Consider the following 137,390-nt stretch of genomic DNA (forward strand, 5'->3'; position numbering starts at 1 on the left):
CTCGTCATAAATGCCTAAACAACCTTGACTCCTTTTGCTATATTTGTGGTAGTTTCATCATTCCAAGTCAGAGGAAAGCAAACATCAGTGCATTTGTCAAACAAGCATATTTTGCATATTTTAAAGTAAAACTCTGTGATCAAGACAACAAACCATAGGCCCCTCACAAAGTGTGCAAGCAGTGTGTGGAGATGTGGACCAAAGGAACACGTGAAAAGTTTGGCATCCCCATGGTTTGGCGAGAGCAAAAAGATCATTGCACAGACTGTTACTTTTGTTTAGTGAGAACAAGCACAAGTGCAGTATTTTTCATATTTTTTAAGAAAACAGGGATCCTATAGTTCAAAAATTTGACGTGATAGAGAAAAACTGAGATCAGTTTTGGATTCCGCATCCAAAAATCTGTTAAAAACAGCTGTCAGACCAAACTAGACATAAATTGTGTTCCCCAGTGTTATTGGTGCTCAATCCATCTTGTTTCCAGCTGCTGTTCTGATTTTATTCCACTAGATGGCAATGTGCACCTACCAAAACACTCCACGGCGATTCACTGGTTTCTGCTATGTGTGGGTCCAGACCTGCTTTCACCAAATCAGCCATAACGTCACCACCAACTGCCACTGGCATGGACTCCGGTAGACATCTGAAGGTGTGTTGTGGTATCTGGCACCAAGACGTCAACAGCAGATCCTTTAAGTCCTGGAAGTTTCGAGGTGTGGCCTCCATGGATCAGACTTGACTTGTCGAGCGCATCCCAAAGGTGCTTGGTTGGATTGAGATCTGGACACTTTGGAGGCCAAGTCAACACCTTGAACTTGACGTTGTGTTCCTCAAACCATTCCAGGGGATACTGTTGTTCCGTGAAAAGGTGTGAATGGTTTGCAACAATGCTTAGCTAAGTGTCCAAGTGACCCAAGGTTTCCCAAAGCATCACACTGCCTCCATTGGGTTGCTTTCTTCCCCTAAGTGACAAATCTTTTTGTCAAAGTCGCTCAAATCCTGAAATCAAATCCTTTTTTCCTGCTTCTAATGTCAACTTGGACACCTCGGATCTCCCCAACCTCTCCCAAACGTCTTCACGGATCGACAACCAAGCCCAGTTGCCCCAGATCCAACCTTCTTGAAGAAAGATGATATGGATGACGGAGAACCTTCACAGAACTTTGAGGACAAAGTGTTCACTTGCTGCCTGATAAACTCCACCCACTGACAGGTGCCATGTGAACGAGATAATCAGTGTTATCCGCGTCACCTGTCAGCGGTCGGTCATAAGGTTATGGCTGATATATTCAGTGAATAAACGCCAACAGCTTTGTCTGATCACAAACACATGACCTCCTCTGGCAGCGTTGTGACAGGAACAGTTGGTGCATGACTGTGACATTGTGTTGTGTTCATTATTTGTCAAGTTTAACATATAAGAAATCTCTATTATCCCCACTAGAGACCTCGTTATAGACCCCACACACACAAACCTTTACAAAATGTGGATAATCTCACATCTATATGAGGTTCAAATGTCTTTTTTTTAAAAGACTGCAGGTTTCCAAACATACCCTAAAACTTGTAATCCAACTTCTTTAAAAACCTCAGATGGCTGCTGCAAGGTGGGAGGAATATTCATGGTTCTCAAGAAGATAACAGAAGAGGAGAGAATGACTGAGAGAGCCAGGCCTCTCTCTCTCTGTGTGTGGGAGGGGAAGGGGGCTCTTGGAGAGAGGAAAATCAAAACCCACCCGAAGCTCTTCATACGTCACTGTTCGCATCACAGATGTTCCCACAGACACTCAGTGTGGGTTGTGGGCCGAGGCGTGTGGAGAGCCAGTATGGCTTCAATTGGCTTGTTTTTTTGGACTGCGCATTATAATATGTAGGCCTGCTGCTGCTGCTGCTGCTGCTGCGTGCGTAAACGGAGAGTCGAACACTGCAGTGGTATTTAAAAGTGTTTCTTTGAGTAGGAGATTCAAATAGCTTCACTGTACTGAGAGAGTTTTGATGGAAAATGAAACACTTTGCTCTTCAGTTCGGATTCTGTTATTGATTCTTATCGTCGAATTTTGAAACTGTCAAATGGGGTTAAAAACAGGCACTGAAACAAATGTACATCCCCTGAAAATACAGGTTTCTTGATAAATAAAAAAAGGTAACAGGAAAGGAGAAGTCGTGTGGGCGTGTCTTGTTTCCACGACTATTGGCAGAAAAAGAGAATAAGGGGAGTTGTTATTGATGGAAATTAGACTATTTAAATACGTCTCACATGAAAAGTGGGTAAAACCTTCCTCTCCAAAACAAGCTTGTGGTGAGAGTGCGCTCAGGAAACCACAGCCTTCGCTCCCAGGCTCGTTTGAAGTGGTTTTTGTAAGCACCGAGAGAAAGAAGCGTCTTTTTTTTTGTTTCAGTCCAGACTGTCGGCTGTCTTGTTTACGTGTACGTCACAGGGCTGCTTTTAACAGGACAGAAATCCCCCTTCAGTCTTCCTGAGACTAACTTCTCTCTTGGCGAAGGGTCACAAAAAGTCTCTTTTTAAAATAAAGGTTACAGTTTTGGACCTGAAGCGGTTCTTCACGCCGATGCCACAGAGGAACCAGAGGAACCTTTTTCAGCTCTGCAAGGAACATTTGACCCATTGATTGGTTGGTTGCAGCAAAAGGTCAACTTCAAGAACCTGTAATCAGCATTTCAGAGAACATTTAAAAGAGAAAATAAGACCAAAAATGTTGCAGTTGTGATTTAAAGAACTTTTTTTTGGCCTTCAGCTCTCCAAAGAAGTTTCAGGATCATCGGTGGACCTGAGGCGTGAACCAGGGCGTTTCTACAAACGAAACACTGACTCTAGACCGGGCCTTTCGCTTTTTCATGGCCTTCTTCAGGCTAGGAAGCACAGAGTGAGGCGAAGGGGTCACAATGCAGTAACTTACACCCATAGATGCCACTAAATCTTACGCACTGGTCCTTTAAAGTAGTTTCGCCAATGTTGCATTTCAAATGCAGTTTTTGTAACCACTTATCCTCATCAGGGTCGTTGGGGGTGGCGCCAATCCAAGCTGGCATCAGGCGAGAGGTGGGGTACGCCACGGATGAGCCATCTGTTCTTCACAGAGCTAAAATTAAAGATTTTAGTCCAATAAACTCTGGGATAATTCTGTTTAGACTAAACTCTGGGGTGAACTTGAATGTTAGTCATCTTAGTGAGTATTTAGTCTGCTCTCCATCAGCTCCCCCACTCTCATATTGTCATTGTAATCACTGTTTTGTGCATCTGGGCCTCATAAAACGTTCACTGACCTGTGGCTAACGGCCTAATGACTCACTCACGACTACTTAACGCGGGACTTTCCCCCGTTTTCCCTCCTCTACATCCACATCCACACCTCTTTGAGCCCCTCGGTGCCGCACATATTTGCCCTCTGATGTGTCCCGGCAGAATGTTGTCCTTGGCATGCGCATAGCTCCATCTCATCCACACACACACACACACACACACACACACACACACACACACAGATGCTCCTGCGCGCTCCTCCGGGACGCCCACGCTCACCCACCACGCTCTGCCAAAGCGGCGTGGCATCTTCTGAAGACGCCCCCGACATTCCTGACGCCACTGTCACTTCCCCTCTCTCCGCGCGTGTGTTTGCCAAACCTTCAGTTGCACTGACACCTCAAATATGCGTTTTACGCGTGAGTGGCACCGACACGTTGGTTGCTCCGGATCGGATGTGGAGTCTTTCTGTAATAATAACTCTTTAAATGTGGATCTACTTCCTTGTTTGCAAACTCTGTTTGTTTGACTGCTTCGTCTGAAAAGTTGCACAATAACAAAAGGAAATTCCGCCACCCTCATCAAACCTCGCAGGTTTTCATCGATATAATAGAAGGGAGGGATTTAGATGAAACCAGTTTTCGTTACCTGGGCGGGGGTTCCCAGAAATCCTCCCATGTGACGAAGTAGTCACCAACATGCCCTTATATGGACAAGCCCCGTGCGTAATTAGGAAAAGGACCCACGTACGCAGAGTTACGCTGTGCGTAAAAGTTAAAAAAAAGTGGTTGTGTAAAGGGAACCATGGTTACTGTATGCATGGAAATAAACCACTTGTTTTTCCCTATTTATGTGTGTGTGTGTGTGTGATTTATATGAATTGAAAAACACAAACACAAGTCCTCCGTTTCATTTTAAGACACTTTACTTAAATACACATCACAAATAATAATAAAAAAAGAGGAGACAGTGTAAACATTGTGGACATCATCAGTTTGTCTGGATCAACCGGACAAACCAAAACAACAACAAAAAATAATTTACACATTGAATAAATGCAGCATTGCATGACAATATCATCCAAATAAAAAGTACAAAGACAAACAATGATCATTCCCATTTTTCTACCATTAGTAAACCCGACTTCAGGGCCTCAGTGGCCGCTCAGTGTCTCTGCTCAGTCTGGATGCTGCCCCGGTGTTTCATTTGAATGGTCTTTTGAGCGATGTCCAGCATCCAGCAAGTACCATTTCAATCAGTCTTTAAGTGTGTTTCTGTCAACGCTGACAACACATCAGCCGGTATCCCAGTGCTGCGCATGCAGAACATGACTCCAGTGTTATTACTTTTCAGTCAGTTTCAGTCTGTGTGTGTGTGTGTTGTCTTTAAAATGCTTCCATCTTGCTTGTGAGCATCAGCTGACAGCCGCTGCTCACGTGTGTCAGGACTTTCTGTTTGAGCTGAGCGACTTGATCCCGGAGCACCGACGCCGTGTTGGACAGCCCCTGGTTGTCGCTCTTCAACCCCTTCACCTTCTCCTCCAGCCGGGCGATGCGCTCCAGTTTGCGCCTCCGGCACTTGGTGGCAGCTAGCCGGTTCCTCAGCCTCTTGCGCTCCGCCTTGATCCTCTCCTGGGTCTCCAAGTCGATCGGGGACATTGGAGGCGAGCCGTCGCTGCTCAGGAGGTCGGGTACGGTCTGAGGCTCCTCTTTCAGGGCTACGAGTCGCTGCGGATGGAGCCCGGAGCCGGGGAGAGAGTGCTGGAACGCGTGCGCGCCGTGCGTCGAGGTCTGCGGGTGGCTCTGCTGGTGAGGCGGCAGGTAGCTGATGGTGGCTGTGGGGTAGCTGGATGCGGAAGAGAGGCTTGTGTTCGGGCAGTAGGCGTTCAGTGTTGTGTAGATGGGAGGCTCGGGCTGCAGAGCGGAGCCGAAGACACTAGAGGCCGCCGCCGAACACGTCGTAACTCCACCGGCTCCGATGGACACATTAGGGGGGGGCATCTGGTTCATCTTGTGCAGCTCGTCCAGGGCTTTCACAAACCCCTCAGCGAAGCCCTCCTGCTCATCGGTGATCCCCCGGTTGTAGAAGTACTGACCCGGGGTGGGAGTGGTGATCACACCGTTACTGTTTTGGATGATGAGCCTCTCCAGCTCCGGGGAGGCGAGCTTCAGGGACCCCACGTCTTGATGCCCCCCTTGGTAAAGCTCTGTCTCGGCTCTCAGCTGCGATTTCAGGTTGCGATATGGCTCTGTCAAGTTCAAATTCATATTCTGCTTTAGCAGTTTGTAGTCGTGCATTGCTGCATCAGAGTGGCCGTAAGGTGACAGAAAAGAGTCGTCATGATAGAAAGGCTGTTCCATCTTTGTAGACATAAAGTCGTAGGACGGGGTGGTAAAAAAAAAACAAAGTTAAGAGCTTACCAGCTGCTTATAGAGACACAACAACAAAGTCAGTGTCAGCACAGAGCATGCACTCTTCTTCTGTCTCAACAGTGTCCTAATAAAGAAAAAATCAAAGTGAAAGTCCAGAATCCAACAACAGAAAAACTCTTTCCAGCGTCTCAATCCTGTGAAACTTAGAACCAACTCCTCTCGGTCAGCTGTTGCTCTTCTCTCTCTCTGCGCGTGTTGAAGGTGTGTTCGCTGTCTCGATGTGCGTCTTTATATATAACCAGAGACACACGGGCCGTGCGGCGCGCTGATTGGCCGGGCGGCTCCCTTCTCCACGCCCGGTGAGAGCGACGTCATGTGACGCTAATGCCGGGAAGAGGCGACTGTAAACAAGCCCTGTAGGCAAGACAGCTCGCCGAGGAGGGAGCACCGGAGCACCGGCGAAAGACGCACAAGAGCCCGCTGTCATTTACACACACCCAGAGGCTGGATACGTGTTTTTATTATTATTTTTATTATAAATAAAGAGGTTATATTACTCTGTTAGAGCTTTTCATTCATTCATTTATGTTTTTAAATCATTATTAATTATTCAAACAAACCTCATGTTAAATATAAAACCCATTGGATTTATTACAGCCGGTGTATATTTAATAAAACAACATTTTACCGAGCTGTTTATTATGATACATCCTGTAGAGGAAGTCCTCAGGCCTTATATGGGCACGATGACGTGCCAGTTCCTCTTCAGGAGAACCGGGAAGCCACGCCCACCCCGGGCCTCATTCCAGAAGCAGCTCCTCCACCTCCTCCCTCCTCCACCTCCTCCTCCACCCTCCATCCATCCAGGAGCTGGTTTAGTTAGGGACTTTCTGTCTCAGCAGGGAGGTGAAGTGAGCATCCATCTGTTTCCACTGAGAATATGCAACTTATTTTTGTTGATGTATCGTTATTCAAATCTGGTTTAGATGCCCCCCAAAACACACACACACACACACACACACACACACACATACACACGCACACACAACTTCCTGTTTTGAGTATCCTGACAAGTTGGGCATGACGCCTGAAGTCTGCTTTGATCACAAATGAGGAACTAGATGAATAAACTCGAGCCAAACCCCCGACGTTCATCTTCAGTTGTTTATCCTTTTGATGTCTAACGTTAGCCGTGTGCTTTTCTTTTTTCCTCCTCCACAGGTAGACGACTTGTGGTGCAGAGAAAGAGAGAGAGAGAGAGAGGAAATGTGATTCCTCAATAGTGCACCTGTTTCAGCCGTGGAGAAGGGCACCTTTGTCTCCTGTTTGTAATTCTTCCAACGCCTACACACACACACACACACACACACACACACAAACACAAAAATGCCTCGGCCGATGTATCCCTGCGCACAAAACAAGTCAGGTGGGATGCTTCTGCTTTTTCTTTTTTCTTTTTTTTTTGTGTCGACAGGCTGTAGATCCTCTGGCTGCACTCGAGGGATGAAAGTTTATACCGGGAAAACACATCAATAACGAGTGTTTTGTTTACAGATGGAGACAGAAGGCCTCTCCGCTGCTCCTGACTCCACCACACAGGACCAAACATCTGCTCCACAGTCCCGCTGGAGCTCGTGTCTGATGGGTTTTTAGTGTATTGTTTCGATGTGTTGTGCTCGCTTTAATAAAGTGTATTATCATTATGACAAAATATAGAAAGTCCACATCATAGACTGTCTAAACCAGAGTGTGGTGGCTCATCTTGGCAGTCCTGCCTCTGCCACAAGATGTGGATCATCGGTTTACCTAGGCTGAATGACACCTGGATGCTCAAACAAACCATCTGTAACCTGTCAATCAAAGCGTCCACGCTCTTAATCCTGCATAACTTTAAGCCTTAATATAATGTGAACAGGTGAGTTGTATATAAATTCACCCTCAGTACAGTTGTCATGAACGGGGAAATTAGCTACAGAGACCAAAACTGTTTTTTGTACCAGGCTGTAAACATGTTTATTTCTGCTGTGAAGTTGGACATTTGAACATGGGGACTTATGGAGACTGGCTCACTTCTGGAGTTTGCCACTTGGTCCAGATTTGTGGTTCCTGAACTCCCCCACAGCTTTGTAAGATGAGTTCAAGGACCCTTTCAACAACACTGCCATGTACCAAATATGTTTTTACGAATGAATTATGTTTAGTTAGCACCATTAGTTGAACAAATATGGATATTAAACTGTCATAGTGGCAGAAACCGATTACTTTTAGTCAACCTTTTCAGTATATTTGGCCTTTTTATTCATTCAAACATCAAAAGTGTGTTTTATTTTGAAATTCGATTCTCCCTTTCTTACCTCTGGTTTGGGAACAACCAACCAAGGCCTCCAGCAAACTGCCAAGTTAAACAAGAACATTTAAACATTTCAAAACACCTCTAATATTATTTAACCTCGTCCACAGAATATCAGTAAAACCTGACGAGGCTGAATCGAGCAGGTTTCCCCGTTGGCAGCGAACAGTTACGACTTACCCTGTAACAACATGTACATGCAAAGATATTTGCTCCACCAGACCCTGTTATCATGTTCAGGCCTAAAGGGAGTCTGTTAGGACACAACTGTTTACCATCTTTTTTAGGGTCTCCATGGCTGATCATAATGACCTCATCTCAGGTAATTGTCTGGCATTCGGAGTGACTATTTTAATACTATGCCTTTTTGTCAGTATCCATGGGAATATGAATAAACAGAGGAAAACAACAGTTCCTGGCAGTGTTATGCCTCCACTTTGCCACCTCCCTTATAAATTCTATTCTCTGTGCAGCTGCCTGTTTTCTGCTGCTGCTGCTGCTGCTGCTGCTCGGGGTTTTAACTTTTATTCAGCGTCGCGGTCGAGGTTGACCACAATCCCAGTGACATTTTGGCAAAGCACAACAGTATAGGGTCCAGAGTGGTGAGTGTTTACGGGAACACACTCGTGAGGTGGCGACCTGCCAACCTGCCAAATGTTAGAAAAAAAACACGTTACTCAACCAGTGTGGAGAGAGACATGTGTGAACGCTGACACAGATGTATGATGTGTTTTAGATTATTGGGGATTATTCACCATTGTCAGTTATTAACAGTGGACTCTCGGAAAAAAATGGTTCTTGATAAGTGTTCTGGAGCACTTTGAGTTCTCTGGAGAACCCATACTTTGCCATTTAAGGTTCTTTGGGGAACCAAAAGGTTCTTTAAGTCATGTTCTTTGGAATACTGATTACCAAGTTCACCATTCTCTGAACCGAAAATGGTTCCCCTGAAGAACCACTTTATGTTCTAACTCAAATCGTTTACTTTATCTTTACTTTGAGTTCTCTGGAGAACCTTTTTTTTTTTTGCTGTTGACGGTTCTTTGGGGAACTGAATTTCAAAAAAGCGCTTTGGGTGGAAGAAGAAGAACCATTTCAAATCTTGATTTTTACTTTATCTTTACTTTGAGCTCTCTGGAGAACCTTTTTTCTGCTGTTTAAGGTTCTTTGGGCAACTGAATGCCAAAAAAATAGTTCTTTAAGTCACAATTGCAACACTTTTGGTGCTTTAAGGAACCTTTTTATGTTTAATAATCTTTTAAGGGACCAAAAAATTTTCCTCTCTGGCATCACCATATAATTATTAATTATTATTTCCACGAAGAACCACTTCAGGTTCTATCTCTAATCTTTCCAAGGGTTTGGGTGGATTCAGATTTAAACAATGACATGTGGTGATTAGTCGAACACTTATCAAGTTTTCACGAAACAACAAAAAATAAATGTGACCCGACAGCTTAGTCACATCTTGATTAGTCACATCTCTGTTTAGTCTGTTTAGATTTAGAGTTGTTCTGTGTACAACCTCTCTGAGTTCTGCTTTTCTATCACCAAAAAACTGCTGCAGGATTTTTCTGTGTTGATGTATTTCTTTTTTATGCATATTTTTTGGGCAATCTTTCAAAGAGTTTCAGGGCAGTACAAGCCGGTTGGCAACAGACTCGGTTTTTAACAGTCGGGATCACATGGATGAGTGCCAAAACCAACCGAGTGTTACCTGCTCTTGTTCCTGGGTGAGTTTGGGAAAGGCAAGGCCTGAGGGTGGAAGGAAGCTGTTTACCGTAAGATTAAGCAAAGTGTGTGTGTGTGTGTGTGTGTGTGTGTGTGTGTGTGTGTGGATACGCACGTATATCACTCAGGGTGGAGTATTCATGAGTGAGGAATCTTTTTTTTTTTTTAAACCACAATGTGAACATCTGCATGAAGGGAAGAGATAAGAAACATATTTTTAAAAATTATCTCAGATGCTGAAAAAAAAACATGTTTAGTTGTCATTAGAGGGACCTTTATTTGACCTCGGCAATAAATAATATCAGTAGGAAACCGTGTGAAAGAGATTAAAGGAGCATTACACAGAAATTAGATATTTTTTTGTGACTTAGTCGCCCCAGTTTCAGATACCGAATGCAAGATGACATCTGGTCCAGATGTAATCCCACTGTGGTAAATATGGACAGCTGTACTCGAGTATTTGTTCTGATTACATTACTCATGATCAAAAACTAGTGAGTCATCAACTTTGCTAACAGCCAAACATCAACTCTAGCTTCCCCCGTCAACGTCCTCTTCAGTGTTTTCTCCTCTGATATTATGTCCATAGAGGCTGCTGAGCCCGGCTCCTGTTCTGGCACAACATCAGTTCTGCTCCCCATCAGCATTCCCTGTAAACCTCTTCCTGCCGATGATCCTGATTACAAGTCAGTGTGACATCAACATGATTTAAAATCTGTTATATTGCCCAGTTGCGCAGCTCCTGTTCTGGCACAACATTGGCTTTACTCCCTGACAGCATTGTCAGCCTGTAAACCTCCTCTTCTGTCCATCGTTCTCCATAAAATATGATCCAGCTTGACCAAAATCAGTGAAATTGTTGGTGGCTTGTAACTTAGTGCCGTAAAGCGTTACGTACTTTATACATACATAGTGCAGAAACTGTCGTTAAAGCGTTACGTACTTTATACATACATAGTGCAGAAACTGTCGTACGGGTACAAAAAATGATTAAAAATTTGCTATTTTATAGTAGAAAATGTTGCTTTAAGTTGTGCATTTTTAAAATAAAATGCATCTTTTCCCTCCTTAGTTCCACAATATGGACATATGGACAATTCCTACACGCAGGGAAATCCCCTTAATTTCTTCACCCTATAGATTGTCTATTTTAACAAAGCAGGCCTTCACAATAAGATGCTTATGTTGGGGATTGAGCTCTCCTCACCTCCTCCTCTCAAACCGTCCCATTGTGCCTCGCCACCTCTGCACAACTCTCCTTTTGTCAGCAGCCTCTTCGCCGTCTTCGTCTCTGTGACTCACAGCAGCTCGGGCGGCCGCGGGGCCAATCAGGGGTCATCGCCCCGAGCTCGACTCCTCACTTCAGAGTTTTTGCCCTGACCTTCACAACTCCTCCAAAACACCCACTCAGCAGAAAAGAGTCGCAGGGTTACAGCGCAAGTGAAAGAGAAAGACGCGCTCAGTCACATGAGGTTTGTTTGTAAAGTTGCCCTCTTGACAGAGCGGTTGAGTCCTTCGTTGGGACATAATGGGGCTTCTCATCCAAAGCGTCGCTGTTCTCCTTTGTGACTGCGGTCACTTTATTGCCAGGTCTATTAATAGAGGGATCCATCATTGTTTACATCAGCATCATCATCCTCGTCAACATCACATGATGGCCTGATGGTGTTTTCCATCTCACTCTATTATCCCTAATCGGCCGGCACTCGAACGCAGCTCGGTTCTCGTTTCACCTTTATGTGCCTCTGATGTGAAGGCCGAAGTTCGTGAGCTTTGCCATCGAATGTCGCATGACAGCATCGATATAAAAGCGTCCTTGAGGTCCCATAATCTGCCCTGATATCGTGTCGTGCTCCACTGGGACTTGTTTTTAAAGAACTAATAGAATAATTATAGAAGTAATCATGTTTAATGGGATTTTTGATTACTTTGATTATAAGTAGTCTAATTGGGTTTATTTTTAACAACACAAGGCTCTGTGTCTGCGTCAGGCTGTCGGTCAGTCGGGCCACTGATTTGGTAAAGCATTGATCGGCATGAAATTTACAGATATTCATGGTCTCCATGAAATACAAAAAAAAAAGTGAGTTAAATGTAAATAGAAACAAAACAAACCCCATATTTAATTGAAAATAGAATTTTTATTGTTTTTGCAAACATTTTGAGTTTGTTTGCAGCAACAGTGGCAACAAAAGTCTGGAAAAGTTGTGAATTGCTGAAAGAAAACATCTCAGAGTTGATGAGGTTAACTGGCAACAGGTTTGTAACATGATTGGGTATAAAAGAGTCTTTGTGAAGGTGAAACAGAGAATCAGAAGAAATATCTCTGTACACGAGGGACAAGTCCGAAAATCCAACATTGGTTTGTCGTGATCTTTTTCTTCTGTCATGGACTGAGGGACACTTCCAAAAACATCGTCTGTGAACACAGTTCATCGCTACCTCAACAAATGACAGCTCAAACATGAAATTTCGAGCCACCCAGTCAGAAATTTTAACAGCAACGTCCCCTGAAGTTGGACTCTACTATCTGTAGAAACGTTGCTACAGTGGCTATAGAACCAAGCAGCGACCTCTGTGGCTGTGAAGCCAATGTAAAGTCCTCTAACGTCCACTTGAGGCTGGCTCCAGAAGTGAGTCAGTCTCCATAAGTCCCCATGTTAGACAGCAGAAATAAACATGTTTACAGCCTGGTACAAAAAACAGTTTTGGTCTCTGTAGCTAATTTCCCCGTTCATGACAACTGTACTGAGGGTGAATTTATATACAACTCACCTGTTCACATTATATTAGTGGCTTGTTTGAGCAACCAGGTGTCATTTAGCCATCCACGTCTTTGCATGCCAACATGAAGGCAGCCACATCCACATATGCCATCCATTCTTTATACTGTCAGCTCCTGGGTGACGCCACTCCCAGCTCTGATTTCTAAGGTTAAATGAACTAAAATAACCCCAAAAAATCGTGGTGCCTGCTTTTATTTTATTCAGTTAAAAAATCAAAGCCCTCCTCAGCTTTATTAACATTTTCTTTGGTACTCAATTTTCTAATGTGACAAACTGTTGGACTGATATTAGTCACGTCAGGCTTAACAGGCAGACGTACATCATCAGTCATAGTGATGGACACATGTAAGAAACGCTGCCAAAACAAATAATAAAAAAAGAAGCTCTCGCTGTTCTTACATGAAGAGATAGTTGGAGGGAAAAATACCGCGCCTACGCCCATGCCTGCGGCACTGTACGGAGGACTTGCACAACACAGATGAGCAGCAGTGGAAAATCTGTACATCTATCACTGGAAGAGAGTTTATGTTACATGTCAGTGTTTAAATCCGTTTGAATCCACGCTGCTTTTCACTTTTTCTTTGATCATGTCAGAGTCAAAAAAAGGACAAGTGACCTCTGTGTGCTCACTTCCTTTATGACAAAACCAAAGTGGGGGGGAGTGAAGAAGCCTGCCGGGCGAGCACATGGTCTCAAAGATCTCTTTTACAACACCCCCGTGCCCATCCTGTTCGCTGAACCTCAAACTGCCCTTCAGGAGCTGCCGTGACTCAGGTAGCTGACCGGGGCGGGGTTGCAGCATCGCTCGCAGGTGGTGGGCTACGTTCTGCAGAGAGCGAGAGAAAAACTGTTAGTCAGTTAGCAGCGCCAGAGGTCAACGTGTTCGAGCTCTGTCGTCTTGCCTCTCTTTGTTTATTAGTCTGCAGCGCAGGAACTCGCAATCATCGTAATGAATGCAGAATGTGCTCCCAATTCAGGGTTATAAGATAAAAGGCGGGCAGCCTGTAGCACAAGAGGACATTTAGCGTAATAGGGTGGAGGTGAGGGGGGTGTCGTGAGAGAACATTGCCTTCTTTCCTCTGAGTGTTTGTCTCAGGGGAGGACGGCGAAGAGAGGCAGAGATAGCTGACAGGATTGAAGTGGCAAAAATAAATAAGAAGGCCTCTTCTTCCTCCTCCAACCAAAGTCTGCACACATCTGATCCCACATTTTTGATCCCTGCCAAGATTTCCTTTCGAGTCTCAGTTCTGGTTTTGGCTCAGCACAAACAGCCACAGCTGCTCCTTCTTTTTTTTTGGTTTCTTTATCTGCCACATGGTTAAAGCATTGCTTTGGCTTCTATTAAAACAAAATGCCATGTCAGCCTCAGAGGAGCTCATGATCAGGGTTTTTTTTTTTTACATTTTTTATACAGTCATCAATCTTTAAGCCAAGCATTTATTTCTCTCTTTGGCAAATTTGGCAAACCTGAAAGCAGCTGCTTTATCGTTTCTGCTCTCGCTGCTTGATAAGCAATAAAATCTTTATCACAAATCTGTGTGTGTGCACACATGCTCGCTCGCGTGTGCTCTGCAAAAACTCCCCTTTCTTCTTTTTTGGCCTGTCAGCAGTTTGTTTCTTGTCTGTGTTGAGTCTCATCCTCAGAGTCTGGTCCACTTCCTGGTTTCCCCCCTTCTAGTCAGAGTCCAAATAAACAACAGCGGAAAAAGTCTGCCGTGTTAGACATCAGGTCGTCATACCGTTAAAAAGCCAGACTAGGGAATCCCTGCAGGAGGGAGGGAGGGAGGGTATGAATTATGGGAAGGTCATGACCTTGATAGAAATGACGTCACCGGTTGGCAAATACGACGAGGTGCAGAGTTCAAGACGATGACAAATGACTGAGTAAGGTTCAAGTCACACACACACACACACACACACACACCCTGTAATCTCAATCAGTAATATAAACAAACAGCAACACAATCAGACGTATAACACACACACACGTGTGTGTGCTTTCACTCCGCTACAAATCCGCCGTGTTTTTCTCAGCTTGGGGATAGTTCAGAGGAAAGATGCAGCACCAGCAGTTTCTCTGGGTGCAAACACACAACTCACATGCAAGTTTTTCTGTCAACATAAAAGACCACAGATTCTCTGACTTTGTCTGCGTCGGCAACTCCTGTTAAGCCTCAGGGAGCGTTCGCGTGATCCTGTAAACTGAGCACCAATTCCCCGACGCACCGGGACCCGGCACGTCTTTAAACAAGCCCGGACACGGACGCCCTGGAGTGAATCAGTGATCCAACTCCCCCACAAACACCCACATATTTCATCCACTCACACACACAAACCCAGACACTGCGCTCCACTCTCGCTCACAGTCACACTCTTACTCACATATGTAAATGCACTTCTTCTTCTCGACGGTGCAACCGAACAAACACAAACACAAACACACAACACCACATCGTGCCTCAGCTCAGCCTGCTATCAGACGTGTTTTTCGTATCACACCTCAGCTGACAATTACTGTTTGCGTGTTTGTGTGCGGTCATCTCGTGCAGAATAGATGCCGAGGTTACTATTAGGAGAAGTCTGCAGGTTGTGTTGGGTGGAGGCGAGCGAGAGGCGACCACAGGCAGCACAATTAGCAGTTTGTGGTCTGTTGTGTGGCGCGCTAATTACCTCACGTTTAATGTAGTTTACCTTAAGTGGTGTGTTCAGGAAGCTCTGCTCCAAATATAGACTCTCTAAGGGCAATTTAAGAGTCTTGTTTGGTCACAAATGATTGGGTTAATTGTTCGCACGGCAGAGTTGTTTACTACTGTTTCAAACAGAGAAGGTTTTGGATGTTCTGAGGCGGTCACGACTTTCAGAAAACATTTAAAAACTTGCACGATGAGAAGGAATAAACGTTTTTGCTGCAACATTGTGTAGAAGTTTTTGCAATTTAGCATCACTCGAGCTTCCTCTGTCAACGTCCTCTTCAGTCTTTTCACTTCTGTCATTATGTCCATAGAGGCTGCTGAGCCCGGTTACATTGTCCAGCTCCTGTTCTGGCACGACATCAGTTCTGCTCCTTGTCAGCATTCCCTGTAAAGCTCTTCTTGCCGATGGTCCAAAACTCCTGATTACAAGTCAGTGTGACATCAACATGATTCAAAATCTGTTAGTTTATGTTTAAAAATATGATAATGTTATATAAATATTAGAGGCTGTCATATGCTGCTGTAATCTGAAGGTGCTGGAAAAGAACCCGGTTGCATTGCCCGCTTGCCTAGCTCGTGTTCTGGCATGACACTGGCTCCACTCCCTGCCACATTTGGCCCAGGCCTAAAAACTTCCTCCTCTTCTTCCTTGTAGTCCAAAACGCCTCTGGTACAAACACTTGCTTTGAGCTCACAGTCCGGGCAGCCCGGCTGACAAACTGAGCTAACAGCAGCTACAGTTTACTTCACTGTCCATCAGGAAACTCTGTAAATCACAGATTTACTCTTGTCTGGCGGCTTCTTGCTCGCTCCCCCTCTCATTTTCTCTTCTTAGCTTCCTCCGTCAATGTTCTCTTCAGTCTTTTCTCCTCTGTCATTATGTCCATAGAGGCCAGGTTACAATGCCTACTTGCCCAGCTCCTGTTCTGGCACGACACCGGCTCTCCTCCCTGTTAGTACTCGCCCACCTGAAAACCTCTTCTTCTTCTTCCCGGTGGTCCAAAACTCCTGTGGTACAAACACTTGCTCTGAGCTCACAGAGCATCCCGGCTAACAAACTGAGCTAACAGCAGCTACAGTTTACTTCACTGTCCATCAGGAAACTCTGTAAATCACAGAGAGTTGAGGCGGAGCAGCTGGAGGACACCAGAGGGAAAACCAGAAAACATTTCCTCCATAAATTCACCAGAATCAGTGAAATAGTTGGTGCTGTGTGCTTTAAGCTAAACTAACTTCATATTTAACGTGCAGTCGTCAAAGTGGCGTCAGTCGGTTTCACCTTTCACCAGAGTGACACAGGGTGGTTGGATTTTTTAAGTGACCCAGCTTGAAAACAGTAAAAAAAAAACCTCATGTAGCATCATCAAAAGCATTTCGAATAGTTTTCCCTGAAGTGGAGAACAAACAACATCTCACCCCTTCATATCTCACTCTGAAAGTTTAGACTTAGTCATCTTCACAGTGCCTGTCAAACAGTTCGCTGCTTTGCCATTACTCATCACAGTGTCAGTCTGGGCAAAGTCAGAGGTGTCCTCGTTTATTATCACATCTACCTCCCGTAATAAAGGCCAGTTTGTTTCGCTGCATCTTTGCAGAGCTGCGTGCGTTTCATCCTCTGTTCTCCGGAAACAATCTCAAGGAACATATAGTTCAGATGTTGCCCCTCGAACTATTCAGGATTTTATTTTCCACTTGAGTTTCCTGTCGTGGCTGCAGCTCGTGTTTTTGAAGCGCAGCTCTCGGTAAATGGGGGCTCTCTCTCGCTCTCTCTCTCTCTCTCATCGCTTCGATGTTTCACTGTAAAGCTGCCGAGGACAGAAATAGCTTAAACAATGCCTGGCGGCTAGAGGCTCGCATCCATAATGACCCCAGCCTTGTGATTGAAGAGGCCCCCTCTCTCTAAAAGAGCAGAGCAGGTGGAAGTGTAGGTGGTCTTCCCCCCAGAGCGCTCTCCTCACACTGCACACAACACACTGTCGATGTGTGTGTGTGTGCTCTGCTGGAGATGTTTTCAGTGTTGCACAATTTCACTGCTTCATTTCAAACCCTTTAGCTGCAAGTGACAAAAATGCTTTTACAAAAGGGGGGAGAACCTCCTCTCTGAGCTCTGAGCTGTGTTCTTGTATTCTCGCATCAACACAGCAGCTGTAGGGAGCTGTCAACTTTCTCTTCTGTTGTGAGTAATAACGAGAGTTGTACTCTCATCCCATTGACGTTCTGAGACGGCGATGTGGTGGAAGTGACTGTTAGAGAGCTCCGTTTGCCTCCATTTGAAACGCCATAACGCCCCGTGGCACTAAAGAGGAAAACGGGTTTCTGCAGCAGATGTAAGAAGGAGCTCGGCTTCGTCTTTAACCCACCACAAACACTTGATAACTGACTTCTCAAGCTCGAGCTCTTTGTAATTACTCACACAGAGCGTGTCTGACTTTTAATTGATGTTATCTGGCTTGGGAAATTCTTCCAAAAACCATACCAGCATTCAAAATTTGTGACTCACAAACACTCTTTGACATCTGATCCTGAATATATTGGCGTGTGTACGGCGGCTCAGAATTCAAAACGGGAAAGTAATTTTGGCGCCCGAGTCGGTTTTTTTCGGTTTCTTTCTTCTGCTCGCTGACAGATGAGCGCAGATGTTGCGTGTAGATGATTGCATGCAGGTGGATCGGCGGACAGATGTTCGTCTTTGCTGAGTCGGTCACACACAGTGGTGGTCTCTAGCATCTGTTTCAACACGTACACTGTTTACTAAAGAAATATTAAAAGTTGTTAATCGACCGGTCACAGCAGATGGCCGTCCACCGCGGGGCCCAAACGAAAGTCTTTTCCTCGCCACCGTCGCCAAGTGCTTGCTCATCGTGGGAATTGTTGAGTCTCTTCCAATAAAGAGTACAGTCTACACCTGCATCTCTGTGCAGTTCAGACGGTATTAAAGCTACGCTGTGTAGAAGTTTTGTGATTTAGCACCCCCAGCTTCAGAGTGTAATCCCACTGTGGTGATTACTTATGATCAGCAACTTTGCAACAGCCAAACATCAGCAAGGTCAACAACAGCCGACACAGCAGCCAGCTAATATCACTGACTAGTCCAACAGCAGTCAGCCCAGCTCGGCGTCTGTCTTTCAGCCTTTTATTTCACCAAGCTCTCACCAACCACTAAAAGTCAGTCCCAGATTTACTCTTGTCCGGCGGCTTCTTGCTCACTCATGCTCTCATTTTCTCTTCCTAGCGTCCCCCGTCAACGTCCTCAGTGTTCTCTCCATTTCTGTCTTTATGTCCATAGAGGCTGCTGAGCCCAGTTACATAACCTGCATGCCCAGCTCCTGTTCTGGCACGACACTGGCTCCATTCCCTGCCAGCATTTGCCCATGCCCAGGCCTAAAAATGTCCTCCTCTTCTTCCCTGTAGTCCAAAACGCCTGTGGTACAAACACTAACACTCCCCCGGTGCTCTGACACTGGCTCCAGCTCCTGTTCTGGCACGACATCAGTCCTCCTCGTCAGCATTCCCTGTAAAAATCTTCTTGCCGATGGCCAAAAACTCCTGATTACAAGTCAGTGTGACATCAACATGATTCAAAATCTGTTATATTGCCCAGTTGCACAGCTCCTGTTCTGGCACAACATTGGCTAAAATATATAATAATATTATATGCTGCTGTAACCTGAAGGTGTTTTTCTCGGGAAAAGATGCTTACTAACGAATTTTCGCAATCATCGCTGAGATGAACGAGTAGATCAAACACACTGTGGCTTGGAAATCAGTCAAGATTTTAATCACCTCACGCAACGATTACACAACAATTACAAAGAAGTCTCTTTGTGGTCTCTTCGGTTATTCTTCACGGTATTTTAAAATCTGTCATTTCCTGATAAACAAAGAATAAAAATTGTTGTTGACTCATAATGTACTGTAAGGATCTATGAGCCGGGCCTCGCTGATTACTGCACAAAAGCACAACTTTATAACTTTACTCTGTGATTTTTTTTTAACAGAATATATGCCACTGTAAACTGACCCCCGCTGGTTTCGGACGTTGTGTTGGGTCCTGCCATGTTTAACCAGGAAAGCAAACGCTGACACTCATAGTGGTGCTACCTGTGATGCAGTTTGTGTCAAGTCATGCACGCTCTCTAAACACAGGAAGCAAAAAGTATTCTTGTGATTTCCTGGGGACATTAAAGTGTGTTTGCAGCTTGTTTTGGCTCCCGTAAATTTTTTTATTGACCAACCATAAACACACCTTAACCATAATTTAGTTACCGTGACCGTGACCTTTCCCTGACCTCAAGTTGCCATACACAGATATTGTTCTGCCTCCTCTTTCTGTTGTTTGCTGAGCTTGTTTTTCTCTCTCTCTCTCTCTCATCTCTATCCCCATTTCACCCCTTAACTATCCTTCTTTACAACATGCACCTGTGCTTCAGCTCCTTCAAAATAATAATAAAAAAAGAAAAAGCCACCATCTCTGCTCCGCCCTCGTCCGGATAACACAAACCACCTTGCCAATAGCCTTGATCAGAGGCACCATGTGCCTGCAAACCACATTTGCTCACAGCAGGGGCAGTGCTTCAGACTGATGCATGCGTGAGTGCAGCCACTTAAACTGGGGCCATTCAAAGCCATGTGGACCCAGCAGGTGCCTCCTACATACACAACCCCTCCGCCTCCCTTTTTTGCTAGCTGGCCTTAGCCATCCACCCACATCCGTGTATCAATTAAGAAGGATCAGAGAGCAAAACAACGTCCTGAGGCGAATCATCTGCAGCATCGACATCGCATTAGCGCCGACTCTTTTCACACAGGTCGGTGCGTGGCGATGAATGGATGTTATCTAAACGCCTTTCAGGAACTTTTTCAACTCCCAGCTTGCATATGGCGGCGAGGAGGAAGTTGCATTGAAGCCTATTAGTATTGATTGCAATATTTGCGTCATTTGCTTCATTCAGCCCTCAGCTCGCTGCGGTGCAGTCATGTCCCAGCTAACCCCTGTGTCCTTCCTTACAGACACACTTCCTGTGCTGCTGTGGTAGTTGGGTTTTCACACAGGATGTTGAGGGGGCAGAGAGGATGTTCGAATTCTGATCGCATCCTGTGGTTGTGTGTGTGTTTGTGTGTGTTTGTGTGTGTGTTCCCGCCTCTGTCTGTTATGTATTTTTCGCTGGAAGACGCTGAACATTAATGATAAACTCTGATGTGTGAACTGATAGACTTCCAGCTATCAAAGGACCACACAGCTGTACTGATTATTAACGTCTCACTTTCCACAGGTCAGCCTTTTTCCGACTCCTGCCGGTTTATCACCAGCTGAGGTGTTATATTTTTGTGGGTGTATTTTGTGTCTGACACGTTTCTCTTCCGACACGTACTGCAGGGACAACATGCAAAACATCACAACCTCATATTTAAATAAGAACAGCACAAAGAAAAAGAAATATTATTGTTTTTTGGTAAATGATATGCCCATTTTGAATTTGGTTGCAAAAAAAGTGGCAACAAAAGACTGGATAAGTTGCCTGTCCATCCATTTTCTTCCACAGGTTGCAGTGGCAGCAGGTGTAACAAGGCGTTCCTCTTCCAGAGGCGTTCCCAAGCAAGATGGGCTATGAAGTTCCTCCAGCAGGTTCTGGATCTGCCCTGGGGTCTCCTCCCAGTTGGACGTACACCTCCAAAGGAAGGTTACCTATGAGGTACTCTAATCTCTAAGGTTGAACCCGGCTCACTTTGGCTGCTTGTATCCGCGATCTTTCAGTCACTACCCAAAGCTCATGACCACAGGTGAAGACTGGAACGTAGATGGAAACTCGAGAGTTCCCTCTTCCCCGCAACGATCCGATACCGCTTTGGCACCAAAAGGCACTTGCCACTGGAAAAGTTGTGAAATGCTGAAAGAAAACACCTAAATGAGGTTAACTGGCAACGGATTAGTGACATGACTGGGTCTAAAAAGAAGAAGAAGAGAACAGAGAATTTGCGCCTGGGTTTGCCCAGTAGACGTCTAATCATGTCAAACCACATCATGGCTACGTAGTCAATGAGTTCTGACCAGCCTGAAGTCCAGACCTGACAAACCACACATGGACTCGCACAGATTTCCTTGACAGTCAGGAAGTAAATTCACAAGAGAACTCGACTGAGCGACTGACCTGTAACCACTGGAGGTCCAGCGGAAGACGACCCCGCAGATCCCACAAGAAAGAAAGAAATTGTGTTTTGTGTGTTTTTTTCTTGTATCAAAACAAACACGGATGGCAATCAGCAGCTCTGCTCTGTTTATATGCAGTGACATTTGTGCTGAAAAGGTCAAAAAGAAGCTCAGAATCTGGCTGTGATCCTGGACGGAGAGAGCCGTGGGCAGCGTGGACAGTGTAGCCGACAGAGAAGAGTGAACTTTGTGAAACAAAGCTAAATTCAGGTGACGCACAATCACCGGTCGCCAATGTTCGTCACAAATGTTCTTGATTTGGCTTTCCCTAAACTTGTGAGCTACGTAGTGTAGGTCGACACGTTACCACAAGCCAGCTGCTTCGAGTATCATGCATGCAACCAGTGAAATAATCAGAAGGTTGCTGCGCTCTCAAACAGGAAGGAAATCGGTCAAAAGCATCCAAATATACCGTCACACACACGACCAGACAGTGAATTAACAGTGTGTTTAATTTGGCGTACAATGTTGTTAGATGACGACCGTCAATGTAACGTAACCTGCAAAGTGTCTCAGCTCTATATCAGCACTCATGGGGTCAGATTACAACCTGCTGTGTAATAATCTTTGGATTTCACGCAATATCACGCAACACAGAACCAGTCCAACACACCCGAGTCATAATTAGAATTGCTGCAACAGTCCTTCATTCACGTCCACGCCTTAAGTTTAGAGGACAACACAAAAAGCACATGATTAATATCATTAGTATTTAGGGTCTTTCAACACGGCACACATTCACAGTGTCAAAGTGTTAGTAATATACTCACAGTTTACATTTTGACATGTGTTTTAACAATGAAGGGGCACATTTAATGTAGTAACTGATATAAATATCCTGAAGAAAAGAGCCGTGATACACTGACATAAAGGAGCTGTCTCCCACATTTCAATGCTTTGTCCTGATAATAGAGTCTGTCCATTAATGGCAACATTACGTTACATCAACTGGAAGAAATTAGTCAAGCATGCTTTTAAAAATAATGTTGTTACGTTGGTTTGTACGTGACACCTCAAAGCTTCCTGCAGTAAAGAGGATGGTGTTAAACGCATTCTCCACAAACCACACCCACGCATTCAAAGTGACGTTCAGGTGAAATCCACATTTATTTATTTATTTATTTAATGAACCTGTTACCTGATAATTCTGACTCTCAACATAGTTTACGAAGACGCTTTACTGAAGTAAGCCTTGTAGTTTTTTGTCTCGATGGCAGCACGGCTCAAAGAAAGATGGCATGGCACCAACACAAGGTTGACTCTTATGTTTTTTTGTGAACTATTGGATTGATTCCTATAAATTTGGGTCGAGGTTTTAATTTCCCTTCAGGATGAACTAATTAATTGATGATCACCTAACGCAGGAGTGTCCAAACTTCTTTTAAAGATGGCCAGATTTGACAATGTGAAGATGTCCGGGGGGGCCAATATGAACATGTAAATTATCAATTAAAGTTACACACAAATCATTGTCACAATTATCTTTTTTTAATGGTAATGTCACCACATCTAAGCCAATCAGGCTTTTCTTTCACATCTGGAGTCAGATAACAAAGAATAAATTCCATGAAGTTGAAGTTTCACAAAATCATTCAGAAAGTAATTTTGTGTCACATCTCCAGATATACGTATAACACCAGCAGTTATGTCCTTAAAAAAAAAGAAGCTAAATCTGGCAGCCATACAGCTTCATGAAATCTGACCACGGGTCGTGATTTGCCCCCCAGGCCAGACTTTGGACATGCCTGACCTAAACACCATCATCATCCATCATACTGGATCAAAGCGACAGGAGCAGACAGGACAGTGCGAACCATGTGTACCTTCTGTTGTCATGTCCTATCCCTAATATGATGGAGGAGCTAACCAAGGTTACTACAGAGACTCACTGGTAACGCCTGAAGACAGACAAGAGAAAAGAGGAACCAGACACAGCAAAGGAAATGTACGTAGACCACAGGCCGGAGTCAGTGTTGTTAAAAATCTAAATACACTTCTGCTCTGTACAGATATCGCTGTAACAAACGACAGGGCTTACACCTTTGTGTAAAATACACCACTTTGTTGTATTTATTAAAGGAAAACTCAGTGTAGAAAGGTGACAGCCGTCAAATGAAGAGGAGGTTTAAATGGGGAAGTGGAGTGGGTGTCGTGCCAGAACAGGAGCTGGGCAAGTGGGCAATGTAACCGGGACATAATGACAGAGCAGAAACCCAAGAGCTGCTAGTTTTTGATCATAAGTAATCATAACAAATACACGTGTACAGCTGTGCACATTTATCACAGTGGGATGAAACTGGGTGACACAATATGAGAGAGACAAACACAAAGCAAGACAGACGACAGACAGACAGACGGGCAGACAGGCAAGGACAGGCAGGCGAGAGACCCAATGAGAGGAGGCCGACAGGAAGGATGTAGACCTACAATGGCTCGTCTGCCAGAGCGCCGGAATAACAGAGAAATAGGAAGAACTCCATGAAAAGAAAGGAAGAACAGAAGCCACAGGGTCAGACAGAACACACAAAAACCTCAGACTGGAATACTTTACACAGTTTCCATCTCTCCTTCCATCAGAGCCATTGTTACACCGAAGCGAGAGACCAGGTCTGAAACTCCACAGACGGCGTCGGTTAAAGCAGCGCAAAGGTCGCGCTTCTTCTTCTGACAACGAGGCCATTGAGTCAGAGGTGATTGTCTAGTGTTGCCTGCAGAGGGTTTTTACAGGAATGTGGGGAATGTCTGTTTTAATGTATCGCTATTTGTTTGTGCATCTCTGCTCATGTGTGTGTGTGTGTGTGTGTGTGTGTGTGTGTGTGTTGCTTGTCATGGGGGAAATCGTGTGTGGGTGTACTCTCAGCCCTAGGAATAGCATTTGCGTCGTAAATGCTCTGTTTAAAACAATCAATATCCACTCCGGCTTGTACACTATAAAAGAGCATGAAGTGTTGTTGTTTGATGTGTGTGTGTGTGTGTGTGTGTGTGTGCGTGTGTGTGTGTGTGTTTGCACTTGCATGATGGGAGCCCTGATGCGGCAGGGTGAGTATGCGTGAGCGGGTGTGTGGGCTGCAGGGCCACCCCTCTGATCGTCTCCTTGGCAGCCGCTGTGCTGGAGTGCACTGTGGGTAACTGAAGAGGCCTCCCAGAACGAAAAAGAAACAGCAACACACACACACACACGCACACACACACACACACACACACTTTACCAGAGCTGACAGCCTCTTTTTCGTCTCTACACTCGATGCATCTCTGCAAGCTTTTTTTTTTGTTATGATGCACACGCACTTGTCCGTGCACATGCGCACACATGAACTCCCTTCTTTCCTCCCCCCCTCTTGTGTGTTTGATGTGGTCTTTGGAGAGCCATGTTTAAAAGAAATTCTTCTCCAGCTTTGAAGTCGCTCTGTGTTTCCAGCTCTCTCTCTCTCTCTCTCTTTGCCGTGTGTTTCCCTCTTTTATCTTCTGACAGTTTGCGAGTTGGGAGGGAAACGAGCCGGTGTGGAACAAGATACTCGCCCCACATAAGGCTGTTTACCATGTGTTGTACCTGTGAACTTGAGAAGTTTCACAAGCAGAAGCTATTGTTTCCTATGAGATATGGGTATCCCCCCTCTCTCCTCCAACCACCACCACCACCACCACCACCACCTCTTGCCAAAACACTGTGGTCGCTTTCGTCGAGGAGCTCCTCTTTAAACAAACGCCTCGGGAACGAAAAGTTTTGATGTCATTCCAGGCATTTATCAAATGGGGTGGTACGTCTGGTATGCTTCTTACAAGTAACCCCTGCTGTCATTATGACTTCTTACTCTACAAAGACAAACTTACTTCAAAGCATTCATCCGTAATCAAAGCTCATGACGGCGGAGAACACGCAAAGGCGAACGTTGACGCTGACACGCTCCTTTTTTTTTTTCCCTCAGAGCTGAACATCACAACGTGTTTTGCCTGAATAATTTAATGAGAATTTAAAACACATCATATGATGCCATTGTTGCGACACTGCTTCCATTGAATTAGGCTCTTGTGCAAAGATCACAAAACACAGCTGCTGCAATACTAACACGTGTGTAAGCTCCCTTCAGGTTGAGAAACCTGCAGCTGACGAAGCGTTAGGTTTTAATAAAGGGCAAATTCTCATCGAGTTTGCATCCATCATGCTTCATTACGCAGGTCTGTATCATTAAATGCTGCTCTATGGGCTGAAGCACAGTAGTCTACATAGTAATTACAGAAAAGGCCTGTGCACTTACGGGGACTCTGGGGTCTAATTTGCTCAGGCTGACTTGCACTGACCTTCCTCGCCATGTTGAGTTAGTCTGTCCCACAGGTCAGCGGGTACCCACATCAATGTTTACAGAAATGATGAATTATCCTCATGATGTAACAACGTGTACAACGTTTGTGCAGCTCATTACTTACGTTGAATATTATTTAGGCTACAGCGCAGATGTTTGTGCTGTGGCCGCTTTATCTGAACGGCACTGCGGAGATTTGTTTTTCCGTTAATGAGAGGAGCGATCTCAAACCGCCGTCCTGTAATTAGTCGGTTACAGAACAAGGTCAGCTGAGGCCTTGTGATCTCTATAATCTGGTGGATTAAAAAAACAACAACATTACAAACGATCAAAACATCTGCATCTTTTCATCAGAGAAACGTCAACATCCGTGGCGGAAGTGCAGTTCCAGAAGCGAGGTAGGATCCACAGGTTACACCTGTTGAATAGGGATGGGAGTGTTTCGATTCCATGGAATCGTTTGGCAGTTTATCTAACGATTCTCTTACCGATTCCAGAAAGCATGACTGATTATACCACGTAACTTACGCAAGTTTCACACACATGCCGTGCAATCAGTGGTAAACAATGGCATCCATTCGGTTCAAACGCTCCAAGGTTTGGCTGCATTTTACCAAAACAGACGGCAACAGGGCGACTTGCAATCATTGCAAAGTGGAGATAACAGCGCCGGGAGGGAACACGATGAACATGCAGAAACATTTGCGCACCTCTGCGGTTACTACGGAAGGTAGTTACACGTCGTTACCGTTATCCAGGCTGTGGGCCTCTTTTGACCTCGCTGTTGGTTTTGTAAAGTCGTGATACTTGTAACTAAACAAAGTTGACGCTGATCAAACTGTTTGTTCTCCTTTTTTTCCCCAAATGAGAATCGATAAAGAATCGAATCGTTAAGCAGAATCGATAATGGAATCGGAATCAGAAAAATCTTATCAGTTCCCATCCCTACGTTAAAGTGGATGTACCATACACCACTGTGGTGCTCTCACATCAGAGTTTAGAGTAACCCTTGCTTCAAGGCCAAACTTACGTTAGATAGTGTTCATGTCAAACCAATTCCTCATCCTCGGATCCAGTCCTGTAACACAAAGGATGCGATGCTGATCCTCATTTCCATGTCATCACCTGGTGAAGATACTAACTTTGGCCTCAGACTGTTCATCACGTTCGTATCCATCAAGAGCACGTTAAAGTTTTGAACTGACTCTCACACACACACACCTGATGCCCACTTCAGAGCCACTTCATTATCATTAGTGAGCTCTCTGCTGCTGCTGCTGCTGCTGCTGCCATCATCAGCATCACCCCCCTTACCCCTTCCTCCATGGCAACACTAGACAGACAAACAGGAAGCAGCTGTTGCCAGGGAAACAGCCAGAAGGTCTGCAGTGCTACAGTGTGGCACGGAGAGAGTGTGAGCGAGGTAAGAAAAGAGAGAAAAATGTGGATGGAAAAGGGTCGATGTGGCGGTGGAATCTAATTAGACTGTGACAGAGGATAAATAGGGATATATCCAGCATGTGGCTTGCGTTGATACGAGTGAGAAAGTGTGTGTTATGTGTGTGTGTGTGTGTATATATATATATATACACACTCTCATTTGCGCAGATACTGTACCTGCGTCTGAGCCTGGGAATAGGCTGACTGACGCACAGAATGACAGACAAGCTTTGGAGTCCTGGCAACCCTCCTCTTCCTCCTCCTCGCACACCCCCACACCTCCTTCATCATCTCTAATCTGCTCCGTCTCCTCCACGTCTGTCTTCTCCCCTGACATATATATATATGGATCGTCACATAATCCGATTGTGTCACTGAGAATAGCTTCGCCTCTCTTTGGATCACTTATAAATGAACAGGTTTTTGCACCCAGAGTCATTACTTTTAGTGTTTCGGCGCGCACCTGAATTAGTTTCACGGAGGCTGACACGGCTCTCACCTGTGAAACGGTGTTATGAAGTGGATAGTCTGGTTTTCTGGATCGACATTAAAGAACTTTTTTGCGAGTGACACGCAATGCAAACTTCCCCCTCCCTCTCGACCTTCGTTACGAGCTAATTTTAAGGCCACCTGACTTTGATCTCGTGCCGAGAAAACAAACAGGAATCTACCCACTTTAAAGCTTTTTTTTTTTTTTCACATTCAAAAGGAGGACAAACAATAGACGTGCGGAGTCAGATAGCTCGCAGCGGAATGTCAAAGACAATGCTTATCATCTGATCTTCATATCACCGTGTCATGTATTCATTTCACTCATTTCACTGTTACACTTCAGTCGGGTGCGTTTGTTTTCTTGCCCCTGGGAGGTGAACACAATGAAGGATTTCCATCGAAACAGGGATGCCGCTCAAGGATTTTCCCCTGATATCCTTTTCCTGCCCTGTATTTTTCCATATTTCCTTCAAACTGCGGGACCATTCGGACTTTTACTTTCGCTCTGCTTGCCCCCTTTCACAATGAATTTACAAGAAAGGCCCCAGACTCTCGTGGGAAGGAGTCCAGTACGCTCTCACGCTCCCTCTCCTTCAGCAGATTTGTGTGAATAGATGGACAAAATACATGAAACACCAAGCAATACATTGCAATACCAACACAAGTGATGGCAAGGCTTTAAAAAAAAATCACCTCATCCCACACCTTCACGATGTTGGATTGACTTCTTCGACATCGGATGGGTTAAAAATCACAGATCATTATACCGTGAAGGCGATCTCGCCCCGTCTTCATTTAATTTGTATTTATCTGTTACTGTTCGTCTGATGCAACAGTAGCCAACAGCGAGCGGTGTTGTGATTATCTGGAGTAGATTTCCTTTCCAAAGCGCGACTGGTGATTCGACACATATGCCAAGAAGTTTTCAGAAGTCGAGTCATCAACTTTTTAAGTTTTCTACGTCAATGAGCGGTGTTGCTCAATCATCTAAGCAACCACAAATCAAGGAAGCTGTGAGCTCACAGGCTTCGAGGCTTGTGCAAACGATCACGGGAGGGCCAGCTGTTACAGAACACACAATATAACATTTTCCATAAAGAAATAGGATGAGAGAAGCGTGTTTTTTTCCACTGGAAGAAGGCTGCTTTCATAAAAAAAATGTGTTCTGACCTAAAAACCTACAAGACTACAGATTGTTTACTACCCAACACAGCGTGTGGATGTGTGAGTTCACACATACGTTTCCTGTGTCGTAATTCACCGAATTGAGTTATCTCAAAACAATCTTGATCATACAGAAGAAAGAAATGGTGATGATGATGATAAAGCGCTTTATCATCGCACACACACACACACACACCGCCTCCCTTTTTCAACACGCACTGCAGCTCACACCTCTTCCACACGCAAAGATCATGGGTGGATCTAAACATAACAGATTATTTTGGGCTAAATTCCATGACCGAGTCTAAAAATATATCTGCAGAAAGGAAGTGATATTCTTTTTTTTCTTGTTAAAGTTCAGCTGTGACATGAGTCGTCGTCGTCGTCGTCAAGAATCACATCCTGAATAAAGAAACCTTTCACCTCCAGCCTGAAGAGTTAAATAAATGATAAATATTTTCTGTTCTGACAGAAGTGAAACTTCAGCAGTTCTTTTTTTGGCATCATTTCTGAGACATACATTTCAGAGAAAACTATTTTTTTTTAGCATAGTAGTTAGTATAAATATGGACACATGATGTCATTACTTGTGATCAAAACCCAGTCAGCCCAGCTCGGCGTCTGTCTTTCAGCCTTTTATTTCACCAACCACTAAAAGTCAGTCCCACATTTACTCTTGTCCGGCGGCTTCTTGCTCTTTTTCTCTTCTTAGCTTCCTCCGTCAACGTCCTCTTCAGTCTTTTCCCCTCTGTCATTATGTCCATAGAGGCTGCTGAGCCCAGCTCAGCTCCTGTTCTGGCACGACACCGGCTCCGCTCCGGTGTAAACCTCCTCTTCTTCTTCCCGGTGGTCTAAATTTCTGTGGCACAAACTCCTGAGCTCACAGTCCAGGCTAACAAACTGAGCTAACAGCACCTACACCATGACATTAGCTGGATCTGTGACTGTTAATTAAAGCCTGATGAGGTTAGGAGTTGTTTGATGTAACAAACGCTAACGTTAGCTCTCACAATTTGGGATGTAACATTGGGCCCCGGCTAACAAACTGAGCTAACATTAGCTAACAGCAACTGACATTAGCTAACCTTAGCTCACATAAACTAAGATTCACTAATAGCAGTTAAGAAACTGAGCTAACATTATCAACAACAGCTAACAAACTGAGCTAACATTAGCTAACAGCAGCTAACCATCTGAGCTAACATTAGCTAACAGCAGCTAACAAACTGAGCTAACATGATCTAACAGCAACTGACATTGGCTAACTTTAGCTCACATAAGCTAATATTCGCTAATAGCAGTTAAGAAACTGAGCTAACATTAGCAAAAGCGGCTAACAAACTGAGCTAACATGAGCTAACAGCAGCTAATAAACTGAACTAACATTAGCTAACAACAGCTAACAAACTGAGCTAACATGAGCTAACAGCAGCTACAGCTGTCAGCAGTTTACTTCACTGTCCATCAGTAAAACTCTGTAAATCACAGAGAGTTGAGGCGGAGCAGCCGGAGGACATCAGAGGGAAAACCAGAAAACATTTCCTCCATAAAATATGATCCAGCACCAACTATTTCACCAGAATCAGTGAAATAGTTGGTGGTGTGTGACTTAGTGCCGTAAAGCGTTACGTACTTCTCGTGGGTGGTCGTACCCGCAGCACAAATTCACCTGATTACAAGTCAGTGTGACATCAAAATGATTTAAAATCTGTTAGTTTATGGGGGTAAAGTTGCTTTAAAGAGCCTCAGTATAATAATGTTGTGATATGTTGTGTTCTGTACCACCACAACCTCTATGACTCTTTACATTATCATTGTTTTCAATCTGACAAGCAGCCCTCTTCTTCTTCTTCTTAACCATCACAGTTACTCATGCCAGGTGAAAACCCCTCACTCTTTCTGTTTCTGTGTGTGTTCTCTGACCCGGTTAATGTCTAGCGTTCCCCCTTGTTGACCTGGAGGGACCACACGAGTATCAGACCACCGCCGTGATGATCTCAGACCACCAGAGCTGTTGGGAGGGAAAGAGGAGAACAACAACGTAAAAAAAAGAATAAAGAGGTGAGGAGGGAGAAGAGATTGATGAGTGTAACTGAAAATCAGCCATGCGGTAGGTGCGATCTTAAGGCGAGGATATGAAAACTAGATACAGGCGCAGGGACAGACCCAACTTTTCATGTCGTACATCAGTGAACAAACGCTGCTCGTCGAGCCACCGTCAACCACAGAGCCGAGCAGGTTCACGTCTCATATTCTCTGCACTCATTCACCATCAAGTCAAAGTGGTAAACCGAAAGTTTGCGTTGTGGATTTACAACGGCGTAATCCCCCATGAGCTTCAGGGGGAGTAATATTTCCTCCCTCTCCCATCACTCAAAGCTGAACCAGGATTATTTACATCCAAACTATGTGTGTGTGTGTGTGTACAGTTTATTTGCATATGTCATAGTTGTGATTTAAGGATGAGTCACGGGTGAAAACCCCAGAAAAGATCTGCTGTGGTCCTGTAGTTTCTTCTACGTGGACTTTCTAAACAGGATATGGGAGAGTTGGAATCACTCTTTTGGAATCTGACTTGCTTTCTGTTCGTGGCAAACTCGTCTCACTTCCTCTGCCCTGACCGTAACCTAAAATTTGACTCACACACACATAGACAGGAAGATATAGCTGCTACTGTGCATATAGACCAATTTCTGTGTATGATATTGGTATTATTGTGGATTTTGTCAGCTAAATTGACGACTACCGCTCACTAGTGGTGTGCGATACTGCATATTTTGGTATCGATCCGATACCAAGTAAATACGGGCCAGTATCGCCAATACCAATACCGATACTTTTCAATAAATAAGGTGGATGCGTCATTGAATTTGCTAAATCTCAATTAATTTTCATGACCTTAAGTGTTTTTTGTGATGTTTCCTTTTTTATTATTAAATAGTTAAAACCCAGGACAGAATTAGGACAAAGTGTGCCTGCTCTGCGCTGACACAGGAGCAAGAATCAATCTCACCAGGCTAGTATCGATCCGATACCGACTTAGTCGATACTAAGTCGGTATACTATCTTTTAGTTAACTAGAGCTTGCATAAGCTAGTGCTGCTTACAGTTGATTTCAAGTGAAATAATCTGTAAAAGAGTCTCAGATACACACTTGAGGATACTTATATGACTGCTGCGAACTGTAGCTGATGTCAGCTCAGTTAGCCAGGGAGTGGAGCTGGTGTCGTGCCAGAACAGGAGCTAAGTGGGCTCAGCACCCTCTATAGACACTAATGGCAGAGGAGAAAAAACTGAAGAGGACACAGTGGTATTGCACTCTGCATGTAAGGGCCTAGCCGTGACCTTCAACCCTTCAGACAGCACTTCATTAGAAACAGATTGTACATGATTGTATTAAGGACATTAGTACATGGACTCAGGGACACTTCATAGTTTGTTGCTGTATCTAAAAAGACTCAACGCTTTAATGGTCACACTGACTTGGGCGGTTGTGAGGCTGAAGGTGAGACCAGCGGAGGCGGGTGGCGTGGCGTGGAATGGTGCAGCGCTGGTGGCGTGACTCAGGACAGTTCAGGGTTGGGTTGGACAGATTCTTCTGGTGCAGGTGCGGGGACAGATCGGAGCCAGGCGTAGTGGATTAGTGGATTAACCGGATTCCTGGAGAACAGGATTAACAAAGATTCAACAGTGTACGAAGCACCATTATGTATTATATACCACAAACTGCATTTAGTTGTCTCAGTACTTACAATAAAGTTGATGTGATGTGAAAGATCGAGGCTGGACTGGTTTTATATACTGGGAGGGTTGATTAGTCGATGAGCCACAGGTGGTGAGGTGCAGAGCAGGTGAGGTGCAGAGCAGAGGTGAATGCAACACAGACAACAGAGAGAGACAGACACGAGAACACAGCAGGCAAAGAGGAGGCAAAATCCATCCCAGATATCAACAACGAGTCCACGTTTCAAATTGTATTTGGAAATCATGGACGACGTGTCCTCTGTGCAGTCCTGTCCCTTGTATTGGCAAATCAAATGAAGCCTGGTTGCTCAAACAAGCCGATACCCACCTGTCATTTAAAGCGTCCATGCTCTTAATCCTGCGTAACTTTAAGCCTTAATATAATGTGAACAGGTGAGTTGTATATAAATTCACCCTCAGTACAGTTGTCATGAACGGGGAAATTAGCTACAGAGACCAAAACTGTTTTTTGTACATGCACATGTAAACATGTTTATTTCTGCTGTGAAGTTGGACATTTGAACATGGGGATTTATGGAGACTGACTCACTTCTGGAGCCAGCCTCAAGTGGACGTTTGAGGAACTGCAGTTTTTGGCACTTCACAGACACAGAGATTGCTGCTTGTACACTATGTACTTCCGATTCAAGTACAGTCATTGGACATGACAGTCATCAACATTTTTCTTCGCTGCTGCAACCGCTTCAGCCTCAGCAGCTTCTGGTACGTCGCCAAAACGGCGACCACTGAGGACGTGAATTTTCCAGCCGTTCAACACTCAACTTTTTGACCGCTACGAGTTCACTACCAGGGTACTCACAGTGCACCGACTTCTGCCACGATTGACAGTGTGGATGCACTTATGTCCTCAAAATAGCAAGCGTAAGTGTGGAAGTAAACGAGTTTCATTTCTCAATCAATCTCTTCAGGACTTGCTTTTATAAGTAGATTCGTAGCTCAGAGGTGGGTGGAAGAGAGCAAGAGTGTGTGTGTGCACATTTACCAAAGGAAGAAGGAAGCGTGAAAAAAAAACAGATAACAGATTAGAGACGATGGATAAACAGCCCGATAAGACTTTATTACACTCTCGGGGGATTGCTGGCAGAGCAGTAGGAGTTGTAAAGAGGAAAAAATAACTTCTTAAATTCTTCATCTCCCCTGCTGTTAAATCACAAGGCTCCACATTAATGACCTGCACATGCACAGATATTAAATTCATTATGGCAATCATGTGCCATATCCTCCCTCCCTCCCCTCCTCTCTCTCTCTTTCTTCCTCTCTCTCTCACTTTTCTCTGAATCAGCCACTCCAGGCCACAGCTGCCAGCGTCTAATGGCTTCCAGATCTCCATCTCTCTCTCTCTCTCTCTCTTTCTTTCTTTCCTCCCTTTTACCCCGTCTCGCTGTTTTTCTGTAGCTGCTTCAGATGAACAGGCCAAAGTGGAAGTGGAAATCCGCTGTATTTCAGCCAGTGAGTCAGCTAGCAAAGCACCCGTTTGAAGGGAAAACCGCAAGCAGGGGTTTAGGAGAAGTAATGGATTTTGTTTTTCATAAATCACGGTAGAGGTTGTTGGGGTTTTTATATATATATATATATATATATATTTCAAACGGAAGGTCTTTGATGAGTGTATTAGTTAAATATGTGTGTTTATGCACAAGGGAGTACATTCAGAGAAGTGCTGTTGAAGTTATTTACCTTTACTGGAAACGGAAAGAAGCTGGCGTGTAAGTGCTGTGGGAGACTGGATCTGTGTTTTTAACTTAGTACAGGCGTATTAATCTGTACACAACCACACACACACACACACACAGAGTGAAAGAACGTTATTTTAAGATCTTTCCACTGAAATGAATCTCATTTTTCAATTTAAGTTATGAGAAAATGTGTTTCAGATTAGATCTGTGTTCGAAGGGGAATTTCATGTTTATCGGAAAATTGATGAAGCGCACACTGAAGGGAGAGTGAGGGAGGTAACGCAGGGGCACCATGCAAGCTTGTTGTTATGAATGCAATTTGTGTTTATGAGTGATGATGGACAAATGCCTCCCGACAACAACTGGCACATCTGCAAATGGAACCTGACAGGTGACACGAAGCCAATAAGGCCTATATGTCACATCCGACCTGGCCAGGACATTTTAACATGGGGACTTATGGAGACTGACTCACTTCTGGAGTACTGGCCAAGACATGCAGCAGCACCAACTAACAAGTAAATTAAAACAAACAGAAGACAAACATCTCAAAAAATTAAAGGTGCAGTACAAGTTATGCGTCAAATGATATCAGTTTAAGTAGGGACACTTCAGTGATTCGTCTTCAGGTATTTTCAATACCTAGGAGTAAAGGATGAGGGTTGATGGATGATGGGGGTAAGGGTGATGGTCAAGGGATGGAGGATAGGTAGATGGAGGGGCATGAGAGTCAGGGGATGGAGGGTAAAGGATGAGGGTCGAGGGACGTCAGGGTAAGGGATGGAGGGGTAAGAGTGACAGTCAAGGGATGGAGGGGTAAGAGTGATAGTCAAGGGATGGAGGGTAAAGGATGAGGGTCGAGGGATGACAGGGTAAGGGATGGAGGGGTAAGAGTGACTAGTCAAGGGATGGAGGGTAAAGGATGAGGGTCGAGGGATGACAGGGTAAGGGATGGAGGGGTAAGAGAGACGGTCAAGGGATGGAGGGGTAAGTGTGACGGTCAAGGGATGGAGGGGTAAGAGTGATGGTCAAGGGATGGAGGGGTAAGGGTGACGGTCAAGGGATGGAGGGGTAAGGGTGACGGTCAAGGGATGTAAGGTAAGTGTGACGATCAAGGGATGGAGGGGTAAGAGTGACGGTCAAGGGATGGAGGGGTAAGAGTGACGGTCAAGGGATGGAGGGGTAAGGGTGACAGTCAAGGGACGCAGGGGTAAGGGTGACGGTTGAGTGATAGAGGGGTAAGAGTGACGTCAAGGGATGTAGGGTAAGTGTGACGATCAAGGGATGGAGGGGTAAGTGTGACTGTCAAGGGACACAGGGGTAAGGGTGATGGTCAAGGTGACAGTCAAGGGATCGAGGGGTAAGTGTGACGGTCAAGGGATGAAGGGTTAAAAGTGAGGGTTGAGTGATAGAGGGGTAAGAGTGAAAGTCAAGGGATGTAGGGTAAGTGTGACGATCAAGGGTGGAGGGGTAAGGGTGACAGTCGAGGTATTATGGATCAGTGGGTGGAGGGCTAAGGCATGAGAGTCAAGAGATGGAGGGTAAGTGGTTGGAGGGGTAAGGGGTAAGTCAATACTATGCTATAGAGACCAACACTGTTTTTTGTACCAGGCTGTAAACATGTTTATTTCTGCTGTGAATTTGGACATTTGAACATTGGGGACTTATGGAGACTGACTCATTTCTGGAGCCAGCCTCAAGTGGACGTTTGAGGAACTGAGGTTGCCGCTTGCTTTTAACTAACAGGCTGAGCATCTGCCACAGCTGACAAACGTGAGAGAGCAAACAGACTTATATCAAGCACTTGATGACATTTTAACGGTAACAACCATCTTTGTGAAGCAGGCCAAGTTTCTGCGACTGTTTTGATTACTCACTCTTAGTCATCATCATCAGCAGCAGCAGCAGCAGAAACAGCAGCAGCAGCTTCGAGGCCTCATGTGCCACATACCACGACGGCCGCACTGCCACAAAGAGCCCAGTAAGACTGAGGCCTATCAATCAAAGTGAGGTCACCGCGGTCGGGGCTGAGAGGAGAGTGGGACGGTTGCCCTTTTGTTGTACGTTGCAGTGTTGCGGCCGGTGACATCATCCTTTGTAGAGCCTGTCATTAAAGAGTGATAAATATCCTGTGTTTGTAGCGCCGAACAGCGCCCCTGGAGCTAAACAGCCGCTAATAGAAGGTTTGAGGGTGTTATTGTGCGGCTACAGAGGGGGGAGTCCCTGACCGCAAATTGATGTCCATGATCAGAGCGCTTTGAGGACGAATGAGTGGTCACACAAAAGAGCTGACATAAAAATAGCAGAAGAAAGTTCAGCAATAAAAGTCTGCGGTTTTCTCTATGCGATTTTAATCACTTTCCATTATGGCATGCTCCTAAAAACTGCTGTAAAAGCTCCCAAATTTGAGCCATGTCATCATTTTACAAGCATTCGTCAGCACGTTATTGTCACACAAGATGAAGTTAGCGAGTAATAAATTCTCAGCATGGTAGCAGATATCTCCACTGACTCATCTCAACCTACTGGATTCAACCACGATCAGAGAAAAAACTGTTTAACACGCTCACGAGAACAAGAACCTGAGTGACAAATGGGGATGGTTCTGAGCCAGCAGCGCTTCATGTCATTGCATGCTTATTTTTTATTCATGCCGTACGTCTTCACGTGTTATCTCCTCGGGTTTCAAAGTGTGCGCCAACAAAGAGAGAGACAGACAGAGAGAGAGAGCTTTATGGCAGTGACAGCTGCAGCTCCGGCAGTTCAACGCTCGATGTGAGGCACTTGTCAAAACTCAAGAGGGCCCATTGAAAACATGACAGGGCAATCTGCCGTGGAGGTATTCAAGCGCTGCGTTGAGATGCCAAACTGGGGGGGGAGAAGAAAAAGTGATGACTCACCAAACTTCCCAAAATCCCCCTCCCTCCCCCGTCCCGGTTTACGGGAAGTGGAATGCTGTTTTTTTTTTTTTTTTTTTCCAGTCGCAGACGTTCATCTTCTTGACAAGCTGCAGGGTCAGGCCCTGGGTTAATGTTTGTCTGTGGGATTGTTTCTTCCCCCCTCTCTCTCTCTCTCTCTCTGTGGGGGCCAATCTGGTGAACAGGGTTTAATTATGTGAAGGCGGACATTTGAAAGTTTGTTAGCAGCGTGCACACAGGGGTGGTGGTGGTGGGGAGGGAGGAAGACATGAATAGATGTGAGTGCTCAACTTGTGTGGAACAGATAAGCCTTTGTTCTGCATCATAACCAGAGCTTTTATACCAGTGATTTACACGCGTGAGGTTGGGATTTACCAACTGCCAAATTAATTCATGGTTAATCTAAAAGGGATAAGGGGATCAATTTAAAAAAAAAAAAAGAGCTGCTTAGTTTTATGTTTCCTAAAGAGATTTTAATAGACCACAAAGTTCATAAGCTGGCCCGTTGTACTATTTAAAGACATTTTCTAGGAGCCCTCGGGGCACAAATGTGCCGCTCACACAGTGCTGTAGTAAAATTGTGATTTTTTTAATAACCGACATTGAACCGGTGTGTATGTTATACATACGTGTGGGATGCAATAAAAGTAACACCTCAGCATTTATAGACCTGCAACTTGTTCAACTTAACGCATGTCGTCATATGTAGGTTTCTGTTCAACATCTTCGTAGTCCTGCCTCTTCCGCCTACCAGCTAATCTAAAAATAGACATGGATCATTGGTGGACCTGAGGTGGGCTGTTGCATAAATAAGCCATCTGTAACCTGTCAATCAAAGCGTCCACACTCTTAATCCTGCATAACTTTAAGCCTTAATATAATGTGAACAGGTGAGTTGTATATAAATTCACCCTCAGTACAGTTGTCATGAACGGGGAAATTAGCTACAGAGACCAAAACTGTTTTTTGTACCAGGCTGTAAACATGTTTATTTCTGCTGTGAAGTTGGACATTTGAACATGGGGACTTATGGAGACTGACTCACTTCTGGAGCCAGCCTCAGGTGGACGAAAAGAGGAACTGCAGTTTTTTTTGACATGCCCTCATTGGCCACGTAGGTTGGTCGTTTCTTATCACATAAGTAAAAGGCGGCTTGCATCTTCACAGGGCTTACTCATATAGACAAACAACCATTCATGGTCACATTTACACTATGGACACAATTTAGAGTCACCAATTAACCCATTAACCTGTGTGTAGTGTAATAATTTAAGTTCTTTGACGACCATCTTTAGACTCAAAGCACTGCTGAACCAGCTAATGTTGGCTGCTCCCATTAACCCTGAAGCTGAGTAATAATTTAAGCTCAACACCCGCCTAGTTAGTTGGCATGTGCTGCCTTGTTCAGCCACATTTATTAAGGGAGAGGTTATTTTATGACTGTGCTATATTTTTTTTTATACCAGCTGCTAGTTAGTTCAGTTGCTTTAGCAAGTAAGAGCTTCATGGCCGTGTGGTTGTCGTCATGATAAATGAACATTATAGAACAAAAGAGTATAATCCCGCTGTGGTAAATATGGACAGCTGTACAAGTGTAATAGTTATAATAGTATTAGCCAGTCGACAACTTTGCTATCAGCCAAACATTAACTATGTCCAACAGCAGCCAGCTAATTATTTACTAGTCCAGCAGCAAGAAGACCAGCTTGCCCAGCTCCTGTTCTGGCACGACACCGGCTCTGCTCTCACCTGTAAACCTCCTCTTCTTCTCTAAAACTTCCTGTGGTACAAACACTAACACTAACATTCACAGCCTGGCTAACAAACTGAGCTAACAGCAGCTACAGCTGGCAGCAGTTTACTTCACTGTCCATCATAAACTCTGTAAATCACAGAGAGTTGAGGCGGAGCAGCCGGAGGACATCAGACGGAAAACCAGAAAACATTTCCTCCATAAAATATGATCCAGTTTCACCAGAATCAGTGAAATAGTTGGTGGTGTGTGACTTAGTGCCGTAAAGCGTTACGTACTTCTCGTGGGGGATCGTACCCGGAGCACAAAGTTACGAACGACGAATAACAGAGACACCGTTCACCTGATTACAAGTCAGTGTGACATCAACATGATTTAAAATCTGTTAGTTCATGAGTTGCAAAATGTTGCTTTTGGACGTCATTATGACGTCACCTGAAACATCTGTTGGAAACAAAACATCAGTAAAGGAACAGAAACTGAGACGGATGTCGTCAGACCAAATGTGAAGAGGTCAAAGGTCGACTGGAGTTACACACTTTCCAGAAAACTGCAGTTTCTCAAACTGTCTTCTGGCCGGGGTGTTGGCAGTGGTAGCGTGTTAGCATGGCTTCCTCCCGCTGAGTCCGAAGACGTGCAGGTTAATAGGTCAACTCAGATACAACCATGAACGGTCACATCTGTCTCCATGTGTCAGCGCTGTGATGATCCCCGCCTCTTACCTAACATTAGGTTGGATTGGCTGCAGCCGTCGTGAACACTCACTTTATTTTTATTAAGTTATCTGCATCACAATCTGAAATGAACTTTTGAACTACATGTTTGTATCAAGATGAAGATTTCATCACGGATGACAATAAAGTCCAGGATGACTTCAGGCGTGTTATCCAACAGATAACAGTAACAGTGGCCTAACTGTGTGAGCTGCGAGTGGGAGTGAGATCATCCGGCTTTTTGCGGTCAGGCAGCGCTGCTCGGAGGAATTCATCCTGACCCTTCAGCGCGAGTTGAAAGGTCGCGGGAGTTATCGCTTCAACGAGGCTCTAATCCTACATGACAACTCCCTTTTCAAACACCTTTCAAACTGAACCTTCATTCAACTCGCCTGTAATTATCTCTCAAACCACAGGTGCTATCGCTTCTTCTTTGTGTATATATCTCTTTGTAGCTGCAGTATGTGACAGCTACGTACCTTTTAATGTGTGTGTCGACCTTGTGATAGCCATCAGCACTTCAAAGAGAGGCTTTGAGTTTGTGTTAAGAGTTCGACTCAGCTTCTCAATCAGCGGCCGGGTTTTCACTAAACGGAGATCAGAGACGTGACAAACGTGCTTTTTTTTTTTTATGTGGGATGATTTGATTCTTAAGAAATGAGACAACATGCCGGGTCAGCAGTTTGCATTCTTCACATCAGTCACCTCAGTGGATGTCTGATCGGATCAGCCTCAACCGGACAGGCCACGTTAGTGTTTGTGCTGACGGTGCTAAAGACAGCAACAAGTGGACAAACACAGCACAGAGCAAGGGTGATGTGAAGCCAACAACTGCAGTTCCTCAAATGTCCACTTGAGGCTGGCTCCAGAAGTGAGTCAGTCAAGTACCCATGATAAAATGCCACAACTTCACAGCAGAAATAAATGTTTACAATTAATTAATTGATATTTAGTAACGTTTAGAAACGTTCGTGTGCTTAAAATATTAGCATGAAACTCCAGTAAGTGAGTGGGAACTTGAATACAGTATATATGGGAATATATCTTAGTCAGACCATTCTTGTTTGAGTTTTTGTTCAAGTCCTGGATGGACACACAGTTTGAATAAATTTCTGGATTTCACCATCTACAATCCAGAGAAATCTCTGCATGCAAGGGACAAGCCCTCAAAAACTGCAGTTCCTCTTGTCATCCACTTGAGGCTGGCTCCAGAAGTGAGTCAGTCTCCATAAGTCCCCATGTTCAAATGTCCAACTTCACAGCAGAAATAAACATGCTACAGTCTCTGTAGCTAATTTCCCCGTTCATGACAACTGTACTGAGGGTGAATTTATATACAACTCACCTGTTCACATTATATTAAGGCTTAAAGTTATGCAGGATTAAGAGCGTGGGTGCTTTGATTGACAGGTGGTTTGACGAGTGCGGAGGTTCCCAGCAGCCCTTCAGAAACCTGTGGGTGAGGTCACATCCATGTTTTATACAGTGCATGACAGACAGATACATTGACATACAAATACAACATGTATGAGACATTACAGCCCATAAATGTATACGTGAGTCATATTTTTGTCCTAATTCATGTGAGAAATTATAGATGTGAGCGTTCAGTTTTATTTTTCCCGCCTTGTTTATGTTTTGCCACTTACTCAAATATATACGCTGGCCTAAATACATTTTTCATTTTCACGTTTACTTTGCCGGTAATTGGAAATATTGGATTTTAATTTGATTTGCCGTGCATCAAGCGCGGCCCGTGCAATTCAATTTAACGTTCTCAGCAGGATGATTTATGCAGATGCTTCCACTGTGTGTGTGTGTTTGTGCATGATTAAGTGTTTGCACTGTGCGTGTGTGAGCTTAATTTGTTGTTGCCCCTGCGTGCTAACTGGATGCACTCTGAAGTGGAGCAGGAAGGACAAAGGACGGTTGTGGAGATGAACCGCCTTCCCCCCCATCCACCCTCCACCCTCCACCCTCGCCGTCCTCCGTCCTCTCCTGGCAGCGATAAGGTTAACAGATGCAGGCGTGTTGATTGCGGTGGACAGGTCTAGCAAACAGTGCTGCTGAGTCAGGTGCGGTGTCACTCCGGGTGAAGGGCCGCGGCTTCACTCAGGCCACACTTGTTGACAACCCACTCTCTGCCCTCAAAGCCCTGGCTGTGTAATTTAGGGCCGTTACGGGGAAGGGCATCAATTAAGCTAGGCTGGCTGGCTGAGCGAGGGACTGATGGGTGAAGATTGTTTGGGTGTGTTTGAAAGTGTGTGTGTGTGTGTGCACGGGCTGAAAGAATAGGGAAGTTGTGCAAGGTTTGAAGGTGTGGTTGACTTTTTTTTTGGCATGCGTTGACAATTCATTACAATCTGGTCTCACACCCAGCAAACGGTCAAGAAAACCGTGGCGTCTGAGATTACTGCTGTGTTTCCATGTTAGTGCAACACTCACATCTGTGCATTGAAAGATCATTTCTAATGTTCATCGTGGCTGTGCAGAGATTGCACCAGTCCAGAGATAGAAGGCTTAACTTTCAAAAATCAACAACAACAAGAGAAGGGAATGGTAGTTTTGTTTTAAAACAGGTCTTGTGGATCTTTATAATTGAACAGGAGCACACAGTGGCAGACAAACCTGACAGGTACATCGACCTTCACACATTCTCTGCAGTATTGACATTGATGGCTCGCTTTACCGGGATAACAGGCCTGGTCTTGTTAACCACACACCCTGTCAGCATCGACCTAACCAGCCATCACTAGTAACACCAAGTCCTGTTACACATGAACCCCTGTAGGACACAATATTCTGGTAAAGGGAGTGTGGAGTGAAAATGCAAACAGGGTGGAGGTGGAGCGTACTGCACGCTCTGCTATTGTTACAGTTGAGTAACCGTGGGTGTGTGAGGTGTGTTTGCTGGTTTGTGAACATGTGCCGGGAGGAGCAGGCTTAAGTACGGTGCCACTAACGTGTTATTAGTTCTGCACGGTAATCATCACATTCATGACCGCACAATAATAACACATTCAGGCTCCTTTAAGCCGCAACTTCAAGAGGTGATATTTGCAGGTATCACGCGGCGTTCGCTTGTTGATGACAGTGACGTGAACCGCTTTGTTTATGCGGCAATAAATTAAATAATCACAAGGAAATGCAAATTAATTTTAGAATATAGAATCGAGGGCCTAGATTTTTGTTTACAATTGATTAACACTGTTTAATCATTTATTTTTAGCCATGCTAGCTCTGTATTCATGGTCCACAGAGGATGAACCACGCTGACTTTTGGCCTTATTTCTAGTGCCAGCAACAAGTTGGCATTCGTGTTCCCAGAGGAGAACCTCTAATGACTTTCCCTGTAGCACAAACCCATGAGGTTCACATTTTTAGCACATTCGTAAAGACATTCATGTGCCACAGAGGATGAACTGTAATGATGATGTTGTAATGATACTTCCTGGCATGGTGCGCTAATTTCAAACAGGGTAGCCGTTGTCTCGATTCAAGTTCAGCCGCTGGTGCGCGATAGAAACATTTCACCGCTGCTTCTTCGCCAAATTGCAACCGGGGGCGGAGCATTAGCGCCAATATTTGACAACCAAAATCTAAATCTAAAACGTTTGTGCAACTTATTTTTGTATATTCAGCCCCAGAAGCTTCCTTGGCCGCCCTTGGTGACCACTGAGGGCTAAGAAGTGTCCAACTTTTTGACCGTTATCCGTGTACTCGTTGGATTTTGCCATAACTGACAGTGTGAACAAACTTATGTACTCAAAATAGCAAGTTTAAATATGGAAGTATGTGAGCTACTTGTTGTTGCGGTCAATATTTTTGCAGTTTTTAGGCTCTAATATGTGTTGTAATGTACCTTAACTTCTTTTAAAAGCACAGTTAAATTAAAGTACATTAAATCAGTAATCTGTCTCATCATACTGTGATCGTGTTGTGTAGCAGGCTCTGTGCTTGTTACTTCTGGGCAGGTCGACCCTCTCGGCATACAGCCTGTCAGCGAGATATCCAAGTAATTGCATCCTCCAAGAGTCTCAGTGTCTCACAGAAAACACTTCAATATTTCTATTTTTAGATGCACAACAGTCAAAACAACAAACAGAAATGAAACTACAACCGCAGTCTACTGCTTTTTAGGTTTAACATGTTGGAAAAAAAAACAACTTTTAATTCTTCATGTTTTATCCTGATTTAGGAGACAATGAAGCTGTCCCATGAGTCTCACGTTGCCCGGAGGAGAAGTGCACCTGATCCACTCCTGGGGATTGGCCCTGTAATCACATGGACACATGGAGGGACTCTCCCTGAGAAGAGGCACTTGTTACCAGGCCACTGTGACTCACTCGCGCTGGCCATGTGCTGCCTGTTTGTGTATGAGAGAGAGAGAGAGAGAGAGGGCGAGGCTTCAAAACAGAAAGCGAGAGAGAGAGGCTGAGATAGGGGCTTATCGAAAACACAAACTTGATTGTGCAGTGAGAGTAAAAGCAAGCAGAGCACACCTGTTCTCTACCATAACAATGATGGATCACATCACAGCTGATCCCACCTCCTCCTCCACCTCCTCCTCCTCATGGGTTTCTGGTTTGATGTTACACTGGGTCAAGCCTTGACAGAACAGAGCGGGGTTTGACTGCTGCAGTTTCTGTGACTCAGATTCAGATCAATACATACGAGGGGTCGCTTAGCAGCCTGTTACATAAGACGAGTGAAAACTTTACTGCTGAGTGTCACAGACACAACAATCACTGAGTCACCGGAGACGAGCTGAACTAACCGGCTGCATATTCAGTCGCCTTCAACACGTGCTGCTGTGATTGAACCCGGGGTTTCTAGAACTGGTTTTGTTTCTACGGGTCAACAACCTTGTGTGTTTTAAAACGGACACTCCCTGCCAGGTGAGGCGACGTGTGGTTCGAGAGCAAAAAAGAGGGAGGAGACGTGGCCATAAATCTCACCTTTCTCCCCGGCTGTGTCTTTTACGTGTCTTGACAGCGCCTAGCTGACCTCATGTCTAGAAAGGGACTTTCTGATCAGACTCTCGGGTGTTTGTCACCTCCATCCTCGACACACCCTCTCTTTTTCTTTTTTTAATTCATGGCCTGTCCATCTCTGTTTTGCGGTTTCGTTGTTTCCCTCCTCCTCCTCCTCCTCCTGTAACACCTGGGAAAGAAATCGCTGCCAGCTTTCCAACACATTCCTGCTCCGAATGCCTGGGCACAGCCGCACATTGTTGGCATTCTTTCACTTAAAGGTGCAGCACTTCTTTGTCTCTCCACAACACCGACATCATTTATTCAAATGAAGGCATGCGGGGATCTTTTCAGGCGGCTGGTTTTTCACGGTTTGTTTGCTGACAGGTCGTTGCTGAACTGAACCTGAAAATGAGGACATAGAGGACAAAAGTACTTCCCCCCCTTCCACATGAAAATACTCTGCTATGCTCGGTGTAATAATTAGTGTTTTATATAGTTTAATCCACAATTTAAAATCCATTACTTACTAAAAGTGATGGGAAGTGCCAAAAGCTGCAGTTCCTCTTGTCGTCCACTTGAGGCTGGCTCCAGAAGTGAGTCAGTCTCCATAAGTCCCCATGTTAAAATGACTTCACAGCAGAAATAAACATGTTTACAGCCTGGTACAAAAAACAGTTTTGGTGAATTTACATACAACTCACCTGTTCACATTATATTAAGGCTTGCAGGATTAAGAGCGTGGACGCTTTGATTGACAGGTAGGTGTGGTAACAGGTGGCTTGTTTGAGCAACCAGGCGTCATTCAGCACGCCTCAGGCCCACTGATGTCTTTGCCGGTGGGTAGCGTCACTCTTACGCCGTCTATTGTTTATACTGTTTTAATTCAACATTTGAAATTCATTAATAAAGCAGAAGGATTAGGTTTGTTACGCCTAGAAATAAGCAACATTGATATGAAGTTTTCAGGGGCTTTAAAATGATATCAGCTCCTAATATGCAAATATTATTCATCTCTTTAAGTTTAACAACAAGAAGACAAGATGACACAAGACTTCATCCTCAAGGCTCAACATCAAGTTGCATATTGGAGCATGATTAGCTTTAAAAAAACGATGTCATGAAATCATGTTGATAAATGCACATATTAAAACTGAGAGTTTTCAAGGCGAGCCCCTGCAGCAGATGAATCTGAAGAAACAGGCGTGCAGATACACATCGTGAATTTCACAATGCCGCGTGTCTTTGTAGAGGCGATCGTTTGCTCTATGAACTTTAAGAATTTTTAAAATAAGGAACTATCCCCGTTTTTTTTTTCCAAACAAGAAAACCGCAAGCTTCAAAAAAAGGAATAATTACTCAATCTTTAGCTGCTGGCCCTCCCACCTCCACCCTCTTAGTTCCCCCCAGAGGGATGCAAGTGCGTCAGAGTGGGGTTGGAAAAGAGGAGAAGTAAAGCCTTTTTGACTTTCAGGAAGGAAACACATCTGGGGGAATAAGGAAAGAGAGAACGGGTGAAAAGAGGAATTAGCGTGGAGGAAGAGGAGCCGGCCAAAAATAGTCAGCCTCCGCTCGAGCCATGCCTCGCCAGTGCCCCTACCACACCTCCTTCCACTCAAGCATTAGTCAGCCCTGACCTATCCCTCAGCGGGTGACTAACTTCTCTGCTGAATCCCCCCTCCAACCTCCTCAAATCACGAACCTCACTTCCTCCCAGGTGTCCTCCAGTTTCAGGGGTTACTCAACTTTGAGACCCCCACGTCCAGCTTTCATCTCTAAAACAAAAAAACAAAAAAATACATAATCAAAGTTAAAACTTTAACAGGAGTGATTGAGGAACAAGTCACACCAACATGCAGTGGAGAGGAATGTCTAAACATGTGCATTCCTCTGGCTTGAAAACCATCTAGAAAAACAGGAACTCTGGCCAGACAAACATGGTGAAGCCAGATGTAAGGCGGCTTCTGTGACCGGACTGGTTTTTGAATAGGAAAGACCGGAAGAATAACAGATATGCCATCTAATGTGCAGGTGCAACGAGAAAAAAAACAAAAAAGAAAAGATAGTGGACTAGTGGATAACACACAGTCACCGGGGTTAAGGTTTGCCAAAGCAAACAGGAAGCAGTGGGTAGTGTTCTGTGATTGGTCGCTGTTAGTTTGATCTGTGACAGCGTGGAGGAAAGAAGGCAGGAAGGAGACGTGTGGAGAGGGAGATATGCAGATGACTGAAGAAAGGGAGTACGTGTGTCAAAGCATGTCATTCACCCGAGCTGTAAATCACAAAACACAAGAGTGTGGAGGCTCAAAGAAACATCACAAAATGTAACCAAACAGCTGATTTCTATCCCCGCTGCTGATTTTAAAACTCATATTTGAGCTGCTTATTATAAAAGTTTTTATAAAGCACCTGTCATGGGCAGTGGAGCTGAGACCGAGGCGGCCAGTTGTGTATGAAGCTGTTTTCTCTGGATGTTTGTTGACTAGAGCCATCCAGTGGTGCTTTGAGGAACTTTGAATCCAGCAAAGAGACAACAGCAGAAATATTAGACTTCATTAAATAAATAAATAATCAGACAACAACTGAAGAGCAGCAATGATCTTTGTAAGAAATGATCACAGTTGTTAATAAAAACACATTCCTCCTTTTACAATGTTTCTATTTCTGCTATATTTTCCTATCGTGAGTAGAAACTGGTGTTTTGGGTATTTCTGATGTGTTAGTCTCAATAGAAAATGTTGCTTTTAATGTGTTATTGGTATTATTTCATTGAAAGGTGCAGTACTTGTTTGTCTTTTTAGGCACACAGCAGCCAGTTTCATGTACAGGTGTTTCCAGTGATACTAATTAAGGCTCTGTTCCATTTATTGTAGCAGAGACAGCGTGCACCACAGCAGCACCCTGACTCTGTTTGACCTGAATGAAACGGGACCTTCCTTAGTTCATACTATAATATTATAGAGAAAGCACAGTGACATATAAATATATATATAATATAATAATAATAATAATCATAATAATAATAATAATAATAATAGTGTTGGTTGTCCACCAGCGATCAGGTTTCTGCCTGCTCACGTGGGAAATGTTGAGTCTCCGTCGTTGAGGTGTAATGGAGATCTTTGAAGCTATGAACTGAATAAAAAGCAATTAAGTATCAATCAATCAAATGTATTTGTATAACACTTTTCATACTTGCTTCACACACCACACCCAACTCCGAAAACACCTCAGGCAGGTTAAGTAAATAAGTAAGTAAATAAATAAATTAATTCATAAAATAAAGCACGAAAGAATAGTAACAGACTAAAATGCTTAAATAGAAAAATAAGTAAAATATAAATAAATAAATAATAAATAACTAAACAAATAAAATAATTCCTAATAATAAGAAGACATTCAAATGTATTAAATAGCAAATAAAATAAAAAACAGATTAACATGCATAAAAAAACATGTTAAAATAAACAGACAGACAAATTAACTAAATAGATAAACAGTAAAAATAATGCAACACAGATTAAATGCTTAAAGAGAAAACTATAAATCAATCAATGAATTCTATAATAAACCACATCCAAATGTTTAAATAGATAGACAAATGACAAATAACAAAATGTATAAAAATAAAGGTGTTAAAATGACTTAATACTGAACTAATAAATAATAGTAAAAATGTATCATAGAAAAATAAATAAACAGAATAAATTAAAACACTAAACACAAAGTGCTTCACGCATAATAAAACGCTTAAATAGAAAAATAAATAATATAAATAAATAATATAGATTCAAGTAAAAGTCAACTCCAAACGCAGGTCATGGGTTTGATATTAAAAATATAAATAAAAAATAAAATAAAATAAATAACATAATTCTAATAATAAACCCATTAAATGTATAAAATAGATAGAAAAATAAACAAACGATTTAAATGTTAAAATAAGGCGTTAAAATTACTTAATACTGAACTAAATAAATAAAAGTATTATCGCACTTTTCAGGCAAAACATGTAACACAAAGTGCTTCAGCACAATAAAACGCTTAAATAAGAAAAATAATAAAATTAAAAATAAATATAGCACATATAAAGTCAGACAGTTTGTATTAAAAATATAAATAAATAAACAAACAGAAATAATTCCTATAAAATAAACCACATTCAATGTATAAATAGAGAAGACATTTAATAAAACAAACGAGATTAAAAGGTATAAAAATAAAGGTGTTAAAATGACTTAATACTGAACAAAATAAATAAATAAATAAATAATAGTATTATCGCACTTTTCAGGCAAAACATGCAACACAAAGTGCTTCACGCAATAAAACGCTTAAATAGAAAAATACATAAAATATAAATAAATATAGCATAGTAAAGGTCAGACAGTTTGATATTAAAAATATAAATAAATAAACAAATAAAATAATTCCTAATAATAAACCACATTCAAATGTATAAATAGAGAAAATAAAACAAACAGATTAAAATGTATAACAATAAAGGTTTTTAAATGACTTAATACTGAACTAAATAAATAAATAAATAAATAAATAATATTATCGCACTTTTCAGGCAAAACATGTAACACAAAGTGCTTCACGCAATAAAACGCTTAAATAGAAAAATAAATAAAATCTAAATAAATAAATATAGCACAGTAAAGGTCAGACAGTTTGATGTTAAAAATATAAATAAATTATAAAACATTAATAACGCAGTGTGTGATTATTATACGCGGGCTGTTGCCATGGGAACGCTCTTGATACGGAAGCTCGCTTGGATAACAGAAGCTCAGAAAGGCGGAGGGAGGAGGTGTAGGAGGAGCAGCAGCAGCAGGAGGAGGTGGAGGAGGAGGAGGCCATGGCTGGACAATGACTGACGTGGAAAGTGTCAGGAGTGAGTAACAAAGTTCAGCGTGGGTTAAAAACAATAAAAAAATAGAAAATAAAAGCTCCACCTGCTGCCCCCGGAGCGCCGCCGCGTGTGTGGCCGGACACGGCGCCATGAGCCTGGACAAAGCGAAGCTGTGCGACTCGCTGCTGACCTGGGTAAGTCTGGAGCTAACCGCCGGCTAACAGGTGACAGCAGGTGTTTGAGGCTGAAAGTAAGGAGCTGAAGTGAGGTTAGTCCGCACCGTGTGCTCGATACTAATCCAGTTTATTCACTGAATTCAGGTTCGAGCGGATTAAAGGTGGAAAAGTTCAGTTTTTAAAAATGCTAACTGACGCTAGCCTGCTGAGCTAACTAGCTGAGGTAAACACAAAGTTTGCAGACAGACTGACTGACTGACTGACTGCTGCAAAGGTTAAAGGCCAAACAAACACAGCTGCACACTAATGATGATGTGACTGTAGCCGACACAACAAAACAGAGAAAATCCACCTGAAAGCCTGAAAAGCAGCTCAGCTCTGCAGCTGTGACCCCTCCTGACCAACAATCAATACACCTGCTCTGTCTGTCAGAGGGTTTGTAACATGCAGGACACTTTAACGTGTCTTAAAGTTACATTAAAGCTGCACATGCACATGCAGTGCTGCTCCTGATTTCCTAATTTAACCGAAACCAATATTAGTTTAATGTGAAATAAGAGGTGCAGGTTTATCAGTTCAATGTTCTCTAAAAATAAAATCAATTGTGTAGCCAGGACTAAATTAAAAGTCGACTTATGTAGGTGCAAAAGTTCTTCTTGAGCCACTGAAATGGATCGATTACATCAGAGATGTTTAGGGATGAAATTGTGCATCACATAATTGAAACACAGATAAAAACCAAGTCTCTCTACACTAATAATGATGTAAATATAGCTGACAAAACAGAGAAAATCCACCTGTTTGGCACCTGAAAGCCTGAAAAGCAAAACTGCAAACCTCCTGACCAACAATCAATACACCTGCTTTGTCTGTCAGAGGGTTTGTAATGTGCAGGACACTTTAATGTGTCTTACAAGACTTTTCTTTATTAATATTTTACATTAAAGCTGCGTCTTAGCCAAGAAAACATGCACATGCAGTGCTGCTCAAAAGTTTGCGAACCTCCTGATTTCCTAATTTAACCGAAACCAATATTAGTTTAATGTGAAATAAGAGGTGCAGGTTTATCAGTTCAATGTGTAGTCAGGACTAAATTTAAAGTCGACTTATGTAGGTGCAAAAGTTCTTCTTGAGCCACTGGAATGGATCGAATACATCAGAGATGTTCAGGGATGAAATTGTGCATCACATAAGTGAAACAGGGATAAAAACCAAGTGTCTTTACACTAATAATGATGTGAATATAGCCGACATAACAAGAAAATCCACCTGTTTGCCACCTGAAAGCTTGAAAAGCAAAACTGCAAACCTCCTGACCAACAAACAATACACCTGCTTTGTCTGTCAGAGGGTTTGTAACGTGCAGGACACTTTAATGTGTCTTACAAGACTTTTCTTTATTAATATTTTACATTAAAGCTGCGTCTTAGCCAAGAAAACATGCACATGCAGTGCTGCTCAAAAGTTTGCGAACCTCCTGATTTCCTAATTTAACCGAAACCAATATTAGTTTAATGTGAAATAAGAGGTGCAGGTTTATCAATTCAATGTGTAGTCAGGACTAAATTAAAAAATAGTTTTTGGTCGACTTATGTAGGTGCGAAAGTTCTTCTTGAGCCACTGGAATGGATCGATTTACATCAGAGATGTTTAGGGATGAAATTGTGCATCACATAATTGAAACACAGATAAAAACCAAGTGTCTTTACACTAATAATGATGTGAATATAGCTGACAAAACAGAGAAAATCCACCTGTTTGGCACCTGAAAGCCTGAAAAGCAGCTCAGCTCTGCAGCTGTGATCCCTCCTGACCAACAAACAATACACCTGCTTTGTCTGTCAGAGGGTTTGTAACATTCAGGACACTTTAATGTGTCTTAAAGTTACATTAAAGCTGCACATGCACATGCAGTGCTGCTCAAAAGTTTGTAAAGCCTCCTGATTTACTAATTTGGTCGACTTATGTAGGTGCAAAAGTTCTTGCATTGGTTAAAACAAGTTTAGGGACGAAATTATGCATCACTAATTGAAACAGAGATTAAAAAACCAACTCTCTTTTTAGTCGTACCCGGGTGAACCCAAACGGGTCAATCATGCAGAGAGGAAGCGAGATCTCACGGTACATTTGTCTTACTAATGGAGAGCGCTGACAACAAGACTACAGCTCTGCCTAGAAAAGTGGACGACCTTCTAAAATATCAGCAAGAGACACAAGGACATTCTGTAATGACGAATATCCTCCAAAGTAGACGCGAGAGACTGATGAGTCACCACGGAAACTGTTTGGTCGAGGTTAGGAAGGGGTTCACACATTTCTGCACCCATGAAATCAGATTTTTAAATAAAGAATGACGATATAAGAATTTCTTTTGTTTGAGTCCAACTTCTAGCGTCTAACTTCACATTAAATGAGGTTATTTCATTATGTTTTTACAAAATTAATAAACTTCTGAGCACATCAACACCATGAAACACGTCGGTGCATTAAAGACTTCTCTGTTTCCCAGTTGCAGACGTTTCAGGTGCCGTCATGCAACAGCAAGCAAGACCTGACGAGCGGAGTGGCCATCGCACACGTGCTGCACAGGATGTAAGGACCCGCACGTATCTGTGGTGACTGTGTTGTTTTTGGTTACGTGAGTGCACGCCGACGGTGGAAATTCATTCAGAAACCCGCTCGCTCGCTCAGATTTGCTTATCTGTGTGATTTGCCCTTTGAATTACACGAGGGCGTTTATCTATGCAAACGCTAAATCGTTTAAAGGACAGAGTCTGGATTTGTGAGGTCAGCTTTCAAACGTAGGTGTGTTTTTAAAACGTCTCTTTAACTGATTCTCGAGTTCCTTACATTCACATTTAGTCACTTTAATCCAACGTGACTTAAAATCAAGGTACAGTGAAACAAGGACGTGTTAGTGCAGGAATACTCGCACAGAGTTGAGATCCATTTGTAGAGCGGGATAGTTGTTGGTAGTGTTGGAGAGGAGGTCCTCTCTAAAGAGCTGGAGGTCTAAAGGAGGTCTTTGAAGGTAGAGGTAGACGTTCCTACAGATGAGAAAAGTTTCACCCTGAGCGTACGGGTGGCAGAGCCAGGTGAGGTCTGTATGAGGACGTTCAAGTGCAGAACCGGAGACTACTTTGTAGTCGGCGTTAGAAATTTGTAATCTGTGCAAGCTGGCAGGCCCGTTACAGTAATCAAGTCCGCAGCATTATTCCCACATGTGACTTTAATGAAGTGTTTGTGCTGAGCAGTGCAGGGCCTCAGTGCCCCGTGGCCTCCTGCGAGTCTGTGATGTCCAGAGATGTGCCGTCCTTGTCCTCACCAGAGCTCTCTCTCTCGTGCTCTCATTAACAGAGACCGCTCTTGGTTTAATGAGACGTGGCTCGGCAGGATCAAGGAGGAGAGCGGGGCCAACTGGCGCCTCAAGGTAATTTGTGAAACAGCCGGATATGACATGAATACCCGACGGTAACAGGATGACCAACATGTCTCCGATTTGTTTCAGGTCAGCAACTTGAAAAAGATTCTGAAGAGCATGCTGGAATATTATCATGACGTAAGTATAACTTTTACTGACTTTAACGCTTAAACTCTGCTCGACCCCTAACCTCAACCTCGCTCTCTGTGAATAGGTGCTCGGGCACCAGGTAGCAGAGGAGCACCTGCCGGACGTGAACCTCATCGGAGAGATGGGAGACGTCACTGAACTGGGGAAGCTGGTGCAGCTCGTGCTGGGCTGCGCCGTCAGCTGTGAGAAGAAACAAGGTGAAGACGTCGAAGTGAACACACCGGAGTCAAATCACATGTTTCTTCAAGCTGATGCCGTTTTTACGAGCGCTGCGTCTCTGCCAGATTCACTGCTGGTTTGGTTTTATTTGCGTTAATCTGCATTTGGCTGCACTTTGATGACTTCGTGTTTGTTTTCTCCTGAACAGAGCAAATCCAGCAGATAATGACGCTGGAGGAATCCGTCCAGCACGTTGTGATGACAGCCATTCAGGAGGTGAGTGAGCAATTATCCTCCCAGGTTCTCTCTCTCTCTCTCTCTGCTTTGCATTAATCCCAGCTCTTAGTCATGGTTAATTCAAAATCAAAGAAATCCGGATAAGACTGAGCCGATTCCCAGAAACCCCGCTGGGAGATATTTCAAGAATATGTTCACCTGGAAAATCCTTGAATGTGCTCCAGGTTTTTACCAAACAAAATTCTCCCGAGGCTGCTTTCAGGAACAAGTTCTCGTGTATTTCCTGTAATCTGAGCGTTCTTGTTTCTCTCTCAATGCTCTGTTTCTTAGCTTTTATCAAAGGAGCCTTCATCAGAACCGGGAAGTCCAGAGACCTACGGGGACTTTGACTACCAGGTGGAAACCGCAACGCTTTGATTCCTCCTCTGTGTAATCTTTTTGTTCAACGCTGTTACATCCTCTTCTTGTGTGTTTTCACTCTTTCATTGATGTTTTCTCCCTCCTACAGTCCAGGAAGTATTATTTTCTAAGTGAGGAGGCGTACGACAAGGAGGACCTGAGCCATCGCTGTCGAGACCTGGAACATCAGGTTGGTTGTACAGGAAACCTTTTAAAGTTAGAAGATTTGGTGACACCCGTGGTTACTGGTGACCCAGAATTCAACATCAAACACTCCGTTCATAGAAATCTAAAAGTGAGCAACCGGTTTGTCTGTTTACAGAGAGGACAAACAAATTTTACTTTGTTAAACAAAGAAGTCAGTTCTCCCGTCACGCTTCGAGCTCCTGCAGCCCGATCTCATGCTGAGAAGTTGAAGGTCATAATTTCTGATAAACGATCGCTGTCACTACATCACACATGGTAATTGCTTCACAATAAAAGCCACCCCGTTAACGTTAGCGGTGGGTAAACACAGCTGGGAAAACAGAGGTAGTAAAGGTCCATCAGACAGGACCAGCGAATCGCTGCAGGGTCGAAATTACTTTTTATTTCTCTGATTTAATCGGCTTTATCAAGGCCAACGCTCCCTCACTCTCATTCACTGTCTACGTCGCTTAACCACTCTCTCAAACCATCTGACACAAACCAAATTAAACTCCTTCCTGTCACTATTTTGCAGCGTAAACTGCAAAACCAGATTCAGATTCAGATGCTGAGTATCCGAGTTTAGATAGTGTCAGTCTCAGAGACATTTCAGGCTGACTGTGGAGGTCTGATCGTCTGATTGGTGCCTGCAGCGTGACGTCGGGCTGCGTTTTTTTTCAAAAAAAGTTTGGATCCGGCTCAACTTCTCCAACACAGTGTTGCTGCATTTTTGGCAGGAAAAATCCCCTGCAACTTCAAATTAAGACTCTTTCTGAGAGTCTGTTCTCTCTCTGGAGTCACAATAAACTTTTATTTCACCTTTCATGAACCCGACTCTCGGATACTTTGAGGCGTGCTGCTGTGCTGTGTGGTTGCAGCTTGTTGTTGAATGTGGTGTGCCTGCTGCGTTTTGTGCTCCGGCCTTTTATTGATTATCCTGCCTGAGACTTTGTTTGTGTTCCCGTGGCTTGTTTTTTTTGCACCGCAGACTGAGAGGGGGACTAATTTAGTGCTTTTAGAGTCAATAGTTGCATAACATCAAGATAAAACTGACACATCGCCTTGGGACGGAGCAGTAGCCAACAATAATTTGTACTGCTCTCAGCCCACCTGTTTGTTTACTTACTTAGCCCACGCTTTAGAGATTAGTCACTTGTGTTGTTTTTGAAAAAAAGAAGCTATTTACTGTTCCTGTGCTAAAGCATGCAATCTGTCCTTGAAGTTCAGTGTAGGGTTTCGCTGTATTCAAAGTGGAAAGATGTCCAACAGGTAAGTACACACTCCCCTTTTTTTAAACACTGGAATGCCAGCTTGTCTATCTGTAACTGGCCTCACGTTGCAACATTTCTCCCCCCTTTTTAAAAAAGCATTAACGTTCCTCAATGAGCTGTGCATATTCATCTATTTATATCTCAGAAAAACTGGCTTCAAGCCCGAGGCTAGTGCTAACAACTTGACTATTGAGAAAGTTTCATCTGCCTGAGATCATTGCACATCAGCTGACTAACTAGCTTTTGACGACTGAGCATGTGAGCATGTGTTCGAGGTCCTGTAAGCATGAAAAGTGGTGAGTTTGTCGCTGTGCGTCTGCGTTTCACGTCTCTGAATCTGTCCTGAGTTCTTCTTGATATGTTTTCTGATGCATCCTCTTCACCGCTTCTCTCTCAGCTCGATCTCTCACCTCCTTTTAACAAAGTTTGTCCTCTCTCTCTGTTTTCTCGCACAGCTGTCGGTGGCTCTGGAGGAGAGGTCGTCCCTGCTGGCCGAGACCCGCTCCCTGAAGGAGAAGCTGAGTCGCAGCGACTCTCTGGACGCCTCCACCACGGCCATCACTGGCAAGAAGCTGCTGCTGCTGCAGAGTCAGATGGAGCAGCTTCAGGAGGAGAACTACAGGTACACACACACACACACACACAATGTTACATAATACAGACATTTACATAAGATGCTTAACTTTTTAAGAAAAGTCTCAAATGCAAATCAGAGGCTGTTGTTGTTGTTAAATCACTGCTCTCGTATCATCTCAGGCTGGAGAACAGCAGGGACGACATGCGTGTGCGGGGAGAGATTCTCGAACGCGAGGTCACCGAGCTGCAGCTGCGTAACGAGGAGCTGACCAGCCTGGCGCAGGAGGCCCAGGCCCTCAAAGACGAGATGGACATCCTCAGGTGAGACTAACTCACAAAAGCCAACCATGGACCAGAGCCGTGGACACGTGGAATAAAAAAAACGACAAGTTATTTAACTTGAAATCTGGTTTTCACCACGAGGTCTGTGTGACAAACACGTGGCAGCAGTTACACACTGAGTAGCACGTGTGTGTTGGTTTTACTTCCTCAAAGTACGCTGTCTGCATCAGCTTTATTTGGGCCGCCTCGTCCCGTCGTGCACTGCTCTGCTGGGTGCGTCCTCCTCGTTCATCCCATTCTTACTTTTCTGCTTCCCCGTGTTTCTCATCTGAAGCCTGCAGATTTGTTGTTGTGATGTTAAGTGTGTTTTTTTTAAGTAGTTTTGTTGGTATCCTTAACTCCAGTAGCTCACCTGGTAGACAGCACCTCACAGAGGCTCGGTCGGGTTCAGCTCCAACCTGAGGCCTGAGGCTGTATTTGCCTAGTCATAACGTACGTGTGAGTCAGCTGCACATACATTGTTTTGGTGCTGTAAATACTCACTAGTGCACATTTCTGCAGCTGAAAACAATCCTTAAATATTTACTCCTGCTTGAGCAACATTTGCTAATTACATAACCATCTACAGGTGAACAATTAACAATTAATTGTTATAAATATAAAGGTGAGCAACATGCACGGACCTTTCCACGGTTACCTGTGTTCAACTCCAGCCTCCATCCCTCCCTCCGTCTGTCTGTGCTTTCTGTATAAACACTTGAACTACTTTAACTCGTCCATAGCTCTAGGATAAGGCGTGTTGCTCCTCTGCTCCCTGCATTCATTTTTTTGTAAGATATATTTTTTAAATATTATCTGACTTTTAAATGCCCTGTTTATTCTTTATTAAAACAACAACAATCACAAGAAACTGCAATAAAAAGCCAGATATAAATAAGAGAGACGACTCTGAGATGAAGTAACAAAAGCCTAAAATAGAGACAAAAACAAATGAAACAGCAACAACAGAATAACTTCTATTTGAGGTTAACATGTTTATCGTCCTGTGTCAGTGTGTCTCTGCACATCCTGCTGCAGCGTCTTCTTCAGGACACGTCAGTGAGTCACTGTGTTTGGACAGCGCTGTGAATTTGCCTAATCCTAAATGTATGTGTGAGTCAGACGCACATACATTGTTTTGGTGTCGGCGCTGAAAATAGTCCTCAAATATTTACTACCGTTAAAAAGTAACATTTTGCTAATTACATAACCGGTCACGGATACGAAAGTACAGATCAGTGAACTCGAGAAAACAAACAAACACTTTGTTGTTTTTTTTTGGTTTCATAACTCCGTAACACACACACAGATCGTTAGTCAGAGGGTGACACTCTCCCCTGTCTGTGCTATCCTTCGATATGTTTAAAAATGTAGAAAGAGAGACACGTAAACTCAACATCGAATCCCAGAATAATTCATTTATTGTCCACATTGTCTCCAGCTCTGGTCCTGAAGTCCAGTTTCTCTCCAGCTGTGTGATTTTGTGTAGACGATGATTTCAGTGTCCAGTTCTCTTTCCCACTTTTGTTTTATATAATCTGTTGAGTTCAGGGAAATATTTGAATACACACTCCCTATCATCCGAGTTGTAGCTTCTGTGTGACCCCTTCACCTCGTTTACAGAGTAATGTTGGATTTGAAGACTCTTGTCTCTCTAAACCAGCGTCCACCAACATTTTTTTTGTGCCATGAACCGTTTCATGTAAGACAGACCGACCTTCGAGGCGCGGGGGACAAATATGACAAAATCAAATGATACCACCGACATAAAAACAAATATAAAGTGCATAAAAAATAGAACTCTCCTTTTCTGCTGAATTAATGGGAGCCCTGCAAGTCCAACAAGTCGTGTGTTTGTTACGTCCAGTCTGCCCCGTTTTTCCAAAGACGTTTGTTTTTTACTTATTTTAGCTCGTGGGCAACGTATCAGGTGGCGGACGGGTCATTTTTCAAAATAAAACCTCTCTCAGACTCAATAAATATTTTTTTTACTCATTCTTTCCGTGCGGCTCGACCCACGCTCTCGTGTGCTTTAAACCATATTTCTCAGACGTAGACTGGAAGTCTATTAATTTCCCGTCCCGATGTGAAACCTTATCCTCTGTCTACATTTTAAATCTCTGGATGCCGGCTTGAAGTATTTCTATTTTCACATAGTCAAGCCACACGTTTGAAGTCGTCGATAATCGGCGAACAGATTCACTCACACATTGTTGTTGTTGTTTTTAAACATTTCGAGGGAGTTATTCTCTAAAATCAGGGAGTACTTCATCTATTATCAACTTACACTCACAGAAACAACTCCCACACTGCCCACACACAGACGTCCATTCAGCTCCTCGCTCTGACATCTCTGTTGATGATGTGAATTTCATGTGTTGACACTGTCTCTGCGTCAGAGTTGTTGTTTGTTCAGGAGTTAAGCACATATCCACACGGATGCATTGTGTCAAAAAAAAAAATCATATTCCTGTGTCTGTGTACTCAACGCCTCCCACACTGTCCTCTCCTCCTCCTCCTCCTTCCCCTCAGGCACTCGTCTGACCGGGTGAACCAGCTCGAAACGCTGGTGGAGACGTACAAGAGGAAGCTGGAGGATCTGGGCGACCTGCGCAGACAGGTGCGCCTCCTGGAGGAGCGCAACACCGTGTACATGCAGCGCACCTGCGAGCTGGAGGAGGAGCTGCGCCGGGCCAACGCCGTCCGCAGTCAGCTGGACACCTACAAGAGACAGGCAAGCTGTGGCCCTGGGAGGAGAGAGAGGAGGGACGTGTTGACGTCTGGCTCCTTCGGTTTTTCATAAAGAGCTCTTGCCAACGCAGACTGTCTCTCTCTGACTTGCAGGTTCATGAGCTTCACACCAAGCACTCAGCGGAGGCCATGAAAGCTGAGAAATGGCAGTTTGAGTACAAGAACCTTCACGACAAGTATGACGCACAGCTGAAGGAGAAAGAAGTGAGTCGGTGAAATGACAGAACACTCACAAAGTGCTTTTTACTGTTTGTAGTGGCGTTCACGGCCGCACACTAAAGCCCTGAGTTATTACAAGACGACACGCAGTGATGGTTTTTTTATTCCGCCGTTGGCCGTCCTGCGAGGATCAACATTTGTTGTGGTTATTACCTCCCCGCAGGAGGAATTGTTGCCAGGGAAATCTCGTACTATTCTTCCCACGTCCAGTGTCAATTCTAGCACCTCCTGCAGTGCGACAGGAGTGATTAATATCCTCGGTTACTCGTGGGTGAGAGTAAGAAATACATACTGTACTGACATGAAGTGTACATCTACTTCTGCCGGTTGAGTCTAAATGGAGGCAGCTCATTGCTCCGCAGAGTTTGAGGCCGTGTCGCAGTCAAGACCAACTAAACCGAGACAAAGCCGTGACAGTTTATTCCTACTTAGGTAGCTAATATTCACCAGAACTCTTGAGTCACCTTGTTAAAGAAATCTCTGTGGTTTAAGTAACTCGAACACTGAAGTTTCCTCTCAGGGAGTTAACAAATAAATCAGATCATTAAGTGACAGCTCTCAACACTTGAACTAAAAATCCAGATCCAGAGACTGAGGCCTTTAAAGTTTTCTTGACTCCGGTCTCAAGGCCAAGACCAACTTCTGGATGGATGAGGCATGAGTACTACATGTACTAGTACAACAGCACTGGTTTGAGGGTCAAGTCTGATGTGCAGACTAGAGCTGGACTACAAAAAGTTTTTTTAAATATCAGGTTTTTAAACTTTTCATTCTTTATTTGACTGTCTGAAGACAGACACAAGAAACTGCATGCTCTTATTTTGTCATTCAAACATGCATAAGCACAAAATCTACCTTGAAAGTAAACATTAACCTAAACAGACAGTACGTACAACAGTATAAACAACTTTGAAACGACCAAAATAAATATTTCACGACAGATGCAGAGCCTCGACAAACAGAAAAATAAAGTCCTGTGCCCTCGTGTTGTGATGGGATCTGGAGCAGCTGTACTCCTCCGTAATCTGAGGATCCAACAGCTGTGACCACCCGACCTCTATCACCGCCCGCTCATATGTAGATATATATTGTCACTTCTGATTGGTCCCCTAACTGGTACGGTCTTGTAAACGGGCACCGCCACACCTCGCCATTTACTCACATCCTCAAATAACATGTAAAAAAAAAAGTCTGACATTCCCAACATCAGTTTCTTGGTGAGGCGTTTCACTTCATCGGTTTAACGCGGTCTGTGTTGAAGCTGAAGCCTGTGTCCTGTTTTGTCCCGTCAGCGTCTGATCTCGGAGAGAGACACACTGCGGGAGACGAACGACGAGCTCAGGTGTGCCCAGGTGCAACAGAGAGGTCTCAGCGGAGCCGGTGAGTCACTTCATCTAGAAAGAAATCTCTAAACTGCGAGATAATCTCCCGTAAAAGTTACGAGTTGACACTTAATCTCTCTCTCCCTCTGCAGGAGGCCTGTGCGACAGTGATGTCACAGTGGGAAACCTGGCTGCAGAGATCATGCCCGCTGAGCTCAAGTACGTCTATTATGTCCCTATCTGTGTTTCTAAGCCTCGACTCGGGGGTTAACGTGTGCGTAGCAGCTAAATTTAAGTGTAACGGATGAGATTTTCCTTCTAAACCTGCATTGTGTCACTATCAGCAGCACACTTGTGCCTTTTTATATTCGTCTTCTATTGTACGAGAGTCGCCCGAAATAGCCACGAATGCCAGAGCTGAACATTTGGCCGGGGCGTTGTCAGATAGCGGGCTCGGCCAACTCGGCAGACCTTTTATGACTCTGTCGCTCTCTGACCCGTTTCATCTGTCCACCTCCTCCTCCTCCTCTTCTCGTCGCTCGTTCTCCTCGACAGGGAGACGGTGGTGCGTCTGCAGAGCGAAAACAAGATGCTGTGCGTCCAGGAGGAGACCTGCAGGCAGAAAGTCGTGGAGGCGCAGGCCGAGCTGGAGGACGCTCAGCGCAGCAAGAACGCTCTGGAAACTCAGAACAGGTACGAAGGGAGAAGAAGTTGTGAAGGAGTTTGAAGCAATCGCTCCCTCTTCCAGGCCTCCATATTGTGTGTTCCTGGACATTAAGCTGGTTGTTTGGCTGAGGGTAGGAGTGCTATCTGCCTAAATGTCAACTCACCCTCTGGACTGTGTGCTCAACTGAGCTGTGTGGGCTGGACTGGAGGACAGACAGCAAGAAAGCCAGATTGTCCGTTGACTGTGTGTGTGTGTATGTGTGTGTTTACATGCCTGTGGGCATGTGGACATGTGGGTGGACTGTGTGTGTGTGTGTGTTTGTGTCCATGCAACACCAGGCCCAGGGTGTGGGAAGCATCCTCAGCAACAGTAACAGGAGGGAGAGAGGAGAGGAGTGCAGTGAGCATGCTCAGTAGAGAGCGACGCGGTGAATGGCCAGGCAGGCGGCACACTCGGTGGAGTGGATGAACACTCCCTGCAGCAGATGTACAGAGATCCACATGATACTTTGCAAACATCTTCCACCCACAGTATCGTGTTTCATCTTCACCACCTGCCTCTCTTCTCATTGTTACTCTCCCACAAATGTTCCTGAAACATTCTCCCTTTTGTTTCTTGGATCTATTTTTTTGTTGTTGTCCCCATCCTGACCTTTTTTCCATGTCCCCTCCTCTGTCCCCTCGTCTCCAAGACTAAACCAGCAGCAGATCTCAGAGCTGCGTTCACAGGTGGAGGAGCTCCAGAAAGCGCTTCAGGAGCAGGACAGCAAGACTGAAGATGTGAGTTTCTTCACCACAAACAGCTGTTATCAAAATGCCACAAACAAATAGACTTTAAGTTTGAGAGAACACCTGAGAGTGTGTGTGTGTGTGTGTGTGTGTGTGTGTCCTTAATGAAACTGGTGAAATCAAAGCATCGACCTACCAGCTTATTTACTTATCCTGATGACGTACAGTTTATCCACAGGAATGTCAAAGATCTGAACTTCATGTCTCAGAGCGCATTCAGACAAGATCCGGCAAAACGGCTGCATCTCTTCCTTCTTTGTTTTGTCTAGAAAAAGTAGTGAAAAATAATTTCCTAGAGCTCAAAACGATGTAATCAGATTACTTACCGACTGTCTAAGACACAAAGATATTCAGGTTATCATGTCATAAACCTACGATGAGCAAATTCTCGATTACCAAACTGACCAAAGAGTCAAGTTCAGACAGGAACCGGCGCTGTGTTAATTTGATTCGTGGTAGTGCCCGACGTCACGCTACGGCGGCCAATCAGACGCTCAGACCGGTCAAACCCTTCCGCAGTCAGTCTGAAATCTGAACTCTGACTTTGTTTATTTCATGAAGCAGCTTCTAAATCGGAGTCTGACCACAAAATACAGACACGAAGAAGTTTAATTTGATTTGTGTCTGATGCTTTGAGAGAGAGCGAGCGGTGGTTAAGTGACACACGGTGAATGAGAGTGAGCGAGTGCCGGCATCTATAAAGTCTATAAAGTTTCACAGCGGTTACCTTCAGCACGAATAGCTGCAGTGCCTGATTCTGCCTGAATGCATCTGAAAAAACAAATATTTGCATGGCACACCGAGGACATTCAACACGTTTTCAGGACTGCAAGTGTTTGTTCTTCCACTTTTGATACATGTCGTGTGGGAATTTAACCCATGTTTGCCGTGGTGATTCATCGTTAACGCCTGTCTGTCTGTCTGTCTGTCTTTCTCTCTGCCTGCCCCCATCGATCAACTCTGCCAAAATCAGGCCATCGTAAGTACGGCCCACCCTCTGTCCAACTGGCCAATGATTTAACTCTTTCACAGCTTACACTCTCTGTATGTGTTGTTTGTGTGTTTACATTTAGAAACCATGTGTGTTTTTACTCAGTTTAATGTGTTTTTTCCTCTTTTTAAGTCGTCCTTACTGAAGAAGAAGCTCGAGGAGCATTTGTAAGTATTCATCTTAAGGATTATGTATCGATGTGAAACCACAGTGACTTCACACACACTCCTGACGTGTGACTATTTCAGGGAGAAGCTCCATGAAGCTCACTCAGATCTCCAAAAGAAGCGAGAGGTCATCGATGACCTCGAGCCCAAAGTGGACAGCAACAGTAAGTCTTTTTGTTGTTGTAGCCTCTTCGAGCACACGCCGCTCTTTGTTCGCTTCTTGACGTTTTGTTTTTCTGCCTCTCAGTGGCGAAGAAGATCGATGAACTCCAGGAGAGCCTGCGGAAGAAGGACGAGGACATGAAGCAGATGGAGGAGCGGTACAAACGCTACGTGGAGAAGGCGAGAACGGTCAGTACACCCAAAGAGAACATGTTGTCGTCAGCGTATGGCTTTAAAATGAAAGTGTGAGGGTTATTTTTGTACTGGTTAAAGAGGAACTCCCACAGATTTTTACACATCAATGTTTGGAGTAAGAAAGCGTCCACGCTCTTAATCCTGCATAACTTTAAGACTTCAGCCAGCCACGGAGGTTGCTGCTTGGCACTAACACACCTGTATCTCAGACAGAACTGTCGGTGGTTGTGTTGAGTCTGGTGGAGTAAGAAATGTCCTTTGTGTGCTCAGGTGATCAAAACTCTGGATCCAAAGCAGCCGGTCACCGCGACTCCGGACGTTCAGGCCCTGAAAAACCAGCTGACGGAGAAGGAGAAGAAAATCCAGCACCTGGAGGTCTGAACCTTTTTGACATAACGAGACAAATTTAGGTCACGGCGGCTCTTTTTTAAAAATTCCACTAACGCCTGTCTGTCTGTTCCCGGCACGCAGCATGACTACGAGAAGAGCAGAGCCAGGCATGACCAGGAGGAGAAACTCATCATCACGGCGTGGTACAACATGGTGAGTGTAGAAAACATCAGTTCTTACTCTTTCCACACGACCACACCTGATCCCCTCCTCTTTTCTTTCGTCTTCCTCAGGGGATGGCGTTGCATCAGAAGGTTTCTGGCGAGCGGCTCGGCCCCTCTAACCAGGCCATGTCCTTCCTCGCCCAGCAGCGACAGTCCACCAACGCCAAGAGAGGCCTGACGCGACACCACCCGAGATAAAACGTCCGGACGGGCAGATGAGGTGACTCCACCTGAACTCCCTGTACCTGTTTTTGTTGCCTTCTTCGACTGGATCGCTGCACCTCAGAGAGAGTATTCCTCATGCTGCTACTGCCCCCTGCTGGCTCTTTGATCAGTTTGTTTCTCCGTAGAGCCTCAGAGGAGAACGAGACACTGAACAAAAGAGGCTGTCTCACCTTTTAAGGTGACTTTTATTTCCTCTGTAGCCTCTTGAACTCTTTCCTGTTTGTTTTAAACCTTTTTTTTTAGTTAGTCTTTTATGTTAAACAATAAGCTGGAATGTGAAGTAGACATGTCGAGGTTACAGTTAGGAGTTATTACGAAAGCTACGCAGCCTATAAACTGATGTTTGTTTAGAATTTTCTTTTATTTTTGTCTTCTCGTGTTTTTGAGGTGAGTTCTTTCTTTTTTTTTAATCCGAAGGACCTCGAAAAGATGTAAAAGATCATGAGGGTGTGTTTAATGGCTTTTAGTTTTTGTCCTCTTTGTATTCACTTGAATCTTTTTTTCTCTAAACACCAAAGCACTTTCCTTACTTAGAACGGTGGGTTTGTCCTCGGGTGCCTCGCTGAAAAATACTTTAAAACTGCTCCCTCTGTGGACGAGACTGAAGTTTGAGATACTCCTCGTCTCTCTTAACGTACACGTCGCACTGCAGGCTCGTGATTTTTCATTCGTTGCCTGTAAATTTACTTTTAGATTTGATATTTTTGCTTCCCAAAGATTTAAACAGGGTGTTGGTTGTAGGTACGATCTAAATGCACTCACCACTTTAGACTCTGATGTCTCTCAGACTGGAAAACTACTAACAATGTGATCTAAAAAACACTAAGATGACTCAGCTCGTGGCTGTTTATCACCTCATTTGGAAGTAAGTGTACTCGTCGATACGCTGGAATTCCTGCCTGCTGACAGGATGTCGGAGGCGGGTTTAAAGGTTGCGCCTCCGTAAATAGACGGCGCTTTTATTAACGCTAACCTTTTTGTTCTTTTTCAAGTCGTTTTTAGTGCGTCCCATCTCAGAGCTAAGACCCTTTCTGCGCCTCGTCCCTGTGAATATTTGTGCTGACCGTCTACGCCGACCAGAATCCTGCTGTTGTTGTGTGCACACGTTTGCTTTAAGTTGATATTTATGGCGTTTAAATCATGATCTTTGCTACACGTTTGCATGGTTTGAAGGGGTTAACTCATAGTGTTTTTGTTTGTGTCATTACTGGTCCGGTAGATTATAGCAGAATGTCCTTCACATGGGGATCTGAGGCAAGTTCAAGATTTGTAGTCCTGTTCTACTTTTGCACTACAAATAAATGGGATCTTAAGATAAAACAATGGTGGTCTTTTCTTTGGCAAACACACACACACATATATAACAGTTCGTACTGACGACACTGTATTTAAAAAAACGTCTCCCAGGTTTTATCACCTCTGTCCTTCTTGTGGGTAAACTTCAACTCCGTCATGATCTAAAGGCCAAACCAGATTAGTCAGACTTCTCACATCCTTTGTGTTTATCTATCACACCACTTTCATCAAAGGCTACATTTAACTGACAATTAATCATGGAACAAAATCATCACGTAAAAAAACTGCATTCATCTTTTTATGTTGTAAACAAGTTTATTTCAATTTTACAAATTAAAAACAGCTCTTCAGTCCTAGAATTAAACATAAAATGTAGCTGGCTATTATCATTATTATGATTATTATTTATTAATTGTTGTTGTTATACTCACCTGTCAGTTGTGAGGATTTGTGCCTTTTTGACCTCATTATAAAGACTTCTTTGGGTTACTAAGACAAAATGGTCAAAAAATTTTATAAGTTTTAAGAGTTAATTTTTTGTTTTTTTTTTACTATAAATTAAGAATTAAAAAAAATTGTATTATAAGTTTGATTTTTTTTAATTATGAATTTTAAGAAAGCTTACTTTTTTTAATTTTTAGTTTTAATTTTTTATTATAAATTTGAAGAGTTTTCATTTTTATTACATTTTAAGAGTTTGAATTTTTTTTTACTATAAATTAAGAAATAAAAAAAATATATTAAAGTTATTTTAATTAAATTTTACGTTTTATTTTTTATTAGAATTTTTAAGAAAGTTTGAATGTTTTTTTCTTTTTTTTTAACCAGTTTCCACCAAAATAATTTGTGAGAATAAAAATAAATTGACAAAATTATATATATTGAGTAAACTTCAAGCATTAATGTGTAATAAGCTACTTTTGACCAAAAATAATAATAAATCAACCATAAACACAAATAATCCAGCATATTAAAAGCCTCAATAAATTGAAGATAACAAATTCAACTCTTCTTTTATTTTGAAGTTCTCTGAAGCTTCACTTCCGGCACAGCAGTCAGTCGCGACGTGACGTCATTAGTGGAGAATTAAACATGGCGGACGGCGAGAAGTGATGGACGGCTGAAAGTTGACGACGAGAAGAAGAGTCGGTGAAATAAATTAATTAATTAATTAAAAACAAACAAACCGGTCCCGGTGTGAGCTGCGGAGACTCTGCTGCGTCACTAACGGTCGGATTCAAACAGAGTTCCCGCGCGTCGAGCTCGTTTGTCCGTTGAGGCCTCACGAGCCGCTTTGTTTGGTCGTTTTATCGTTTTTTAATCGACTTTTTCATTAAAAATCAAAACTGTGACGCAGTTTAAACACCGGAGCTTTTTTTTTTATATCATATTTCGGTATTTCGGGCGGGTCCGGTACCGCAACTTAAGCCCAAACAAAGCCACTTTTCCCCCGTTGAAGCGCTGGACTTTGCCTGGAAACATGGAGTCAAAGCGGGCACAGACAAGCGGCACCACCTCCACCTCCACCTCCAGCAGCAGCGGTGAGTCCTCCGGCTGCGGCAGCCCCGCGTCCCCCAACTCCGGCGGCAGCAGCCCGGCACCGACAGCCACCAAAGCCCCGGCGGTGGTGGCGGTGGCGGCGGCGCCCGCTCCTGCTCCTCCTCCTGGGGGGAACGTGTTCGCCAACGACGGCAGCTTCATGGAGATGTTCAAGAAGAAGATGGAGGAGGAGGAGAGGAGGAGAAAGGAGGCGCAGCAGCGAACAGGTGGAGAGGAGGCGAGAGCCACCGAGCAAGGACAGACATCTGTGGAAAAGAAGCCCCCACCCGTGACGAGCTTTGTAAGGGGTTTGGCAAGTTGTAAGATGAGATAGCAGTTATCCTGAAATCTCAGTGCTGTTGTTGATATTCCTGCTTTGATATTAAGTGATATCTGTAGCCACAGGTTTAGGGATGCTCCTCACTCATTGATGGGTTTTTTTTCGCTGGTGGTTTTTCGAGAGAGAGAGACTAAAATGTAGACCTTCTGCCTCTGGTGTAGTCCTCTTCATTGGCATTGGTCCATCTGCACGGGCTCCTGTAACGGTTTCAGTCTTCTATCCCCTAACCCAGGTGGGGAAGCGCCGAGGCGGGGTGTTCCTAAAGACCGGCATGGTTGCGAAGAAGCAGAAACACGACACAGAAGTAAGAGTCGACTCGACAGGGGGTGTGTGGTGTTTGTTTTTGATTCGTGAAGGTTTCACTGATCTTCTCCTCTTTCTTTCTTCTCGCAGGTCGAGCCGGGCAAGAGCGACGCTTGGTCAAAGTACATGGCCGAGGTCAAAAAGTACAAAGCCCACCAGTGTGGCGACGACGATAAGACCAGGCCGCTGGTCAAGTGACACGACAAATGTTTTGAGAAGCTCCAGGAGAGGCCGGCCGGTCCTGACCTTCTCACACTGCCAGTTCAACGTGAAGAGACAAACTGCTGAGATTGACAGACCGTCTCTCTTCTTTCTTTCTTTTTTTGTTTTTGTATCGTCTTTGCTTGTTTTCTGTTGGACTCTTTCTGTTTGAGAATCGTACGGTATTATTGATCAATTGCTGTTTTGTTTTTGTTTTTTTGTCACATCTGGTTTCAACTTAGGAGTTCATTTAATATTTTTGAATTTGATTTAAAATAGCCAAAAAAAACAAAACAACAAAAATCAAGGTGTCAATTAAAACTACACTGCCCAGTAAACGTGGTGTTGTGCCTCAGTTTTGTTAGATTGCGGACGAGCTTCAGCTCCATCGGCTACCAAACTTTTCTCGTCTGTTGGTGGAGCATCCTACGTCTGTCTCTTTTACGTTTAGTCCTTCAGCTGACGCTTTCATCCAAAGTGACTTACGGGAAGTTCACCGCAGACTGACCGAGCTGGGGAGTCGCTACACCTCCTAAAGACCTCCAGCTCTTCAGAGAGGACACCACCATGATAAATCTACGAGTACTTACTGCTGCACCTTCAGACACTTTGGACGGAGGCGTCAGCTGAATGATTAAATGTAAACACAGTCCAGCTGTAGTTCTTTTGTTTGACGCGTGAACGTGAAGTTAAGGTAGAACATGCGGTCGAATAGTTTGAAGGAAATGACTCTGAAGTATTCACGTCTCCGCAATGATAAGAGCTGTTTGAACTCTAAACGTTTCAGAGAGGAAACACTTCATCCTTCAGCTCCTGCAGCTCTCTGCTTTCTCTAAATTTTAATAACTCGATATGTTTTTATCTGAGTGGCACTGTGACAGGTTGACTATGATCATTTATTTAAAATTCTAAGTCATGTTTTTCATCAGGTTGTCCACGATTAGGTTTAAAGTAAGAAGTGTCTCAGATGGACGTTTTGTTGTCCGTCTCATGGACTTTGTCACAGTGCAGTCGTCTCCTAACTCCTCATGATTCTCCTTCACATCTTTCCTTGACGAGGTCAAAGAAAAGTGATTAGGAAAGGATTATTTTTTTACTGTTCACCTGCGATCTCTACAAACGGATCCTCCTGAATGTGAAGTTTAAGTTTTTTTAAAAGTCTGGTTGAACGCCTCGGGTCGTGAAGGGAAAGATTTTAATTAAAAGTCGGTTTAAGTTCTATACAGAGACGAATTCGTTCAGGAATTCAAGTACAAAGAAAAAAAAGTTACAGCTCTCGTTGAAAAACAAAACAAAAAAAGCTCAAATTCAATTTGCAGTTTACATTTCTTACATATCAGTGATAATTACATGATAAAAACAGCACCGAATAGACACACTGACCATGCATCAGAGAGGGAGACGCACATAGAAAAAGGCAATCCCGACATTCAAACCTCACACACACACACACACACACACACACTCACTCCCTCGGCTATAAATCATTCACTCCTCCCTGTCCACAGTGATATCGGTCTATCTTGTAAACATCGACAAACTGGATTTGTCGTTTTTCATTTTCTATGGAAGGATAGTATTCAAAAAGTTATCAAATCGGGTTTAAAAAGTTAAATTTTAACTGTGATTATTCGTGAAAAGTTGAGCTCGTCTCCTCTCGGGATCATAATTGTCCTCGCTGGAGCTTCATGATCGGACGACGACGTCTGAAATCCAGCCGTATCATAGAGTCTTCCTCTTGGCGTCTCCTCCCTGGCTTTGACTGACATCTGGGGAGAGATGACACGGCGTCAAAACAACCAGACGGACATCACGAGGAGTCAGACGACAGCTACAAGTGACTAAAAAACAGAAAGGCATGCGGCCAACGACAAGAACAGACGAGCAGAGAACAGAACGGGACCAAACCAGAGACAAAAAAAGCACATCAGACACTTGGAAAAGAGGAAAAAGGACGGCACGGAGGAAGGGAGGGAGGAGTAAATGGAGCAGGCTTTGAGGGTGGAGGGACAGACGGGCGGACGGAGGGAGGGTTCAGATTTTACCTGAGAAAGCGAGCTGCAAGTGAGGAGGCAGAGCAACCTGAGACCCTGACTGGAGACTCTTATACAGATCTGAGGAGAGACAGGACAGGGGAGCAACAAGGAGGGACAGGTACGAAACAAAATGGACAGGAGGAGGAGCAAGGTGGTGTAAAAAAGGACAGCCAAACAGAGGAGGAGGAGGAGGTAAAGATAGAAGACCGACACAGGAGCAGGAGCGCAGAGAAACAACAGGAGGAGAAGAAGAAATTTGGGGGGAAAACGAAGCAAAACAAAATGGAACAATGTCACAAATCGATCAATCTGACAGACGATGCTCTGACGTACGACACCAAACGAAACACAACATCTGAGCAACCTACACACAACGCCTGACTAACGTTTACAAGTGTTTAAACTCATTAACTCATTAGTTATTTATCTGTGTGTGTGTGTGTGAGACTCACTCTGGGTCAGGGTGGAGAACGATGCATTGCTACTGGCCGCGGAGCCGCTGGCCGCTGTGCTGGAGCCGGCCGTGCCCAGCGGAGGCAGGTTTAGCAGCGGGGGGAACTGGAAGGGTAAAGACACGGGCACCAGGCCGCCCAGCATCCCGAACCCCATCGGGAGGGACGGGGCGGAGCCCAGCAGGCTGCCGCTGCCGGCTGTGGACACCTGAGAGGAGACGGAGGACGGTGATCGAACACAGACTAGAAAAACTTCACATCACATTTACTGTCATCAACTGTCTGTCTGGAGCTTTTCAACTTTTATCTCATAATTTAAAAATTTTATCTCATAATTTCAACATTTTATCTTAATTTCAACTTTTTATCTCATCATTTTCAAAATTTTATCTCATAATTTCACTTTTTTATCTCATAATTTCAACTTTGTATCTCAGAATTTTCAAATTTTTATCACAGAACTTCTACATTTTATCTCATAATTTCACTTTTTTATCTCAATTTCAAATTTTATCTCATAATTTTCACATTTTTATCTCATAATTTTCAACTTTTTATCTCATAACATTTTTTATCTCAGAATTTTCAAATTTTTATCTCAGAATTTCACTTTTTTATCTCATAATTTCAATTTTTATCTCATAATTTTCACATTTTTATCTCATAATTTTCAACTTCTTATCTCACAATTTCAACTTTTATCTCAGAATTTTCAACTTTTATCCATAATTTCAGTTTTTTATTTCATAATTAATTTTTTTATCTCAAATTTCAACATATCTTAATTTCAACTTTTATCTTTATTGGCCTTTTTATCTCATAATTTCAACTTATTATATTAATTTTTTTTTTTTACTGGCAGAAAATGGACTTCTTATCAGCGCTGACTCAGTAAAAGTGGCTGTAGATGTGGACGTGGAGTTTTCGGATCTTCATTCGTCCAGAACAATGAGCCTCTCTCAGCCTCTTATTGTGTCCTGATGCGAGGCCGTGTAGGATGTCACTGTACGAGCAGACGTGTGTTCTCTGGGTCTCTATAGTCTCTGTTGGCCAGCACAGGTGTGTGTGGTTTCACCTTACTTCACCTGTCGGCGCCAGGATCCAGACAAAGAGCGTCGACTGTTTTGTCTCGTTTTGTTGTGACAACTTAAGTTTTGTTGTTGTTATTTTCTATAATAAAATACAATAAATCTGACGTGGCTGTCGTCTTTCTGCTCTGCAGCGCCGCTCAGTGGACTTTCTTTAAACTGAGCAAACTTCACACACTTCAGCAGCAAAGACTCTGAGGTTTAAAAACATTTCTCGTCTGTTCAGTTACTCTGATTCACTTTTTCACACGCTCAAACGGAAACGTGGACTTGAAATAGGAAAAATCTAAACTTTGATGTCTGATATCAAAAGGTGAGAGTCTCATAAAAATCTGAGTGTTAATAAACGTTCAGAACTTTGAGAAAACCTCGTTTGAAACGGTCTGATCAGACACTTTAAGCTCAGACAGTCCATGTTTTTTCTGGAGATTCGTGTAAATGTGACTGAATCTGATTAAAACTTGTCGGGTTACAAACCTGTGGCAACTGAGACGACACCGATGATGGAACAGACGCGACTGGCTTGGCCCCCTGAGGTGTCCCGCCCCCGGGCCTCTGGCGCTGGCCTGCGATGGCAGAGGCCGCCGTGGGGGAGGCACTGGATCCTGAATGTTTGCTTATGGATATGGTGTTAATAAGGCTGGTGTTGGTGGTGCTGTTATTGTTGGGGGTCTTCTGGCTCCCTGGAGAAGTGTAGCTGCCTTGCCCCGGCCTCGTCGCTCCTCCTTGGGCACCTGAGAACGGCGGGCGGAACCCTGCGGGGCTTTTGACGGAGTACTGGTGGATGGTGGGGGTTGCCTGAGACCTGGGGCTTTGGGAGATGGAGGGGGAGGCTGAGGTGGTGGTGGTTACGGCGGGGTTCGGGGTGCGCGGCGTGAGTTTGACGATGGGCGGGATGCTGCTGTGGGTAGACTTGGTGAGGGTGGCGTGCATAGGGGTGATGAAGTTCGACTGAGGCCGGGGCTGGGGCTGAACTCCAGGGAGCGTCTGAGAGAGGGAGGACGGGGACGACTTACTCTGGGACGTCTGAGGGAGGCGAGGCGTCTGGAAGGTTTTGGGGGTCATGTGTGAGGCGGACTGGTGGGTGTGTGCTTGAGACTGAGGCGATGTGATGATGAGTGTGTCGCCGCTGTTGGCTTTATTATTATTGCTGCCTTTGAGGAGGCCAGACGGGGGAGCGGACACCCCCATCTTTGATCCCGGAGCCACGAGCGGGGACGCGGTGGGCGGCGGACGCGGTTTAGGCGACGACGCAGAGGCAGGCATGTTGGCTTTGGCCACGCCCACGCCCAAAGTTCTTTGAGTGTTCAACACCGAGTGTCTGTGCGCCTGCACCGTGCCCTTGATCACCCCGATCCCGTCCACCCGCACCGGGGCCAGAGGGGAGGACGCGATGGAGGGAGGCCGAGACAGAGAGGTGGAGGAGGAAGACGAAGAGGTAGAGATGTAGTGAGGTGTGTTGGAGCTGTGAGTGCTGACAGAGTTCTTTTTCTGCTGCTGCTGCTGCTGTTGTTGCTGTTGGATGAGTGGCGAGGAGGCGTGGTGAGAGGAGGGGTTGGTGGTGGTCTTCGGTCCGTCCGGGGACGGCGGGCTGTCCCCGTGAGCCAGGCCTTTGGCTGCGTTGCCAAGGATGGCGAGGGCCTGGGAGATGGAGTCCAAGGAGGGAGCCGTCAGATCGTCGTCGAGGGAATCGAGACATATGGGCTCAGACGGCGACGGAGGCGGTCGCTTGGCAACCTGGGCTGCAGGCGAGGGAGTGGCAGCAGCTGAGGGCGTGGACCTCTGAACCCACACGGACTCCTGCAGGTTCACAAACATTTAGAACAGTAAAAATATGAACTGTGATGTTCGAGAGTCTCATTAAGCAGCCGTAAAAATCTGAGTGACAATAAAATATCCAAACACTGAGAAAGTCAGAAAGTTCTCGTGAAGCATCTCGTATCGTCCTCTCTAAAGCTTCCAGACTTCTTTGACCTAAACCGTAATTTTACCAGAATATTTTCAGGTCTAACTCGCTGAATTGAAGATTTATATCGACCAAACTAGAGCTGGAAAAGCTGCAAGCGTACGTGCTTCTTATGCTGCTACTCTCAGAACCTTAGCAACCCAAAGTTTATAAAAAAATTCAATGACAATATTTCAAATCTGGATTGAAACTAAATTAAACAGTTTGATGATTTTTAATCATCTCTAATTATTCCTCCTGCAGTCACGCTCTGTCACGTCGTGCTGCCGATGCTGCTTTGCTTACATTCTCCGCAAGATTTCAAACAGTTCGAAGCGTTCTGTCCGCCAGAGTTTGTTAACCTGCTCGGATTCGGTTGGATTTTTCTGGTTTACGTGCTTCTAAATATGTAAATATGCTACGTAGATAAACAGTTTCCCTTTTGGCTGTTTGCACAGGGAGTTTTATTTTGAAAATCAACCAGATTCTCGATGCTGTTGGTGTTTGAGTTCCCGTCAGCTCGGTGCAGCTGCTTCTGCACGGAGCGCGGCGCCTCGAGTGGATTTGAAACGTCGACTACAACAGCCGTGATTAACTCGCGTCGATAACATGCAGCCGTGTCTTTATCATAAATAAGGTTGAAGTGGAGTCTGACCTTTGGCTTGGCCTTCGGAGTCGGCATCATCTTTTTCTTTGCCCTGAAACAAAAAAACAACACGAGTGAGCGAGAACAAGCCGAACACGTCAGAGTCAGATATGAAGATTTAGTCATGTGACTCACGTGTAGCCCGTGAGGTGACCGTGAGCCATGATGCTCTCTTTGAACAGCATCCTGTGAACACAGACAAACATGTTTGAAACATTAAAACACGTCAACAGCGACTTCACTCCTCAGCCAGCCTGTAAACATCTGCACACACCTGGCCTGCATCCAGCCTTTAGGCCAGAGAGGTTTGACCTCAGTCTCCATGAAGGCCTTGAGGTAGTCCTCTAGAGACAGCGAGTTCTTGCCCTCCAGCTCGTAGCAGCCGAGCTTCACCCGCACCAGGTTACACAGCAGCGACCTGCAAAGCACGACCTCAGTGAGTACTCCATCGCTTACACGTTACGCGAACGTTCGCTGCCTCCTTTCCTCCGTGAAACCGACCTGAGTTTGTCGTCCCAGAGAAACTTCTTCCGAGGGCCCATCACCCTTTTCCCTGGTTTCTCCTCGTCGTCATCCTCCGACCCGTTCTTCTCTCCCTCCTCGGACTGCTGCCTGCGAGCAGAGATATAAATATTATAGTTAAATATAAACACACACGCCGAGACTGACTCGATAATAAGCTGCCTCTGGGATTCGGTCCCTTTACTTTGCCACTTTAGCGATGCAGTCCATGTTGTATCGAGCAATCTGCTCCGGCATCACGCTGCACACTGCCAGCTTCAGCTTCAGCAGGGGCGTCCGGAGGCGGTCATCCTGGGCAACGGAGACGAGCACGGTCAGAAATCACAGTCGGCATCAGCTAAATATAGACTCAGAGAGATGGCACGCGTCCAGCGGTAACAGAAACAGTTACACCTGGCAGCTCGCAGCTGCTTAACGAAGCCTCGAGGCCTCGTTTGATTAATGGAACAGACTCAGGATGATCGCATTACGCAACACATAGCCGCTCGGCTCATCACATTTCCTCCTGTGCTGCACTGTGCCATCATTATTTTTTTTTTTGTCCCCGCGTCTAAGAATAAAAAAATCCCTCCCACACACACACCTGTATGTTGAGGCTGAGCTTCTTAAGGCGTTTGAGCAGAGCTTCTTTATTGCAGGGCACGAAGGCCTCCAGGTGAGAGTAGACGACTGAGCGGACCTCGGCCGGCTGCTCCTGAACCTGCAGCTCGATGCTGAACGTGAGAAACACACACAGACGTCAGGTTTACAGTTTTTCTTTTAGATGTAAAAATTTAAAAAAAAGAAAGAAAGCGGCGCTCACTCGAGTAAGATGTTGTTCATGTCCAGCGTGAAGAATTTCTTCCTGCCTTCTTCGTCGAACAGACGGGACGCCTGCGGAGAAACAACACGAGCGTTAGACGTCTTTGACAAACATGAAAATTAGTCGGTGAATTAATCAGAGTTCATTCAAACAGGATCAGGGTTGTGTGGTGGTTTGTTGGGGTGAGGTGTGTCTGTTTGTGTTGAACGTAAGAATCAGGAAATAACTTTTTTATTTCTCCGATTAACCGACTTTATCGAGGCCGGCGCTCGCTCACCCTCATTCACCGTCTGTGTCGCTCAACCACCGCTCTCTCAAACCAAATTAAACTTCTTCGTGTCTGAGTCAGACTCAGATTTAGAAGCTGGTTCATGAAATAAACAAAGCCAGAACACAACAGGTCGAGTATCAGAGTTTAGAATCAGGCCGACTGTGGAGGTTTGAGCGATCTAAGCATCTGATTGGCGACCGCAGCGCCAAAACTTTGAACTCCTCCAGATGCAGCTTTTATTTTGGCGGACACTCCTGCTGCCTGAAACGAACTATCCTGACTCAGGTGAATGGAAAAACTTTGGTGTAGGTACCAGATCGGCTGTCAACAACGTCAACGAAAAGGAGCACAACTAGATAAACGCTGTACGTCAGTCGGAGAGTCGTCTATCTATCGTGAAAAATCAGGCGTAATTTAGTTTGTCTGAGTGCCGTTGCCGTAGATACCGTATTGTGTGACGGTACCTGTCTGAACGCACCTTTAGTCAGTTTGGTAATCGAGTAATTTTCAACTAAAATACACAAATTAGATTTTTTCTGCTCGTCACAGGTTTCTAACACAATAGACTGAGTATCTTTGGGTTTTGGACAGTTGGTAAGTAATCTGATTACATTATTTTGAGCTCTAGGAAATAATTTTCCACTTTTTTGAAGAAGAAACAAACAAATTCTGATGTCAAACATCTTAAATACTGAAGCTCGTACCGCTCTCAGGTCCTCAATGCGCTTCAAGAGTGGCCCGGGGAGTCCGCTCGGCAGAGGTGGAGGCGTCATCACACTCCCCTGCGGCGCCCTGCTTCCACCGGCTTTATGCCCGAACGAGCCGTTCTCTCCCTGCACCGGGCTGGACGGCTGAGGAGAGTCCAGCATCGTGAAGTCCAGGTCGCCCATCATGTCCTGCAGTATGTCGTTATTGGCCGAGCCCAGCAGCGACATGACGGCCGGGTCGGCGCTCAGGTCGGCCATGTTGCACTCGTTGCCGCCGGCGGCCTTGGCGTGGGTGTTGAGGAGCGCGCTGTTGGCGCTGGGCACTTTGGTGGTGGCTCGCGGCAGACCGGCTGCAGCCATGTTCTTCTTGCGCATCTCCTCCTTCTCTCTGGTGAAGCGGCGCAGCATGTTGGCCAGGTGGATGGAGTCCTTCATCAGCTTCTTCCTCTTCTTCTTCTCCGGCCGATGAACGTTCAGCGCTGAAACTCTGCAGGAAGAAGAAGAAGGAGACGACGTTTAAGCACAGAAAGAAGGATTTCAGCTTGAGCCTGAGAGGAAACACTGAAGCAGAAACTCACCCGGGCTTTGGTACTTTATTTTTTCTGGGTTTCTTCTCCTCCAGAATTCCACCTTCTTGCTTTTTCCGTCGTTTCTTTATCACCCGCTCCTCGCCGTCTTTCATCTTCTACACAAGACATTCAGTTTATTAGCGCGGTACGACGACAACAACGACAACAACAACAACAACAACAACAACATAGATAGGAAACAGAGCAGCATGAACCTACCTTGAAGCGATTATCCTCCGTGCCTGCGTTTTCTCCCTCGGAGTCCGACGCCGCTCTGAACTGCAGCGTGCCCGTGTTGATGTAGAAACCTCCGTGTTTCGTGGTGAGAGAGGCCGGTACCAGCTCATCGTACTGAGTCCAGAAGAGAAGTAGAATTACCGTTAGTGTTTCTACGACTGCGTGCAGCGCCAACCTTTTACCAAAAGAGTTTTGCACTAATAGAAAATGATACAAGACATCAGACTACAACTTGAGAAGTCCAAAAGAAGTTTGTGTTGAACGCTGTGAAACAGTCAGGAATTAACTTTTTATTTTGCTGATTAACCGGCTTTATCGATGCGCTCCCTCGCTCTCATTCACTGTCTGTGTCACTAGACCACTGCTCGCTCTCGCCCTCAAACCAAATAGTCTCAGAGACATTTCAGGCTGACCGTGGAGAGATTTGACCGGTCTGAGCGTCTGATTGGCGGCCTCAGCGTGACGTCAGCACATGTTTTCACACACACCCTGACACAAATTAATGGAACGGCACCTGGATCCTGTCTGAGTCTGCAGTTTAAGTGAAGTTAGACGAACAAATCTCAAAAGTAACTTGGTAGATGATGTCTGAGTGTACTTCATTCTGTTACCATCATTTGACGAACTCAAAATCAGATGAAGTGTGTTTGAACAAAGCTACGCTCGACTCAGCCGAAAACAGAAATCATTTTTTAGAAATTTAAACCTAAAAAAAAGAAGATTTTTCAGAAACAGAAGTGACGACATGTGAACAAAGTGATGTGTGTGCACTTTGTCAGAAAAGGGAACTCACCGCCTCTGAATTGTCGATGAAAGGATCCGTCTCGTCGTAACCGTATCCGATGTCGATGAGGTCCTGCATCCTGTCCTTCTTCTTCTTCTTCGGGGCGCTGCCTCCACCCTGAGCGCAAACATTTCAAATAAATAAATACATTTTAACACAGTTACAGCTGGAACAATAATACACTCATATCTTAGAGGAACGCTCACATATTTGTTCTCAAACTTCCGAGCCAGCTCCTCCACCTCCCGTCTCTCCCTGTCGTCGTCAGCAAAGGGGTCGTTGGGGTCCAGGGGAGGAGTGAGTCCTTTAGGGACCGTTGAACCTGCATGCTTTACCTGCAGGCAAACAAAGGAGGGACTAGATCAGCAGGACGAGATCCTGACTTGTAAATACGACTGATAAACATACATCCGCCTTGTAACACAGCAGTAAATCTAAATGGATCCAGTGTTATAGAGTCATAAACAGTGTTTATAACCCTGTAACCCGTTTTTCCCACCGTCTCTCCCATCTATTCTATGAGACATGCCTTACTAAATATTATTATTATTATAGAAATTAAACTGACTTATCCGAGCTTAATAAACTCTTAAAGTTAATAACAACATGTCTAATTAAAGTGCAAATGAGCCTCACAGCCCCCAGAACAGTTGGAAGTGATGCCCGGTTAGTTGTGAGCTGATGCCCGGTTACAGGGCCCCTCCTGCGGGCACATCTCGCTGCCTGCTCCGCTCTCCTCCTGACCTGAGTGATGAGACTTGAGTTGACCAGCTCGCCGTAGTTGAACTCGGCGGACGCTCGCTCGTTGGGCTCGGTCAGAGGGAGGTTCAGCCGGACGGTCGGTTTCGCCTCCTCGGGCTCCGCATCGCCTCCTTTCGCGTTACCAAACGGAGCACTACCACCTCCTCCTCCTGACCCGACTACCGGGACGCTACTTCCACCTCCACCACCTCCTCCATCTTTCCCAAAAGTGATCTCCACGGCCTCATCCTCTCGCCGGCGCTTCTTGCTTGACTCCGGGGTCGGCGGCGACGTGTTGAAGGACGAGATGGTGACGAACGGCACTTTCCTCGGCTCTGCCATTTGACGCTCTCCGGTCCCCGACGACCGGCCACGCACAACGAGAGCGAGCGGCGAGGGAGGGAGGGGGAGCCGGCCGACTGTCCTCGGAGGCGCCGCTGGCTGGAAGAAGCTGGAGATGGTCGACAAGCTCAGCTAGCTCGCTGCTAGCTCGCTTCCTTCGGGATGAGCGCTGCGGGCCGCGCGGTCGCTTTTATCTCCTCTTGGCCCGGTTCAGTCCATAAAGTAACAGCCCCGGCACCGACCCGGCCGCCTACGAGGGACTCAAACAGCGGGAAGACGCGGTTCGGAGAGCTCCCATGAAATCGGTGGTTTCAGCACCGCGGGCAGGATTCCGGAGTGGCCATCTTGATCGTTATTATCATTATTCAGCGGGGCGTGCGCGTGAAGAGAAAGCGGAAGCCGGGGAGCGAGGGGAGCCGCGCGCGGCCAATGAGAGCGGCCGGGACACGCCCACCGCGCGAGACGAGCGCGAACGTGCCGGAGGAGGTTGATTGTTCAAGAAGAGAAGGCGGGATGTCCGGGAGACCCTGAACGCACCGCCACTGTTTACTACGACAAGGAGGCGTTTGCGTGTTTGTGTGCGTGAAGTGTGCGTGAAGTATGCGTGAAGTATGCGGGGTTTGTCTGTGCTGCTGACTTTAATTTAACAAGATGACGAAGATTCATAATTATTAAAGTATATTTACTGTTATATATAGATGTATACTGTATATTTGAAAGCTGTATATAAGTTTATTTTTCTATATATTAAGTGTAATTTATGTTACTATATATAATCGTTATATATTAACATATTTTAAATATATATTAAAAAATATTTAATTATTATATTATATATATTAAAATAAGATTAAACAAGATAAAGATTTCTTATATTAAAGTATATTTACTGTTATATATAGACATTATGTGCATGAGCAACATGTATATTTGAAAGCTGTAAATAAGTTTTATTTTTCAATATTATAGTTGATCTATGTTTCTATATATCGTTATACTTATAGATATATAAAAATACATATATTTACTATATATATTAAAATAAATATAATCAAACAGATAGATTTTAATTATTAAAGTTATTTACTGTTATATTATGAATGTACCATGTATATTTGAACGCTGTATATAAGTTTATTTTTTCTATATATTAGGTTATCTATGTAATATATATTCGTTATATATTTTATTAATAAATATATATATATATATATAATATATATATATATATTTAATATATATATATAATATATATATTAAAATAATAAAATAAGATATAAACAAGAAAAAAGATTTATAATTATTAAAACAATTTACTGTTATATATAGATAATATATTATGCAGATGCAACATGTATATTTGAAAGCTTGTAATAAATTTGATTTTTCTCTTTCAAGTATATCTTAGATTTTTATATATATATTATGTTATTTATGTTTCTATGTATATCGTTAGATATTTTTTATATATATTTGAGTATTTTTCTTATCCACTTTGTATACTGTGACCTGCTGCATGAAGTAAATATTTAAAAAATACAATAAACTAAATATTGTTACAATAAATAAATACAATACTAAATATTGTGAAGCATGAACATGGGTTTATGTTGTTTGCTGAACTGCAGTTTGTCAAATGGGAAATAAACAAATCTGTTCAAATTGATTCTGTATTACTCCTAATTTTATGGTAACTTTTACGGAAATGTTTCATTAATGTTTAACTTGTCCAGTTTGTCTCTTGTCAAATCGCAGATCTTTCAAATCCTAAACAGATGTGGTTTTATTGAGAGAAAAACAAACTGATAACTGAGAAAGACTTTTTCTAGAAGCAAAGATACAAAAAAGCTACAGTGAGAAAGTTCCTCAGCCTTGTCTTCTTCACCACCTGCCACTGGGTGAACATCAGCTGCAAACACTCAACGTGCCACATTCAAAAACTCCATTATCGTTTAATCTCTTATCACAGAGCTTCAGCTCGTCCCTTCATGTTTTTTGTTACAGCATACAAAGAGCTCATCCATTAAATTCAGGGTGACATTTTAAAAACCATTGCAGCATTCAGGGTCAGTTATTTTAGGTAAATGAGTCATCACAGGAGATAAGTCTGCTTCCTCTTCCACCTGACAGTCCTTCATTTACATATTCAGCTTGTATAAATATTGTCCTGTCTCACTAAAACCTGCTAATGTTTTTATTTTAGAGCACATTAACGCCTCACAATGTATTAGAGTATGACATGGAATCGATGGTGGTGCTTTAGTCAGTGAATCAACAGAACAAAGTTAAAGTGAAAAAAACACTTTTATTGTGGCCACATTTGATGATTTAAGACCAGTCAGAAGTGGCACCACCCCAGTCGGATGCCTGGGCAGTGGGGGCGGTGGACCAGTCCTCTGTGGCAGGCTGAGTACTCCAATCCTCTGCAGCTGGAAAGAGAAGAATCAAGTTCAGTATATCGAGTAGAGAAATCAATACTAAAGACTTCCAGATAATTTGAGAAGTTAAAGTAACTCACGAGTGAAGACTTCGCCGGTCTTCACAGCTGGAGCAGCTGGAACAAAGAGTTAAGAGACAAATAAGATACAAGGATTGAATGAGGATGAAGTTTAGTCATTCAGAAGACAACATACCTGCAGGGAACTGCTGGATGGGCACAGATGGCACAGCGACACCCTCAGACCAGTCAGCCACCTCGGGCTGGGTGAACTCAGCTGCGGGGGCGCTCCATTCGCCCTGGAACTCCTCCTTTCCGACAGCCTTCTCAGCTGCAGCCTGCTCCTCCTTCTCAATCTGCATCAGAAACATCAGAGTGCGTTAGAGTAACGTTCACACGCAAGATCGACCGACTGACCTCGAACCATTCCCTCAGTGCACGCTGCGCGAGTCTCACCTCCTCTGGATCTCTGTAGAAGTACAGATCAGGCATGACCTCCCATGGGTGCTCCCTGGAGATGGTTCCCCTCATCCTGAGGACCTCTCTGGCCAACATCCACCACATGAGACCAACAGAGTGGTGACCCTGAAACACATTAGATTATGAAGAACTGCTTCCATAACATCCAAAAAATCTCAAGAGTTCGGCTTTCTGTGGCAGGACCTCTATCTCCACCCCCTTTGGTTTAGAGGGTGGATACTTGAGGTCAAGCGTTTTTATTTAGCACACGTCCTACACCCCGCACAGCACAGACAGGACCGCGCCGGGCTCTAACGGTGTGCAATGATTTTATATCGAGGCAGCTTCATCTCGTCTCACCTTGTTGTTGCATGGGATGGCGATGTCCACGTATCTCAGCGGGGAGTCGGTGTTGCACAGGGCGATGGTGGGGATGTTGACGTAGGAAGCCTCAGTCAGTGGCTGATGGTCAGCACGAGGGTCTGTCACGATCAGGAGGCGGGGCTCTCTGAAAGCTGCCTGGATCTGATTGGTGAAGGTACCAGGGGTGAAGCGACCATGGAAGGTGGTGGCACCGGTGGCAGAGGCGAACTTCAGCACAGCTCTCTGAAGAAGACAGAAAAAACAAAGTTACACTCGTGATCTCTTAAAATTGAAAGACTGGTTTTGTGTTTTAGTTGAACTGTGGCTCAGGTCACTATCAAACCCCAGTCATGGGACAGCCGTCCTCATGGTGTTAGCGAAAACCCGGCCGGATCACTCTCGCACACTTCCGACACCTGAACACCGACATCGGTGCCCGGCTTTAACAGTGCGCTTACAACAGGACAACAACTTCAACGATGTTTGATTTTACCTGTCCGGTGTTCCTGGAGGAGATCACGCACACATCAGCTGGGTTCTCAATGGCAACAATGGCCCTGGCTGCCAGCAGCAGCTTCTCCCAGGTCTTCTTCAGGTTGATGATGTACACACCTGGTGGAGGGAGGAGCAGAGCATGAGTATCGTGTCATTTATAACCAGTCACCGGACAAACCGCGCCATCTTCCACCAACTCACCGTCGCTTTTTCTCTTGTAGACATACTGGTCCATCTGGAAGTCCAAGTTGGTGCCTCCCAGGTGGGTTCCTGCGGCCAGGAACTTCAGCACATCCTCCTCCTTCATTTGAAGGACATCCAGACCTCCGGACATCGTGACCACTTTCCCTGCGTTACGAGTTAGATGGGAGAGCTGCGAAGAGACACGAAGGACAAATCGGTCAGGACAAAGATGCCAAGTTTGTGTCAGAGTGTGAGTAGTAGTGATGTGAAACGAGCTGATTCAAAGAGCCGGCTCCGGGACGTGAATAGTTGAGTGACAGAAGCAGCATTTGGACCCATTTTAAAGATTTTCTTTGCTTCATATAGCAGAGTGGCTCTACAAGCATGTTGGTGCGTTCATTGGGCGGTTTCAGAGCGTTACAATGGGCTGCAATGAAAATTGGCTACAGCCATTTATTGGTATTACAAAATGCTGTTTTTTTACTTTTGAATACTTCGTACAATATATGAATATAAATTAGTGGTGGGCAGATCGATCCAAATATCGATATTATCGATACCAAGTCGGCATCGGCTCAATACTAGCCTGGTGAGATTGATTCTTTACTTTAAGTTCCTCTTTTGTTTGCAATGCTGTGGTTTCGGCAAAGAGCAAAAACAGCCAGGTCCCGGACTCACTGCTTTTTTTAATATTAAAGCATTTTCTATTTAATTATAAACTTTGTCCTAATTCTGTCCTGGGTTTTAACTATTTAATAAAAAAAAAAACAGAAACATGACAAACACTTAAAGGTCATGAAGTTTTTTTGAGATTTAGCAATTCAATAACACATTCACCTTATTTATTGAAAAGTATCGGCGATATTGGTCTGTATTTTCTTGCATCGGATAGATAAATATGCAGTATTGCACACCACTATTGATATTAGAAAATGTATTTTTTTTTACTTTTGAATACTTTAGTACAAAGGATGTATTGAATATATAAATGATATGTGTACACACACAAATCAAAAGTCATATCAGTGCTAAGTTTGGCTGAATTATTAAAAGGTATAAGTGCCAACATGATGAGCCGTTTTGGAGTCAAAAGATCCGACTCCCAAAAACAAAAGCGAACTTCCCATCACTAGTGAGTAGCTTTAAAGCTTAAATCTGGACGGTCAGTTTTATTGTTCAGGGAAAACGGGACGATTCTTTGGCCACGAAGCTTTGCGCTCAACATGCGGGTAACAAACAGCCGTTAAACGCATAAAAATCACGCATCAAACCAGGTGTCCATCTCACCGTTACACCTGTACCGGCGGTTATTTAACCGCTTTTTTCAAATCCGACCGTTAACTATGACGCGCTTTGGAACCACGGAGCGCGAGGAGGCTGCGACTCCCGAGCGCGTGTCACCCTACCGCTAGCACATTAGCTCTGGCGTTAGCCTGTTTCACTTTCTTTGATAAATAAAAACACAGACTCGGTTTGTGTTTGCCCACTGCGTGTTTTATGATTAATCTACCACCGCCTGGTCGCCTTTGTGTCGTTTAAATGTTTATTTAGTGAGATATATAACCGTTAAAACTCACCACGAAACAACGCCGTATGGAAGTCTGACCACACGGTGAAAAAGAGGGCGAGCGGAGGAAATGACGTCCTATATATACTGGATTTCCAAGCCTGTGATTGGCTGGTTGGAGTCCATAGTGTTGCGTTCACTGCCCCCCTCTGGTCGTCAGGACAGGACTGTTTCCAAATCCATCATATTATACTATTTAAAATAAATGAAAACTGAGGAGTGAGAAGATGACAAGATGAAAATAATAAAACAGTAAGACGTGTTGGAAATAGCTGTGTGCTAGCATTACTAACAAGCAAAAGGTTTTAGAAGTAAAACAAGCAGGTAGGTTGAAAGCAGGCGATACAAAACTCCAACAAGTTAATACTAAATAATCAAGGGGTCCATTTCTTTGCAGGAATTGAATAGAATATGTATTAGTATGTTTTCATTAGTGTATAATAATCTGAATATATGAGTTGTGTTTCTGTTGCCTTAAAACAAGTCATGCTTGGACGGGGAGGGTGAGACATAGAGTATTCATTTGGTTGCAATCTGAAACTACTAGGTGCCACTAAATCCTGCACACTGGACCTTTAAGTCTAAAAATATCATATCATATCATATCATATCATATCATATCTTGTGTATATATATACACACACATATTTATACATGTGTACATATTATATATTGCAGTTATGTATGTATGCACACCTTGCACAGGCTTAATATATGACACATTTCTATGTGTATCTCTATAGATATATTATTATTATTATTACTACTACCATTGTTGTTGTTGTTATTATATTATATACTATTATTATTATACCATCATCTTGCTACTGCACCTTATTTACCTATTTATATTGTGTTTTTTAAGTGTCTTGACCCATTCTATATTGTATTGTATGTAGTAGTATATGTATTATTTTATTTTTTGTATTTTCATTGTACTGGACTGCTGCTATGACGACCTAATATCCCTTCAGGAATTAATAAAGTTATCTATCTATCTATCTATCTATCTATCTATCTATCTATCTATCTATCTATCTATCTATCTATCTATCTATCTATCTATCTATCTATCTATCTATCCACCAGGTGGCGCTCCACGCCGGCCATGTGGCTGTTTCCATGGGAGCACAGGTAACCAGAGGTCGGGTCTCCCATATTAAGACAATGGGCGATGGAAAGACCATATTAAGACAATGCTGAGACGGTGAAAGACTGACCTGTGTCGCAACTTTATTTGCGAGAGATAAAGAGTTCCAGGCCAAGGGGACAAAATATTTACACAGTTGAGAAAGAGTTCAATGAAACGTGTCTTATGTGCAGAACGTTATATTGTGGTATGTATAAAAAGCACAGGTAGGTCTGGGTTAAATTTACAAATAAGGGGTGTGTCACACGGTGGAATAACATGTTGTGGAGTTGTTTTCTGGAAAAAATCCAGGTCGTCAATACTCAGAGTCACCTTAGTTAGTCACCATGAAGTACAACATGAAAATATATGGTGCATTATTCTGTTAAATTTCATATTAAATGACACTTAAAAGTCATTAACAGACGAGAGGCCTAATGTATTTAGTGTGTTACATCACGATCTGTCAGATTATAAATAAGAAAGATAAACTGGAGAAAGGAGGCATGGGTACAACCCGTGGACAACAAGAGGTCTAAATAGTCTACATGGTTATAACAATCCTCATTTTCCACCAGTACATATCCAACAAGACCAAGACCACTTTCTAAAGGTCTCAGTCTTGTCTTGGACTTGGTCTCATCCCCTCAAAGTCTTGGTCTTGAGGTCTTGGTCTCGTCTTGGACTTGGTCTCATCCCCTCAAAGTCTCGGTGTTGAGGTCTTGGTCTTGTCTTGGACTTGGTTTCACCCCCTCAAAGTCTTGGTCTTGTCTTGGACTTGGTTTCACCCCCTAAAAGTCTTGGTCTTGAGGTCTTGGTCTCGTCTTGGACTTGGTTTCACCCCCTCAAAGTCTTGGTCTTGGTCTTGATCTCATCCCCTCAAAGTCTTGGTCTTGTCTTGTCTTGGATTTGCTCTCATCCCCCAAAGTCTTGGTCTTGAGGTCTTGGTCTCGTCTTGGACTTGGTTTCACCCCCTCAAAGTCTTGGTCTTGGACTTAGTCTCATCCCCTCAAAGTCTCGGTCTTGGTCTTGTCTTGGTCTCACCCCCCCCAAAGTCTTGGTCTTGGACTTGGTCTCATCCCCTCAAAGTCTTGGTCTTGAGGTCTTGGTCTCGTCTTGGACTTGGTCTCATCCCCCCAAAGTCTTGGTCTTGGTCTCATCCCCTCAAAGTCTTGGTCTTGTCTCAGTCACAATGTGGTGACAAAATCAAATAAAAACAAAGAGTAACGAGTCTTCATGAAGTTTATAATCACATTTTTATGAATAATTAACTTCCTCACTATCTTCCTTTAACCTGACACTCATCCACCGCTCTGCTGCTTATCTCCGTCTCTCAGCGCTGTGGTACGTCTCTGAACTTTCTGTTCTTCGTTCTCGTCTTATCTCTTGGAAGTCACTGTGATAGTTTGACACCATGGCTGAACTGAAGCTGGCGGAGTCAGCCAATGTTTTACAGATGTACAGATCACTGTACAGACTCTTCAGGCGACTGATAAATAAGTCTCCAGCTGTTTATTTCTGGTTCTGTCCCAGAAAGAAAGAAAGCCCGAGTTGGAATAACCGTAATATTAAACATGTTGTGTCATAGTGACCTCTGTCCTGCCTGGGCTGACGATTAGGTGTCATCAGACACGAGTTACCGTATCTGCTCGGCAGCGTTTCAGAGGTCAGCCAAGCTTCAGGCTGTGACTTTGTGCTGAATCATTGACATGTTCCACACACAGAGATACTGTACAGAGTTTTATTCTCCTAAACATCCTTTAAAAAAAGAAAACATGCTCCAAACAAACATCGTTACAGTTTTAAGGCAGAAGAACGAGCTAAAGGCATACGTTAGTTTGTTTTACAAACAATATCAGGATATAAATACACGTGTGTTATTGGAGTCACGTGGATGTTTTCCACTCAAACATGCAAAATCTCAGAATCCATTCCTGTGGCAAGAGCGCAGTGTTTCCATTTATTTGAGTCAGGGTAGTTTTTGTGGCAGAGAAGTTGAGCCGGATGCAACTTTTTCAAAAAACCCGACGTCAGACTGCGGTCGCCAATCAAGACGCTCGGATCGGTCAAACCTCCACACGTCAGCCTGAATCTAACCTCTGATACACGACCTGTTGTGCTCCGGCTTTGTTTATTTCATGAAGCAGCTGACTCACAATTTACTGCTGCAAAATAGTGACACGAAGAAGTTATTTAATTTGTTTTTTTTTGTCCAGTGGTTCAGCGACTTAGACGGTGAATCAGAGTGAGCGAGCGCCGGCCTCGATAAAGCCGGTTAATCAGAGAAATAAAATACAGACGCACCTCCGGCAGCTCCACAGAGCTTGTAGTGTACCTACATTATTATTATTACATTATTATTATTAGGAATGTTTCCTCTATTTACGAAGCACAGGCCCAAAAATCTGAACTTCATGACCCAGAGAATCACATTTCACTGAGCAGATCCTCCACGTCTCTTCCGTAAAGTGCGTGTTAGTCACTTCGACAACAAGTGTTCGCTCTCCTCGCTCTCTGTGAGCATCGTCCTTCGCTCTCCTCTGTAGCAGCTCCTCCCTGTCTTCACTCGGTGACTTGACTTTAATCTTTCCTTCACAAACATCCACTCCTCTCCTTCAGGACTTCAGTCCGACACGTGCCATCATCTGCTCGTACACCGTCCACGCCATGGCGGCCATCATCGTCCTCCTCAGCGCCCGTGGTACCGCCCCTCTGAAGAAGCCCTGCAGTCCATGTTCCTGGAAAAGAGAGAGAGAGGAGAAGATCAGGTTTGATCTTCAGTCGCACCGTGGAGCCGTGCAGTGAGAGAGGAGTGACAGTTACCATGTAGATGCACCTGATGGCCTCTGCCGTCTTCAGCTGTGGATTCACCTGGACGTTTGTTTTAACCACGTCGGCTGGCTGCGTGATCAGAGACGCCAAGATCCCCGCCAGGATCCCACAGCTGAAGTTCGCCAGCGGGGCGGACGCAGACTCGCTGATTTCTTCAAGAAAGACAGACAGGAGGTGTTTTAACGGACGTTCAGACCTTTGCAGCTGCTCGTTACTGATCGACCTCAGGGTGGAGGCTCACCTTTTGGCAACGCGGCCTTGGTCTGGCTGTAGAACATGACGTAGATACCGGAGAAGGGAACGTCTCTGAGGAGAGTGGCCATCAGGCCGGAGAACAGAGCAGCAGGACCTTCAGTCCGACACACGCTGCGCAGAGCGCCCGTCACACTCCCGTAACTGTACCTGCCGCACTGGAAAACACACACCTTTAGTTTGATGTGTCACACACCAGCAACTATTTCACAGATTCTTGCCTGTGCTCACTTCAAATCGTGTTTTGATGACGGTGACCGGCAGCATGAAGACTCCCGCCACCGTCCGGGCGCCGCCTCCCAGCAGCACGGCCTGCACGGCCTTCGGGTTGCTGTCCTGGAAGAAGTGCTGCTTCAGAGAGTAGTAGGTGCTGAAGTAGAGCCCGACGCCCGGGATGGTCCGAGCGAACGACTGGAGGAGCAGACGGACGACATGTTAAGAGACTGGAAAGAGTTTTCGATAAGACGGACGGGAGGCGGAGAGAAGATGAAGATGAGCTCACCGGTGAAATTCCTTTCCACAGTCCGAGCAGCCTCTCTGTCCGCACCACGCTCAGGAGCACCGTCACCATGCCGACTCTGCCCGAGCTGGAAGAGGAACATTCACATAAGCTGATCCAAGGTCAAACTTTCTGTCTTCTATCTGTGTGTGTGTGTCTCAGTCTTAAGGTCTTGGCCTTGTCTTGGACTAGGTCTCACCCCCCAAAGTCTTGATCTTGGTCTTGTTTTGGACTTTGTTTCACCCCCTCAAAGTCTTGGTCTTGAGGTCTTGGTCTTGTCTTGGTGTGTGTGTGCAGACTCACCCGGGCTGCATGCTGCTCTGCAGAGTCTGCAGACGGGTCTTAACCAGGTCGAGAGGCTGGAAGAGCAGAGTGGAACACGTCCCGCTGAAGGAGCCGCACATGAAGGCTTTGAAGACCGGGTGAGCCTGAAGGAGGAGAGAGACGATCATTCGATTTAAAGGATTTATAACCAGTTTGTGCACTCTAATTTAATTCCTTAAATGTCTGAATGGGGTTGGTGCATTTTGGCTGCCACAGTGACCTTCAGCGGAGAAGTTGAATCACTTCCAGCTTCACACTGCGGTCGCTGATCGCATGATCAGAGCGGTCAAACCTCCACAGTCACTGACACGTCTCTGAAACTGAACTAAACTCTGACACTCTCCCTGTGTGTGTGTTCTTTGTTTAGTTCACGAGGCAGCTTCTAAATCGGGCGAGCGATAAAGTCGGTTAATCAGAATAAAAAGAAAAAGTTATTTCCTGCCTGTTTCACATCGATTAAGTTCAGCACGAACAGTCAACCCTGCAGCGTCGTTATTATAAAATGTGCCAGACACTGAGAGCTGTGATGTAACAGCGCGGCAGCCTTTCACCTCCCCTCATTCACGTTATCTACAACCACCTGTGAACTCCCTGCATGTTACGAGGCAAAGTGTAAAAATGTGTCAGACTGTTATCTGTCAGACGGGATGCCCTGACCTCGAGTCGGTTACAAAAGACTCACCAGTGACAGCTCCATGATTCTTCAGTGTCTCCTCGTCTTATCGACTTTCACTCTGAAGCGTTTGCACTCCTTAAAAAATAAAAAATAAAAACAGAAAAGAGACGAGCTTTAATGCAGCATGTGCACGCTCCTGCTGTCTGTGTGTCAGGCTGCACATGACTCCACACTTAAATATCACAGATCAGCTGATCGGCAGCACTGTGTTTCTCATTTGTGACCACTCGACACACACGCAGCTATTCATTAACTACTAAACAAAAACCACTGCGCTGCACATTAGGATGGATCTGAAGCCGGATCAGCCTGTGAGAGTGAGAATGAGTCTGTGAAGAGCAGAGAGGCGACAAAAGCAAGACAAAGTGAAGGACAGCCAAGATGAAACAGTGTTTAAATACTATATAAACGGTAAAAGGACTGTACTGCGCCTTTCTACAGGACATATCTCATTCACCCATATTCAGACACTGATGGCATCAGTTTTAGTAAATAACATTCATACACATTCACACACCGACGGTGCAGGTTCAGTATCTTGCCCAAGGACACTTCGACATGCAGACTGAAGGGGATCGACCCGCTCTGCCTCTGAGCCACAGTGTCTTAATAAGCGATTTAAAAACATCGCCTTCAGATAAACGCCTCGGTCAGAAGGTCCCACCTGATGATTTAAGGCTGCAGACCGGCTCAGAGGGAGTTAACGTCAAGTCTAAGATCTTATATTTTCTTATATGCTTCTCTGCTGAGTGTCTCTGCTCTGTTTTTAAGGTGACACATAAATAAAGTTATTATTATTAAAGATTATTACGATCTTTGGGAAGCTCATGCTCTTTAATGTGCAGCAGCATCATTACACTAAAGATGTGATTAAGAAGACTGAATGTGGAGCTGGTTGATGAGGAGGATGCTCCATAAACACGTCTGTCTGTCTGTCTGTCTGTCTGTCTGTCTGTCTGTCTGTGCAGAGAGGAGACAGGACGAGTGTAGATAATGGATAACAGACTTATAATAGAGAACTTGCACTGACACATTCTCCATATTTAAAGATTTATTTCACTGTAGCTGCTCTACACAAACTTTAAACCTCGTGTCTGTTTGTGTTTGTAAATATTAATCACTATTATGAAGTGAAGTCATGAATAAAACAGTTTAATAATATAATAATAATAATGTAATATATTAAAGCAGTTACAGATAATTAGTTAAGAACCTGACAGCAGCAGGCAATAATTAACATTTTATATTAAATCAAACGTCAGGTGTGTTCCTCTGCTTCTTACCTTTCTGCTCAGGTGAGGTGTGACGTCATTACAGCTCCAATAAACAGATATAAAACGTTTGTTTGATCCTCCGCCGTCATTAAAACACTACAAACACGTAAATCCTCTGTTAACCTGCAGCACACACACCTGACGTTCACCTTGACGTTCACCTGTCTCCACAGCTCCGCGCTTTGACGGTAAACTCCGGTAACCGGCCGTTTTTCTCACTGAAAGACTTTTTAACCGGCCGGCTCCGGTTTGACGTGACCTGACAGCGAGTAAGCCCCGCCCATGTGAGTGAGTTTCTAGCTCCTGATTGGTTCAAGCAGCTGCGAGTGATGTGAATATTAACCAATCAGTTGAGTTGGCACAAAAACTACAAAAAAAAACCTTAATTTAGGTGTTTTTAATTAACTTTAAAACTACATCTACAGAGCAGGACACGCTCAGAGTGACAGATGGATTAAAACTAAACTTCTATATAAAAACAAACAAACAAACAAACAAGCATGTAATTATCCAGCTGACATAAAACCGGATAAACTGTCTGTTCATTGAGAAGTTAACACGTGGGAGTTGCTGGCTCCTGATTGGCTCAGCAGCTGAGCGTGATGTGAATATTAATTAATTAATTGAGGTGAAGTAAACAAACTACATTTAGGACGAACATATGTGTATTTAATTAACTAAAAACTACTTCAAAACTCAAACTACCACAAAGTAAACACGCACTCAGTGTGATCAACCATGTTTCTATAATAAAACAAACAAATAAATAAATAAAAAGTGATAACTTAATGCACTTTAAGTACAAAAGTTATCAGCTAAATGTACTGTGAAGATGTTTGTATCATTTTAACATACAGATATATGTCCAACGAGAATGTGTCAGATAAACACAGGAGAAAAAAACTACAAAAAGACGTAAAAATACACAATATTTATATCTATAACCTTAAAAACAAGTACTGAGGATAAAAGTGGCACAATATATAAAATATTGTAATGTAAAGTGACTATGATACAAATAATGTTATTGCAAGGGTCACTACTCTTGCAATAATATTATTTGTATTTTAAAGGTTGATTGTTTTTCATGTTTATTGTTGTAGGTTAGAGATAATTCTGTCTGTTTATTGTCTTTTCCAATTCTGTAGTGTGTGCTACACTTCACTCTGCTGCTGTAACAAGTACATCCCCATGGTGGGATGAATAAAGTAAATCTAATCTAATCTGTTTTTAAAGAACAGCTTGTGTATTTACAGACACATTTAAGTTACAAATACTTGAGGAATGATTAAAAACACAATTATTAAGAAGTCATGAATAAAACACTTCTTACCCAAACTTCTCCATCCTTGTTTACTATTTCTGTCTCTGGTTGAACCGGTTCTGACTCGCCTCTGTTTGTCCCTCATGGTTAAAAACCCAGACTGCCCTCTGCTGGTGTCCACACATCATTTCATTAAACAATAATAATAAGTTGAGACTCAGAAGCTGTGCAGCAGTTTAGAAAGCCTCTTTAATTGCAATAATACCAACATTTCACAACATGATTTCCATTCCAGAGGTGCAGGACAGACGAACATTTCAGACGAATCGTTGGAGATTTATTTTATTTATTTATTTCTTTAAGTGCACTGTGAGCTGTTATTTAAACAACACATTCCTCTCACTTCCCAGCAGTGTGAGCCAAAAGCCGCCCCCCTGAGCACAGCCTGCGAGGGGGGATACATCCGCTCAATAACCTGGCTACATGTTCCCCCACATGTGTGTGTGTGTGTGTGTGTGTGTGTGTGTGTGTAAAGCCCTGTTCAGCCAGAGTACAGTGATGATCCTCCTGAATCTAACCTTTGGTTTGTCACTACCACAGCTGCTGCCACCGCCAACAAGCTGTGCTCTGAGAATACAGTGTGTGCTGTGAGTAAGAAGCTACCCCGCCACCCCCGTTTAAACCTTCAACATCAACAAAAACACTGATAGTGATAAACGTAAAAATCAATGCATGTCCGGAAGAAATAAAGAAGCCGCCGAACACCCGCCCAGTACGATCGCAGCTGGATTTTAAGGCCTTAGTGTGTGTTGGCAGTCCAAAACTTCCAAAACCGTCCAAAGAAACACACGAATGCAGTGGTTTATATAAACGCGTCGGCTTTAAGTGTTTTTGTTTCTTTTTAAATCATCTCAGTGCAAAATTAAACTTCAGCACAGTCACAATCAAAACGCCTTCATCCAGTCTCCGAATTTGGACTTGAAAAATATCCGTCTCCGATTTTTTTCCTTTTCTTTATTTATTTTTTTTTCTCCACATGAAATGTGTGAAATTATTTTATAAGCTCAATAAAAAAAGCGAAGTCACGAGCACTAACTGCGGCTATAATCGATAGAGAATACATTTCAGCGTATAAACCTTCATTATAAACGAAGAGCGCGAGCGGAATAAACATGAAGCGCTTCCATTCTTAACCATTACAAAAAAAAAAAACAGAACAAATACAATTCAAATAAGATTTGAGATATTAACTTTGGTCCCCCCTTCCAGTAATCCGTCTTCATTTATTTATTTATTCATGTTTACTTCTCGTTCTTCAATTAGAAAAATAGATCCTACATCAGGACTATTCGAATCGGAATGTTTCCTTATAAAAATACTTTTTTTTATTTCCCAGAGACTGAAAAATGAAAACAAAACTGAATTTGGCCCAAAAATAACGTGTGTGTGTGTGTGTGTCAGCATGGTGATTGTCCAAGTTTACTGGCGTGTGTGTGTGTGTGTGTGTGTGTGTGTGTGTGTGTGTGTGTGTGTGTGTTAAGAATGCATAGATTGTCGGTGTTGACTGTCGCAGGACTAAACTTCGTCATCCTCGTGTTTGTGTCGCTCTCCGTTCAGCAGATACAGTCGTGTGAGCTCATTGGGTGAATTTCGGGGATCTGGTCTCGTTTTTCATGATGATGCACTTTTCTTTTAAAAAATAAAAAATAAAGGCGGCGCTGTGCGGATGTTTTCATTCAGGCTTCGGCTCGGCCGGCTCGCCCTTGGGCTCGCTCTCGTCGTCGCTCTCGTTGCCGCCGCGGGTTACGGTGCGGCGCATGGGGAAGGGGAGGTCGCCACGCCTAAAGAAAAACAAACATGAATAAAATCAGTGACCACGACGGCGAGGACTGCGACCAAACGAAAGCTGGCGGCTCTCTGCGGTCACCTGAGCTTGTTCTTGAGGGTGGTGACTTCACGGTTCATGGCGTCCGCCGACTCCGTGGCGTCCTCCAGCTCCCTCTGCAGTTTCCTTCGGTTGGCGTTGGCTCTCTGCGCCTCCTCCTCAGCCTCCTCCAGCTGACGCTTCAGCTGCTTCATGCGAGAGTTCAACTTGTCGACCTGGAATAACAAAAAGACGAAGTTGAGTGCCGATTCCTCCCAGATGTTTGCGGTACAGATGTTTGCGCGCTGTGATGGCGGTAGACTCCTCACCTGGTCCTTGTGCTGCTCCGTGTTGCGTCTCTCGTCGTCCACCTGCAGGATGACTTCCTTCAGTTTCTTCTCGGTGCGTCTTACCAGCTTGGTGGCGGCCTGCCTCTCCCTGAGTCGAGAGCACGACATCGGTCAGAATAAAAACACTCAAAGAGCCGAACACATCATCGAAATCGTTATTTCCTGCATACTTGGTGGTCTAAACTTCAAGTGGACACGCGGTGTCGGGAACATCAAGATAAACATCTCAGTAGCTTCAGTAAACACGAAGTCTCGCACTGTTCAAGTGTTTAGATCCTCTGCTCGTGTTTAAAGAAGAACTTTAAATGCTGCAGCGCTCCAGAAATATTTGCCAAGACCAAATAAACACGAGTGAAGGAGGTTAAAATAATATTTAGAGTCTGAGGTAGAAGAAAATAAAGTTACTGGAGCTTCACGGAAAAGACTGAAGTCGGCGCTCACCTGGTCTCCATGTCCAGCTGTTCCTCCAGCTGAGCGATCTTGGCCTCCAGAGCCGACATGTTGGCCTTGTACTTGGACTTGACGGTTCCCTCCAGCTCCTGCAGCTTCAGTTTCAGCTCCTTGTTCTGACGCTCCAGCTGAGCGCGAGCTCCTTCGACGCGCTGGGAGCTGCTGCGCTCCGCCGTCAGCTCCACGTTCATCTGGTCGGTCTAAAGACAAAAAAAACAAAACAACATTATAACGATCTTTTTCTTCTGTTGGTTGAACATCAAACACACTATGACCGCTGCTTCCACTGACCTGCAGCATTGCTTTCTTCAGCCGGTCGTTGATCAGCTCGGTGTTGCACTGCTCCTCCTCCAGCTCCTCCTCCAGCTGAGCGATGCGAGCCTCCAGCCGTCTCCTCTCCTCCACAACCTGAGCACTGAGAGACGGAGAAGATGAGCATGTCTGTGCGATGTCAAAGTTTTGTCACGGTGCTGCTGTTGGACAGACGTCTTACTTCTTGCTGGCCTGGTTGTTGATCTCGTCCTGCAGCTCGTCTCTCTCCTGCTGGGCCTGTCGCTTCACTCGCTCTGCAGCCGCCAGCTCCTGCACAGGAAAAGGAGGAAGAAGTTTAAATGTGCGGCAGAGGGAGAGGAGCAGAACAGAGAGTTGGAGGTGGTGAGCGTGCCGACCTCCTGCATCTGGAGCATGTCGGCCTCCATTCCCTTCAGCTTCTTCTCCGTCTCCTTGCTCTGAGCGAGGATCTCCTCTCTGGACATGCGAGTATCATCCAGCTCGCGGATCAGATCTTTCATCTGAGCCTGCAGGGAACAAACAAAGACGTGGTCAGTACTCGGACGGCTGAGCTGAGCAGCGTTTATGTCGTGTTGAAGATGTTTGGACTCACTTGGAGTTTCTTGAGCTGCTTCAGAGCCTCGTCGCGGTTCTTGTTGGCCATGTCGATGCCGGCCTCCAGCTCCTTCAGGTCCAGCTCCATCTTCTTGCGAGCGGCCACGGCTGCAGAGCGCTGCTTCCTCTCGTCCTCCAGCTCCATCTCCATCTCACGCACCTGGAGGAGGACACGTTTGATTTAAAGATACTCCACCTGCAGACCGATAAGGTGAGACGATGGCGAGTCTGTATCCTGTTCGTACCTGTTTGACCAGCGACCTCTTCTTCTCCTCGCCCATCTCGTCACGTCCTGCCAGGTCTCGCTCATACTGGGCCTTCATCGCCTGCATGTTGACCTCCAGACGCAGCTTGGCATCCTCCGTCGCCTGCAGCTCGTCCTCCAGCTCCTCCAGTTGAGTCTTCATCTCTTCCAGCTGCTGCTCCATCGCGCGCTTCGCCTTCTCCAGCTCATGGACCTGCAGGAACGAGGATGAGGTATGAAGAGGAGCACGTGGGCACAGACACGCCTCTGAAAAGTCAAAGTCAGAGACTTACGTTCTTGCCGACGTCGTCCTTAGAGGATACCAGGTCCTCCATTTCAGCCCGGAGCAGTTTGTTGCCGCGGTCCAGCTCCTCCTTGACGTCCATCAGAGAGTCCAGCTCACGGGTTAGAGCCAGCGCCCGGGTCTCCTTCTCACGGGCCTCGGCTTCAGCTCGGTCGCGTTCCTCTGCATAGCGGGCGGAAATGTTCTTCTCCTCTGCGAGCATCTAAAGTCAGGACGACAGTGTCAACGCTTCATCCAGAGTACTGACGCCTATCCACATCACGCACATTATAAAACACTCTCTCTCACCTGGTCAAACTTCTTCTGCTTCTTCTCCAGGTTGGAGACGATCTGTCGGAGGTGGTCCTGGTCGACCAGCATGTCGTCGAGCTCCTGCTGGAGACGCGTCTTGGTTTTGTCCAGCTTCTCGTAGGCGGCACATTTCTCCTCCAGACGCTGATTTGTTCCCTCTAGGTCCCTCTGAAGCCTCTTCTTCGACTCCTCGACGGTCTCCAGACATCCGGCGTCCTGCTCCACCTTCTTCTTCATCTCAGTGAGCTACGAGGAAAAAGGCATCATCATTCAAGACGTTCGACACCATGAGGCGGAGCGTTGAAATTACACGTCGGTGTGATTTTCTCACCTGAGCCTGAACCATCTGAAGCTGTTTCTCCACGTTTCTCTTGGACTCTTCTTCCTCCTCCAGCTGTTCTCGCAGGTTGTTCTGCTCGTCCTCCAGCTGACGCAGGCGTGTGCTGTGTGACAGCTTCTGGCGAGTCTCCTCCTGGAGTAACTCCTGTAGTAAGCACAAAGTTTTGGAGGACACAGGTGAGACTTTTCTTACTTTTTAGGCTGTAGCCCTTTAAAAAGTCACGTCATGTAGCGTCTGCGTACCTGAACGTCCTGCAGCTGCGACTCCACAGCAGAGCAGTCTTTGGCCGCCTTGATGGATTTGCCCTCCACGTCACTCAGCAGAGCGTTTACATTATCCAGTTCAGCCTGCGGACGACAGGACAACATTTGAACCACCGGACAGACACGAGAGATCGTCTAGCGTTCAGTTTAGTAGTCGTCGATGTTCTCGTACCTGAACTTTGGACAGTTTCTCGGCCTGCTCCACTCTCTGGCGCTCGCTCTCTGAGTGTTTGAGCAGCAGCTCCTGGACTTGGCCTTCAGCCTTCTTCCTGCGATGCTCGGAGTCCGTCTTACCCTGCATCAGTGTCTGGATCTCGATGGCCAGCTCGTTCCTCTCCGACTCCAGAGCCTGCTTGGCCTTCTCCATGGACACTTTGTTCTGCGGGGAACGACGAGTATGAATGAGTTCTGTAGTGTGAATTGAAGAGACATGAATGTCATTTGATAGAAAAAGGTACATTTACCCTCTTGGCCTGCTCCAGCTGCTCATTGAGCTCGTCAAAGGCCTGGCCGTGTTTCTGCCTCATCTCCCCCAGCTGCTGTTCGTGAACTCTGGCCTCTTCATCCAGAGTCTTCTTAAGCTGTGCCACCTCTGTCTCACGCTTGGTCCTGAGCACAGAGAACAGAGGTTAGTCTGCTGGTATCGAGACTCAAAGTAACGGCACAGTGAAGTGAAGTTCTAGACGAGTTTCTGTACCTGAGTTCTTGCTGAGCAGCGGTGGAGTCCAGAGTGTCCTCTAGCTCGGTCTTGAGGGCCTCCAGCTCTTCTCCCAGGTCCCTGCGGTGTTTCTCCGCCTTGGTGCGGGCCTGCCTCTCCAGCTCCAAATCCTCCTGCAGTTCAGAGAGCTGAGCCTCCATCTCACGGATCTTTTTCTGGGCCAGGTTCTTCTGGGCTGCCTCCTCCTCGATCCTTTAGTGAGGAGTAGGTCAGCGGAGATGAGTAAATGGAGCAGGGGGTGGAGAATCTACAACAGTGCGACTGACTGATGGAGTTACTCGTACAGACCTGGCCAGAGCTGCCTGGAGCTCCTCTTCCTTCTTGGCCAGCTGAGCACGGAGCTCGGCGATCTGAGCCTGCAGCTCGGCGATCTGGTCGTGAATCTCGGTGAAGTCGCCCTCCAGCTTGCGTCGGTTCTTCTCCAGCTCCTGTCGCTGCTTCTCCTCCCTGCGCAGTCGGTCTGACAAATAAAACAAGTTAGAAGCTGCAACACCACCTTGTCCTGTTGAAGATCTAGAACAGCGGTCGTCTCTTCTCACCCTCCAGGTCTGTGATCATGGCCTCATGTTTGGTCTTGAGTTTCTGCAGACTCTTGGATTTCTCCTCCTCCTCTGCCAGGTTGGTGGTGAACTCGGAGATCCTCTCCTCCATCAGCTTCTTTTCCTGTATTCATGAAAGGTTAGAGTTAGTAACTCTAAACTGACCAAACACCTCAAATGTTTGTAGTCGTTTTCATCTTAACCTTGTTGAGTTTGTTGTTCTGGTCGTCTAGAACCATGACGTCCTCCTCGATCTTCTTCATCTTGGCCTCCATGGTGACCTTCTCCAGCTGGAGCTTCTGTCTGGCCGCCTCCTCCTCGTCGAGCTGCTGCTCCAAGTCCTGTGAGCAGAAAATCAGTCAGTGTGTGCTCTGCAACGTTTACAGTGCACACTGCTGGGAGAACATTTTCCTACTTACTCCGATATTTTGCTGCATCTTCTTCTTCTCCCCCAGGAGTTGAGAGGCGCGCTCCTCCTCCTCCTCCACGCGGGCCTCCAGGTCGTGGAGGATCTCCTCCAGCTCTTGTTTCCTGGCGGCCAGACGGGCTCTCATCTCCTCCGCCTCGGCGCAGAGTTCAGTCTCGGCCTGAAGCTGCTCCTGCAGGGCCATCTTCTCGGCATTCAGCTGCAAGTGGAGCAAATAAACATAGTTCAGCATCTCACACACTTAACCTCCTCCTTCATCCATCGAGGGATGTGATGTCAAACTTCTTCTTCGAGTTTACCTGCTGCTGTTTCTCCTCCAGATCGTGGAGCTGCTGCTCAGCGTACATGTGCTTCTCCTTGACTTTGTTCAGCTCCTCATCCTTGGCCAGCATCTCCTCCTCCTGCCTGCTGACTTGCAGCAGAGGCTTCACCTGGAGACAAAACAGTGGAAATGAGGCAAGTTAGAAGAGACAAAAAAGGGAAACGTGGACGTGGTTAAGATGTTGTCGGAGACCGAGGCTCACCTTGGTGAAGAGTCTCCACCACTGCCAGTTCCTGAGTTTAAGATAAGCGGCACAGTTCCTCTGAATCACCTTCATGGCGGTCAGCTGCTGCTGCCTCTTGGCGAAAGCCCTACCAAGACGATCGCGACATTCATGTTACAGTTCAGATTAAAAACAAGTAACGCACTCACGTTAAACATCAATGAAGTCATTTCTGTCTCGTCTTACTTGCGGGCGACGTAGCCTCTGCACCAGGCCTGGAAACTGATGATGATGTCGGTGATCTTCATGTCCCTCTCCTCCTCCAGGTGAGCAAGGACTCCCGCTCTGAAGAACACTTTGCTCTGTCCGATCCGGTACAGGTTGGGATCCAGCTCCAGGCTTTTAATCTGACGGCAAACTTAACGATCAATCAAGCTGCAGACGTGACTAGTTACTGTCAGCTTAGCTAGAACTCTGCAGACGTCTTACCATGAGCACACAGGCCTGCTTTCCATCCATGAAGCCCTTGGGGATGGAGTTGGGAGTGAGGATTTCATACCTGAGGAGAGGGGCAGATGATTATTAAAGGTTTTCTTACATGTACCCAGCACAGCAGAAGACACAGCGTTAATTTGACTCCGCTACCTCTGTCTGAACTCCTGGAAGACGATGCGGTTGGGGAAGCCCTGTCTGCAGATACGGATCCCCTCCAGCACACCATTGCACCTCAGCTGGTCCAGAACCAGGTGTGGGTCCAGTTTGCCGGCCTGAGAGAGAGGGGGAACGTTTGCTGATCAGCAGTGCGCCTAAAACAGACTCTTCACAGTCCCACCAGAAAAAAATAAATACGAACAATGACGGAACCTGAAGAACAAAAAGTCCCTTTTTCCACCACATCCAAAGACCTCATGTTCTTCCTTGTTTGCTTGTTTAACATGTGGTCCATGTGTGCAGCACATGTGGAAACAGAGTCGCTGTTGTTTTGTGTGTTTGTGTGACTCTGATGTTTGAGCTGGATGTAATCATTGAATGAAAAGGAGAAACAGTTTATCCCCTGAAGCAGGAACTGTTTTCTCCTTTCAGTCTGAACGTGGCTGACCGCAGCGATGTGCTACAAAGGAACGCCTCGTGCTCGAGATACGGAGTTACTTTCTCTGATACCTTTTTCTCGTGGTTGGGAATGATGCAGCGGACAAAGTTGGGGTTCGTATTCCTCAAGGTGGCCATGAGCTTGGACAGCTGCTCCTTGTACAGCTGGCCCACGGTGCGGAACATGCCTTTACGGGTCTTGAAGGCGCCGGGCATCTCGGACATGGACACCTTATCCAGACCGACGATCCGGTCCACTGAAAGAGGAGAGAAGAGAGAGACAACGTGTGAGACGGCGGCGAGGTTTCAGATGAATTATTTAAAAATATTCAACCAGGCAAACTCAAACCAAACGCATGTCATAAAGGAAGAATGAATATGACCATCGTCTCTCCACGTCCTCGTGGTAAACGAGAGGAGAGACAGCTCAGAACACCAGGACGAGTGAAACACCACACAAACACCGGGTGGATGCGGAGGGATCGGGATGACAGAGTGGAGTCACAAGCGTCAAGCGTGGAGAGATCACACACCAGAATGAGAAATCAAATAAATCAGTGCAGTGAGTGGACCGGTCGGGTTTTAACACCTCGGCCAGTTTGTAGTTATCTGAGTGGAAACTATGTGTGATGGTTCCAGTAAATATGTATCAGGAAGGTGAGAAACTTTGGCGGTTGCAGTGGGTGATGTATCTTTGTGGTGATCAAAAAGAAACCAAACCAAACCCATGCAGTATATATACCCATCGCTGCTGTACCCATGACCAACACCAGGAGTCCCCAAACAACACTATTACACAGAGGGAGAGAAGGAAGAGTTCAATGACAGAGCATCGGAGATGACCAGAAGATTTTGTTACAGCTGGTTAAAAGACACGGAAAACAACAAAATCTGAAGTCTGCGGAAAGTTTTAACCCGATAAACATCGAACATTTAGGAAGGAGGGACGGACGGCAGAAAGGATTCGTGGCATGTTTGAACGTAAAGCAGGAGGAAGAAGGGGAAACTAAAGAAATGAGAGAAACCCAGTCACCTGAGTCAGAGTGTAGAATAGGAAAACGCTGATAAAAATAGGCTCTCTGACATTTCTGTACCTCTGAGGCCCAGTAAGAGAAGAAAACGACAGACAAAAACGGGGCCGTACAGAGGAAGAAATGGATGAAAACAAGAGGGTAAAAACAGAGCGGACAGTAAAAAGAGAAAGAAAGTACGATGAAATACAAAAAAAAACAGAACATGAAATCTATTCCCACATCGAGCAGCGACTCCTGGATTAACACGAGTTAACGTCTGCCTCGACTCACCGTCTCTCCACAGCTCAGACACAAACTTGTCAGTGGACTGGTTGAGCAGCGACGCCACGTTGTCGTTCAGGGGGTCCATGTTCTTCATCAGCCACTCGTCGGCCTTGTAGTCCACCTGAGGAGAAACATCGAGTTGTTACCTTCTTTTTAGACTCTCAAACATTTGAGATGTGAAGATAGTGACGGAAAATTGCTTTTACCTTGCCGGCGTAATGGATGATGCAGAAGTCGGCTTCATCCTTCAGTTTCTTTGGCTTGAAGAACTTGGGGTGAGTGCCCTGCTCCTGGAGCACCTTCTCCACAAAGCTCTTGTCGGTGGCTTTGGGGAACCAACACTCCTCATCCAGCAGAGCGAGGATACCAGGAGGACTGGCCTGCACACAGAAGAGAGCGCATTGATCTTACTGCATGGAGAACGAGAAGTTCAAGCACTAAAACATGACATGAAAGTGTCAAACTCACGGGTTTCTCGATGAGGTCGATGCAGGGCTGCAGGTCCAGGCCGAAGTCGATGAAGCTCCACTCGATGCCCTCCCTCTGGTACTCCTCCTGCTCCAGGATGAACATGGTGTGGTTGAAGAGCTGCTGCAGCTTCTCGTTGGTGTAGTTGATGCAGAGCTGCTCGAATGAGTTCAGCTGGAGGACGCAGGAGAAAGGATGCGTTCAACACACACTGTCCAACAACACAGATTTATAAACACATATTTGTCTCACTTCTATACCTCAAAGATCTCAAAGCCAGCGATGTCCAGGATGCCGATGAAGGAGGCTCCCTGTCTCTTGGTCTTGTCCAGAGCTTTGTTGATCCTCATGACGAGCCAGCGGAACATCCTCTCGTACGTGGCCTTCGCCAGGGCCTCCACAGCGAACTCTGCCTGCTCTTGCGTCTGAGCCTTCTGGACGTAATCTCTGCCTACCTTGATCCTGGGCGACAGGATGGCCCTGGTGAAGTCTGTGACGTTCATGCCCATGAGGTGGCTAACTTTCTGGGCGGCTGTTTCAGGGGAGAAGGGAGGAAGACTTGAGATATAACTGCAGGAACTAGTTGTGAACTAGCAAACTTCAGGAGAAGTTCTGACGTACCGGTGTTGTCGGGCATGGAGGCCTGGTCTGTGTGACGCTCCTTCTTGAAGTTCATGTTACCGAGCTGCAGCACAGAGGCCACCACCTTCAACATGCCTGCACAAAAAGAACAAACAGGAGCGTAAACGTGGTTTAATGTCGCACTGACACTCGTAGGTAAACAGAAGCAAGAGTCCCACTGCCGTACCAATCTGCTCGTCCTCTGGGATACTCATGATCTTCATGGCCTCCATGGTCTCTGTGAACAGATCCTTGTCCTGCTGCCCGGGAATTGTGACGTTCCCGTTGGAAAGGAAGCGGTAGTTGTTGTAATTTTCAAGGAGGAGTTCATCTGAAAGAAAAGGACAGTTGGGATCAGATAAACACAGACTAAGACGTTAAAAACCTTCACACGGAGTCTTCAGAGTATCCTCACTCTGTCTTTACTTACTGCGCAATTTATCTCCGGCTCCTGTGAGCATGTAGTAGAAGATGTGGAAGGTCCTCTCGTCTTTGGCCTGACGGATGGCGCGAGACTTCTCCAACAAGTCTGGAGGTCGCTCTGTCAAGGAAGTTTTCCAATACATATATCGGTTCGTAGGATTTTGTCAGGGTTAGTGCAGCAGTAAGTACTCGTAGATAGATCTATCATGACTAGTTGTTGGTAGTGTTGGAGAGGAGGTCCTCTCTGAAGAGCTGCAGGTCTTCAGGACGCCCCTGATCTGGGAGGAACTGGTTCCACCAACGAGGACCAACAGACGAGAAAAGGAGGTAACATATGTCCGGAGACTACTTTGTAGTCAGCGTTAAAGAGAAGCAATGACAGTATCAAGGATACAAGTTTCAATATTGGCACCGACGATGTAACCGTTGACATCGAAGTTGATCCTGATGAATTTTCCCTGGAGGAGGAAAGAAAACACTGATTATTCAAAGTTACAGGAAGGTAAAGAGAAGTCTGAATCACATCACAGATGTAGCGCTGAGTCTTACGAATCGGGAAGAGTTGTCATTTTTGACCGTCTTGGCATTTCCGAAGGCTTCGAGGATGGGGTTAGCCTGCAGCAGCTGCTTTTCCAGCTCCCCCTGGTGGAAATGAAGAGAACAGCAACGCACGACATAAAGTACTCACCAATACCACCTTAAAAAAAAGACAGTTGTCAGCCATGGGAGAACCTTAATCACTAAAATGTGATTTACTGGATGGATCATGAGAATCTCATATTGTGATCTGCCTCTCATTTACTTCAAAGTGATTTATTTGCTTCGTTTTAAATAAACACGCTGACATTGTGGTATGTGTTAATCAACCCGTGATGTACTTACGTCTGAGGAGGAGAGAGAACACGGAGCGCACAAAACATCAAACAAATGAAAGGTGGGATACCGTCAGCACGTACCAGCAGCACACACAGACACAAATCACACCCAAGCATTTTCCCCACAGACGTGACGTCATGTTAGAACACCCAGAGACCCTCGTCAGTAACCCATCACCCGTTACCCAGGACAGACCAAGCACAAAACAAACGCTCCTTTCTTCAAACACTGCTGGCTTTCAGTGAAGCTCCTGCACCTTCAGCATGTGTATTAAATTAAAAGCCTGTTCTGTTATCGGGTCATCTGATGACGTCGCCAGTTAAAAACATGAATGACGACAGCAGAAATCCAAAAGATACCGCTGTGCTGAGTCACAGGTAAAGCACAATGACAGCCTACTGTACGAAGATCTGATTACTACGGAAGCCCTGAGCAGTCATACGTTCATATACTTTATTTACTCAGAGTTAATTACATTTGTTTTCCCGAGATCGAGTTATTTATGTCGTCATGTCCAAGGAACAAGCGTTATCCTGAGATAACGGGATAATTTCCTCGAGTTCTTAGAAACTTCAAGCATCCAGTAGCAGCACGAGACACAGTAAACATTAAAATTAGACCTACGAGGTAAATCTGAATTTAATTAAACTTGTGCAAAGATTTTTTTACAAATAGAAAACTAAATAAAAAGTAAACAGAAATAAATCAGACTGCAAAAAATAAAGTCGGTGTTGTAGAGAGGTAGTGCAGCTGAGTGAAGACGTCAATTTGTGTATTGAAGATAACTTTGTTTTCCAGAGATAATAACACAATTCATTTGTGTTTGAGAAAACAAAGACGGTCTAGTTTATTAAATCATTGCAGGAAACCTCATTCAGCGTAGCAGTGCGAGAACATTACAATGATTTAACGTACTAGAAGATCTCAACGAGGATAACAACGCTTGTTATTGCTAGATGACAGAAATAACTCGAGATCCTGAGAAAACAGATGAAATGAACTCGAGAAATGACTGCGTAAGGGCTTCCGTAGTTTTAATATTAATATCAAACTATCCAGCTGATTCTGTGTACTTTCACTAAACTCTTGATCAGTAAAATAAAGTGATAATCGATCACGTAGATCGAGGGCACAAAAAAAAAATAAAGAAAATATTCGTTACAATTGTGTCTGATGTTTGTGTGACTTTTTAAAAATGCAACAAAGGAGAGAAGCAAACTTTGGACGTGGTGCACGCACAGAGCAGCGATACAAATGATGAAAAATTCAACCAGACAAACAGAAATGCGTCTATCAGACCAAACAGTGCCGTGTTGTTTTTGACCCCTCCCCTCTTATCCTACCATTGTCTGGCTGAATTTTTCACAGGAACACAAAACGGCTCGCAATGATCTGCAAACAAACTTCCTCCCTGCTTCCCACTGGGCTGGCAAGACACGTCACCTCTGCCCTTAATGCAGAGCGACTCCTACAAATATTGCGCATCGGCGAAGAAGAGGAGGAGGAGGAGGATGAGGAGGGGGAAAGGGGAGGGGAGGATGAGGAGGGGGGTGAGGAGGAGGAGGAGGAAGGTGATGACAGAAGCAGGTGAGGGAGAGAGGAGGAGTGAATGGAGGGAGAGAGAGTTAACTCACATGTGACAGGATCGAGCTGTTCTGTTGATGGGAAGAGAGAAATACAACAACCTCAAAAAAAATGGATGATCGATGTGTCAATGTTTTTCAGTGAACCCCACCGGGTCGCATCTATCATGTGACGCCGGCAGGCCGGGGGAACAGTAGTGCAGGTTTTCCACTCTGACGTGACGCTCCGCTGAGTTTTATTTCTGATGAGAGGACGCAGTAAAATCAGCTCATACATCACAGATGAAGTCGGGCCTCTCTGGTCTTTATAAAAATGTCACGAGCTGCAGAAGCTTTCCAAGCTGCACTACTGTTTCTCCGCCTGCAGCGGCGTTACCGTGATCGCCACCCCCCTTTTTTCCCCTTTTGATGGCAGCTCATTTCGGTGGCACAAAATGAGATGTATGAACACAACAGTGACGATGGATTAACAGTCGCGCACACATTCGCAGTGAAAAAAAAAATGTGGTGGATCGAGTGTGTAAAGAGGGATGAGGGGGGGAAAAGTCGTTCCTGCGAGATAAAAAGAAACTGTGGATGACTTGAAAATGAAACAGCGGGGAGTGAAGTGAGAGATGAAGGGAGGAAGGAAGTGGAGAGATAAAAAAAGGCATGACTGGGAGGATGTGAAGGATGAACTGTTTGGATGAGAGGCAAGACTGACCTGATCTTTCTTGGTCTTGTGAGAGGAGGCCACGTGAGCCAGATACTGGATCACCTTCTTGGTGTTCTCTGTCTTACCAGCTCCAGACTCTCCTCTGTGAGAAGAGACACAGAATCAAAAAAGGACTCAGAGGAGGAGAAGATTTATTTTAACGTCTCCGTGATGTTTATGTGCAGTTTGGAACTCACGTGCAAAGAATGGACTGGTCTTCACGATCTGCAGGAAAAGAAATGCAAACGTTTATTGTACAACCTTCTGCAGAACATCGACGCTGCACGCTCGGCCTACGTTATCGCCGCAGTGCATAGAGCAGGAAGTGCATTGCCCACAGACAGGAAATCTATATCCGGCTTCCTGTGACTGGAAAGAGGTGCTGCTGGGTGGCTGACTGACTAACTAATTAAACCAAAAAGAACCAAACATGGTGAAACGAAGCACCAGAAAGCGTCGAGGAAGGGTGGAGTCACACGGGCGGTGGCCATGACAGACAACACAGCTCAACACGTCGAGGAGGGGGACTGAAGAAACACGTCATAACACAATAGTCCTGCAGGAAATGCCAATTAGGGGCTCGTACTGTGGCCTAAAAAAACAAGACGACATGCCAAACACAGGAAACGTGCATCAAAGAAGTAAGAGGCACACGTAACAGGATGTTTCTGACACAGTCATGGCTGAGTCAGTCTCAAAAAACAAACTGAAATCTTAAGAAATTCACTAAATTTATATCTAAAGCAGATTTCTTGTAAACATCCCGTGTATATCCTTCCAAAGAATGTGACAAATCGACCTTCCTTAGCTCGTATCGAGGGCATCTGGCATTTTCTGGGGCCAGCGGCGGGGAAAGTAACGAGACACGCTGCTGGCATCAAATCCAATATTCAGCAGCAATTGGTCCCCAATGTCTTCCACTTGAATTCCTCAAGCGACTCTCATGTGCCTTGTTTAAATTTTTTAGAGCGTACTGATGCAAATAAACGAGCAGTTCTGCGGTACGTGTGCGGATAGTCGAGTCTCTAAGGAGTGTTACAGTTTACAGCTCGAGCACAGTAGCCTTTACTGACATTAAATCTGGAGCGTTGGGACGCTGAAACGACTTGATTTTATTACGTAGCCCAGCAGACACCTTCTAAATGCTCTCATGCAATACTCAGAACGGCTTTCACTGCGGCGTTCGTTTCTCACCCTGCATCATGCTTCTGTAAGACGTGTCAGTGATGGCGTAGATGTGAGGTGGCATTTCGTGCCTCTTCTTGCCCTTGTACATGTCGACGATCTCCTCTGAGTAGATGGGCAGGTTCTTGTAGGGGTTTATGACGACACAGAAGAGGCCGGAGTATGTCTGCGGGGCAGAGAGATGAAATGAAAATTCATTTTAATGAATAAAAGCTTGAGAGGAAGAGGAGGTGTTAAATACCATGAGGGAGAATTTAACACGCAGAGTTGAGATCATTTTAAATGCGAATATAAACTGATTGATAAACAAGGCCTTCCCATCCCCCCCATCAGCCCTGAGCTGAGAGTTTCTCATGGTTTGTTAACCCTCCTACATTATGTAATCTCAACTCCACCCTGCTGCAAGTTTAGACTGATGATTGACCTTCATGTTGTAAAACTGCAGCTGCTCGACAGGTTTTAGCCGAGTCGTATCTCAGATCTACGCTGCAGAATGATATTTTTCTGCTCCCTCCCTCCCTCCGTTCCTCTCTACAAACTGCATTAAATCTCCTCCTGTCATAACTCTGCTTGCATTCCTGCGCTTCCCTCCCAGCAGCTCCTGTACCGGTCGGGCATATCTACCTCTGCTGTACACCAGCTCTCCCGAGAGATGGTCAACCTTAACGAGTACAGCGCCTGGCCCGGAGGCTCTCTAACTGACCGTAGCGTGGGTCTCTGGAGGGAGGCGAGGGAGGGCTTAGACTATGTTGATATGACCCGGTCACACCACAGAGTCAAAGAGACCAAATCGCTCCCAGCCCGAGACACATAGGGGATAAAGAACTTTAATTACGCCGGCGGTAATGACACGATTTACATGCCACGTCCATTTCTGCAAGAAGCTGGACTCGGCAAGAAAACTCTCCCCTCGCTTCCCTCTCTCCCGTACTCTGGAGTGCATTGTTCCCGGCAGCTTCCTGTTTACAAGATAACTACAAACAAAAGAAAGAACGCGGAGAGAGAGCGGCCCGAGGACTGCAGGGAAAGGGAATGCAGGAAAAGAAGCTGAACGTTGAACTATTACTGAAAAAGTATGGGAGTTCACAGCAGTGACAATTTGTGCACAATGGGACGAATTAAACAATGGGATCATTAGGAGATAAACTGAATTGGAACGCGGCCATGGCAGATTGTTTTCTATAAGCCAGTGGGGATTTCATTTCATTACAAAAGGAAAATGTGTTAAACGGTGCCAAACAGACCGAGTCACCCTGAGAATTGTTTCCCGAACAAGCACATCGAGAAAACAGTCACAACACAATGCTGAAGGAAACGAGACAAACGCCTAAAATTACACATTTGAATAAAGACTCAAAAAACTCACGTATATGAGACCAGAGTAGTATCTCTCCTTCAGGTTGTGCAGCACGGAGGCCTCGTTCAGGCAGGTGAGCTCGGCCATGTCCTCCACCTTGCTGAACTTGGGCGGGTTCATCTTCTGGATGTCATCCTTGTTCACCTTGATCTTCTTGCCAGAGTCTGCCAGTTCCACCACGCACTCGTCGCCCCGCTCCTCCTTCACGGAGCCGGCCTCGAAGCCCAGGCGCTCCGACGGGACCCATACCAGCTTCTTGGTGGCCCAGTCGGCCTGTGCCAGCGGGTTGTTGACCAGGTTGCGGTCCACGTACAGGAACTTGTCTGCGGCGGACATGGTAGCTGTTTCACAAAGAGAGGGAAATGAGATGTTGTGGTTAGTGCTGGGAAAGTGAGGAAATCATTGACAGGGATCCGAAACACACACATCAAACCACAAAAAAAGATTAATTAAAGGACGTGTAGTACTTCATGTGTATAACTGATTTCAGTCTGAAGATGAATATCAAAGAAAAAAAGGGTGTGTTGCATTAAAAGGTTTCCTTTACAGGACCAGACCTTTGCCACCCTTTCCCTTTTCTTCACATGCGATCTGAGGAATGCAAAGGTCAGCCCTGATGGGATGTACAACAGGAAGAGTCTGCTGCAACGAGGTCAGGTCGTCATAAAACACGACTCGAACACGGCTCCGTGTCACTTCTTGGCTAACTGCTGTGAATACTTGAACATTTTCCAGCTGCAGGACGGACGATCCGGGGTGACTCGAGGAAAAACATTCGCCCGCAAAGATTTAAGTTCATCTCGCAGCGGAGGCGCCTCCAACAAACACAACTGTCTGTTTTGCTGGTGGGAAGCCAGTGAGGGAGCACATCTTGCTGGTCAGTAAGTGGAGGAGAAGGAGGAGAGCCGACTGTGGGTGATGTTTGGGAGATAGCACAAACCTCTGCATGACTTACGGCCCTTGTCAACTAAATAATTCCAGGAACTAAAACAGGAAACTAAAAGTCTATTTTGGGACGTTTTACGGGTCAAAGATAAAAGAATTAAAAAATATGTTTTCTTAAGTAATCTTTGGTCGTGGTTTTACCTTATCGTTACCCGTGCACTTGTGGTGGCGAGTTGGACAAAGAGGGCTCCAACACTTTCTGTCGGTCTTATCTCATATCATATCGCATCATATACTCTCGTCTAGATCAGTCTGTCACGTTAAGTTTGTTAAGTTGTCTCTTAGCGACGTTTTTTTAAACGGATAGTTGCTGCTGCTCGGTTTCTAGCGTTGACGCCATGAGTTTTGTTTCTCTGCATCCTCTTTTAACAGTTCCCTTTATTAAACTTTGATATCATGTGTTTGTTTTCGTGTCAGCAACATTCAAATAAATTCCCCATTCCCAGTCCTAATATTGATACTGGCAACCTGCAATCTTCACCTCACATGTTCCTCAGAGTTCTCAGAAAAACTGGAGCTAGCTTGTTGTTGTTGAAGGTTTGTGCGGTGGAAATGCTGCTGGTAGCAAAGTTGCAAACAAAATTTCAACAATTTATCTAACAGCAGGAGTGATTATGCACTCAGAGGATTGTCTCCTTCAAACGTCGTGTCGATGAGCAGATTGAGGTGGGAGGATAATTGTCAAACTGGATTAAGCGTCCTCTAAAATCTGCAGTGAACCGACAGAAACGCTGCGTGCAGAAGTTTCCTATCAAACACGACCACACTGCCAGCTGTAGTCTATCTTGTATGTGGACAGAGACGAGCTGTGCACAAGCTGTTCCTGCTCTAATGTGTGTGAGAGAGCCTGCTGACAAGGAGTGCTGCGGTTTAACCAATATAGAAAGTGACTGGACGAGTATTACCAGTACCCGGGAAACGCGCCCAACTGAAGCGAGTGCTGAGAGAGACTCTGGATAATTAACTGAACGTGCTGTGCTGTCACTGACCAACTTTACCATCTCAAATATAATTCCAGCACAACGGGGGCATGGCACCATTTTCCCCCCGAGCACCGCCGGGGTCGTTCGCCTCTCTCGATGCTCCCTCACCTCCGACTGCAAACTGAGAGCCGCTCTATGGAGGCTTGTTTGCATACAATGTGTTGCACATATGCAAACATTAGGGAAATCACAGCAGAGGTCGGGTTCTGCACAGCCTCGTGTTTATCAACAAGACTGAAATAAAAATATATCAGCCGGACGCGTTTCATGCGGTCCATGAGAGTGTTTTCACATCGCAGTGTTGTCCAGGGGGACGAGGTCCCGGAGCCAGATTCTCAGGCTCAACTTCGACCTCAAACATCGCTTGTACACAATAGTTGGATCCAATGCAAGAATAATAGACGAATGGGGAAAAACTATGATCTTACAAGCCCCGTCTTAGTGACAGACTTTAATTTTATAGTCCTCAAGCTGATTATACAGTAGAGCCGCTTCAATGGGACATTATATCTGCATAAGTATTTCAGAATGGTATGTCCCAGCTCCTTTCCCAGGGAAAGGAAGTAACATGAACCAGTTGTTCCTGGTTAAACAAAGTTATTTTCTGGAATTCAGATTAATTATCGGTACAAATAAAAAGAGGCGAGGCAACAACAAGGGGAACAAAAGACGCGCGGATGCCTCCACACAAGTCAGGCAGTTCTAGTTTAAATAGCATCGAGGTGCCGCGCCAGTCCTCGTCTAATAACATTTAAACTCTGATATCAACATTTTACAGCTACGAAGAAAAACTTTTCTGACCGATCTTAAACCTGTAATTTATAGTTTGTCAGTCACAGATCTACAATACAAGGTGCATTTAACACACGTCACTTCTTCTCACAGGCTCTAACAGATCGTGGCTTTGCCTTGATCCGGGATTGGTGTAAATACTGATTATCATCATCATAATTACTACCTTTATTATCTCCATTAAAGTTTATAGTTATTATTTTACTACTGCTGTGCGTCTGTGTCTCTCTTTATTTATCTATCAACCGCTCCGGTTGGACGATGATCCACGTGTTTGCTGATTTCTAGACTAGCTGAGATTGAGCTGGAAATGTATATTTGATGTATGGTTTTAATGTTTAATTTGCACATGAAGATGTAATCATACAATAGATAACCAGCTGATATGTTAGAGGACCCCCAATTTCCAGTTTATTCCCCAAAAAAATTCCAGAATTCCCATAAAAAGTATCTGATTTGGAATATTTCCCAAATTCCCCAGCTTAAGTTCCCATTGAAGGTTTTTGGAAATTTATGGAAATTTTCCACCCCTTTGCAACCTTAGCACGGCTCGAGGTTATTGCCTGTTAAAAGTCTTTCCTTGCCACCGGCACCACGTGTTTGATATTATTTGAAGACCCGACAATTCCCACCATGACCTGCACTACATGGAAAGAAATAAAAGATAACTTCTGTTCTGATTTGGTGCTATATATAAAAACATAAAATTGTGTCCAACTTGTTTTGTTGGCCGATGAGTCACCGAACTGATTCTCCACAACATTCCTGAGACTGTAGTAAAAAAGGTAAGAGACCCCTGAGAAGAAGAAAAGTTTAACGTGTCTGTTCTGGCTGTTCCAGCACATTAACCCTGATCTGTGAGAAACAAACCAGAGGCAGAGCCATTCTTCTCATGACCTCCTGCCTCCCTCCATCCTCTATCAACGCCCCGTCAGGCTGCGCTACAGCTGACGTCCATCACCGCCTCCGCCCACCTCTCCCAGCTCATCTCTTGTATACAGACCCCATCCTGTAACAGAACGTGGTGCTAATTAGTCCTGCTTTACCTCTCAGCTGGCTCCACGCTGCCTCCTCTGCCTTCAGACACCCTCCACTCGCCTCTCCAGAGACCTAACCACCCTCCTCCTCCTCCTCCTCCTCCTCTGTTTATCCAGTCTTTTCAGGGTCGCATTCCTCCCATACTCACCCTTTATCAGGGAGAGACAGCAAGCAAAGGCATTCCACAAATTTCTGTCGTCTATCCTCTATGCCCCCCTCCTCCTCCTCCTGCTCCCTATTCTCTGCCTTTCCTTCCTGTTTTTTGCCCTCCTCCTATTCCCATCACATCGGCAGGTCATGTGTTCATCACTCGGGGGGACATCAGCATCACCTCGCGTTGACTCCGGCAGTCTCTTCGTGTACGCATTTCACCATTACTCGCTCCAGTGTTCGGATCAGTTGGCCCCACACGGGGTTGAGTATGAGCCATGACTGATTATAATCCCCGAAGCTTTGTTGTTTGGCAAAAACAAGAAGTGAAACAGAACAAGCTGAACACACCCAAAGCTCTGGAGTTGCTTCAGCCTGCTATGTTTTAACAGTATACCCAAAGGTGACACCATAGAAACAACATCTCAAACACTCGGAGATCTGCGAGCTGCTGACACGTCTGGGCTGCAAGAAACAATTATTTGGAATAAAGAGTCTGAGTTGTCTTTAAAACGTTGTTTTTTGGTTTCAAAAAGGCCAGACAACAAAAGATATTCAGTCAACTATCACATAAAATCAGCAACTTATTATGATTTAGGAGCTGCTGAGAGCATGTTTTGTATTTTTACTGGAACAGCATTATCAAAACCCCATTCATTTTCCACATCATTTTACAGTCAAGTCTGTTGATGTCTGCCTCACATCCTCGCCACAGATAACTCTCAGTGACACACTTCAAGCTGCCTCTCCAGAGAGCGGCACGAGGACTGAAATTACTCCGACAGCTATTCTCGTTTGACCACCGCTGTTCTATATTGAAAGTAGAAAGAAGGGGAGGGACGAAGAACTCCCATTGGATCACTTTGAAAGCTTTCCTCGTGGATGTTGACTCGACTTTGAAAAGAAACCGGCACCAGCCAACCCCACTTGGCTCAGGTTCCTGCCATAATGCAGAAAAATACAAGGTCTACCTGACTCCTTTCACTATCTGTTCTGTTTACGATGAGATTAGCTGCTCTAGATATCCATAACAAAGATTACTCATTGATTAAATACGTGGCAGTAAGTGAAACGACGCAGTCACCTCGAAACTAAATCTTGGCAACGACGCCAGAGACACCATTAAAGGATTACGTTCTAAAAATGTCCCGAGAGTTAGAGTATCCTGTCGAGGCAGCAGCAGACGACTTGGAAAAGGAAGAGCGCCCATGAAATAATAACACAAGGAAGAGAAGCCTGTTTTAGAAACCGGCCTCATCACAGAGACCAGAATGTGGTCGCAAAGAGGAAGTAACGCAGGAGAGCCAGGACTTTAGAGGAACGAGGAGAGGAAGAGGGAAGAGCTACAGGGCGTCCTTTTCAATCCCCCGACTGTCCCGCTTAGAAAGCAGGTCAGCCTCGGCCTTTTATAAAAAATAAAAAAAACTGAGGCCGTCCATCCATCAGTCAGACTCGCTCTCATTCCTTTCCACCTCACTGACTCTCCCTGAGTTACTGTAAAAAACCAGGAATCGTGACAACCTCTGCCACAGCATGACCATGTACAGGCAAACCTCCTCCAGCTCCAGCTACAGGGGGAACCTATAAACCAGCTGTGCGCCATTGACAGGAATATTAATAGAAGTCAAAGTCAATAAAACCAGTCACAACATCCCAGCTAGCTCGTCCTCATGCAGTGGATACTGATGTCTGTTTATACTACCCTCTCCAACACCAGTCTCTATGTCTGGTGTCAGCCAAGCACAGTCGGTACATCATCGGACTGTGACGGACCAGAAAAGGTACCGAGTCGGTTAAAATTCCTCATGGGCTCATACGTCGGCTCTTTCTTTCTTTCCTCCTCTCAAAGTGGGAAGGGTGGGGCAAGCAGAAGAGAGAAGAGAGGGGAGGAAAGAGGAAATGACAAACTGAGAAAACTATTTTGCCATTTGTGGAACTTGTTGTGTGCGAGTCTTTCAAAAAGGAAGGAGTGAGGGAAGGTGGTGGTGCTGGTGCTGAGTTTTCTTGAGCGCATGCTGAGCGGGCGTCCGTGTACCGAAAAGTGAATTAAGCCCTTGCTGCAAAAAATATAACCGCACTGCATGACAGATCTGCATCACTTTCCACATTACTTTTCACATTCCTGCCACAGGCCGGGATCCAATTTCACTTTTTTAACTGTGAGCCGGCCGATGCCATCCAACGTCTACAAGCAGAGGCCCCTGCCAGGTCTTCACTGAAGCCCTCAGCACATCACCTACACCGGTGGCTCCCAACCTTATATGGCTGATGGACTTAACCCTTCGTTAACACTATCCTGTATGAAATGTGAATTATTTAACTTTTAATGACATAAAAGTGGATAATGTTCCAATAAATGAAATTTGCGTGGTTAGTTTGGTCAGACGTTGAATGGCAGAAGATGAACTGTTCAGCTAACTAGTTTATTGATTCACTGATATATTTGCAGTGGTAAAAGGTGAAACACCAGACTTTAATTAAATGCCTGAAATACAATACAACAAAGTGCAGAGGTGCGGCATGCAGGATCTTTTTGGTATGATTAAAGGTGGACCTGCAGGTCCTCGTTGGCTTCACTTCAGGCGCGGAGGTTTGCCGCTCGGTATCAACTCGAGCGTTCCAGGCTGTGTTTAAACATTCGGCATAATGTGCGTTTTGTCCGGTGGGAGTCTGAAGTTAGACCCGTTGAAGGGCGTTGGTCTGATAAGCACTTCCATCATTTTCAGGGTCATAGAACAAATTCCACATATATAATCAATCAAAGCAGCGAGCTGATTACGGCATTGAACGCACGATTGACAGAGCGGAGCTGATACTGCGCCGCTTTGCCCTTTTTCCCGAAAACACCCTGGCAGTATTGACCCTGAGATAGATAGATGGATGGTTACGTAAGCCGTTTAAACAGACGGTGAAAGAATGCAGAGGGGAGTTAAGATACACATTTCAGTTTGTCAGCAATCCTTCTTTCTGTGGTATGCTGCACAAGTTTTATTTCAGACAGGAGAAGCGCTATTAGGACTTCACGGCTTCTCCTGTTCATCCTATAAGCAGACAGGCTTTGATTACTGTGTGGCTCTATGAAGCAATATCACTAGTTTTACCTCCTCCGCCGCGGGCACTCCCTTTGACAACAAACAGACAGAACAAGGCTATCTCATCGAAGCAATCGTCTCGTCAAACAATGCGTTCACACACAAAGAGCCACATGCTGGTTTGACAACCTGGACATCTGGTGTGCAACACGCTTTTTAGGCCGACGTGGGAATAAAAAAATAAAAAATAGAAACGTCCAATGGGAGACGGGCAGACGACATTACACAGCAGGTCTCAAAGTTCACGGTGCAAAAGTGTCCTGAGATTGTGCAACAGGCGTACTAAACCACTTCTCTACGCAGCACCAGGTGTGGAGCTCACACACACACACACCCAGACAAAGTCTATTTCCACTCACTGCTCAGTGAGCTTCACCACAATCACCACCAACTAGGTCTCTCTTCTGTTTTAGGCTCCTCATGTGATCTCTCTGCTTCTGAATAACCTTTAGAAACACTAATGAGTCAATGAACCACTTTAAAAAAAGAAAAAGAAAAGTCTGTTAGCTGGATTAAACTGGCTAAAAACTACAAGGAAGTTGTAAAAGGAAATGGACAGGCCGGTGCTGGATTATCTTATCAATAAACAGGCACTTCAGACTGTAGGTCGAGCATTACCTCATGATTCATGCCTCAACAGAAAGCAATCATCATCAGCGAGCCCCCTTCTCTGTATATAGACAAGAGTGCAACCGTTTCCTGGTATTGTTCGGCTCTATTGAAACCTTACAGGTGCACGCTGTGGGTGGGAGGATAAGGAAAGGACGAGGAAAGGATGGGGGCGGTGGCGAATAACACAAGGAGAGGAAGAGAGGCAGGAGAAGGAGGAGGAGGAGGAAGGGTCACGGAGAAACGGGTCGACCCAGCGAGGAAATGTAAAAAGTTAAACAGCGGTGGAAGGAAGTGAGAAAGCCACAGCAGACACTGCTGAAGTTTTGTCCTTGAGCTCTTCTGACTTAATTATGCCGTTCATGTCGGGCAGAATATGTTTGGGCAGAGCAGAAACAGACGAGCTGGATTAAAGGCCGACGTTAGTGATGTATGGCACAATGCACAGCTGAATGAAGCCTGTTGTGTTGTCTGACTGCATGCTAAGAAAACGGCGTGATCAGCTCGGCCACGGTTAATAGACAATCTACAAAACAGTCTCCGCTCTGACTGGAATGTTTTGCCTGCATGAATGAATATCAGCTGACTGTGTAGGAAAACTCAGGACATGCATGCTATTTACCACCCTACCAATCACCACCGATGATGTCCATTACTAGAAAACACACGGGTAACGCACTCAATAAAAACTGTCCGACGGCCTCGTCGTGTTTCTCAACCTGAAGTTAGGAGGTCGCGCCCACACACACACACACAAACACACACGACAGATAAGATTAAAGCTACTTCTTATTTGTATAACCGTGCTGTCTCTGCGAGGAGACGACCGGCCTTCAATGAAATCCAAACATCCACAGGCGAGCTCAGACTGCATCATCTTGAGAAGATTGAAGTCACATTTTAAAGATGTCTGTGTGTGATTTTGTCTACCCTACAGTACAAAACTCTCCCAGGGGGTGTGGTGGTGGTGGAGGGGGGGTTCGAGTATGGACATTGCTGACACACGGATGAAGGAATGTAACGATCTCTGCGGGGGTCTCTATAACAGCGTTGAGGCTGGCAATAAGCGAGGGGAGCTGGCCTCCGGAGGAGTTGTTGCACAATGCGTTTCCAAATTCGTGACTCAAATGCAATAAGAGGATATGACACACATGTAAGCCAATATGCGCCTGATACGGGTGGTTATTAAATTTCTCAAGTGAGACAGCAAATAACTTGGACTGCAACACGAACCATGTGAGATACACACGACTACAAACACACGTTAAAGCCTTACCTCAGCATCGTTTGCACAATCATATCTACGAGTGTCAGAAAGTTATTAATGTGGTGAACTCACACTGAGGTTTAACGGCTTCTTGGCAGAAAACGAGTGTATGTTTCTAATTACTACAGACGAGAGCAAAGAGGCGCTCCTCCACTAACACTTCGTACAATAAAAAAAGCAGGTTCGGGTGAAGCAATGCCAGAGTTAGCACAGCTTTGATGCCCAGTCTGACTCGAGTTTTTCTGGCAAATACTCAGCAGGCCGTGCAAGTGTACCAAAGTCTGTTTGCTTGCCTGAGTGCAAACACAATGATGCACCATCTAACTGGACAAACACTGCACTGACAGAGCACGACATTATCTAGACAGACAGGCCTGATGAGAAAGTGACACTTGAGATAGATCTGAGGAGTCTGAGATTGTTAGAAATCTCAGTCTGAGTTTAGAAAATATGACGTGAGCTGCAGTACGGTGTCAGGAGGAAGTCAGTTTCCTGGCTGCAAACTGAATAAAATCAAAAAACAATCAGAAGATGCTCTTACGACTGACGGTAATCTCACAATTGCTACTTCCTTTGCAGGTCTAAAGTTTAAGCGCGTCCTGTGATCTTACAGTTTGTGAAGCTCCATTATTTATAACTTTGGCTTGCATAAATGAAATCATCTCATCTTTGGCTTTGATATCAATGGATGCCATAAAAGAAATCGCCATGGAAAACTCTCATGTTGCCGAGCTGATGTTCATCACAGTGCACTGCACTGTAATTAGAAGACAGACCTGGTCATTTTCAGCTGGCACGCTCGTGCACTTCAGGGAAAGAAAAAAAAAATCTGGCTAATTGATATAACATTCAATATTTACCTCTTAAACTCAAACTTTATTTATTTATATAGCATCTCTCGTGCAAACATGCAGCCCAAGGTTGCTCCCAGAGAGAAATAAACAACAATGAACTTTTGGTTCTTTGCTTCTACAGTTGGAGGATGATCAAGCAGCAGTGAATGCTTCATCACCTTACATAAAAGTCTAAAAAAAGATTACCTACAGCACTGACTGACCCAGAGATGGGAGGTCACAGTGACTAAGTCAGACGCCCCCACAGTCTGATCTGAGCTCATCAAAACTACATTACAAAGCACATCCTGGGCTTGCAAACCAAGCGTCATCTGCATGAGGCGTTCAAATACCAAATCCAAAATGTGTTTTTAAGAATGCAAATGTTTTAAATAGTCTCTATATTAAGGTAGAGACTACATAATACAAAAACATCCATTTTACTCCAACTCATGAGGTGTATAAATACCCAATCCAATACTTTTATGAATATATATTATTAAAACAGTCTCTCAGCTCCTATATGAATGTTGTGCATCATTATGTGACCCGAGAGACTTCACAGTTGCATAATATTACACAATTAAACTTCATTTTAGTCCAACTTATGGTTGTTTTCCATCATGAGGCGTTCAAATACCAACTCCTACCAACTTTTCATGATGGATAAATAGTGACTCAGCTCCTGTATTACTGCTATATGTGACTTTAGAGTTATAAATATTACATTTCACTTCATGGTTCCTCCATCATCTCCAGAGAAGGTAAAGCTATAATGAACATCAACTCTGGAGGAGCTAAATCACGGCCACCTCTTTCACCACCGGAGGGACTTGAACACCCTTCAAGGCGCCTTGAAAACCCTTCAAGGCCCTCCCGGTATGTTATTAAAATCGGTGTAAAGACGGTGGAGATGACACGGTGAGGTGAAGGTTGAGGCGCCTCGTTTCATTTTTTTTTTTTTTTTTTTTTTTTTTTAAACCGGTGAACTACTGACGTCATGCCGCGAGCCAGCACCGGCCACACACACACGCGCCCGTTTGACCGTTACAACCCGCGATTTAAAAACTACTTGTTTTAAATATTTATTTAACGTAAACCGTAACATAAAATCACTTTTCCCATCCGGCTTGAGCTCACAAATAAACTCGGTCACCGTTTTTTTTTTTTTTTTTTTTTTTTTTTGCAACTCATTCAACCGAATCACTTCCTGCCTACTTTTTTTTTTTTTTTTAAACCTAACGGCTACAAAGCTAACGTTAAAATTTGACGGTTATACGTTAAAACACGTGTAGTTAAGTGTTAGTTTTAAAAGCTCACGTTAAAATCTAGACGTTAAATCCGTTAACCGTTAAGCGGTTGCTGAAGTTGCAAGCAACTTGAACTAGCAAAAAAAAAAAAAAAAAAAAAACCAAAAAAAAAAAAAAAAAAAAAAAAAAAAAAAAAAAAACCGTCCTTCCTGGTGCACTTGCTCGCTCGGTTAGCTCGCTGATTTGAATGAAAAATGGTGGATAAACGTGTTTAAATAAAGTTTGAAGGTGTATTTACCTGCTTTCCTTTTTTCTTCCCTGTCAGTTGGGAGAAAGGGGGGGTGGGTGGATGTTGCAGGACGCCGTTGAAGAGCTAACAACAACCGGGTGGCTCAGTCAGCGTCGCCGTGAGTCGCAGAGAGAGTCCAGGCTAAACTACAGAGCTCGTTTCCTCCCTCTCTTTCTCTACTTCACTCACTCTTTCTATCTTTTCTTTTTTTTCTCTCGCTCTCGCTCCCCTTCTTCTTCCTTCTGCCCTCCCTCCTCCAAAACTGGCTGCTCACTGGTTCGCGTAATTTCACTCAGCGCGTAAGCCGCCAGCAGGAGCCCGGGGTGCGGTCCAGGACGAGGCGGGCCTCTCTCCCTCTATGTAACCGCCCCCTCTCGGCCAATCACAGCCGCGCTCTCATAGAGACACACGCGTCGTGGCCAATCGCGTTCGCCCTTACGTTAGCGCACGAACTGGAGGAGTGACAGCCACTGTCTGGGGCTGAACTTGAAAGAGTTGAGTGAGGAGGGAGTGGGTACAGATAAAGCTGTGTTTAATGAGAAAGGTATGTACATACTAAGGATTTTTATGACCATATAAGTACCAGCCACTCTCAGGATGGACTGCATCATCCAGGGTCTTCCTCAATGTGTCAACAGGGTCAAGTCTGGACACTGTCTGGTTTGAAAACAAGTGATCCAGGAGCCCCGACTAACTATTTTAAAGGTGTGTGTGTGAGGCAAATCTCATACCACTAATGTGTTACATCAAATAATTTCACTTCACATACAAGAGTGTTTGTTTACTGTGAACTATGACAGAATTTAGCCTCCTTTAAACTGAAGATTTGCCTCAAACCTGATCCTGGGATAAAGATTATTTATTTATAGGTGTTATATTAACAGGTCAGCAGCAGAACAGGGCAGATGGAGCTGATACTGTGGCCCAAGGACACTTTTTAAACATCATTGTTCACCCCAAAGGAATTAAAGTACTTCATATAAACGAGTATCCTCTATATCAGTGTTTCGACTCTCTAAGTGTCACTATTGTAACAGCAGACCGACTCATGCAGGAGGTTTATTCGTGGAAGAACATTATTTATTGTTGACTTTTGTTGAATGCTGAACATAACTTGCGTGTCTGTGAAGTAAAGTGCCAAAAACTGCAGTTCTTCGAACGTCCACTTGAGGCTGGCTCCAGAAGTGAGTCAGTCTCCCCATGTTCAAATGTCCAACTTCACAGCAGAAATAAACATGTTTACAGCCTGGTACAAAAAACAGTTTTGGTCTCTGTAGCTAATTTCCCCGTTCATGACAACTGTACTGAGGGTGAATTTATATACAACTCACCTGTTCAGATTATATTAAGGCTTAAAGTTATGCAGAATTAAGAGCACGGACACATTGATTGACAGGTTGGTGTTGTTACAGATGTCTTGTTTGAGCAACCAGGCGTCATCAGGTCCACCAATGATTCATGTCTGCGAGCCAGGTGAAAGAGACAGGACAGCCAAGAACCTGTGGGTGACGTCACGGATACTGTCAGTGGTTGTGACAGATTTAACACTCTATAAACTTTTTTTAGCGAGCTCTGTCAGCGCTCATGTGCTCGGTCTTTGCCTAGCATTGATTTGCATTTGTTTAAATGCATCAGTGCATCTCTAATCTAAAGGATTAGATCACAGAGACCTTAAAAAACACATGGAGCACAGCACAGTTATGTGACTTACTCTAACAGGTTCCCGTCACTCAAACAGGTAAGTCTGGATTCGTGATCAGACATGTTAACCCTACATGCATGGGAACCGCTGCAGGTGATGATCTAATGAGCGTGAGGTTGGTAAGCACTTGTTCAGTCTTCAAATCACTCTTGACAGTTGTTGTTCTTGGCTCCCTTAAAACACCTGACTTCTTCTTTGGAAGTGTCAAAGATAACAGGTGGACAGTAATGCAGGTGGATTTAAAACAGAGAGATGTGTAGCGCTGATAGGAATGAGGAATCAATTGCAAGAAGGTGCAAGAAAAGTGAGCAAATAAAGCGACCTGATGGATGTCGAGATGAATGTTCGTGGTGCAAGTTGCCAAAGTCTACACACAGAAGAATGGAACGGTACAATGTGAACTGGTTTACTTCAAACACTCTCCTGGGATTTAGTTTGGGTGATCTGATTCCAGTTTGCTCGAGTGGAACTGGAGGCACGGAGCCAACGCACATGCCACAACCAGCAGGGAAACATTAGAACTGGAAAATAAATATTTTGTACTTTCTCACTGTGAAGCTTTTGATTGAACATTGGCGGCACAAACTGAAGTGGAAAGATCATTCAGAGTTGTGATTCTCACCTCAGGAGAGGAGGAGGAGGTTCATTGAAAGATTGTACAGAGAATTAATGATGTTGATTTAATTAAAAATAAATAAATAAATATCGCTTTTTTTTTCTGTCAGCTGTGACGCCACGGGTTGCAAAAAAAATGCATGGAATTTAGAGTTGGCAGGCGAGAAGATAAATCCAAACAGCTGGATTAAAGTAATGGATGAATAATTGAAGGAGTCATTGAAATAGTTGGCTGAAAATAATGGTTCCGAAAGAACTGAAATAGATTGAAATATGACTAAAAGAAACAGTTAGCCAAATGTAATGGATTAATGGTTAAGATAGCTAACAGAGAAATAGTGGAAATATTCAGCCAAGACTAATAGATAAACGGTTGAAACAGATAATGGATAAACTGTTTGACTAGTCAGCTAAAAGGACGGAAAATGCATCGTCAACCCAGTGTTTATATTTTGACCCGGGCACTTCCAGCGACAGTTGATCTTTAGACCTCAGAGCTCTAGCAGCATTGCGGACAGTTAAAAGCTCAGATAAATACGAAGGGGCAAGGCCGTTAAGAGCTTTAAAAACAAACATTAAAAGTTTAAAATCAGTTCTATAAAGGACAGGAAGCCAATGAAGGGAGTTAAGAACAGGAGCGATATGCGCACGTCTGCTGGTGTTGGTTAAAAGACGGGAAGCATCGTTTTGCACAAGTTGAAGTCGACTGAGGGACGACTGGGAGACGCCGACATAAAGTGCATTGCAGTAGTCTAACCTTGAGCTTATTAAGGCACGGATGGCTTTCCCAAGGTCGTGACGGCTTAAAAACATTTTAACTTTGGCCAGGAGAAGCAACTGGAAGAAACTAGTCCTGACAACATTGTTCATTTGTTTGTCAAACCTGAGGTGACTGTCAAAGGTCACTCCCAGGTTTCTGACGGTTGAACTCAGCTTAGTAGACAGGGTGCCAAAGCCAGCCGTCACAGTATCCCCAAACACAATACATTCAGTTCATTCAATACAAATGGTCTAAATTGCTAAGTGATAAACAGTTGGCTAAAAGTAATGGAATAATGGTTGAAATAGAGAAATAGTTTGAGTAGGGAATAGCTATACTGTTGATACAGTTAGGTAATGGTATTGGATGAATGGTGTAAGAACGGTCCAGCAACTGCTACTAGTAGTACAAATGTAAATGTTACCAAATTAACTTAAATGCTAACAATTAAACTGTATGAAACTAATATTAAAAGTCACTTTTTAAATCATGTTGAATAACATTCAGTTTAAAATCGATTAAACTGAGCACATGTGGGCTGTGATGGGTGAATGAACAGGTACTTGAGGCTGTGGGGGCTACCGCAAAAAGGAAGTTGAGAACTTCGGTTTTAGAGGCTCAGACGAGCGAAAGCTTGACCCCCTGGATGTTTTGTCTCCTCTTGTACACTTAGCGGGCGATGCCAGATAAGAGGAAGTAAACACGAAACAGATGTTGCAGTTCTGAGATCAGAGATAAACAACTGTTGACATGGCCCCGATGGAAATACGTCCTGTATAGGTCATATCGACTCATCATACCACACACTCAGTGGACCACATAAAGGCAGCTCTCATAACAGAGCCGTCCACTGACACACAGGAAAATCACATTTTCTGTCCAACGTGTGATTTATGTTCGCTATGTGTCATTATGAAAGGAATGCGTCTGTGTGTTTATCTATACGTTTAGCAGCTGGGCATCACATGTGTGTGCGCGGCAAAACATTGAACGTTCAACATGCCTGCCTGGAAAATTCAATAAATCTCACACTCTCTCTCTCTCTCTCTTTCTCTGCGTCTCCTCCGGGATGGATGGGAAATATCCGAAAATTTTAGCCCCGGGAGGTCAAAGGTCACCCCTGTCGCTGGTTACTTGAGCAGGACCAGATGCCGATAGAGGAGAGAGGAGGCCTAGAGAAAGGGGGGACTTCTTATGTAGAGAAAATAAACATTTTAACTCAAAGCAAATTTTTACATGACAACAAGTACGCATATAATAAAAACCTTGTGCTGTAAAAGTACACAGAGTTACACAACAATGGCAATAAGGCACAAAACAAACAGCTCTGGGCACACACACAAAGAAATGTGGGATTAAAAACGCAGGCATGAATTACCAAATATGGACACTTCTGACCTCACTATCTCCCTCCCTCTCGCCTCCTCCTGCTCTCCTTTTCACTGTGACCTAGTCTCTCTCTCTTTTTTTCCTCCTTCAGTCGGTTGTAATAGCAGCAGGGTGTGTCTGTAATTCAGGGTGTGTAAAGTCATTATATCATCCAGTCAGAAAAGAAAGGGACCCATTCAGTGACAGCATGTTAAAAGAGTGGCATGTTAACTCTCGCTGTGTAATTTACTTGTGTGTGGGCATTCACGCTTTCAGTGTCTCGAGTGGTGAGAATGTGCCTGTGCTCTCATGAATGAAACATATATGTACACACACACATATATATATATATAAGCTTAGATCTATGTCAAATAGAGTAAACAGGTTAGTTATCGCTCTTGTCTGACCTAGATTCTCTTACCTGACATGGAAAAAACTCACCACACAGGCTCGAGTGTAAACACACTGCCATTCACCCTGAGCTGAAAAGAATGGCCAAACTGCTAAACAGTCAGCTGAAAGTTGAAGTCAGAAACTGCCACTAGACTCGAGCAAATGCTGACAATTAAACTGTATGAAACTAATATTACAAAAGTAAATAACATCCAATAAATCTATTAAAAACGGCACATTTGGATCATGATGTTTGGTTTAGTACGAAGCCTCACCAGGACTCAAACGGCAAGAACCACAGAAGATAATTAAGAACACCTCTAGCTCTTAAAGATAATGTAATAATTTAATTATTCACATTACAGAGTGACTGGATATCTATTCTATCTTCTGTGCTGTAGCCTGTCTGGTTTCCTCCTCCTTTCCTTGATAATTAGCACACAGGAAGGAGTGATAACACTCAGGAATGAGGAGTAAAAGGGAAATTACGCAAAAAGCTTCCCCTCTTTTGTTTGAAATTATTTTACTCGTTTATCATCCTGATGTGGAAACATCTCTAATAAACACGGTGTTGCAGGCAACGTGCATGTTGCATGATATAAACAGCAACAGTGGTTGCTTTGTCTGTCTCGGGGTTGTCTGGAACAGAAAGGACACCTAACAAGGTGGAAGGCAGCGTGTGTTTCAAATATAAATACAGGTATGTGTTTACTACAAACACAAAAGCAGGACGTGCCAGATTTGGGTGCTGTTACAAAAAAATGCTCACTCTCCCCCCCACCAAAGTATTTGGTTCAGTGACAAGCACTTGAATTTTAAACAAACATACAGCCAAACATCCACAGTTTCTCTGAGGAAGGCGGGGAAATTGGGGACGGAGTCACTACAAGAAATCTGCAACTCTTTGCAACTCTTGGCCCGTTGGTTCAGCGGCGGCAGCAGCAGTCCGCTGGCTTGGCTTCCCCCGACTTTTTTTGCCTTATATGGTCACAAGAGTTGGTTGAGTAAGAGAGAGAGAGAGAGAGTCAGCGGCAGCGAGGACGGAGGTGTGGTCTATTGTTTTTGGCGGAAGAGGTGTAGGGTTACGTGCTGTTCTTGAAACCTTTGGAGCTTGTCGTCACCCCCCCTCCAATGCCAGTCACCTCTCTGAATGTGCTCCCCCCCACCGGACAAGGAGGTGGATGAGTAGGACGGACAACCATGTGAGAATTGTGAAGAAGCAGAGAAAGTGGCAGATCATTAACAAAAGCTGGTGTCATGCAGACATCTCGAAGGTATGCAGGAATGTCTTTCATCCATGCATCTGGATTACTTGCTTCTCTCTTGCACCTGCTTATGTAACGCCAAAGGAATTCCCCCCACCGGCTTCTACCAAGCAGCAGTGAATAAAAACATCCCAGGGCCTTCTTCTGCTTCTTCATCATCACCACCACCATCATCATCTGGGATGATCTAACCCCAAGCAGCCAAAGACCACGTCGAATGATGTGCGCTTAATAAGCAGTCTGGAGGCTCTCGCCGCAATCCTGTCAGCTGTGGGCTCTGTAATGACATGCCAGGATGGGAAGGCGGGCAGGGGTGGGAATGTTTGTCGGTTTAGCGAGTCGTGAGAGAAGAGAGAGGGGTTGATGATGATGAGGATGATGAGACGATGACTGGAGGGAAGTCTATTGACTGCAGGTGTTGTCCTGTCTCCGTCGGCCTCGTTTGACCTCATTTACGTGAGGTGTTTCTCGAGGGCGATGACACAGAAATGTAACCCTACACACTACACAAACACATGAAACCAGTCTTTAAAGGAAGGAGTCCCTGCGCAGAAAGTGTGTTAGACAGGTAAAACATACATCTTCTGTAACCGGGTCATGCAGGGGTGCTGGCGCCTATCCGAACTGGCTTTGCCCGAGAATTGGGGTACACCCTGGACAAGTCGCCAGTTCATCACAGGGCCGACACATAAAGACAAACAAGAGACAGATTCACACCTAAGAGCCCGTACACATCTTAGGACTCTGGGAGAAAGCCCAAGTACCCCAAGAGAAAGTCATCTCCGGTTCTGCACCCACCTAGTTGAACGCCCTTATACCGGCATGTGTTACCTCCTCCAAGAAACGACGCCTGGCTCTGCCACCCGATTCAAACTTTTCTCGTCTGTTGTTCCCCATTGGTGGAACATCCTCCCAGTTCCTACCAGATCAGGGGCGTCCCTAAACACCTCTTGAAGACCTCCAGCTCTTCAGAGAGGACCTCCTCTCCAACACTACCAACAACTGGTTGTCCATTATACCTTTTTTGTAAGTGGCTTTGGATAAAAATGTCAGCCAAATGACTAAATGTAATGTAACCCATGCAAACGTAGGGAGAAGATGCATACAAAAAGGCCCCGGGGCTCCAACCAGGAACCTTCTTGCTGTGAGGCCAGGTTAAATATTGGAAAAGTATATTACATGTTGTTGAGAGGTGCTACTTAAATAAACTTTTTTTAAAAACTTGAAAATATCAAGATCTGAATAACATAACTTCCAGACCAGCAGACAGCCTCAAAAGGTCACCTGAAAAACTGAAAACGAGGTATTGAATTTGGGCAGACAACCACATGCTGACGGGTCAAAGTTCACACCTTACTACAGCGTATTTTGACTCAGCTGGAGGTGAGAAAGGTGATTTAGTGAATGAGTTTCCGTCAGGTGCGAGACTCGAGACAGTATGAAGATTATAAAGAAGTCAGACACTGTTGATTTTGGAGGGGGGGGGTTGACAGATGAGGTAATTTAAAGAGCAACAATAAGTGGAGGGTTGAGGAGGAGTAGGCATTGCAGTCACGCTGATGAGAGGGTTGTGACAGCATGAGTAACACCTACATGTTCAGACAGAAGGCAGAAAGATAGGGAACATCATAGAAATATATATGACATCACATTTAGTCATTTAGCTGACGCTTTTATCTAAAACGATGTACAAAAAAGGTAAATAAGAAAGTTACAGCGCAACACGGACATGTCGGTGCAGCTATATTGGCGTAGAATCAACTGACAGTTGTTGAGAGGGGTGGATTGATTATGTCCAAGTTTGGATAAGAGAAAAGTTTGGATTGTGTACAGGAGGCAGAGCTAGGAGTCGTTCGTTGGAGGTAACGTTCGTCTACAGACCTTCTTGTGGTGATACGTTTATGGTGTTCTTTCCAGTTTAAACCCCCAGTCGACACACAGTGGGCGTTAAAAGAACAGATCTAAAGAGGGATAAGCTTTATCATGTCCAGTTGTTGGTAGACCTCCAAGAGGAGGTGCTTCAGGAGATTTTTAAAGGTAGAGATGGACGGACTTGATCTGGTAGAAACTGGTAGGACGTTCCACCAACGGTTTGGAGTGTCGGATTGCCCAAACTGAAAATAACAGAGCTCCTTGAAGATTCATCAATCTAACACTGTCTTACACTCCCATCCATTCCCCATCCAGTGAGAAAAACCTCACTTAGTAACTCCCTTCCTTCCTTCTCAACCACCAAACACACAGGGAAAGTACATAACTCCAATATTGCATCAGAAACATTAGCGCCAATAAAACTTTGGACCGCTGTCTTTTTAATTCAACCGCAGCCGACAAAAACATCAATTGAACTCATCGAGAACATCTTTTGACTCCTTTTATTACTTCACTTGGTCATGTTTCCGGTACACCGAGTTCATTTTGGTTATAAACTAAAATCAAACTTGTATTTGCAATTCCCGCTTGACTTAAGTTTCACAGTCAGGAGACCCCAGAAACACACACACATACATACATACACACACACACGCACACATATAAGCACCCATCTTCCTTGCTCACATTATTAGGCATAATGGTGTAAGATGACCGTGTGTGGCTTCGCGCTGTTAGAGAAATGCCACCATCTTGTGGCCAAAAAAGAAGCAGGAACTACAGATAATACTGTCACAAGCCTCATTCAGTATTGTCAGGTTTGTTTTTTTAAATCAAATCCTCTCCACCGACTAAAACTAGACACGTTCATCCCTCATGTTATAAAGTATATAAGTGCATCACAACGATGTACGTTTACAGCAGACTATTACACACCGGCCGCTCTACTGGTACGAATATAGAGCCGTGTAGCCGTCACCTTATAAAAGAGAAGTTAAACTGCTGGAATAATGGAGGCACACACCCATCACAGGACAAAACAACAACAACGAGAGACGGAAAGACAGATGCAACAATAAAGCTGAAGCTGTGTGTCTTGGGATGGGTGTGAGCGCTTGAGTTTGCCAGCAGGGATTGTGGCGTGGTTTTGTTTTTGTTGTATCTGTTGCTGCGAAACAGGCTCACAATGGAGGCAAAGTGCTGCTGCTGCCGGCCATCATCATGCCTGAATCATACAAAAACACAGCACCATAGCGGTGGTGATTGGCAGAGGGTGGGGGTGTGGGGGGATAACAGCTGGTTTATTGTCCAATGATCTTGCTGACAAATGAGTCCAGCTCATCATCATCTTTGATTCCCACAAAATGGTCGACGACGTCGCCTCCACGCATGGCGATTACCGTCGGAACGGCAGACACCTGCAGACAGAACGAGTTACGAGTTAATGCTATGACTTAACATCAAGCTGGGACTGCAAATGATGTCCCTTAAGTGTCAAAACGTCTATATAACATGCTACAAAACTACCAAACTCAAAGTTTAAATAGCAAATTAAACAAGCGTCTCACCCCGTATTCGATAGCCAGGTCTGTGTGATCGTCTATGTCAACTTTCGCCATGGCAACACGGCCTTTCTGTTTCGCGACAGCCTTCTCCAACCTCGGCCCGAGGATCTTACAGGGACCGCACCACCTGAAAACACACAAACAGAACCAACGTCAGAGTGTTCGTATGAAACAACAGGAGTATTAAGTACGAAACTGTCTGGGAGTCGTTTGCACTTTCTATGTTTGTTTTATCATTTTATTTCATCATATTTATCCCGTCACACCTTGAACCAGCCGGTCCGTGAAAATATTGTCTTACATGAAACCGGTCCATGGTACAAAAGGTTTGAGACTGTTGCGTTCAGTTCAAAAGCGTGTCAATATTCAAGCAATTTGATTGATCGGCTAGACATTTAGTACGTGCTCATCACAAAAAATATCACTCCACCTTTTCATTATAACTGTCGGAGCTACAATAAACCTGAAAACATGTTCTTTGTTTTTAAAAAAGGTAAAATTTGGACTTCATGAAAACGTATATTGTTGGGCCTATACAGACTTTAATCTCCTGTTATGACAATAAAATCAACTTTAAGTATAATTAGTGGTGCTGACAGACTGCCCTGTTAAAACAGGTTGGTCTTGAAAATAATCCTCGAGGTCCAGATGAACCTCTGTGTCAAATAATCAAAGATCTTGGGAGGTGAAGACTTCTCATCAGGACACAGTATATATCCGGTGACTGAGGGTGAAATCCCCACAGTGAGTTGTGTACATTGTGTATTTATTTTTAACTGCAGTACTCTCACACACACACACACGTGTTAACACCTACAGCCATTTTAAAGAGGCAGGGCAGCTGTGAGACGAGGTCTGTTTCAAGGTCAAACAACAGACACGCTACAGTGTTAACGCAGATATTTTTCTCCAACAAGTCACAGAGAATCAGAGTGTGGCTGCTTTTCTAGAGGTAGCTGCAGTACAATTATTTATTTCCTCAAGTTCCTCTTGTCGTCCACTTGAGGCTGGCTCCAGAAGTGAGTCAGTCTCCATAAGTCCCCATGTTAGACAGCAGAAATAAACATGTTTACAGCCTGGTACAAAAAACAGTTTTGGTCTCTGTAGCTAATTTCCCCGTTCATGACAACTGTACTGAGGGTGAATTTATATACAACTCACCTGTTCACATTATATTAAGGCTTAAAGTTATGCAGGATTAAGAGCGTGTACGCTTTGATTGACAGGTAGGTGCTGTTACAGGTGGATGGTTTGAGCACCTAGGCGTCATTCGGCCCGACTCAGGTCCACGTCTTTGTTGATTTTTAGACTAGCCGAGAGGCCGAAGAAGCAGGACTACAAACATGGCTTCACAACAGCTGACGTCACGGATACACGGTCCATTCTTTATACTGTCAGTTTCCTTCATATATCTTGTCTATTAGCCCAGCTGGGATACTCACTGTGCGTGGAAGTCAATGAGCACGGGCAGCTGGCTGTTGATGACCCTCTCTGTGAAGTCCTCGTGGTCCTGAACGTTGAAGGAGACTTCCCTGCGGGAGGCGTGAGGAAGGGAGCGAGGCAGGGAGCGCGAGGGAGCGAGGAAGGAGACCCGGGTCGCTGCAGGCTGCAGGGAGGTGGAAAAACAAGAGGACGCCGCTGTGGTGGCGGCGGCGGGTGCTGGGAAGCGGCGGATGTCTTTCACCGAGACCGTCCAGATTCTACGTACCAGCAGCCTCTGAGCCATCTGCGTCGAAGACATAACACAGATTGATTAAGAGACGGAGAGCACAGTGTTTTGACTGTACCACGAGAGAGGACACTTATGTAAGGGCAGCCGGTTTACAGACGCTCTCTACATGCAGGTCAGGCTGTGGTGGGTGTGTTTTCCTGTGTGCTGATTAATGTCAAGGTAGACAGCACCGACCACGACTGCTGCGACTTTATACGTTTGGTGCAACACTTCTGTGAACACCTGTGTCAATGAAGTCAATTAACAGCTTAATCTGCAACAGTTTTAGCTTTTTAAACTTTTTCCTTTTCTTTAAAGTAAAGGAACAAACGATGAACGGACGTCAGTTGTTGCAGACTCTGTGGATTCACAAAACTCTTAAATAAAAAGACGCCACACGTCTGATCTGATTTAAAAGCAGGAGCTGCACGTACGCAGCACGGCCTTTACAGGATTAACTTTAATGATCCCACGCCGGCTAAATTCAGTCAGTTATTCACCGGGATTAGAGCTACGAGATGAAGTCGATTAATCGACACGCAACAATAATCTGAAACTGTTTCTAGTTAACTGACTTCATGTGGCACTGTTGCATAAAAAAAGATCAGAGCTGAATTATTAAGTCAATTAATCGACAGATGTTCAGGCGATTTGGGACAATTTTGCTTTTTAAAAAATAAAATAAAAAAATGAAAAAGGACAAATGATACAAAAATAATAATAACAACAACAACAACTACTACTACTACTACTGCTACAACAACAACAACTACTACTGTTTGTCTATTTAAAGATGATTTTGGATCATTACATTGGATCAGTATTTCTCCTCCTGGATCTGACTGATCATAAAAAAATAATAAAAAATCATCATAAACATTTAATCTGTTATAATCCACACACACACAAAAAAAACAAAGTCCAGGGGCGCGGCACAAAGGGGAAGAGGGGGGAGTGAGGAGGGGGAAAGAAAGGGGGAGGGGGGAAAGGGAAACCGAGGGAAGGAAAGGGAAGAAGATCCGAGGGGGGGGGGGAGTACAAGTGGTCACGGTGTTGCTGTGAAGAACAGGGCGGGGCATCTGCTGAGAGCTGAGGATACACACAGAAAAACATGTAGGAGCCTGAAATAAACATCTCTGTCAACGCTGGAATAAGTTATATCATTCATGTTTAGTCAGTGCAGGAGATGGATGGAAAACCATCACTTTTTGGCTAATGCACCTCATCAACACCATCCATCATGTTCGGAAAGTGTTTAAATTGATTTTAAACTGGATGTTATTTAACTATCAGTTATATAAGAGTATAGAGGTAGGGTGGACCTGGGGGGTTGAATGATGCCAACCTACCTGTCAATCAAAGCTCCACGCTCTTAATCCGGCATAACTTTAAGCCTTAATAATGTGAACAGGTGAGTTGTATATAAATTCACCCCAGTACAGTTGTCATGAACGGGGAAATAGCACAGAGACCAAAACTGTTTTTTGTACCAGGCTGTAAACATGTTTATTTCTGCTGTCTAACATGGGGACTTATGGAGACTGACTCACTTCTGGAGCCAGCCTCAAGTGGACGTTGAGGAACTGCAGTTTTTGCTTCACAGCCAACAATCAACTATTTCAAAGTTATTCACTTACTTTTAATTGTTGTTTTTCATAGAGTAAATATTTTAAAAGTTAATTCTACTTTTTAAATGTCAATTGAAACAATTCATCTTTTACTTTTTAGATAATTTAAACCAGTATGCATTTTAACCAGCTAAATTATTATGAACTATTTTAAGTGATTAATATTACCATCTATTAAACCATTTACCGTTACTTTTGTTAGGATCTTCTGCTCACTTGCTAATTAGTTTTCAGGCCTCTTCTTGCAGCGTGTGTTCAGGTGTTTCAGTTGCTAAATATCTAAACACATAACTTCTATTTTATTTCATCAATTTCATTGAGCCACAGCATGATTTACATACATACAAACACTTTAGTATGTCCATTTCTTTTTTTTGTGGTTTAAAGTCAGGACATTACAAAAACATAAATCCAAACATAGATCAGTACACAGCAGGAGCCTGTAACAGCATCTCACTTCCTCCTCGATGGCCGCGGCGTAGGCCAGGCGCAGGGAATGGATGGGGGCGCCTGGTGGGTGGGGACAGGGTGAGGGTGGAGGTGAGTTTTCAGGTAACAGGACGGGACACGTAGGAGGGAGTCTGACTGACAGATGGGAGGCAGGAAATGGGGGCGTCTGTCTCTCCGTGGCTTGCGCTGTGTCCCTGCATCTGGATACAAACAGCCGCTGCTGCTCTTTCTCGTCTGCAATTCCCAGACTTTGTAACCATCACAGAGCCTGCCGTCTTCCTCCTTCTCAGTGAGTGGCGGCCCTAGTGTTCCCCTGCACAGTCCACCTTATAGCTCCTCTTCTTCCTCTTGGTTGCCGCTTTTCTTTCATCGTGGGATCTCTGATGTCTGAAGTGGAGTCACGGATCTGCCCTGTCTACCTCTAGAGGCACAGAGGTGAGAAAGCAGCCGATGGGGTTCGCTGACACTGCAGACCTCGCATCTGCTCTCCTGTGTAGATCCCCGAGAGTGCATCATTGCACCCCAGTGGACCCATGACTGTGCTGCCTGTCTGCGTGTCTGAGCTTCAGTGGGGGGGTGTTTGCAGGCAGCACAGCTCTGGACCTGCAGAACATAGAGCGCAGTCGTCGGGTGGTGGCAGGCTGGCGGAGGTCGTCCCAGGAGGTCCGATGCTGCGAAACAGAGGAGGAGGTGGAAGACAGGAAGGGGGTCTCCAAATTCCAACTTTCCTCCGGATGCTTTTATGCATCCTGCTCATATACTCCCTGTTCAAAGGGGGTGAGGGTGATCAGAAGACGAGCGCTGACTTTCATCCATGACGAATGATCCCCAAGAACACATCAATCATCTGCTCCTGGATGATTTCATCCCGGTCTGGTTGGTTCATCTTGTTTCCTCTCTGTCCTGTGACTTCTTCTTCAACCCTTGCGGATGACACTCCTCTCTCTTTTTTCCAAACAGCCCACCCACCTTCTCTCTCTCTCTCTCTCTCTCTCTTTTCTTGACTTGCCCTTCTTGGACATGAAAGCCTCAGTCCATCAACTATTCCATCTCAATAAATTATGAATGTTTACTGTAAAACACCCACAATTTATTACTTGTTTTTGTTTGTTATATTCATAATAGCAGAAACTAAAATGAGTTTATATCTCAAATATTTACAGACTTACATCCACAAAGTCAAAAAATTATACTGTTAGATGAGAGGATTCTTCTCTCACTTCTCACGTGGTTGTATTTTTGTATTTTGTACTAAACGTGTAAAGTTTTATAATAAAGCTGGTTCTCAAACTGTGGTTCAAGTTTCTCTGGTGGTTTTGGGATCGTACACAAGAAATGTAAGTTTAAACTTAGAAACATTTAATATATCAATACTGAACTATGAGATCCTGTTATATTTCTATAACATCCATGATTAGTTACACATCTGGCTCTGTCCTGGGTCTGGTTCTGTCTGTCTTCTGGCTCTGGTCTGGTTCTGGTCTCCTCAGCTCTGGTTCTGGTCCTGGTTCTGTTTCTGGCTGTGGTCCTGGGTCTGGGTTGGTTCTGGGTCTGGTTTTGGTTCTGGTTTTTTCTGGTTCTGCTGTGGTCCTGGGTCTGGTTCTGTTGCTGGCCCTGGTCCTGTTGCTGGCTGTAGTCCTGGCTGATTCTGGTTCTGGTTCTGGTTCTGGTCCTGTGTCTGGTTCTGGTCTGGTCCTGTCCTGGTCCAGTTCTGGTCCTGGTTCAGTTTCTGCTCTGTCTGGTTCGGCGCTGGGTCCTGGTCTGATTCGGTTCTTTCTGGTTGGTTCTGTTCTGGTCTTGGTCCTGGCTGGTCCTGTCCTTACTGGTCCTGGTCCTGGTTCTTATCCTTCGCTGTCCTTCAGAAACAAAGGTCCAGGTCCTGTAGTGTCCCGGACCTGGACCTCTGGTTCCTGTAGTTCCGGACCTCTGGTCCCTGTAGTTCCGGACTCCCTGGTTTCCTGTAGTTCCGGACCGGACCCTGGTCTGTAGTTCCGGACCTGGACCTCTGGTCCTGTAGTTCCGGACCTGGGTCCCCCCTGGTGTTTCCGGACCTGGACCTCTGGTTCCGGTAGTCCTCTGGTTCCTGTAGTCCCGGACCTCTGGTCCTGTGTTGGGACCTGACCCTGGGTTCCGTAGTTGCCGGACCTGGACCTGGTTCCTGTAGTTCGGACCTGGCCCCTGTGTCCTGTATTCGGACCTCTGGTTCCTGTAGTTCGGACCTGGACTCTGTTCCTGTATTTCTGGACCTCTGTTCCCCTGTAGTGTGCCGGACCTGGTCCTCTGGTCCCTGTAGTCCACCTGGCCCTGGTCGGCCGCCTGTCGCAGTTCCTGTGTCCACCTGGCCGCTCGGTGGCGCCACCCGCCGCAGCGCGCGCACTGAGCGTCGTTAAATCTGCGGCCGAAGCGGAAGCACTTCATTGGTCCGCGAGGCCAAGATCACCGCGAGCTGCACGTCAAGGTAAACACGAGCTGTTTTAATCTGGATTATCCGTTTATTGTGTCTGACACGGGCCACGAGAGGGTCCGAGACCGGCTCGGCTCGGTTCGAGGGTTTGTTTGAGAAGAGGCGACGGAGGGTTCGGTTAGAAAAGAGGAGGAGGAGGAGGAGGAGGAAGGAGAGAGGAGAGAGAGGAGAGGGCAAAGGCACTGACGCAGGTTACACACAGGAGACGTTACTAATTATTAATGAGAGAGTTAATTAATGTCATTTAATCTGCGAGTTCTGCATCGATGTGTGTGTGTGTGTGAGCGCGCGCGTTTTTGTGCGCGTGGAGATCGTTGTGGGTGTTTCACCTTAAATAACACACACACACACACACACACACACACACCTTTTTACTGAGTTGATTTAGTGTCAACATGTGTCATCAGTGTGTGAGTCACTGAAATATCTAATTTAAGTTTAAATCAACTTTAAACGTGTGTGTGTGTGTGTGTGTGTGTGTGTGTGTGTGTGTGTATTATAACAGATTAAATGTTTTTTATTATTTTTTATGATCAGTCAGATCCAGGAGGAGAAATACTGATCCAATGTAATGATCCAAAATCATCTTTAAATAGACAAACAGTAGTAGTTGTTGTTGTTGTAGCAG

The 137,390-nt window shown here is 44.7% G+C and overlaps 8 protein-coding genes across 17 annotated transcripts in view; 2 read left to right on the top strand and 6 right to left on the bottom strand.

Annotated features, from left to right (window-relative positions):
• Positions 1 to 4,169: 4,169 nt before the first annotated feature.
• junbb (JunB proto-oncogene, AP-1 transcription factor subunit b) lies at positions 4,170 to 5,913 on the bottom strand. Its single transcript, XM_010747390.3, has one exon. It carries the CDS (start codon positions 5,632 to 5,634, stop codon positions 4,648 to 4,650), a length of 987 nt encoding a protein of 328 aa, XP_010745692.1. The 5' UTR covers positions 5,635 to 5,913; the 3' UTR covers positions 4,170 to 4,647.
• A 43,468-nt stretch (positions 5,914 to 49,381) lies between these two features.
• hook2 (hook microtubule-tethering protein 2) lies at positions 49,382 to 65,712 on the top strand. 2 transcript variants are annotated; one of them, XM_010754954.3, is made up of 23 exons: positions 49,383 to 49,649; positions 52,141 to 52,223; positions 52,989 to 53,061; positions 53,140 to 53,190; positions 53,267 to 53,399; positions 53,570 to 53,637; positions 53,929 to 53,994; positions 54,107 to 54,187; positions 55,910 to 56,076; positions 56,211 to 56,351; positions 58,884 to 59,085; positions 59,196 to 59,306; positions 60,614 to 60,701; positions 60,796 to 60,862; positions 61,199 to 61,336; positions 62,002 to 62,089; positions 63,072 to 63,077; positions 63,222 to 63,256; positions 63,338 to 63,420; positions 63,504 to 63,607; positions 63,884 to 63,988; positions 64,085 to 64,156; positions 64,237 to 65,712. In XM_010754954.3, exons 1-23 carry the CDS (start codon positions 49,605 to 49,607, stop codon positions 64,363 to 64,365), a joined length of 2,136 nt encoding a protein of 711 aa, XP_010753256.2. In that variant the 5' UTR covers positions 49,383 to 49,604; the 3' UTR covers positions 64,366 to 65,712. The 2 variants fall into 2 exon arrangements, with proteins under 2 accessions (XP_010753259.2, XP_010753256.2); XM_010754957.3 differs by lacking the exon at positions 63,072 to 63,077 and having other exon boundaries at positions 49,382 to 49,649.
• A 1,019-nt stretch (positions 65,713 to 66,731) lies between these two features.
• trir (telomerase RNA component interacting RNase) lies at positions 66,732 to 68,409 on the top strand. Of its 2 annotated transcripts, none has more exons than XM_027285232.1 (3): positions 66,732 to 67,547; positions 67,729 to 67,871; positions 67,961 to 68,409. In XM_027285232.1, exons 1-3 carry the CDS (start codon positions 67,169 to 67,171, stop codon positions 68,066 to 68,068), a joined length of 630 nt encoding a protein of 209 aa, XP_027141033.1. In that variant the 5' UTR covers positions 66,732 to 67,168; the 3' UTR covers positions 68,069 to 68,409. The 2 variants fall into 2 exon arrangements, with proteins under 2 accessions (XP_027141033.1, XP_010753263.3); XM_010754961.3 differs by having other exon boundaries at positions 66,738 to 67,528; positions 67,800 to 67,871.
• An 840-nt stretch (positions 68,410 to 69,249) lies between these two features.
• ubn2b (ubinuclein 2b) lies at positions 69,250 to 79,736 on the bottom strand. Of its 5 annotated transcripts, XM_027285230.1 has the most exons (18): positions 79,072 to 79,731; positions 78,875 to 79,041; positions 78,337 to 78,465; positions 78,140 to 78,247; positions 77,329 to 77,460; positions 77,119 to 77,225; positions 76,538 to 77,027; positions 75,563 to 75,633; positions 75,344 to 75,473; positions 74,945 to 75,051; positions 74,740 to 74,850; positions 74,513 to 74,656; positions 74,374 to 74,424; positions 74,248 to 74,290; positions 72,125 to 73,447; positions 70,560 to 70,767; positions 70,117 to 70,185; positions 69,250 to 69,840 (listed from the first exon to the last, which is right to left on the bottom strand). In XM_027285230.1, the coding sequence occupies exons 1-18, from the start codon at positions 79,211 to 79,213 to the stop codon at positions 69,794 to 69,796; spliced, it is 3,579 nt and encodes a 1,192-aa protein (XP_027141031.1). In that variant the 5' UTR covers positions 79,214 to 79,731; the 3' UTR covers positions 69,250 to 69,793. The 5 variants fall into 5 exon arrangements, with proteins under 5 accessions (XP_027141031.1, XP_027141030.1, XP_019125125.2 ...); XM_027285229.1 differs by having other exon boundaries at positions 77,119 to 77,222; positions 78,875 to 79,735; XM_019269580.2 differs by having other exon boundaries at positions 78,875 to 79,731.
• A 1,762-nt stretch (positions 79,737 to 81,498) lies between these two features.
• rpsa (ribosomal protein SA) lies at positions 81,499 to 84,858 on the bottom strand. Its single transcript, XM_010754953.3, has 8 exons — positions 84,728 to 84,858; positions 83,169 to 83,340; positions 82,966 to 83,084; positions 82,470 to 82,715; positions 82,107 to 82,235; positions 81,847 to 82,006; positions 81,732 to 81,767; positions 81,499 to 81,642 (listed from the first exon to the last, which is right to left on the bottom strand). Exons 2-8 carry the CDS (start codon positions 83,299 to 83,301, stop codon positions 81,542 to 81,544), a joined length of 924 nt encoding a protein of 307 aa, XP_010753255.1. The 5' UTR covers positions 83,302 to 83,340; positions 84,728 to 84,858; the 3' UTR covers positions 81,499 to 81,541.
• A 2,715-nt stretch (positions 84,859 to 87,573) lies between these two features.
• LOC104938553 (mitochondrial glycine transporter A) lies at positions 87,574 to 93,142 on the bottom strand. Of its 3 annotated transcripts, none has more exons than XM_027285368.1 (8): positions 93,037 to 93,142; positions 90,436 to 90,504; positions 89,733 to 89,857; positions 89,433 to 89,517; positions 89,162 to 89,341; positions 88,920 to 89,088; positions 88,670 to 88,830; positions 87,574 to 88,584 (listed from the first exon to the last, which is right to left on the bottom strand). In XM_027285368.1, exons 2-8 carry the CDS (start codon positions 90,448 to 90,450, stop codon positions 88,462 to 88,464), a joined length of 858 nt encoding a protein of 285 aa, XP_027141169.1. In that variant the 5' UTR covers positions 90,451 to 90,504; positions 93,037 to 93,142; the 3' UTR covers positions 87,574 to 88,461. The 3 variants fall into 3 exon arrangements, with proteins under 3 accessions (XP_027141169.1, XP_019125049.2, XP_027141170.1); XM_019269504.2 differs by lacking the exon at positions 93,037 to 93,142 and adding an exon at positions 91,713 to 91,938; XM_027285369.1 differs by lacking the exons at positions 90,436 to 90,504; positions 93,037 to 93,142 and adding an exon at positions 89,974 to 90,101.
• Positions 93,143 to 93,197: 55 nt separating this feature from the next.
• On the bottom strand, positions 93,198 to 121,335 carry LOC104938664 (myosin-9). 2 transcript variants are annotated; one of them, XM_019269527.2, is made up of 41 exons: positions 120,979 to 121,335; positions 109,731 to 110,062; positions 108,374 to 108,530; positions 107,377 to 107,404; positions 107,189 to 107,282; positions 106,537 to 106,557; positions 104,576 to 104,668; positions 104,421 to 104,484; positions 104,034 to 104,132; positions 103,791 to 103,934; positions 103,604 to 103,699; positions 103,243 to 103,514; positions 102,983 to 103,156; positions 102,721 to 102,894; positions 102,521 to 102,635; positions 101,289 to 101,473; positions 100,773 to 100,894; positions 100,617 to 100,686; positions 100,374 to 100,534; positions 100,167 to 100,275; positions 99,942 to 100,073; positions 99,635 to 99,841; positions 99,419 to 99,556; positions 99,216 to 99,339; positions 98,965 to 99,136; positions 98,656 to 98,868; positions 98,423 to 98,567; positions 98,131 to 98,337; positions 97,938 to 98,042; positions 97,687 to 97,839; positions 97,353 to 97,601; positions 97,054 to 97,266; positions 96,762 to 96,974; positions 96,515 to 96,676; positions 96,300 to 96,428; positions 96,125 to 96,213; positions 95,923 to 96,046; positions 95,623 to 95,831; positions 95,161 to 95,269; positions 94,895 to 95,067; positions 93,198 to 94,808 (listed from the first exon to the last, which is right to left on the bottom strand). In XM_019269527.2, exons 2-41 carry the CDS (start codon positions 110,055 to 110,057, stop codon positions 94,700 to 94,702), a joined length of 5,880 nt encoding a protein of 1,959 aa, XP_019125072.1. In that variant the 5' UTR covers positions 110,058 to 110,062; positions 120,979 to 121,335; the 3' UTR covers positions 93,198 to 94,699. The 2 variants fall into 2 exon arrangements, with proteins under 2 accessions (XP_019125072.1, XP_019125073.1); XM_019269528.2 differs by lacking the exon at positions 106,537 to 106,557.
• Positions 121,336 to 129,428: 8,093 nt separating this feature from the next.
• txn2 (thioredoxin 2) overlaps positions 129,429 to 137,390 on the bottom strand; it is an 11,185-nt gene continuing 3,223 nt past the window's right edge. The window contains exons 2-4 of the mRNA XM_019269475.2: positions 131,952 to 132,235; positions 130,513 to 130,636; positions 129,429 to 130,362 (exon numbers count right to left, since the gene is read on the bottom strand). Of these exons, the coding sequence (XP_019125020.2) occupies positions 130,246 to 130,362; positions 130,513 to 130,636; positions 131,952 to 132,235 (525 nt within the window). The 3' untranslated portion in view covers positions 129,429 to 130,245. The remainder of the gene's footprint in view (positions 130,363 to 130,512; positions 130,637 to 131,951; positions 132,236 to 137,390) is intronic.

This window comes from Larimichthys crocea, chromosome XII (genome assembly GCF_000972845.2).
Source record: "Larimichthys crocea isolate SSNF chromosome XII, L_crocea_2.0, whole genome shotgun sequence".
In the NCBI taxonomy this organism is placed as follows: domain Eukaryota; kingdom Metazoa; phylum Chordata; class Actinopteri; family Sciaenidae; genus Larimichthys; species Larimichthys crocea.

Excerpts from the sequence above, each read along its gene's own strand:
- junbb (XM_010747390.3), bottom strand. The coding sequence starts at position 5,634 with ATGTCTACAAAGATGGAACAGCCTTTCTATCATGACGACTCTTTTCTG.
- hook2 (XM_010754954.3), top strand. The coding sequence starts at position 49,605 with ATGAGCCTGGACAAAGCGAAGCTGTGCGACTCGCTGCTGACCTGG. Across the intron at positions 60,702-60,795 it reads GAGAGGTCTCAGCGGAGCCG|GAGGCCTGTGCGACAGTGAT; the intron begins GTGAGTCACTTC and ends CTCCCTCTGCAG. Across the intron at positions 63,989-64,084 it reads AGAAAATCCAGCACCTGGAG|CATGACTACGAGAAGAGCAG; the intron begins GTCTGAACCTTT and ends CCCGGCACGCAG.
- trir (XM_027285232.1), top strand. The coding sequence starts at position 67,169 with ATGGAGTCAAAGCGGGCACAGACAAGCGGCACCACCTCCACCTCCACC. Across the intron at positions 67,548-67,728 it reads TGTAAGGGGTTTGGCAAGTT|TCCTCTTCATTGGCATTGGT; the intron begins GTAAGATGAGAT and ends CCTCTGGTGTAG. Across the intron at positions 67,872-67,960 it reads AGCAGAAACACGACACAGAA|GTCGAGCCGGGCAAGAGCGA; the intron begins GTAAGAGTCGAC and ends TTCTTCTCGCAG.
- ubn2b (XM_019269580.2), bottom strand. The coding sequence starts at position 79,213 with ATGGCAGAGCCGAGGAAAGTGCCGTTCGTCACCATCTCGTCCTTCAAC. Across the intron at positions 78,466-78,874 it reads ACTCAAGTCTCATCACTCAG|GTAAAGCATGCAGGTTCAAC; the intron begins GTCAGGAGGAGA and ends GTTTGCCTGCAG. Across the intron at positions 77,028-77,118 it reads AATAAAGTACCAAAGCCCGG|AGTTTCAGCGCTGAACGTTC; the intron begins GTGAGTTTCTGC and ends TTCTTCCTGCAG.
- rpsa (XM_010754953.3), bottom strand. The coding sequence starts at position 83,301 with ATGTCCGGAGGTCTGGATGTCCTTCAAATGAAGGAGGAGGATGTGCTG. Across the intron at positions 83,085-83,168 it reads CTACAAGAGAAAAAGCGACG|GTGTGTACATCATCAACCTG; the intron begins GTGAGTTGGTGG and ends TCCCTCCACCAG. Across the intron at positions 82,716-82,965 it reads CCTCCAGGAACACCGGACAG|AGAGCTGTGCTGAAGTTCGC; the intron begins GTAAAATCAAAC and ends TGTCTTCTTCAG.
- LOC104938553 (XM_027285368.1), bottom strand. Across the intron at positions 89,342-89,432 it reads TGTGGAAAGGAATTTCACCG|TCGTTCGCTCGGACCATCCC; the intron begins GTGAGCTCATCT and ends CTGCTCCTCCAG. Across the intron at positions 88,585-88,669 it reads CCATCAGGTGCATCTACATG|GAACATGGACTGCAGGGCTT; the intron begins GTAACTGTCACT and ends TCTCTTTTCCAG.
- LOC104938664 (XM_019269527.2), bottom strand. The coding sequence starts at position 110,057 with ATGTCCGCCGCAGACAAGTTCCTGTACGTGGACCGCAACCTGGTCAAC. Across the intron at positions 103,157-103,242 it reads CTGGCTTTGAGATCTTTGAG|CTGAACTCATTCGAGCAGCT; the intron begins GTATAGAAGTGA and ends TGCGTCCTCCAG. Across the intron at positions 102,636-102,720 it reads TCATCCATTACGCCGGCAAG|GTGGACTACAAGGCCGACGA; the intron begins GTAAAAGCAATT and ends GTTTCTCCTCAG.